Here is a 144,179-nt window from a genome sequence, read left to right on the forward strand (position 1 = left end):
CATGAGCCTGAACAGTGATCTTCTTGGAGTGGAACTTAATGAATGCTCTCTAAAATCCTTTGTAAGGGTGATTATGTGTAATTTCAAGTGTAGGAACAAGAGCTACCAGGCTAGAAATGACTAGCCCACCAACACATCTGATTCTTATGGCACTAGACTCCACGTGTGACCATGGTGGCAGGGGAGGAGGGTGAAGAACAAAGTACAGATTCCAATAAATCTACTAATAAAACTACTGCCACAACTTGCTTTCAGAAATGTATAAGTAAGTAATTTGTTCTTACTTCAAAAGTGCCGGGTGGTGGTAGCGCGTGCCATGCCTTTAATCCTAGAACTCAGGAAGCAGAAGCAGGCGGATCTCTGTGAGTTCAAGGCCATCCTAGTCTACAGAGCGACTTCAAGGACAGCCAGAGATACACAGAGAAACCTTGTTTTGAATGACAGGAGGAGCAGATAGAGGAGGAGGAGTTGGTGGTGAAGGAGGAGGAGGTGGAATAAGAGGAAAAGGAGGAGAAGAAGGAGGAGGAAGAGGAAGAAAAGGAGGAGGAGGGGGAGGAGGAAGAAGAAGAAGAAGAAGAAGAAGAAGAAGAAGAAGAAGAAGAAGAAGAAGAAGAAGAAGTTGTCATCTAAGGGTTGATGATGTGGTCACATTTTATTCCACCTTTTACCTACTGGCTGTTAAAAGAAATTCACTAAATAAGTAAATTGCAAAGTAATACCATAAATGAAATGTCTCCTGCTCTTCCTTTCTTATTTGTTTGGGGAGGGATGTATTCTGTTTGTCAAGCAGCATTCAGATTAAAACGGAAGGACACCAGTGGTTCTTTGTGTGTAATAGAATCACATTTTTTTTCAATTACCCTCACTTAATACATTTGCCCTTAAAGTGTTTTGAAGATGATGAGAAGCCTACAGACAGGCAGAATAGTAAGTACTGCTGTAACTAGCTCTTGAAGATGTTTCAAGCAGGGGAATCTCACCACATAACCACTTTGATTTTATAGATACAACAATCAGATGAAGAACCTCGGTGGTCAGTGTTATCAGCAAATACAAAGCAATAAATACATTCCCAAGTTATTTAAGGAAAGGAGAATGACCACATAAGCTTATTCCTTTGCCAGACTAGAACGAATTATGCTCTGAGCTTCAAGTCAAGCTTTATAGAGTGACCACATCGTTGGAGCTGGGACCCAGTTGCCTTCGTTCCTTGACTTAGCTCTGCATTCCTCTCTGTATTAGCTTCATTTTCAGGTTAATTGAATATAACCTGAAATAGCAGCCAAATAGACTAAAACAAAATGATTTGCTAGTTAAAGTTTTTTTTTCTTCCTTGAGAGGATATATATATATACACGTATACATGCATGTGTTTCTGTGTATATAAATATATACAGAGAAAACATACATATGCACAAGTATATCTTCTAGACATATGTGTGTGTATATACACACATATTTTTATTAGACATTCCAAATCACTTTCTCCTGTTAGAACCTACCAAGTTTTGAAGTTCAGTACTGAGCATTAACACTGTTTAATGAGAAAGAATAAACATCATAAGTCTTACTGTTTACTCTTAAACTAGCATGGGGTTGATTGGTCATGGCAATGAATTACCATTTCTTTTGACAGATTTGATGATCTCATTAAATGTTACAGATTTAATGAAATTAAAATTCTTTTCCTGATCGAGAAAGCAGAGAACGAAACGACCCTTGGGTGAAATAGCAAAAGCACTCATTAGAAATTAGATTAGGTTTCATTACTTTCCCAGGGCTTCCACCTCCAGACTTAACAATCTTGGGCAGTTTGAGACAACAGAACGGTAGCCTACATGATTTTGGAGGCAATAAACCTGAAATAAAGGTGTAGGGGGAGCAAATCTGCCTTGGGGCTCCAGGTGAGAGCTTGCCCCACTTCTCTCATGGCTGAAGCATGGCTAACACCCTTTGCTGCTCTTGGCTATACAGCTGCGTGGCTCTCGCTCGGCCTGCTGCATATCTTCCTGTGCTGTCCTCCCTTGTCATGCCTGAGTCCTCACGAGACAAACTTCCCTGGGTGCCTTTCTTCTCTGTAGTCTCCAGTTCTGCTTAAGAGCTCAGACTGGTCATGCTGGAAGACAGGCACAGCCTACTCCACTCCTCGTTCACCCTCAGGCATTTTTCACTTGGATTTTGAGGCAGAGTCTCTCACTGAAACTGAGCTCGCTGATTAGTCTCTATTGGACCCTAAGCTTTCATGTGCGTGCTAGAGATCAGAACACAGGTCTTCATGTTTTCGTGTGGAAATCCCCAACCCAAGTCATATTCCTATGATGCAATTAAACCTATAAGCATTTTCTACCAATAGCCTGAAGACAGGGTATTGAACTCTCAGACCCAGCATGCAAAAAAAGGGGGGGGCGGTCATGTTCAATGTGGCTTATATTCGAGCCTTACGTATGGTCTTTCCTTAGCTGCGCATTATATAGAATTCTATGCTCAAGGCCCTTGGTACTTTGGTTGTCTAGCCTTTGCTGTCTCCTTCTACTCTGCGTGCATGAACATACCCAGTGTCCGGTGACATCAAACTCCCCATAAGTCCCAGTGCTCTTGGGCTGTCTTTCCACCTCTGTACCTGACCCCGTCCATCCAGCCTGGGATGTTTTGCCCTTTATCATAAGAACAAGTACGGATCAGCCTGTGCTCCCACTTCCTCTTGGGTATGGATATATAACTTCTTTCAGCTGGTGGGAAAACAGTGGCCACAATATAAAAGAAGGCTTGAATGTGTTTGCACAATGGGATGTCCCCAAACCTCTCTGACGATATCATATCACCACCATAAAATATGTATGCCCCTGGGTTGCTCACTTATCTAGGACAGACGGAAGATGCCAGGAGTAACATGCCAGGAAAACTGAGGGCATCTGACAGCCATGCTAAACAGACCAGTCTCCAAACAGCTAGCCTCCAATCAACATACAGAAGCGAGTTGAAATGAACTGTATTTGAAGCCACTGAAACTTGGGGTGGGCTTTTACGTATCAGTAACATCTCGTTACATCCTGTATATTCATCTTTTAAAACCCACCTCACATGCCACTCTCTCTCTCTTTGGCTCCCTTCTTTCTGAATTATCTCCTTCTCTAACACCCTTATTATTTTATCTTTCGTTTCCCCTAAGCCAACTGTCTCCTTCTGACCCCCCATGAATTTTATTCTGTAATGTGTTTTTATTTTCCCCATTTTACTGTCTATTACTGGAGGACAAGATATGTGCTTCGTTTATATGTGCCTTATCGTATTCAATAAGATTTTATTTTTGGTTCTAAATAGCAATCAGAAAGAGATTTTGTTCTAGTGTTTTGGACGACATGGGGGGAGAACTACTTAAAAGAAATTCTAAATATTGGTAAAAATAAGCACACGGGAAAGAAATGAAAGGCAACATTAACTATGAATGCATTAGAGTATATGGCAAAGGCAGTCCATGCCCAAGGTGGGTTAAGAAACAGTTTCTATCCCCTCTCCTTACTTTGAGAAGCCCAGGCCAAGATACTACTTCTTCAACCCCCCCCCCCCATAAGTCTTCCCTAGTCTTGTTCCCTCTCCCATAGGGCGGTCTGCAGTTAGTGTCACATAAAATAATCGGGATATCTTTCTCATCATAAATCAGGTGTTTCCGTATCCCTGCTTGTAACTCTTGACGGCACTGGGAAGAAAACAGAAGCTTTTGCATTTGGCTTGTGTGATTTCCGCTCTGCTCGCCTGTCCTTGCTTATCCGGCACATCCTCATCCTTGCCACACTGATGCTCTGCTGGCTGTGGTCTTGCTTCTGTTTTCTGAACAGACAGAGTTTGTTTAGACCTCGAGGGTGCTGCCCTAGCTACAGGTGTTCTCTCATCTGGCCTCCTCATCCTCCAGGCTTTGTTAAGCAAGCTCCTTGTCAACACACTCTCGGCTCAAATGTCACTCCCGTCAAAGGTCTTTGTCATAAACACCAGCTCAAGTTGTCCCAGACTCCTAGCAAGCCACCCTCTTGAAATTAATAAACGTAGCTGTGTGATCTTACTCCCTGGGCCACCAAATGGAAAGTGGCCTGCCATGGGCAGTGAGGTGTTGCGCTAAAGGGTCTGAGAAGCCAAGTTCTAGGTTCAAGAAAGAGGAGGAAAGACATACACACACACACACACAGAGAGAGAGAGAGAGAGAGAGAGAGAGAGAGAGAGAGAGAGAGAGAGAGAGAGAATCAGAGAATGCCCAGGAGCAAACTATACCCTTCAAAGGCACATTCCTAGCAACCTTCTTCCACAGACTGTCTCAGCCCCCCAAATTTCTGCGAATCCCCATTAACCCCCGAGCTAGGCATCAGTAAGTGGATGGATCCCCTGATGAGGTCAGAGGACTCATGACCTAATTACTTTCCAAAGGCCTCACCTCTGAACGTGCCTGCACTGGGGACTAAGCCTTCAACACGCCCTTTTGAGGGATCCCTCAAGATCTAAATGATGTCCGTGAATCAGTATCAACCTGAGGTAACCCCTTCAAAGCTGAAATGGTAGCTGATACATGTCTATACCCACAAAGGTAGACGATCTTAAATGTGTGCTTTACAGATAACATTTCGCATGATCTCCCTCCGTATTACACAGGCTCTTGATTTTTTTTTCCTACAAGAGAAACAAATTGTAGCCACGCTGCATTTTAAATCACCAGGAGTGGGGGTAAGAAGAAAATCAAAACAGCCTCAGCCCTGTGTCTAATTTGCCGTTTGGCTATATCACAGATGTCTCAAGCTAAAATGTAAGACCATTTTTCGCTATATTTGAAATCTTTCAGTTTTTATAAACATTACTAAGGGGATCCAGTAACGACTCACCTCCACCAGAAACAGCTTGAGTATCACCTGGCCTTTTGGTGACTGAGCATCAGAATGCTTCAAACAAAGGCTAGCATCCTTTGCTAAGCAGGGTGACTGCGTTTCCCGGACACGGAAGGGACAGCACGGGGCACAGATACACCCACCTCATGATCACAAGCATGCTGTCATCTCTGCGGTCTCATTATTCGGACTGAGGAAAGGAGCCTTCCAGAGCAGCGTGACCTGACTGAGCAGAGCCTGGAAAGTCACGGAGCCCTGTCACCTCTCAACAGTGACCGGTTTTGCAGCTACAAACGAGTCATTCCCTTCTAACTGCTCCTGCTCTGTTTGTCCTCACTGCGGAGAGGGAAATCCAGCACCAGTAACACCTACTGCGACCTCGGATGCTAAATCTTCACTTGCTTGGATAACGGTACATATCGGTATTAAAAAGTAAAAAATAAATAAACTATGCATCGTTTAATAAATCCTTTGCATACATAGTTAAGAAATTTATAGAAAGATGGTTATTGTTCTAGCCCCAGGCCTAGGGCTGAAAACTGGCACTAACTAGCTCTTACAAGCAAAGACAGTATTTTAACTGCTTAAGACATGGTGAGCTCCTCTCAAGTTGCTGTTCAAAATGTCTGCCATTTCTCTGTGACTTTTTGATCCTCACAGGAAGCTACATATCTGAAATTCCTTTTTAAAAATATAAAGTATGATGAAAATGCATGAGAAATGAATCACACCCAGCCAGCTAAGATTCCAGAACCCACCTTGCCATCCCCCCTTGACCGTGAGGCCAGAAGAACTGGACTTCTCTTTCCCAAATCACAAATTATTATCTACACGTAGAAAAGACTTGAAGGCTTTAGACACCGCTCCTACTTCCAGCCCACCACCACGTGTGTTTTCATTTGCTTCCCATGAGATGCATAATAAAAAGATAGTTCAACCTCTGGAGACTACGCAGCTATCAGAAGTCAAAAGGAAAACCCAAAGGAACATAAAAGTCATAGCAACACTTCCCCCACCGGTGGGTAAACAAGTCTCAGAAGGATCAGAGCTGGGAAGAGCTGTCTAGAGAACGAACATTCTAGCAGGCATTGTTCTCTGTAAATAAGAGGGAAAGCAAATGCCACCCCAGATTGGGTGAAATATTTATGACTGCAGTGCACATCCTTTTGGGGGAGCAAATTGATGACTCCTGCATCCAGCACAGCCACCTGGGGTGTGCCATGCTCAGCCTCGATCAATCACGCTGACATGATTTGCTTCCCCTTATTCAGAGGCTGCCCCCCTTCCGTCCAACGTCCAAGATAGAAAGAATGAAAAAGACAGAGCTGCCTAAGCTTCTTCAATTCCCCCCCCCCCCCTTTTTAATGCCAAGAATGATAGTGTTTGGAGGATGTTGCCGATGGATGTGGAAGTGCCATATTTCCTTCAGATTGGACAAACAAATGGGAGACTGTGTGAGGCCCATTTCACTCAAGTGCCACTCATCCCATATTTACAGGTGTGGGGCACAGAGTAACGCTTCCTTTTTGCAAAGGGTTTAGAAATCAGCATGCCCGCAGCCTGAAACCCAACAGCTGATGGAAATTCGCGGGGAACATCGGGTGAAGCTGGGGCTGCCAAAACAAATGAAAGCAGATTGGAAACGACCTCCCCGGGGTATGGGGAACTGGCTGTTTACCTAGACGCAGGTAGGGACCGTCTACGGGGAGTGAATCATAGAGAGGGTCCCTCTTCTGGACTGGTTCTCAGGCTCAAGGGAGTAAGGAATGGAAAAGTACCAAGGACTAAACTAGGGACTGGACCGCCAAGCCCACAGAGGACAAACAGGCTCCTTCAGCAGAAGGGGCTGATGTTAGGAGATGACAGCCAAGCTGGCACCTGAACTCTGAGGTTTCCTTTCGGGAAGACATGACAACATCTGCAAAGACTTGGAGGTGTGGCCAAGTCAGGAAGTTCTTTGCGGGAAGGACAAGGGGGAAGGATATCAATAAAGCTTGAGGTTAGGTTGAGACCAATGGCAGAGTCATGTGACTTACCCCACCCAGCGTAAGCTTTATCAGATTTGTATGACACACGACTAGAGTTGGATTTGTGTGTTTACAGCTGCTCTGTCCCCTGGATAGCAGAGCCAAACAGTTGCTCCATATGTCGTTAGGTTTAGTGAGTCTACCATGTTCATCTGCCCTAGGGTTTCAATAGGAAGCGATTCGATTTTAATGTGGGAGGAGCTGTTGGTGGTAGAGAGGGTGATGTCATGATAACCACAAAACCAGTTGCAATTTTCAAAGGCCCAGACAAAGGCTAGTCAGAAGCTAGTCTTTTGATCAATAACTCAAGCCCGACCTGAGAGCTTGTAGAAATGCAAACTTGACGCAGCCACAGAGTTTAGAGGGACAGTGTGTTCTTAGTATGAATGAGTATCTGGGTTCTAAACTGGGGAAGAAGAGGGAGAAAGAAAGAAATGGGAAACGGAAGGAAGGGAGGAGGAAATGTTGACTTCATGTCACAATCATGATATGCATTTTAACAAAGCTCTAGGTGACTCCTTGCACAGTTAAGACTGAGAAGCCCTGGTCTGCATGACAGCCAGTTTTGAGGAAGAAGGAGAAAGACATCAAGAGACATCAAGGAGGTATATTTGATGACCAGTGATTAGTTGGATGGCACCAAACTGGAAGGTAATTCTCACATTTTGAATCTTGGATGTCTCAATAGATGGCAATGGTCCCATTAATGCAGCGGAACAGAAGACCCACAAGTGGGGAGCAAAGGTAAGGTGTTTGCTTTGGGAAGCATGTTTAGCTCAAAAAGCTAGAAGTTTCTCTACACAGAGTGGCAACGACAGAGTTGAGGCTTTTGAAAAGCAAACAGCAGTATAGGGCTGTGGTTTTCCTTTTCGGAGACTTGACATCACACCGTGGTGATTGAAGCATAGGGATGCGTTTATTCCCCCCAGAGATACAGAGAAGCATGTGGAGGCGAGAGACCCGAGACGGCAACATGAGAAGCAGACATGAAGACACGGGCAGGGCATAGGAACGCAGCTCCTCATGGAAGGTGAGGTGAAAAGCCCAAGTAGCTAATTCAGTGAAATGACGGCTGCGGAGTTCTCCAGGGGCCAAACCGGATCCGCATCTTATTCAGAGGAACCAACAGAATTCTATTTTGAACATAGGAAAAAGGATGTCTCTTCCTAGAAAATCGTCAACAGCTCTTTGCCATCCACTAAGTGGCATCGAGAGTCCCCTGACTAGATAGATGCCAGTCTTGTCTCCCCAGCCTTCCAATACCCTCTCTGGCAGCCCTCTTGAAGCATTCACTTGGCTCAACTTGAATGCTCATGCCTTTGTTCCACCCTGTTCTTACCTTCCTAGATTTCCAGTCTCTCATCAGGATCAAGGTCTCTTGGATTTTTTTCATCTCAGTTGGTGTCCTTCGTGATAGTTCTGTCTTCTGTGTGGTTCACTCTGGAAAAGGTCTGGGGATCTTTCTCTCTATGTATGTCCCTAGGAGGTAGGGACTACATTATTCAACTTGTTTATGCACTATAAAAGGTCTCTAAGAGGTGAGAGATCGTTATGAAGAACATAAAGATGTACACGAATTAAACAGAAATACTGCTCCCCTGAAGTCTCACCTTGCTCTTGAGAAAACTCTATATTAATTCACACCGCTGTGCCCATCTTTCCTCTGGTCTTAGGTTTATATCTATTGAAGCACTCAGAAGAACTGGTCATGTGACCCTACCCATTCTCCACCCATGAAGAAGAATCACCCCTTAGTGCCCCCCCCCGTGCTGTCGCGGTTCCCTCCAGGAAGGAGAGACGCCCCCCCATTTCCCTCCCCTCCATTTCCCACTGCTGGCTCATCCCCCAGCTCAGCTAACTGTGGCTGTCAGAAATCTTCTTGCTCAAACATCTTCACACACAGAGAGGCTTTACCACCTTGTCGCTACAAATGTTGGTTCATCAAAATCAGTAGAGAGGGTGCTACAAAGGCTTCATGCCTTGGTGTTTCTCTTCCTTGGGGCAAAAGAGAAGGAGCAGCCAGACTATTAAAAATGGGCTAAATCTAGGGCTTTCACTTTAGGATGTGTGTTTTATGTGGTATGTGAAAAATCTATTCAATAAAGGGAGAAGGGGATGGCTCACCAGTAATAGGGAAAACATAGACACAACTGTATCCCTAAAGTCGGGCATCTTGTGGTGGGCTGAATCATTGTGCAATTGTTCAGAGGTATGGAGCTCAGAATGGCTGGGATAGGGAAATGGAAAAGTGATTGCTGAAGGCAGAAGCCACAATGTCCTTTTTGGTCCCAACACTCCCAGCAGAGAACAAACTAAGCCTCAGGTGTTCGAAAGCACTAGCTAAAGATCCCGTTGTATCCAGCTAATAGCCTGCACTGTAGGACGTATCGGTGCTGCTGCTCAGCTAAAGGAGATATTAAATGGTCATAAAACAGCGTTCATTATAACCAAGGGCATAAGATCACCAGGCTAGTAGAGCTAGACCAGGGGTGCACGTCGACATCCATAGTACTTTATTTCTGGGGAAATTTTATAGCAGTGAGCGGATCTCCAACCCCCTTACATGTGTGAACACGCTTCTGTTCTTCAGGAAAGGGGAAACCGAGGAAATGGTTCATTATTTGTTCACTAAAGCCAAACACTACGATTTCAAATTATCAGCGGTTCCTGATTAAACAGCCTCCATCAATATCACAGCAGGGAGGAGGGGCTTTCAATACACCAGGGTTTTCCTGGACAAATTGACTTTTATTAAAACTAAGAAATGTTTTAGTTAAAATGTGCCACTTTGTTTTGTTTCTTAAAAAAAAAAAATCCTAGTTGGAAAAAATAGTAAGATGTTCCCATTTCTAAAGTCTGAAGTTGCCACCCTATTTTCTACAGTCTCCACAGTCACTCGCGGCTAGAACTCTGGCTGTCACGTGGTATCTAAGCCAATCTGCTTAACTCATATTCCTATTTTCTCATCTCCAGTACAAGGACAAAAAAAAATGACAACTCATTAGATTGTCATGAAAATTAAAATACTTGATACATATGAACCAAGGAGGATAAAACAAGAAACACACATCCGTTCAGTAATGCTGGCGGGTGCACAGAGAGAGCTTGGGGTCAGGGGCACAGGATCCCTGAGCACTCCCTTGCTGTTCTCTGAATCCACTCACCCCCAAGGCAAAAGGAGAATGCCAACCCTTTACATTCATTCCCTCTGTTCTTTCTCTTTGCCAATCACAGTCAGTGTCTCATTTGAACTATAACCTATGCTTCGAAGCATTCCTATGCAACTTTTAGGAAAAGAAAACAATCCCATCACTATTGGCAAAGTAACAAAAGAGAAAGATTCAGGGCAGGTTCCTGGGTTGACATCAAGAGGAGGAGCAATGTCCCTTCAGCATCGGGTTCCCCGAGCAGCTCTCAGCGGGTGCTAACAAGTCCGCATCAGGGTTTAGCTCTGCGGGCTACCCGTCCCTATTCATATATATACACAATCATCACACACTGCGTGAAGATACGCTCGATGAAGTTCAACTTGCCCACATCCCAAACAACCATGAGACACATGCCACACACACTAAGATACCAATGTTGTTCTTTTTATTATACTTCAAGTTCCAGTATAACTCCAAAGCATGCAAAGCCTAACTAACCATGGTTCACAGACCTACACAAGGGCACACATTTCCATGGTGTCCACAAAACAATACTACTGAGCATAAAGCCATCACTTAGCCATCAGTGACTCCCTAATGCTGTCTGTGTTCACCATAAATCACAATGATAATATATCCTCAATATGAACATCAAATCTGTAAGCAGAAAATGAAATAGCAAAGTTCATCCTTCATCTCTAACCATCATAATTTAAAAGGTAACACTGTGTACAGGTACATAGTAGGTGCTTGCTAGAATTCTCTTTTAGTAAAATGAGCTAAAAATATGGCTATGACTATGACACTCATTTTTCACCTAATTAAAAAAATCACAGCTAGCTCTCATGTCATTAGATATCTATATATCAAACTCATTTAATAGGTCATTGATAAAATAGCACGATAAAATTAATCATAGTTTAATAACTGTATAATCTATATTATAAGTGCCCCACAAATCATTTCCTAACTTACTGAAATCCAGGATCTTTCCAGTTCTTTTTTCAAACATGACAAAAATCTATGCATACCAATGCTTTCAAATGAGGTGATTGTCCAATGAAGGTAATGCTTTAAAAAGAAATATTGATAGATAAATCCTGCCGATCGGTGTTCGCACCTTCTACCATCTTTGCCAGCACTGGCTCACTACTTCCCTTTGAGCTTTGCTGTTCTACGGGAAGAAAGTGGAGCTCATTTTTATTTTGATTTGTTTTTCTCAGTGAGAAGTTTAGGTGTGAAGCCATAATTACCTTTGAACAATAGCTAACCATATTTCTCTTAATAAGGCTCTCAACACCTGTGTGTTAATATTTGCTAGGGAGTGAGTCTTCCGCGGTGAGGGCTGTCTCGCATACTGTCGGGTGTTTGGTGTCTCCCCCATCTCCCTACAGATGCTAAGAGTACCTTCCCCCTGATTGTCGACAACCTGATCATCTGCACACATGGCCAGGCTCCCATCCAGCTGGGAACGTCTCTCAACATTTCAATTAGAAAGATTATGATTTCGTAAACAAACTTATTCCGTTTACCAAACAGTAAGATCCTGGAAATGATCTCCAATATGATTTGTTCAAAGTTGATAGATGCCAGATCCTGACCAATCACGTAAATCAGAATCTATTTCATCAGGGTGGGGGTGAACGCCTTGGTAAGCTAAAACTAGCATAGAAACACTAAGGACAGACCTTTTGTTGGGCAAAGGGAAGCTATTCGAAATCCGAGCACCCTGCCACCTTCCTTTCAAACCTTGTTTCCTTTCATTCAGGCTTCCTGTTTATGAGTCATGAACAGATAGAGATAAAAGCATTATTAAATATTTAAATACCTATCGCTATGCCTAAGTCACAGATGAAGCTGCTTCTTTGATTATTTCTTTTATTACAGCGTTTTGAATTGCTTTGAGCTGCCTCATCCCAAACAGACGGATGCTTTCTGCAGAACTGCCTATTACCTGTGGAAGACATATTCCTTTGATAAGAAACAAGATTCTTAAGTATAACTCTTTTTACTGTTTTAATTCTCTTATACCAATAAATAAACAAATCCCTTTCCTTGAGACTAAAAAGGTCCATTATAACTGCTTTTAATACAGAACATTTTTTCTCAGCTCCGAAGAGAAGAATACCGAGAACAGAAAACACAATAGAAAAGTTTAATTGAAATCTAATACAAAAGCAAGAACCCCGAAGAATGAGTTCCTTTCACCTTCTCTGACAAGCAGACGGCTGTGCTTCTTTATTTATATTACTGATAACACCAGACACACGGAGAAACTCATAGCGAGGCAACTGACCTTTATCAATTTATTCCAGGAGTAATTTTCTGCGTTTAATTAGTAGTCAATATTTCATTCCGATGAATTCATAAATGATAATTGAAGAGCTAGCAGCCAGTCCCCAGCTGGCTTCAAGATTTCAAAGGTCTGCCACAGCAAAGAGGCTGGGTTTTTAAAGGCGAAACGTCAGTCATGGGATCTAATCTGCCTATTGATAAAATACTGACAGCAGCATTACCGGGGATCAATCAACAATGCAAAGAGCTGACCGAAAGACAAACGTGGGAACCTGGCCTTCGTGGTAGGGTACAGGCTTTTGTAACAAAGATCACATAGCCGGACAGATTCTCTCTGCATTGTACCAGCCCAGGCTTCCAGCACAAACCATCCTTCCCAAGTTCTACTGTAGAATTTCGGAGATTTTTGACCTCAAAATTCTTCTGAAAATTTACGTAGAACGAGAAATTTCAAGTTTCTAGCCTGGGGTTCTGTTGACTTTTACCTTTTCCACTCCAAGAGAGAATTTTCTATAAATCCCTAAAGATATATCGATTGAACGGTTTGTTTCCTAGCACAGTAAGTCAATTAGTAGCTTATATTTCCATCTAGTTTTATCTCATTACCAACTATTTCAGGTGTCTGTGTTTAATTATTTGCGTTCAAAAATGAACCGAGAAATAAATCTCCTGACTAACGTTAATTGGTTTCTTTTTATGTATTAAAATAAATCTGTATAAATCACTGGATTAAATAACAAGCAATTGGTGCTGTTATTCCAATTAAAGCAACTCTAGCAAAAAAAAAAAAAAAACCCTCCACTATACGGAAGCAAGATGAATTCAGTTTAATTTATTAATGCATTTGGTACAGCATATAATGAGCTTGTAGCTATCGAAGCCTCTTAAATTCATTTAACTAATCAGAGTTCAGAGTCTTTAAAAAATTAAACTAACTTTTAGCTGAAAGAACTCAGAATCAAAAATGGAAAGGAATCACCCAGACAAGTCATGGCCAGGCAGCCTCCAGATGTAGTCAAGACGGTCTCCGTGTTTCTAGAAGAAGCCTGTCCTGGCTTCTTCCTGCCAGTCCCTTAGAAATGCTGGCTGCTGTCCAACACCATCGCAGCTCAGATCAGCTCATGAAGTCCAAAATGAGGAGAGCATAGGGGCTGTGGAGACCTCCATGTCTTTTAAAGCAAGAAAGCTGACTTCTTGTGGCAAGTTCTGCTTTTGGCCATCTCTAGTGTCTCCAATATCACCACTCACCCCGAAAGCTAACACCATGTGTCCATTCCCACGATGAAAGAAAGTATTAAACAGCTTACCTATTTGTTTCCAAGAAAGGCTTCTAACAATGTTGTGCCCAAAGTGGTTTGTTTCTGAACCTAAAAATGGCTCCTTGATTTATTTTATCAACAATGTAAAATACTGACGTGTCAAATAAAAAAAAACAGTCATCAGGTAGAATCATGAAGATGGATGAACATCTGGACTATCTCTCTTATCAGGCCCGGGTTAAAATATCAAATTCAGGCTCAACCTGACCTCAATCAAATGTCATTCTGAGCTTCACCCCATTGTGTATCACCCTTTGTGGGATGTAGGCAGCTGTAGAATTTAAGGTTGAAATGAGAGGCTATAGAGTTAGCTCATTGGTTAAAAGTGTGCTCAGACCAGGTGGTGGCAGCGCACGCCTTTAATCCCAGCACTCGGGAGGCAGAGGCAGGCGGATCTCTGAGTTCGAGGCCAGCCTGGTCTACAAGAGCTAGTTCCAGGACAGGCTCTAGAAACTACAGGGAAACCCTGTCTCAAAAAAACAAAACAAAAAAAAAAAGTAGTAAAAGTGTGCTCGGCTCTTGCAAAGAACTGGAGATCAATTCCCAGCACTCACACCATGCTGCTCACAGCCATCTGTAACTCCAGCTGAAGGGGACCCGATGCCCCCTTCTGGCCTCTAAGTCATTTGCTCTCTCTCTCTCTCTCTCTCTCTCTCTCTCTCTCTCTCTCTCTCTCTCTCTCTCTCTTTCTCTCTCTCTCACACACACACACCACACTCCTCTCACATCCGTCAGACTATGGATTCATACTTAAAAATAAATCTTTAAAGAAACTCTGTAAATAACACAAATACATGTAACTAAGTTCATGGGAGCTGACTCGCTTTCCTGGCTCTGTGAGCACCTGAACTCATGCACAAACATCCATAGATGCACACATGCACAGCACCTGTATCCAGAAATAAAACATTGCCAAAGCCCCCAGAGCATCTCCTATTGTGTGTTTCTCCTCATGGCTCCTTCTGCCCCTCAGATACAATCCCGTTTTTTGCCTTTTCTGTGTAGTTCTGTAGCCTTTGTATATGTCTTTAATAAACACTGAATTAACAACAACAAAAAGAGAAGCCTTGCAAATCAACTCACATGAACATTGTATAGTACTTAAAGTTGTCTTAAATACTTATCAACCTGTAAGCCTTCTTAGCCATGAACATATTAGATATTCCTTTAATTCTCAAACTGAGAAGAACTATAATTTATACACCTACATACTGCCATACTGCATTCTATACATATAGAAACTAAGACACACAGAAAATGACTCCATTATAATGGAATGCCATGTGAATCATTGAGCCATGAAGTTAGAACGCGCATAACAAGATTTCACCATCAAATAGAAAAGGCATCAACAGTGGACTTGGGTGATGGGTAGTGCTGTATGCCAAAATCTTAGCGCTCAGGAGGTTGAAACAGAAGAATAGTGAGTTCAAGGCCAGCCTGGGATACTTAGCAATTTCATAGCCAGCACAAGCTATATGTAAGATGTTATCTCAAAGTAAATTACATAAAATTGTGGCCATGACAGTCATTTTTTCCCTGGGACTTCAACTAAACTCCCTTGGGGTATTCACTACGATCATATGACAGGAAAATAACCAGGTAAACAATTATATATCATTTCACCTCGTAGCTTGGCTGGATAGTCAGGGACATGGTAGGAATATGGCAAACACAGTCAGAAAATTTGAGGAAGTGTTGTGTAGATCGATCCCACCGAATGAACAAAACACACGATGGTGTTTGTGTCCTGTGTGAATTGTCATCAGAGGATGAAATCGGCAGTTATAAAAGGGAATTCAGTAATTTAATAATATAAGTGATTAGGACAACACATGCTGTGGCTGCCAGCCAGTCCCCTTCCTTGCTCATTGCTGTCACTTCATGGAATCATGAACAAATTCCCAGGTAAGGAATGGGAGGCTCAGGAATGGTACCTACATTTCTGGAGTTGAAGCCATGTTCATAGGAGGCACTGTCCTGGGTATGTCAGACTTACACCACGCGATACACGCGTGTGTTCAAACTTGAAGTGCAGACAAACTGTGGATTATTTTGGTCTAAATATGTCCCAAACATAGCACAAGGTATACTTACAATATAGTCTTTATTTTTTGAGATCCAGATTCAATTAGATTTCTGTTTCATTTTTCTCTTTTCTTTCTGTCTGTCTTTCTTACTTTCTGTCTGTCTGTCTGTCTTCTTGTTGCTGTTTGTATGCACTCTAGCGCACAAGATTGAAGCCGGGTGTGCAAACCCTCTTCCACTGAGTCCCACACAGGCTAGGACTGCAATCCTTTTCTTTGCTGCCTCTGCAACCCCACCACGACCGGCTCCTACCTTCCCACTTCCCACCTGCGAGTTACGTTTTACAATTTTCTTTTTTAAAAGATGTCTTTGGTTGCTTATTATGAGATTGTGTGTGTGTTTGGACATGTGTGAAGGTCTCCATGAAGAGAGTCTCAAAATTCCCACAGTTGGAGTTGCAGGTGGTTAGGAGCGACTGCCATGGGTGCCCAGAACCAAACTCTGGTCCTCTGCAAAAGCAGCAAAGTCCCTTCACTACTTAGCCTTCTCTCTAGGCCCAGCCATGCAATTTTCTATCAAATTCTCTTCACTCGTCATCCTCCTCCTTTGAGTATCAAATGGTAATAAATTAGCCAATAAGTTATTTCATCATGTTTGGCTTTAACGTCTTTAACTAGATGAAGGAAACTCAGAGGTATGGTAATTTATCAATTCCTGATCCCTCGTGCCTGGCACGAGCTTGTTACACGGTGTACATTTATGTGAACATATGTATATGTACACAAACATGATCACACAGCTTCGGTAGCTTACAAGTTATTAATTGCAACAGCCCAAATGGCTGCAATTACTCATGGATATCTTGTTTCTACCCACACATCTATCAGCCTTCTCCTCTGCCCCTAGATTACTTAAACAAATCCCAGAAAGTATTTTATGGCTTCTGTAAATATTTTACCATGTATTACTGAAACAGGACTATCAAAAAAACTCATATGCTTAGAAACTAATAATAATTCCCTAATAGCATTAGATATCTATTCAGTGTTTCCTGGTTGCCTCATTAACATTCTTATACTTTGCTCGTTGTTAAACACAACAGATTTATTAGGGAACAATAAAATATCTGAAAATCAGATAATCCTCATAATATTTTAACAAAATGAGCATTTCACTCATTTGCAACATAAAGGACAAGTTCACAGATGAATGTTGATCAAATTCTATTTACAAAAAAAGTACTAAAGTTAATGTAAGGACGAAATAGGAGGCATTGGAGCGGCTTGATGTTTAAATGGAAACAGCCTTTGCAGTTGATGCAAGAAAGCCCAAGTTCAGGCTCCAGATGCCATATTAAAAAGTCAGGCATGCTGGAGTATACTTATAATCTCCGTGCTGTGGAGAGGAGACGAGAAAACAGCTAGGCGTTCTGGCCAGCTAGTCTACCCAAATCAGTGAGCTGCAGGTTCACTGAGAGAAACACACAATGTCAACCTCTGCCCTCCAGACACGCGTGCACATGTATACCCCTTCATACACACCTGTCCCTCCAACATATACAATAGCACAATAGAAAATAAGCTTTAAATAACAGTGTAAAAACTCCTTATAGTCTGTGTAGTAGTTAGATTCTTTAAGAAAACATTTATTCTGTTAAACACTTCTAAGATACCTATTTAATTCACAACAACATAAATGGTTCCAGCAAGTCTCCAATAAACTACTGTAATATTAAAGTGTAGATATGAATGCATATGTGTGTGCCCTGTTTCTGTGTACAAACAGCCATATATATTGACATATGTTTATAAATATATATGTATATGTGTGTCATTTCCATGCATTGAACATCAAGCCTATGATCCTGGACAGAAAAGAAAGAATAAATCGAAAACCCACAGACGCCAGCTGTATGTGAGGGCATTTCTGATCCTGTGCATCAAATGAAGGCTTCCATTCAAATGGAAGCACAGGTCTTTCTCTGCTGAGGTAGCAGGCATCTATAGTCAGAGCTACAGAAGCAGTGGGATCTGACTCAGAAAATGGGTCCCTAGTGAGCAAGACTGATTAACCTGGTCATTAAAAAAAACCATATGATTTTCAATGCTGAAAAAAAAATTAAAAGAAAAAATCATACACTTAATTAAATAAAAGAAAAATATATTGGATGCAACTTGGTGGTTTGGAAGAGAATAGCTCCCATGGGCCCATAGGTTTGAATACTTAGTCCCCAGTGGGTGGAACTCTTTGAGAAAGATTAGGAGGTGTGGCCTTGTTGGCGGAGGTGTTTCAGTGGGGGCGGGCTTTACTGTTTCACAAGACTTGAGACATGGCAACTTATTTTTTAAAAAAGCATACAGTTGGAGGCTTGCTTACAGATTCAGAGCCCATGACCATCATTAGCAGGCACAGTACTGAAGCAGTAGCTGAGAACCTTCACCTGATCCACAAGCAGGACGTCAAGGACAGAGAGATAGAGGCAGAGATAGAAAGACAGAAACAGAGAGGCCAAGAACACACTGGGAATGGATGGCTTGGGCTGCCCTGCTCCCCGTGACAATGGTCATGAACTCTGTTCTTCTGAAGCTGTAAACCGAAATTAAACCCCTTCTTCTATAAGTTTCCTTGATCAAGGTGTCTTCTCATAGCAATAGAAAAGTAACCAAGACAGTCCTCACTCACAATTAACTATTAATGCCAAAACAATGCAAAGAAATCTTCCCCACCCATTAAACATGATCTACAGAAAGCCTACACATAGCAACATACTGTGTAATAAGGGTGATTCTGCTATATCATGAAGAGCAATAGTTTATCTTTCATATCTAATAGTGTACTGCTAATAAGACTATGCCAAAGATCAAGCTCTTTTATATGCAAGTAACAAACTTTTTTGTTCTATTTTGGGTTTGCCATTGGCATGCGGCAATTTCCAAATATTTTAAAGGCTATCTACTGGAGTAAGTGCACTTAACAAGGTTTCAGAATATATGTTCATATACGTGTATATAATATGTATGTATTTTTGTATATATTACATATGCATATTATACATATATAGAGAGATATACACAATTATATATATATTTTAAATCGGTTTTTAAACACTAAATAAAGTAGTATTAAAGGTATAAAACATTAAGAAAAAAATTAACGATATCAGGACAATATACTACCAAATAATGCTGAGAAAAGCTAAAAAATAAGTTGCCTACTTAAATTCAAAAATCCCAACCAATCTTTCTATAGATATTGACAATTGATTCTAAAGTGACTGTGTGGAAGCACAAAATAATAGAACAGCAAAACTGTCATTGAAAAAAACAAAGACAGAGCAGCTCACCCTGACAACACTTGAGAGACAGCAGCAGAAGGAGAATTGCCCTTTATTTCATAAATAATGAAATCTATAAGATGAGGTCAGGGAATTCTAAGGTACAGAATGGGACTCTGGCTCAAAAAAAAAATCACAATGAAATATTAATAGAACAAAGTTGAAAAGGTTCCTGACTTTAAGAATCACTCTATAAGTAATTATAGCATGATAGACGCAAACAGATCCACACAGTAGGTTACAGAATCCAGAAACAACCTACACTGTGTATTTAACCCAGCAATGTGATCTGAAACTGACTGTATGGGCAAGAGTGTGAATCTTAATCCATCGACCAATAGGCCCCATCAAAGTTGCAACAGAATCTTAATCCATTGGCCAATGGTCCCATTAAGGTTCCAACACAATTTCAATCCATCAGCCATCAAGGTTCCAACAGAATTTTTGACATCTACTAGTGGATATTTGGATGAAGGCAAAAGCTAAATGACAAAGTTTCAAAAAGAAAGATATGTTTTATGACATTTCAATAGGCAAATATTTCTGAGAAATAAGGAAGTATTAACAATGAAATTTTCAAATGAAATGTAAATTTTAAAATAAATGGAATTATCACAACCAAAACCTTCTATTTTAAAAGCTACATCAAAAAAATAATACAAATTAGAATCTAGAAGTATACTGATAGCAAAACTATACCAAGATATTATTAGAAAAAATAATTACAAATCAGTATCCTCATGATCGTAAAAGTAAGAAGATCATTAATAAATACTAACAAAAATAACTACTCCGCCAAGCAGTGGGGGCGCATGCCTTTAATCCCAGCACTCAAGAGGCAGAGGCAGAGGCAGAGGCAGAGGCAGAGGCAGAGGCAGAGGCAGAGGCAGAGGCAGAGGCAGAGGCAGAGGCAGAGGCAGAGGCAGGTGGATATCTGTGAGTTTGAGACCAGCCTGGTCTAAAGAACAAGTTCCAGTACAGGCTCCAAAGCTACACAGAGAAACCCTGTCTCAAAAAACCAAAAAGGAAAAAAAAAGTCCCCCAATAAATAAAATTGAAAAAGTCTTAAATGGGAAGTACTTAAAGGTAAATATATAAACCAATAACTAGGAAATAACAAAGTATTCAATATCATTAGCCATCAGATATTCCAACTAAAGTCACAGGAAAATACATTCACTAAAATGTACACATTAAGAATTTTGCACACTTCAAATGTTCCCAGGCAGTGGAGCAGCTGAAACACTTCCACATTGCTGGCTGAGAACAATGGGATCCACAGCCTCTTTGAAAACTGTTTTGAAAGTTTCTGAAAATGTAAACACACGGCTATTGTATTACCCATTCCTCTCTCAGGTCTTACTTGAGAACTGACAAATAGAGGCAGGCACACAGGAGAAATTATTGAAGAATGCACAGCAGCCTTATTCAAAGTATTCCTAAATAAAAATAATCTATTACCTAACAACATCTTAATAAGCAAACTTGGATAAATTCCTAAGAATACTACTACTAAGGAATGAAAAGGAGCACAATGGGCCAGTGTGATGGCTCAGGCAGTAGAGGAAGTTGCTGCCAAGCCTGACGACCTGAGTTCAATCCCAGAGTCCATCGCTTCAAGGTGAAAGGGAAGTGACTTCCCCCAATTTTTCCTCTGACTTTCACACACATGGTGGCATGTACCTCACTTCTCAAACACACATGCACACACGCACACACGCGCGCGCGCACACACACATACACATGAAAGCACACACACAAATAAATGCAGAAAAGAATTTCGAAAACACAAAATTCCTGTACTATAAAATGTATGAATCTCAGAAACTTCACCCTGAGGGAGGATGCTAGGCAGACACAAAGGTTGTACATCACATGATTTAGTGACTATGAATTCATACAAAGAGGAAAAGTAACCTATTGATGAAATGGAATGGAACTGTCCTTAGGGAAATCACAGCACTGATTAGGAGAGTACAGAGAAGCTGCTCGGGGTGGTGGAAATGTTTGTCCTGATGCAGGTGTGGGTTCTGCAGGCACATGCATTTTTAAAATGTCCATAACTATCATTATAAGCAGGGTGTATGAATGACAATTTTAAACAAATGGTCTTAAGTTTGCATCCATTGGGTTCAGCTGTGGTCTAAGAACTAACCCCTAGTATTTCACCCTTAAACCTCTACCGCTTCCAGCTTCCTTCCTTCGTTTCCAGTAGCTTAGTCTCCTCTGTTGTCCATGTCGAAAATTCAGAAACTGCAGTTGGAAGCTGTCCTTCCTAAGTACTGCTGGTCTACCCCCAACGCTCTCTGTCTTTTCTTCTGCAGCTCTTAGTCCAAGTCAGCATCTTTTATTCTTGAATCACTGTTCCACTTCCTAGACAGACCCTTTGCTGTTTTGGGGCCCACGTCAACCCAATGGTGCGAGGCAAGTCGTCTTTCACCATGTTCTGAACCCGCGACAACTGGAATAAAAACCCAAGTTCTTCTAGGACATCGTGTCATGTCACCCCTGCCTGCCCTGGCACAGGCCACAAGTCACCCCCATCCTTTAGGTCACTATCTACAGTAAGCCCTAGCATATCTATATTCTGCTCATAGTGCCTTCCACAACTGCGTATGTGTTGGGGTGTGTAGACATGTATGCAATGAGAGCAGGGAAGAATCCCAGTGTCCTCTTCTTTCACTGCCCCCCCCCGAACCTGGAGTTAGGCTGGCAGTGGGTGAGCCCCAGCCATCCTCCTGTCTTTGCTCCCATGGCGTTAATGTCATGGGTATGTCTGGCTACAGTAGGCTTTTTCTGTGCATGTTGAGGATTTGAATTCAGGTCCTCTTTCTTACGCAATGAAACTCATTCCACCAATAAGTCTTTCCAGGTGCTACGCAGCTATTATTTTTGCCTCCTGAATTTACCTTTGTGTATTCCTTCACTCAACTAACTAGTCTTACCCTTGGCTCTCCCACTTACCTTTCATGTTTCAATGTCACCTCCCAATCTATCTTATAGATCTTTGGTGATACACTCTGATTTTTTTTTTATCTCCCTCCTTGGAGTAGAGACTCAGTGATTTGGCAGCCTGGGCTATCTTCCTCGTGTTGCTAAGTATGAGAATACAGGATGCTCTCAGCAACTACTTCCTGAAAGACTCATCAGATGTTTTTAGCTCCCTAAAATCTGCTGGCTAGAGGATTGGTAACATGCATTTTTCTCTAGTTACACCATTACTTATTTCTTTCCTTACTTCTCTATGGGCCTTTATATCACAGTCATACTGACATTGATATGTTGAATAGAGATGAATGGAGTGTCTTCTGTAACTTTTATCACTGTATTGTTTATTGCCTGCTGAAGATCATTAGCAAAGACATTGGAGGAGACAGCAGCAGTATCCCCTGTGTCCTCCAGTAGAAGACAGAATCACTTAGCAAACTTTGAAAAATAAGTTTTCTTTCGTATAAACTGTCTTATTGTTTGACTTCTCCCATGGCTTCCAAGATTTTGGAACCCAGGAGGGATTCTTGAATGCAGACCTGATTGTGTTTTCTCCCTTAAACGCCTTTACCATCATCCATAAGTAAAATTTTAAACTAAGTGTCTTTCATCCAGACCATGTATTCATTGGTACAAGCACTTGAAGCCTTCGTTGAAACCTTAGTAAGGTCATTGAGATGGGGAAAGGTCAAGACATGAAATACTGCCAACATCCTAATCGCCCAGGGTGTTGACTTTCTTAGGAAATACAAGCTTAATATTTGCCAATTCTATATTTATGAATTCCTTTATTGGCTAAAATTTACCAGCAATCTCAAAACCAATGCTCATGGTGCTTCCATGGTCACTCATAGATGCATGGTGAAGAATGAGATTCCTGAGTTGCCCAATGAGCCCATCCCAGCTGAGACGGAGAAAGACATCGCTCCCCCCTTCTGGATTCATCTTTCATACTATAAACATGCATCCCTTTGTGGTTTATTGAGTGCTGTATTTTTCAGTTTTAAGCTTTGGTGAGTGTCTTGCTGTTTAAATGGTTCTAAATTCCAAATACAGTGCCAGGGTACCCAGAAGGCTGCAACAACCCTTACTAAAAATTATGTGTGCTAGTTAAGCTCCATCTGGGCATAAGTTATAGTGTTGTCGGCTGTGACTTTAAGGCTAGTGATTTAATAATTTATATTAAATAAGGTGTTGCTAGAAAGAAATACTCATAAAACAGGATTATGAATTGATAACGTTGTAAAAATGATATGACCACGGGCTCAAAGGAACCTAACACTATATTTTTAACAAGAACAATCAGTGTTTCAATTACTATGAGCCATAACACCATGAATAATAAGAAAAATTCTGCTCATTATGTTGTATGTAATGATGAAAGAAGTGCTTACACAAACATTTGAAAAAAACAGAACATTTTTCAAGATGGAGTTAGGATATAGAAAATAAAAGGGAATGGTATTTGAGAAAGAGCAATACACATGAAGGCCTAAAATGGGTTCTTAACAAACTAGAGTCTTCAAGTAAAATCTAGCCATTGTCTAATTTTATAAATAAACATTCATTTGAACAGAGTCACATCCAGTCATTGGCACACTGTCATAGCACAAAGGACCCGAAGGCATGCTATGTCAACAAAATGGGAAGGCATATCTCTCCGTAGCAAAGGGACAGTTGGAACTAGGCAGCTGTTGGAAGTGAGATACTGAAAGATCCTATAGACTAGACAATGGGTTCACACAGAGGAATGTTTGTTGGATAATTGGCTACAATGCAGAGGAAAGAGAGAATGGAAATGGTAGAAGGGGAAATTGATGAGAATTTTGGCCCCTATGATGATACAAGAGAAGTGGGGAGGGCAATTTGGATGGAAGTTATCACAGCTTGGTTTAGGAAAGTATGAAGAAGAGAGAACCAATCAGGCATCTGGGAGTCTGCATCAGGTAAACTGGCAAAGAATCATACCATCCCCCAAGACTGAGATTCCAGAAGGAGAGTTTTGAGAAGACATGACTTGGGTTTCTGGCATTTTGGACATGAGATGACACTGAGATGTTCAGATGGGGCCAGGACCTATGAGCATTTACGTAAACAGATTTGGATGTCATTGGATGAGGGGACAAATCTCGACATGGTTGACTTGCCTAAGGGAAGCACAGATGCTCAGAGACACATAGATCATGGAAGAGGGATGCACAAGCCGGCTTCTTCGAGACCAGCAGGCATGCAAGTATGATATAGGAGATCCAGCCGGTCATTCACAACGGTGTGTTTGAACATGGGAGCAACCAGTAACTTCTCAAGAGTTTCGTGGTTTTAAATTGTTAACTGAAAAAGATGGGTCTAACTACATTTATGTCTTCAGAGGATTCCTTTCTCGGAGAAGTTAGGTCCAGTTCACAACTTGAAGCCAGAAGGCATGCTCATATTCTGCACAAGTCGGAGCCAAGAACCAACTCAGATCACAGGGCTTTTTCCCTATGGCATCATGGAGGAGAGGGGAAGAACCAAAGCCCTGGCTCTTATTGAATGACCAGATGAGTTCCAAAGTCAACCAGTGTTGTAAAGAGGTCGGGTTCTTTATTCTACTCCTCATGTATTCAGGCAGAACTTCTTACCACTACAGAGAATGGAACTAAGGGTCTTTTGAGGGCCTTCTGCTACAGAGTCATTAGAAGTTCTAGGAAGATCCCTGTCATCTATTAAGCAACCTTACTTTTTATGTTTATTCTGAGTATGAGAAAGATTGTATTTCCTAGCTCTTTGTGGTTCAGTACAATAGACTCTACTTGTGAACCAAAATTTACTCTGAACTGAAAGGTCTAATATTGGTAATTCTTTTCCCATGTTCTAGCTCTGGTCTAGCATTGAGCTCTCTAGATGACCTCATATTGAAGATGTCTCATAATGAACATCTGGACAGAGACTCAGCTCCCAATATTGATTCTTGGAATGGAGTGACCTATATTAAGGGAAAAAAAACCCACATTGTTATACAACTAAAAGTCAGGGACATTCGTCACGGTGCTAGTGTTAACATCTAAACTGAAACATTCCTCATCTCAGTCTAAACACAATATATTTATAATGTTCCACAATAAGGGCTCCGCATAGGCATATACTTAAAGAAAGTTCTTATATTGATAATGTTAGAGAAGTCTTAGTCTAGAACTCATTTCAAAAGAGGTAGGTTAAATATTTTGCCAAGGCACCCACTCTATATCTAAATGGAAGTCCCCCAAGAAATTGATAGTGCCACTAGATTTGAATACCAGGAAAGACAAGACAGAAATGAATGTGACCGTTTAATTGGTCTGCACATCTACCTTGAAAGAGCAGCAAGGAAAAGCTAATAGCTAATGCAATAAGTAACTATTCTGGTCTTCTCTTGCTTTAACAGTTTCCAAGTACTTGGAGTTCTCTGTGCTTCTCTGCTGGCTTAGAACATGATCCTTGAAAAAGATTTGATTCTATTGGTTTTATATCTCTGTATATTATGTAAGATCTTGCATAGTTAAAGTATTGTTTATTAATCAGCTAGGAATAAAACACAAGAGGAGAGTAAATGAGGCTTTCATATATAACTCCCCACCAAACCTTCACATTGGTGGTACCCGGTAACACTGATGAATTTTTGCTTTTGAATGACAAGAGATAAACACGGTACGAGGTGTTTTATCAGTGAAATACAAAGGAAGACCCACACTCCAGAGTTAAAATACTTGTGGATTCTGCTGGTTTCTGTTACACGAGAGAGAGAGGTGATGAATTTCTGTACTTGGTCTATTGTTGGGAGAGAAAAGAATAATAGAATCTTGGAGATGGAAAGGACCTTAGAGATCACCTAATCCAGCAAGATGAATAAACTTTTCTTTTCCATGGCCAATAAACTGGCAAAATGTGATGAATCCGACTCTTCTGAGTTATAGATGGTCTGATGAATTGAGACGGCCATGGTTCAACCTAAAACACTGGAGTTTCTCCACACAACAAAAAAATAAAAAATAAAAATAAACTTTTTCCATATACAAAGTCAATTTAAGTTAGGTGGCTTTCATCACTTCTATGAATATAAAATCAGTGTGAGAGGGAAAGAAAGGATTGCATCCTGAGAGGAAAATAGATGAGCGTTTACGTGAGTTCCCTACGGGACTTTAACAGGTACTGAATGCTGCAATTTCCTTCTTACTCTGTCTTTAAAAGAAATTATTTTCCAAGATGACTGTGACATATTTCCAAGAGGCAGCGACGAAATACACTTAAGAAACAAGAATTTCTCAATGGTTGACACTATTTGTCTAATCATCAGACATTGATCAGATTTTTAAAATTGCTTTTTGAAACATCTAGCTTAGAGAGAACAACTCGTTACATAAAAGCGGAGTGGAGTTCATCCAACATGCTTAAATGTAGTGTTTAGCCCCCCCCCCCCCCCCCGCCGCCCTGTCTGTCTATCTGTCTGTTTGTCTGTCTCTTCCACAGAAAGGGCTTTTGAAAAACACAGTCCACCCCTCCTATCCCGCAAACTTCTTATTGCATTGGTCATATATGAGATCAGGAAACACGGATTTTTTTTTCAGTTTTGTACAACTTCATATAGCACTCAGAAATGCAAATTCAAATCATTTGATAATAAAACATATTTACAGGGGCTGGAGAGATGGCTCAGAGGTTAAGAGTGTATATTTCTTTTGTAGAAAACCTAAGCTTGGTTGCTAGCAACCACTTGGGGTGCTTCACCACTGCCTGTCACTCCAGCATTAGGGGATCCAACCACTTTTTCTAGACTCTGCGGGTCCCTGTAGTCACACATAAGTGCACACCCACACACATGCATATGTGTGTATATACATATATGCATATATATATAACTAAAAACAAAATAAATGTTTCTAGATGCACTTGTAGTCTTTTCTTCCTGATATAAAGTTCACAAAAAAAAAATCTATAAAAGAAAACACCTTTGCTTTTTTTAAAGTTTAGCAACGAGGATGCAGACCCTACTTATCATCAAATAAATAGGAACTAGTCACTGGCTAGAGGAGACAAAAGCACACAGTTCATTGCTCTGAACTATTTTCAACATTGTTGCTAGAATTTGGTAGTTGACTATATTATATTATATAAAACTAAGAATACAAAGATTCATCTACACTATATTTTGGTTGTGTTAGTAACCATCTTCCTGTTTTATTAACTTAATGCCACAGACTAGAGAGTGGGTATCAGCCACCCATGCTAGGCATGGTGGTTTGCCTACTATGTATTCTGAAATTATCCCTTATTGTATTTTTTTTTTTTTGTGGGTTGCACTTTTTTTTCTGACCACAGGCACAGTTTCAAAGCACTCTATAAATTGCTTTTATAACTAGAGCACTGAGGGGGGCTTCAACAAGGTTTTCTGTGTAATTACCAAATGGGAAATTAGCCAAATTCCCAACCCTGCAACCCTTATACTGGTGAGCGGGACTGTTTGGTTGTTAATAATCACACCCACTCAACATCCTGGTCTTTTAGAATCCTTAGAAAGGGTCTTAAGGCCCTCTGAGAAAGCCACGGCAGACCACAGGGGGAGCAGTATTCCCATGGAGCCACCCATGGGGACTGAGGAAGGGGTCGCAGTTGCTAACAATACAGCTATGTCTGCTCAACGTCACCTGCCCTTGCACCCAAGGCGCTCAGTACTGAATGCTGGAGCAGACGTGTATTCCTCTGAATTATCTCCAAACTCGTTTTGATGGGCAAGCCCTCACCGTCCAGGGGCCTCCCTTTCTCACCTGTGCCGTCCTCCTTCCTTTGCAGCCAACAGTGTTGTTAACAGTGCCGCTGTCTGTGAGCCCGAAAATGGCCCAAGATGACAAAATGTGCCCTGATGGTTTTTCATGTTGAATGCGTTTGATTAGCTATGAGGGACATCTATTGACACTGCTTGCTGTCATTTGCCGTTCCGTTATTTCTTTAATTCAGAGACTGACTCCCTCCTCTCCTCCTCTGGTCATTGTTATCTGCAACTGACCTTTATTGAGGCCTGAGCACATTGGGGTTTTAACTGTTTTTCAATGACACTCTTATTTGTTTATTTATTTTAAGAGTTTGTGTGTATGTGTGCGCTCATGCACACACACGTGCATTTATGTGTGCGAATGAGTGCACATGTGTTCAGATACACACATAGAGGCCAGGGGTTTCAGATACCTGGAGTCATAGGCTACCAGACATGGGACCTGACATTGGGTGTTTAAAACCAAGCCTTGGAACTTTCTGTAAGACAGGCAAGAACTCTTATGCACAGAGCCATTTCCCCAGATCCCTTGATTTAAAATTTTTTGTTTTATTTATTATTATTAATTTGTGTGCGTGCATGCGTGGGTGCACCCATGCCATGGAGCATGCAGTCTGCAGACGTTTAGGAGTCAGTTCCCTTCTCTCCCAGTAGTTTCTGGGAATGGAACATCCCTTGTCAGGCTTGCATGGCAAATACACGTGCCTGTTCAGCCATCTCCCCCACCCTTCAGTCCCATGAGTAAGGCATGAGGCTGCCATGATGCTCATCCTTTTCATCTAATTATAACTAATATGCCTTATCAAAGCTCTTGTTCTCAATGTCCCCTGAAATGAGTTCTGGTCAACCTTCATCTATTGGCTTTTCTGCTTTTCTTTTTGTCCAAAGGTTCCTCAAGAGAGGTGAGCAGTTTAGGAAGTAGAAATCCAGAGGGTCTACTTTCAAACCCTGGCTCAGTCGCTTCCAAGTTCTGCATCCTGGGACAGCTTGCTTTGCCAACTCTCCGCATGTTCACTGTCTTGAAATATGAGGCTATCCTAAGAATGTAACTCATTGGGTTACAGGGAAGATTAAGTGGGATTATGAAATACACACACACATATTGTAACTTCCATCATATATATATATATATATATATATATAAAACCATCTGATGATATTTCAGCCCACATCAATTTCCCAAGGCAATTCTAAACCACACAGGGAGCAAATTAAATTGATACTTAATATGCAGAGCACATAAAATAGATATATAGACACGTAGATCCATCAGTACACGCTGGACATTGTCGCATCTCCCTCTGCAGAGGGAGGCAGATTCTTAGGCTTCCTTGCTAATCACCATGCTTGGGACATGACACATAAAGATGTTTCCATCTTCGTTTAGTCAGTGATGCTGAGCTTACAAAACACGAAAAGCGAGATGGTTCAAGAAAATGGGATGCCCCCCCCTCCCTCCCCCATCAAACAATGAAAGGAAGGAAGAAATCTGAAATACAGTTGTGAATGAATCCCACCAAAAAGAAATAATGTATCCTAAAGAAACCAATTCCTTCCCTGAAAAGCTCAGGTTTAAAAAATGGAAATGTCAGCCGGGCGGTGGTGGTGCACGCCTTTAATCCCAGCACTCGGGAGGCAGAGGCAGGCGGATCTCTGAGTTCGAGGCCAGCCTGGTCTACAAGAGCTAGTTCCAGGACAGGCTCTAGAAACTACAGGGAAACCCTGTCTCGAAAAACCAAAAAAAAAAAAAAAAATGGAAATGTTGGGGGCTGGAGAGATGGCTCAGTGGTTAAGAGAACTGACTGCTCTTCCAAAGGTCCTGAGTTCAATTCCCAGCAACCACATGGTGGCTCACAGCCATCTGTGATGGGCTCTGGTGCCCTCTTCTGGCCTTCAGGCATACACACAGAGAGAATATTATATAAACAAACAAACAATCAATCAATCAAACAAACAAATAAATAAATATTTTTTTAAAAAATGGAAATGTTCAAAAGATGTAACGAAAGGCCCTTCACCAGGTGAAGGGGACATGACTGACAAGAACAATGTCACAAAGGAGAAAATCCCAAGGGAGGTGAGGCAGGATTGGAAGTGACTAAGGGGCCAGGGAGGAGACGCTTGCTAATTTTATGCAGAACTTGATGCTGATGAAAACATACCGCTCTCTGCCCTAGACTGGAGGCCCCAACTCAACAGATAATTCACAGGGAGAACCTGGTCACCCAGACAATGGAGGATCTGCATCCCAAAAGGATGCCACTAGCCTGCAGGTCTATCAGTAAAGGATGGCGTCTTCAGTGTATCCTGGTGGTAATAGAATCTGACCCCCTGGGTTTGAACCTGGCTTTGGTGATCTGTGGCCTTGGCCAAGTCTCTTCACTCCTCACTCTCAGAATTCCCATAAAACAGATGGAAAATGCTTTCTTTATATAAGAAATGCTTCTAAAGAAATGTGGTCTAGTGGAGTCGATGAAGAAATTGCAGTAATGGTCATTGCCACTAAAAGTGACAATAGAGGCCTAGGGACATAGGCCAGTCAGCAAGATGCTGGCTGTCAGTCATGAAGATCTGAGTCTGGGTCCCCAGTACCCACATAAAAGTCCACAATTGCAGCACACACATATAATTCCAGTGCTGGGGAGGCAGCAAATTGGGGGTTTATGGCCAGACAAGAGGGTGAGCCCCAGGTTCAGTGAAAGACTCCTTCCTTTCCACAAAATAAAAGTGAAGAGTAAGTACACCAGCACACATACATGTATACAGACACACACACACACACACACACTCAGAGAGAGAGAGAGAGAAAGAGAGAGAGGGGGGGGAGGGAGAGAGAGAGAAAGGAACATCTATAATAGCCCTACCATAAAGGGACTCAGGTTTCTCTGAAGGTATTCAGGTCTGCTGTCTTGGGTGAATAGTATCTCAAGGGGACCTTCTAAACTCCACAGAAAGAATAGGAAGAGCCAACAAAATTGAAATAGATACCCAGGAAAAAAATAGGGAATAGCCCATTTGCTTATTCCCAGTTCTCAAACACAAAAGGAGGAAGGGAAGGCTGGGTGAGCTGACATTCATCAAGGAAACAGGGATGCTCAGCTTACATAAGAAGGGGAAAAAGTCATGACTGGCTGGCTCCATTTCCCCTCCCCAAACGTACATTCTAAGATTCTAAATTAGGTTTTTAGACCAGGAGATGAGCAACTATGCTGTCACCAGGATAAAGAAGGACAGCTTCTCCTGTCAGCTACCAACTCGGGACCACATACAGTAGGCACTCACAGAGTCTATTCAAATAGAGACTCGATCAATCAATCAGCAAACACATGAAGTGAGATAAGACTACTACATCTATCTTCAGTCAGTCAACAAAATATGACATCCTTATATCTAATATAGAGAAATAGAAAAAAAATGACAATATCCTGAGAGAGGTTCAAACTGGGGAGTTCAAACTGAGAAGCAACCCTCATCAACATGCCCAAAGGGACTCAAGCAGCTGGGCTTTGTCAACCCTCTATGAGTAACCAGGACTGGGACCTCAGGTCTCCAAGCTCTCCCTGGGGCTCTGTTGTAGTCAACACACGGCTGAATCAGTGAGTGACGCCGAATAGACACAGGAAAGAAGAATTCATCAGTCTTTGTAATGACTTACATTTTGGAAAGGCCTGAGTCCTCTGAAAATTAGAAGCTGTGCTGACACATATTTCAGAGGACTGGAACAGGTAACCCAACCTGAGAAGAAGGAATGCCTTAGCACAATACCTACTTCTGAATGCTATATTACATAGAACAAAGAGCATCTAGAATTCTTACCTGGTACATCCCTCACAACCATGCTATGGTGGCTTCGATGGTGGCCCACATGAAATGAAAAATGCTCACACTGTGTGAGTGACCTGAAAAAATACATCTTCAGAGGTAATTAAGCTGGGGATGTGGAAACAAAGTAATTCTGGGTAAGGGAAGATTAGACCCTAATGCCAAAGGAAATTTCCTTAAGATGGTAATGAATGAGAACCCGGAGCAGCAGGGCGATGTGAACATTCAGGCTTGAGTGACATCTCTACAAGTCACAGGGCAGGGAAGGCTGTCAGCCACCCTGGAGAAGACACGGAGTGCATTCCTTGCAGAGCCTCCAGGAAAAACCAACCTTGGTGTAAGATATTTCAGACTTACAAAGCTATGAGAGAATAAACATCTATCCTCTTACTCATTAAGTTTGGGGCCCATGGTTACTTGACTAGAAAACTAATGTAGATGTTTCTTTGATTAGCTAACAAGGAGGCTAAAATGCAAAAAAGAAGTTTTCTGTAAATGCTATCACGGGCAATGACTTGTCACTGTCAGTGTATACCATGTGCCAGGCATTGCTCTATATGCTCTGGCTTTGAGAAGCGCCCACAGTAATCTGTAAAAGAGCAGAAGGTGGCAAATGTGGCAGCGGGAAAGGAAGCAGGCTGAGAAAGGTTTAGCATATTATTTTACTCTTCTAAGTTAGGGTATGGCCCTCCAATTAGGAGACACTTGTGCAAAGACCTGAAGGTGAGACAGCAATCCACAATGAAACCTTGTGGAAGTACATTTCACGTGGAAAAATTCTGAGGATAGAGATGGATTAGTGCATTTGAGGAGCAGGAAGGTTTGGATGGACTGAAACATGGTAGCACACGGTGAGGGGCATGGTCAAGGTAGAGGGAAAAAGAGAATTTGTGGGGGTGGTTTAGATGTTAGAAGTACCAAGTTAAACAGATTCTTAGGATAGGGGAAAAGGTCGCTGCTGTGGGACAATGGTACCTGTCCATTGTATTTTAATAAAACACTGATTGGCCAGTAGCCAGGCAGGAAGTATAGGCGGGGTGACGAGAACAGGAGAACTCTGGGAAGAGAAAAGAGTCAGTCTACAGTCATCACCCAGAGGCAGAGGAAGCCTTCCTAAGTAAGGTACCAAGCCACGTGGCTAACGCAGACAAGAATTATGTGCTAATGTAAGTTATAAGAAGCCTGAGCTAATAGGCCAACCAGTTTATAATTAATGTAGACCTCTGTGTGATTCTTTGGGACTAAATGAATGGGGGAACTTGGTGGAACAGAAAACCTCAGTCAACAGGTCACAATAGGTTTAAAGGTGCTTGTGCCCATGTGCAAAGCCCTAGGCAGATCCTGATCACCATCAATAACCATAACAATAATCAAAGTAACTCTCTGGATATGTATATAAAGATTAACTATGGGGATTGGGATAGAGCTCAGTTGATACTGAACTTGCTATGTAAACAGAAGGATCTAAATTTGGTTCCCAGAATCCATGTAAAAAATGTCAGGCATTGGGGGATACATACTTTTAATCCTAGCTCTGGCAAAATGGAGATAGCAGATTCACAAGGTTCTCTCAGTCTATGTTAACGAGTGAGGAACTTTATCTCAAAGTATATAGATAACATTTTTGAGACTGACACCTCAGGTTTGTCCTCTCGCTTTCCACATACACCCACACAAACATACCCATGCACACACACACACACACACACACACACACACACACACACACATGCATTTAAAAAGGGAGGAAGGGCTATGGAGGAATTCATGTAGAGTGAAGATACTCGATAGGGAACTCTGGCAACATTCTAGACAAGAAGTCACTGCATGTGAACTTACAAGCTAATGCTCACAGTGATAAGAAATGATCAGCTTCCAGAATCATCTGAAGGAGAAGCTGGCAAGACCATCTCTAGAGGTTTTATTTCTTTCCTTTCCCTTTTGTTCTTCTTGGGTTTTGGAGGCGAGATCTCTACTCTAGTCAAGACTGGCTGGAACTTATGGTCACCCAGGCTTCCTTTCAGCTCCTGATTCTCCTGCCTCAGGCTCTCCAGTGTTGTAAATCCAAATGAGCATGGCCATGTCCATTGCTAAACCATGTCAAAGTTCCTTCGGCTCTGTGACTTGAGATTTGCAAAGTATCCAGATACCCAATGTGTATGAAACAAGATTAATTCCTCATCCTGGACGGCAATGGAGATGGTTGTCCGTCTCAGTGACAATAACCCATCTTTGCAGCTGCTCAGTCTAGAACACAGATGACGTGACTGCTCTTGAGGTACAGTGTGAGACAGCTCATGGAGATAATGAATCACAAAGGGTGACTGTACAAGCATTAAACACATGAGTTTGATTCCCCAGAAGCCACACAGTAAAATACATGCATGATGGCATGCCCTTGTAATCCTAGAGCTATGGAGGCAAATAAAGGCAAGACCCTAAAACTTGCTGTTGAGCCAGTTTAGCCTGCTTGGTGAGTTCCAAGCCAGTGAGAGACTCTGCCTCAAAATAAACAAAAAAGGAGGAGGAGGAGGAGGAGGAGAAGGAGGAGGAGGAAGAGAAGGAGAAGGAGGAGGAGGAGGAGGAGGAAGGAGGGAGGAGGAGAGCACCTGGGGTTTCCCTGTGGCTTCATGTGCACACAAACACGCGCACAAAAGTGCATGTGCACACACACACACACACATTGTATACACTCAACTAAAATACACCACACACACGCACACATTTAATTTTAAAAACATACTTTCACAAGTACAGAACAGAAGGAAATGACCTAGTAGAAGGAGGATACGAATTGCTAACAGCTCAAGACAAGACCGCGTGCATTCTTCCCAGAGTGATGCTGATGAAAACGCTGATTTGGTGTCCTATCACCTGAAATAACAGTCTTGGACCAAAGTAGGTCGAACTCCAGTTTGACATAAAGGAGCACACTCATTTTTCCGTGTTACATTTTTAAAACCAAAACTGAAGACATGAGAGAGGGCATCAGGGCGGCAGTCGAAAGAGAGGGCATTTCAACTCCATGAGTTTGAGTGAGCGGCCTGCAAAGACAGAGGTGAGATGGTCTAAGTCGGAGGTTGCTGCGCAGCCTTCGCAGGGCTACGGAGATGATGCCTTAATAGATGCGAGAGCACTCTGCCAGCTAGACGGTGCTCTACAAATGCTGGGCTCTGCTGCTAAAATCCAAGGTCGGATACCCAGGAGAGGCTTCGGATGTGTTCTGTATGGATGCAAAAAATGGGCGGGGGGATTGGAGCAAGGTGGACTTTGGCTGAGAGTCAAGACAGACTTTCCATAGACTCAAGAGATCTTGTTGTTGTTGTTGTTGCTCTTGATGTTGTTTTGATATTGATGTTATTGTTGTTGTTGTTTTTGTTAGGTACCTCATCAAATCCAGAATTTAAGAGCTGCTCAGAGGAAAGTATAACGGAGGTGCTAAGAGGTAATTCTCCCACTTAATGAGGGATTTTTTTTTCTTTTGTTGTACGTTCATCTGAACTATTCTAAGGCTCTGCTGTCTGATCAGTTTTTCTCATTCCTCTGTATGACGTCCTTAGCCCATGAAAACGTAACACAACTCTCCTGGTTAATAAGTAAAGCCACAGTCGCCTTCCTCCAGTGACCAAGTTATAATGATGTCAGTTAAACGAGTCACCTGATAAAATTCAAAGAAAGTTTAGACAATGTATTTCTGTTCCCTCTGACTCCTCGGAGGGCCTACAGTTGAATAATAGCCAACAATAATAATTATAAATCTCACTAAACCACAGTGTATGTTCAAACCCCTCGAAAACTTTTCTTTGGAGAACCTGCAAACAGTATTAATTATCATTAGATAACTGATAAACACCACAACGATGAACTGTTCTCACTGTGGTAAAATAATTGAGATGATAATTAGGCATAATTAGCGTTATTATGAGTCAATCATATTTCCATGAAAAGAAAACATATTTGGCTAAGAGGATATAATTTTGTCATTGGTGCTGTACAAATTCTTGCTGGTTCAGCTGGGTCACCCATTGTATTTGCCAATCAATTATTTCAGAGATGACTGGAGATTTCCATTTTAACAAAAGCCCATTTTAGCAGGTAGCAGAGCTTTTAGAAGCCTTTCTCCTTGACACGTCTGGGATCTTTTCAGTGGCTCTTGACAGTGTCGCACAAATCCCCATACCTCATGACTGTTTGCCAATGTCACAGTGAAGACCACAACCTGAAACAGCAGTTCCAAGATGGTGGCAGTGTGGAGTTTATTACACCACTATCCTCTGTGCAGCAGGAGAGTGTTGGGTGTGTGTGTGTGTGTGTGTGTGTGTGTGTGTGTGTGTGATATTTTTATCATAAAAACTATTTTTTTGCATTTACTTATATTACCCATCATTTAAAATTGCATTTATTTATTTATTTACTTATTTATTTATTTATTAGATCAAATTATTTTCTACACTATCCCCCCCACCCCCAAAATTTTGATATCTTTTCCAAAGATATGTGTCTTTTACAAAGGAATATTTAAGTTCCTGGTTATAAAAAGAAAGGAGGAGAATCCTTGACAGATTCTCACAAAAGGAGACAAGGAGAGATAGCATTGTGTGAGATGCAGCAACCGGCCCATAGAAGTAAAAACAGAAAGTGAGAGTGAGCAGGGAGATATTCAAATCTATGATTAAAGGCCTGAGACACTACCAGGCCACAGTGATTAAGCCAACGAAGGTGACTGTGATGTGTTGAAAATGTAAAACAGCAGGGGTTGTCCACAAGGACATGGCGGTGCTGCTTCGAGATATTCCTGACATACAGAAGACAGAAAAGCAGGAAGGAGAAGCCACTAGCCATAACCACAGTCACGATGGCAGCTGTGACAGCAAGGACACAAGAGCACAAAGCAATGACAAGTGTCCGAATGTTAATAGAAAACTTGACTGTAAGGTCCCTTGATAAGAGTCTTATCATGGGGTAGGATGAAAGTTTCCTTAAAAATAATTATGGTATGGAAAATTATAATGTCAGGTACATTGGAAACTCAGTGTTTTCTATAGAAACTTCAAGAGGCCAGAGATGCCCTCAGATGTAAATTTTAACGAAGACGGGGCACTGTCACACTCCAAAGATTGAAAACGATATGGTAATAGTAGGCACAAAACAAAACAAAACAAAAAAAAAACCAAGAAAGAAAGGGGAAAACGAACTACAGGTACTTGAGGCTGAACAGCGGCGGATCTGCAGCTCTTTACGGATCTCAACGTGTTTATCAATAATTTATTAGGAAAATGTCAAAATGTCCTTGTCAGGAAGGTACACGGGATAATGGTACTTGTTTTGAAAGATGGTTCATGCAAGAGGCTGCAAAATAATAGTCAGGTGCTGGCGGCACACTTCCAACCTTCCATTTAGCCTCATACTTAACAACTGTGGGGCACGCATCCTAGGACATGGTAGCTAAAAACAGTTCCTTCATGGGCATCCCTCCACAGTGAGATGCAGATAAAATCTGGTTCTGTGATGGACACATTTGGTCATGTCCTGTAGCTAAAGACTCTAAAGAAAATTTTGCAGCGCCTTTACGCCATCAAATCCCCCAGACGATCTTCATGTTGTCTCATTAGTCCAATGAAGTTAGCATTTTTGCCTCTGTCATTACTTGTTTTTCTAGCTGTCATCTTTTCAGCTTAGTGGACTGGGAAGACATGGCCGTGAAATAATGGGAATGGCTTTGAACACACACACACACACTGGGCAGTATGTGGAAAGGCGATGATCTCCGTCAGAGGCTGCATGGGTTCCAGTAGCAGTGACAGCTTATACAAGAAGCCTGCCTCTCTGTATGTGAAGGACCATACCCCTTTGAAAGCAGAATTCCTAGAATGGTTGGTTAAAAACACGTTATTTCATTGCTTTCCTTTGCGTTTCTAATCATCAGTACTGTTAGTCATTTTGATAAGAATATTACTTCTTCATCGTCAGCACATGCCAGCTAAGCAAGCACATGGTGATCAGAGGAACCATGTTCTTCTAAAATCCTACTATCTTCATATTTACTAGCTTAATTTCCATCATCCATCCATTCATCCCTCATTAAATATCGTGTTCCAGCCACTACATTAGCTAGCTACTGATGGTATATCAATAAATGAGTAAGGTAAGCTTTACATTGAAGAGACTTGGGATTTAGTGGTAGTGTTTGCCTCAAAACCTCATTCATAACTGTTTGTTCTTCTTGGGTTTTGGAGGCGGGTTCTCTACTCTAGTCAAGACTGGCTGGAACTTATGGTCATCCAGGCTTCCCTTCAGCTCCTGATGCTCCTGCTTCAGGCTCTCCGGTGTTGCAAATCCAAATGAGCATGGCCATGCCCATTGCTAAACCACGTCAACGTTCCTTCGGCTCTATGACTTGAGATTTGCAAAGCATCCAGATACCCAATGTGTATGCGACAAGATTAATTCCTCATCCTGGACAGCAATGGAGATGGTGGGAATATACAAATACCCTAAATCAAAGGTGAGGGGTGAGATAGTGGGAGAGATGACAGAATGGCTGGGATCCGGCCCTCAGAGGAAAAAGCACCAGACTACTGGCACTCACTCCATATTCCAGAAGCATGAATTGTGGTTAAAGATCTGATGTTTTATTTTTCAAATAAATAACTGAGTTAAAGATTTTCACCTTTGGACCAGTGCCTATATTTGCTCATGTGAAACAGAAAATGAAGACATCCTAGAATTGATTAGTTTCTCATTATAATCAGCTTTTCTGGAGTGTTGTTGACTGTTGATATCAGTAGCCGATGAACACTACTGAAATACCTATGGCTTTCATATTAAAGGGAGAGAAATAGCATTCATTCACAAACACAGCATGGGAAGTTTGAGTCTGTATAAAGTACAATGGGACTGAAATGTGGGTGAGTAGTTGGACGCATACCTAGCATTTATGAGGCCCCGAGTTCAAGCCACAGCAACTTCAACCCTCTTAATTAAGCCTATAACAGAGAAGCATGGACCATAGTAACACAGGAATCGGAGATTACAATAATTACTTGTTTTATTGTGGTCAAATGTGTGTTTCTGTGCCCAGGAAATACTAGTGCTGTCCATGTTTACCCCATCAATTGTCTGATGCTATCTGTGAAGATTATTCACGAGGACCCCGAAAATCCACAAAATCGAATCTTTGTGTTTGCTTTGAGAAACATGTTATGGTTTAGGGCTCTTGTACTGAAGGCCTTCGTGCCCTGCTGATAGTGAAGAGCTCATGGGGCCTTCTAGAAGGTCATCTAAGTTCATTTATCTTGGGTATTTTGTTACAGGGACAGTAATCTGAATAACACAGAAATCTATGACACTGCCCATGCCTTTGCTGATATGCTTGACTAAAATGCAGCCAATCAGAGGAGGCAGTCTAGGACCAGCATTGCATGGGTAGAACAGTAAAGCTGGTGGTGTGTCCATGCCAGGGAACAGGGCTGGATACAAGGTCAGTGACCCAGAAAGAGTTCCAATTTTGATTGTCCATGACTACAATGCAAAGTGTACTATGTTTTGACACTGTAATATGAAGTTGTTGAACTATAGAGTTCACAGTTTACAGGAAATAATTGAAAACAATCTCCTAATTCTAAAGCATTGCAGTTTTGTATTGGGATACATTCAGAGCTGTCCTTGGAAGCATGCTGCCGATGGGCTGCAAGGTAGACATACCTGCTAGACACAGGTTTAGATCTAGACGCTCTCTGGTCATTAAGCATAGTCAGGTGAACAAAGTACCCATCATGGACCATGGTACTTACAAAGCTCACAGTTGGATTAACCCTGGACTTGTCTGTGGCATCCCATTGGGACAATCCTCAGTAAAAGAGAACACATTGTAGCCGGGCTGTGGTGGCGCACGCCTTTAATCCCAGCACTCGGGAGGCAGAGGCAGGCGGATCTCTGTGAGTTCGAGGCCAGCCTGGTCTACAAGAGCTAGTTCCAGGACAGGCTCTAAAAAAGCTGCAGAGAAACCCTGTCTCGAAAAACCAAAAAAAAAAAAAAAAAAAAAAAAGAAAAGAAAAGAAAAAAAAAGAGAACACATTGTTTCTAAAGCAGAAGAGGAGATAAACAAAAGGATGTCCTGGAAGGATCTGAAGCAACTCAAAAGAGGAAGCAATAGTACATCCAGCACAAAGTAAATGGTACTTAAGCAAAAAGAAACAATAACTTTCATTAGAGTCTTTCTCACAGACCAGGCACCATGCTAGATACTGGAAACATACAAATTGATAAAAAAAAAAACTATTGGTTTCTGAGACAGGTCTCTCTGTGTATCTCTAGTTAGCCTAGGTTTTGCTAGGTAGAGCAGAGATCTCCCTGCCTCTGCCTCAGGAGTGTTGGGATTAAAGGTGCATGTCAACATGCCTATCTTAAAATTTTTTAATTAGTCTCTAGAAATTCACAGGCCAGAGTAATAATAACTTAAACAATAAAATTTGTGTAGTAGAATATATTTCAAACAGAGCTCTGACATACTTTACGATAGAACATATGTACACATAAATGACACTAGATAGAATAGGTGGGTTGTGTGTGTATACCTAAACACAAGCAAAAGCTCACATTCATATATATATATATATATATATATATATATATATATATATGTAACAATAGTTACAAAGACACCATGAATTTGAGAAAGGGTTGGGGAAGAAAGGGAGGAAAAGGTTGGGTAGAATTTTGTAAACACATTACTCATGTATGAAATTTCCAAAATAAGACAAAAATCAATAATTTTTTAAAATATTGCACTTATAATCACAAAAGAATTTGCACTGTTCCCCTGAGTAAGGAAGATATGATGTCCCAGTGCCTTTTCCAGCAAACATATCCATGCAGAAAAGGGCACTGATAGCTCTATAAATATCCACAAACATCCTTTTTTTTTAAAGAAAAAAACAAAGAAATGGCCATTTTTCATAATCACTAGTTGAATATTATATGCTGGAAAGGTAAGTATTTTAAAAGAAACACATGATTAGTTGATGTCTAAACAGAGTCCAGCAGGTGTAGACACCACAGTGAAAGTTGAAAGTGCAATCTTGCTTCTTCAGTAAATCAAAACCCACCAGGAATATATACAGATGAACTCACTTTATCTAGGTCTCCCCTGACCACCACTTCTAGGATGCCAACTGCCTATGTGGGGATTTTCTTCCTTTCTATTCAAGAAAACGCTGTAGTTCAGCCCAGCCTGGAACTAATGGATCATGTATTCCAAAGTGGCCCTCACCTATGCACCTCCTGCCTCAGTTTCCTGAGTATTGTAAAGACAGACATGAGTCCCCCAAACCTGGCTTTGGTCTAAGTATTGCAACCCCAAGCTTGACCTCCCTGGAACTATAGAGAGGGTGGTGTATAGCAGGGCTTGGCGCTCAGTGTCACCCATCAAAGGATACTGCAATGTGGGCCTGAGTTTGTCCTTCCTTCCAGTCTCATCTTCATCACGTGACTTTTTACTTCCTCCTCAGAGAGGTCTTTAGATGTAAGCTTGGCCAACAGACTAAGGCAGAAAGGACGTGCCAGTAATGACTTCGAATTCAAGAACCCACGAGAGCATCCTCATCCCTTGGGTGCCTCAACCTTACCATGAAAACCAACCAGAGTGGCCCCTGTGCTCCTTGCTAATCCCAAGGGGCTGAGAGTTTACAGAGAACGGAACTGACTGCCCCAGGCAAGCATCCACCAAGCACCGAGGCAAACAGGCTGCTTCACTTTGTAGATGTCATGTGGCAATTACCCAAGGACTCTGAACAAGAGTGCTGAGATTGACCATGACCTGAAATCCTTGTGTGCCAGTGAACCAGGTGAGAACCAAGAGGAGACACTCCAGCTCCCAGGCTAGAAGTGTTGAAGGCAAAATCACCGAGTTCTTCAAACCCTTTTCTAGTGTCAAAGAAAAGAGAGGGGGAAGGACAGGAGAGGCACCTAGAGTCTGCGCAGTGTGTTGATTTTTATGCACCGTGACATCATCTCTTTTCTCATAGTGCCCTCAGACACTCGACGCCTCAGCTTTTACACCCACAAATACTACTAATTTTAAATTACCAGTATCCAATTAGGACCATCAAGGCTTTTTTTAAAGATAAATAAAAGTGTAAAGAAACAGAAGAACAGAAGGATCACTGGCACCATCATTGCCCGTCCCGTCCCGTCCCGTCCCCGTCCTGTCCCCGTCCCGTCCCCCCTCCCCCCAGCAGCTTTCCTCTGAAACACGAGGGCCACCTGCGCTGCCTCAGCTCTGCCAACCGAGAAACATCAGACTGACAAAAAAAGAGAAAAATCCATTCTAAGTGGATCTGTGACAGTATAGGGCAAGGAGGCCTTGAAATCCACCAAGAGTTTTAATCAATAAGACTGACAGCATAGAACATGCCAGAAGCCAGGCAAAGAGGAGCCTGTGAAAACCATTTAGGGAACAGCCTGAGCTGTACCGTTCTGGCAACCGAGTAGGGCTGAGGAAGGAGAGGCACAAACCAGCGCTTGGCTCTAATCTGAGAAATAAGGGGAGACTGAAGGGCTGATTAGCTCAGCAAGAGTTTTATGTTTGACGCTTTCGGAATCCGACTTTCCGAATCTGGAGAGAATTCCGAAACCCACTGTCTAATTTCAAAAGTTGGTTTCGGAAAACACGGCGAGCCTTTTCTTCACGCTACCCAATTCTCGGCTGCAAACTGAAACTCCTTGAGTGCGCATGCTTCGTAGCAGGCAAAGGAACTTAATTAAATTTCGCACGCGGCTTCTAAGTGGATTGCTGGGGTAATACCGAGATTAATTAGTTTTGTGTTGTTAATTCAATTCAAAGGTTGCTGATAAACTAAGACCATCAAACTCCATTAGGAGAAGCAAAAACTTCTTAATTATGACAGCATCTTTGGGGGTGTAGAGTTCAGGGAGCATGTTCAAGCTCCATTCTTGAACTCTCCTGTTTGGTATGGGGTGGGGGGTGGGGGGGTCTTGTAGTAGCCAGGCCTCAATGAATGGTAAAAGTGGTTATGAAGTTTTAACCTTTCATATTGGACACCTTTTGTTTGACATCTTTTCATGCTCACACGTGTGTACACATGCATGCATCTACTTTCCCAATACCTCCTCACCCTTGGCTTGTAACACACAGCCCTCAGCCCGTCTAGAACATCTCCCATGAGTCCCAGGGATGTCATTCACAAGGATTAAGTCAGTATGCCTATGGCATTAACGCAGCTCTCCAATTCCACGATTTTTCAGCAACGCCCACTAAAACTTAAGATCCTGGGTGGCAGGGCTGTTTTTTTTAACTCAGTGTATCACTTGATAGCACTGTGCTTCACACACAGAAGGAATTTCATCCATATTTACTTGCCATTTATTTATCTATTCATTTATTTTTCATGCTGGGATTTGAGCCCAGGGCCTATGCATGCTAGGCAAGCACTCTACCTGAGTTACATCCCCACTGCTCCATCAGCATCTTTGGTAGAAATAAAGAAATGGCGGCTGGGTAGCGGCAGGGTCCGCCCTGAAATCAGCACATCTCTTCATTGTTCCATCCCAGATTGCTACGCGGAAGATCTCAGGTAGAGGCTTCCTCCCCATCAGCAGCCGGGCATCGCAATGGGCAGATTAACCGCTCGCAGCTTCCTTGGTAGGTGTTTAGCTGTTTCCCAACGTTCATTTTCCTCTTGTGAAAAGAGCACTTGAGTTTTAACTGAGAATACTCATACAGAGCGGTTTTAGGGAGGCGTTTTCCATGCTCCAAGTGACCGGCCATGGAATGAGTTATGGGCATTGAAGTACAGAAGTAAACTCTATATGGGACCAAGCCCTTTTCCAGTCCTTCCTCCTTTCTCCTACTGAAGACACGCGAGCAGTGGCTATCCAATGAATGACCATCTTGGGCCACGATCATAAGCCCAGGGTAAAGAAAACTGTGTCCCTAACTGTTACCAGATGTTGCTAGATCCCCCCCCCCATCCCACCACTGTAACCTATTCCTATGAGACAAAAGAATGAGAGCTCAGAAAATTCTTTGCTACTCCAGGCATCTTTATATGTGATAGCTCAGATCCTAAATTACCCCAAATGAGACAATGTGTTCAGCCAGCTGTCCATAACTCTAGGCCATTCCTTGTCCTCACCTACAGCCCAGCAAATGCTCCATGTGTTCCCGTGTGTTTCCCTTGGGGGCAGCGACTGCCCTTACTAATATCTTGATGGTTTTAGTTTTGTTTTGGAGGACCTTTAGACTTTTCATTTCTCTTCTTTTTTTTTTTAAAAAAAATAGTTTCTGAAATAATATAGCCTTGACTTCAAGCTTCACCAGGGCAGGAAACACTTTTCTTGTGTATCTTACTTGTTTCCATATATCCCACTCGGTACGGTTTCCAAGTGAGAGATTACCATATGTTTGGTATGAGTTTTATTGTCGGCATTATTAAGCATACATTCAATATTAAGCAAAAAAAGGGGGACTGAGTTAGTTTCATTTTGTTAAACTTTGTAACATAACAAACTTCCAAATCCTTGGGGAGTTGAGGGAGGAAAAGAATATGATCAAAATAAATTGTACAAAAGAATTAATAAAAAAAATTACCAAAAAAAAACCAAAAGGAATTTACAATTAGGAAGGCTAATTCTCCACTCCCAGGGGCCATCCTCCTTTGGAGGAGCCAGACTGGCTCTCCCATCCCTAACTGTGTCCCCTTCCCCCACCTTTCTCTTTTATTGTAACGCCCCCAATGTTAGCATTGAGGCATTCTGCCCGCCTGCTCCCTGTCACCTGGCAGGGGTGGACCAGCATAATGCCTGAATGCTCATACCCACCACCTGGCAATTCGTTTAAATGCCCTTTGGCTTGATGGTTGCCTTCTTCTTCGACAGTACAAGCGCCAGGAGAGCCTGGGCTTGGCCAGTGCTTTGGGACAAAGTCATCGCTCTTCGTGCAAGGATGCATGGTCAAGACAAGAATGTCCATCCACCAAAAAGGAACGAAGAAGTTGGCACACTCAAAATGAGCCCCTGAGGAACCACACCTGTTGTTGTCCTCTGGTCATTACGTACTTGTGTGCACCTGCACGTGCATGAATACACACTCACGATAAGTAAATTAAGGAGTAAACCAAATGATACAAAATCAATAAATAAATTTTGTTGTTTATATTTGTTTATGTTATATTCTTTTAAATAAAGTAAAATTCCTGTCTATTGTTCCTCACTATACGAATGCAAAAAGTCAGCCTTATTAATTTGGGTTTTGTAGTGGGAGGCCTACATCAAAGTATTTCCGGGTTAAATTTTCGCGGCAGAGCCCTCTTTCAAACTCAAATGTTACACAAAGCTATAGGAGGGGTGACTTCCTGTAACTTGCACAAAAGCAATCAGTGTGGCCCCATGTGGGACCCTCAAACACAGGGGGGTGACATCTACATTGCTCGCTGAAGCAGAACAAGCCTGTTCCTCTTGCTTCTAGCTTGCCATTCTCCCTGGTCCCTAAGGCAACTTTGGGGAGACCAGGCTTCCTGGAAACAACTTTGAAAACCACATTATTTCATGCCTTTAGGGAGACTTCCAGCTCTAAGCAGTATTAATCAGGTGGGGCTTTCTGTCTAAAACGACTGAGGCCTAAGGAAGTGTAAAGTCTCCACAGAAGAGATGCAAGACAGCAGTGTGGAGCCCGGTGATGGGTAGCATCCGTAGGCGTTTAGAGTACAATGGAACCAGAAGCAATGAGCGGCCTGGATTTTGAAACTGACTCAAGCTGAGAAAATTTAATTGCTTTCTCCCTTTCTTTCTTACTTTTTTAAAGGAATGGGGATTGCATGATTAATAAAAAAGAGAGAAAAGAAAGAGGTAATGCAACCCAATTTTTGTGGAGTGCTTAGTACGTATCTAATAAAGTCTTACAAAATGAGATCGGATTGGATTGGATTTAGATTCCAGCATTCTATAAAAGCTAAAAGACAAGGCTGGAGACACAGAAACCAAGTAGAGGTGGAACATGTCACATTATAAAGATGCCTGCTAGCCCCGTCCCAGGAAGCAACTCCGTACACCGTTAGTTAACAGCTTCGTTAATTATCTACATGATGAGGTAGAACAGTGTCCTAATGAATATTCTTAAGAAACTGCAAGGAGATGCCACAAATTACATTCTACAGGAGGTTTTCAATAAGCAAACAGCACACAAAAACACCTGAAAGCAAACATCTTAGAACCCAGTGTTGGGGGAGGGGGAATGGTATACAAGATTTAGAGAAAATGCATTTCTTAAGATTTATAAAATAACAGTTTTGAAGATTGGAGTAAAAGCAAGTACTCAGTCCAACCAGGAGATTAAATGCTAGGTTATATAGCCAGATAATTGTTTCCTAACATAGCAAACACACAAATAAGTAACCACAAGACATTAGGCAGTAGCAGAAGTCATGACTCTCTCTACATTTCTTTTTTTCTTGACATAATCATTAATAGGAGAATACCAGTACAAGATTAGCACAAGGAACAATGGAAAGGAATTAAACCTATTTTTATAAAAATGGAGAAAGAAGACATCAGCAGATAGAGGCAACAAAGTTATTTAATTATTTTGTATTGGCTGTGTCTGCCTATTTACGTAAGCACTTGGACTACAAATGCCAAGTCCAATTTCTGGCTTTTTAAAAAGTGTTTATGTGGGTTCTGGGGGTTGAACTTGGGTCCTCGTGCTTGTCCTCTGAGCTTTGCCATCTGAGCTATCTCCTCAGTCCTGTGTTATGTTTCGTTCATTCATTCAACCTAGATGTCCCACGGGAAGCAAAGCAGAGCCTTTATCCTAGCAAACACACGCGCAAGTGGCGGGACCAGCTCAAACCATGACACTGAAAAAAAACAAGGGCTGAAGTCTCTAACTCCAGGGAAGAGAAGAGATGTCATTACAGAGGAGGCAGCCTTGTGTTGTGACCTGCAGACTCAAGAGCCAGGCACCAGGCTGCTCTTCATGCCCGTCAGTGGGGAGTGGGGGAGCAGGTAGTACGTGTAGCAAGAGATCAGGCCAACGGTAGAAGGTACCAAAGCATGGCTACCCTTAGAAGCTACTCCAGTTCACACCGGGAAGCCACCGGAGAATTGGGAGCTGGAGGACGGCATTATCAGAAGCCAGCTAACAGCTTCTCTCTTCTTTATCCTCCTACAGTCCAGTCTCAGCCCAGCTGCCAGCCTGCTCTTGTTAAAAATGTAACTCAGATCATGACATTTGTTCTGAACCTCCAAAGGCCTTACATCTCAGAGAAGCAGAAGTTGGGGCCTTGATGTGCGGTCCTTCTGACACGAGCCAGCTCCCAGCAGCTCTCTTACACTTCCACGACTGCTCTGTCTACTCCATGTTGCTCCAACCACTGGGAAATAGCAGGGAGAGAGATTCACTTCTAGGTCTTCCTGCCTAAGCTTCCTCTTAATGACATTTGTCCTTCAGAATCTGTGTATTTCACAATTTACATCTCTCAAGACTCTACTAAAATCATGCATCTGTAATAAGGTCATCCCAAAATAAACGACCAAAGGAAAAAACAATTTGTGTGCCTTTCCCACGCTTTAACTTTGTTTACAATAACAAATCACTTTGTAACAAGTTTGTAACCAGTTACCCTTTGTAACAAGTTTGTAACCAGTTACCCTTTGTAACAAGTTTGTAACCAGTTACCCTTTGTAACAAGTTTGTAACCAGTTACCCTAGATAATGTATCTCTTGTCTTTTCTTGCTACAAGATGAAGCCCATGAGGGCAAGATGTTTTTCTTTCTGCCCTGACAAATGTTTCCAGTCTTTTCTTTTGAGATCAGGAATTTTTGTCTGTTTTGTTGACTGCTATGAACCTCATGCCCCAAACAAATTCTGAGCATAGTAAATCCCTAGTATATTCCTTAATGAATTTCATTAAATGGTGAATATTGATTGAAGGAATGACAGGGTTAAGGAGCTAATGAAGAACAGAATGCATGAGGCTTGCTGCAACAGGACCAGTCAGGAGGTGGTTGTTCCTGTGGAGTGACCCTAAATCAGTGGTTTTCAACCTGTGGGTCCTGACCCCTTTGGCGGCCACACATCAGATATCCTGCACATCTGATACTGACATTACAATTCATAATGATAGCAAAATTACAGTTCAGAAGCAGTAACGAAATAGCTTTATGGTTGGCGATCACCCCCGCATAAGGAACTGAATTAAAGGGTTGCAGTATTAGGAAGGTTGAGAACCACCATGAAGACAATAGAAGCTGGAGGAGAAAAAGACAATGTTGGTACTGAGACAGCGGTCCTGCCTTGAGAGCCGTCTTTTGGCTTCTCTTCTGGTTGTCGGGAAATCTAACCCTGAAAAAAAGCTGCCTGCGCTTAAATGACAGGATGATAATGATTGAATAATATTCTTCTATGCAAGACCCCAAGAACATCAGGGACTCTCAACAACATGTAAAGTCAGAGCTCCCTTCTGCTTCTTAGTCCCATAGATCGACTCACCAAGGATGTCAATGGTTGTGAGATTTAATATGTACAAAGTGTTGTGATTATCCAAAGAGTTCTAGGAATGAGCACTAGGAAGTCAAGTTCAAATGCCATCTTCTAGCCAAAGAGGAGAGGGGAGAGAGGCATTCCCTTGGAGGATGAAGACTCCCAGGGGCACACAGCTTTACTGCTCATTGCCTCACAATAGTGCCTTGCCCTCTGTATAAGAAGCCTTTGTGTACTCTACATTTCACATGATGGTCTTTTGGTGAGGGATCACAGCTCCTGACCCAGAAGCTCAGGGTTCCAGACTTTGAATAAATGTGACTTTCTTCACACTGACTCATCTTCTGGGTGTTGATTTTGAGCACGGAGCAGATAGGCTGATATATATATATATATATATATATATATATATATATATATATATATATGTCATACATGTATGTATATATACCAATTCCACAGACACCTGGAATGTGAGATCAACAGAACTCAAATTCCTGAGGGGCTGAAGAAGCAAGGATGAATTCAGAAAAAAATGACACGTTAACTTTCTGCCTATGGCAATTTAAACTACGGTAATTTTGTCTCCTAGATGGGGAATGTGGTAAAGAAATGTAGCGAAGGAAGTGATGGATCAGATGCTGACATGCTGAGTTCAAATCATCTGATGGAAATTTCACTGGATCTCATCACTGACATGAGATGCTCATGTCTTGGAATGAGAATACAAAGCGCCAATCTTTGTTTTTCTCTGGAGTCTCCTCTGTGCAGATGAAATTCAAGCAAAGCCATTCTGGCTTTTGTAAGCACCCAGAGCACCCCTAAAGGAAATCTGTTCTCCACTCCTAGAACCTCTCAAACGCATGACCTTCTCTCACCAAGCACTCCTCCTCCAGTTCTCCAAGGACCACAGGGTTCCCTACAGTTTAACTCAAGCCTGACTCCAATTACCTGGAATTAGCGCACACAGCACAGGTGAATCCCTCAGTCCCACAAGACTGCCCTCTGCTTCAGACACCAATGCCACACCCCAGGTTATCGCCTAGACTTCTGACCAATCAGATCCAAATAAAAGACCATCACGACCCTTCTTGATGTTTAATAATTAGCCACAATGACTCACAAAACTCAAGGAAGCATGCATTGACATTTATGGGCTTATTAAGGAGGTTTTTGCCAAGTCTAGGGCTAGACAGCCAAACAAGAGAGGAACACAGGACACTGCTAAAGCTCTTGTGCCTTCTCCGTTCACACTTTCTCCCAGCACCGTAACCTGCTCACCAATCCGGAAGCATTCCAAACCCCATGATTTAAGATTCTTCTGGAAGTCTGATTGCCTGAATAACTAAATCACTAACTACTGGGGACTGAACTCAGTCTCCACCCTAGTTTCCTTTCCTGGAAGATGGGACCTGGAACCAAACATTCTCATTTGGTAACTACATGTTCATTCGCTTGACAACCGCCCTCCACCCACCTTTAGTATCTTAGGCACAACTGGAAAGAGAGCAGAGCAGCTTCTTACAAAAGCCACCAAAGAGGCTTCTCTTGACCCTGTCACTCATAAAATTCCATTTGTTTAGGAATTCTATAGTGGGAATGGGGACAAGGTCCATATATATATATATATATATATATATATATATATATATATATATATATATATATATATATATGTCTCAGCTAAATGAGAGCTTAAATGGTAAAGAAAAATGGAAGCAGCAAGGCTAGGCCCACATGTACCAGGTGTGGAGAGGTGTGGCCTAGACTTATCCACTCATCTGAAGAGCTTTGCAGATGCGGTGGGGCAGAGATTCTGCTGGATGCAGCTCTCTGGTAATCAGTGATGAAGGCAAGAAGACTGGTACTCACTTCCTAACCTGGAAACTTTGCAACAGTGTTTGGTTGGCTTCCTTTTTTTTTTTTTTTTATATATGCATGAAGATAATCTTTACGGTTGAGACGATGTCTTTGGGCCTGGAGAGATGATTTTGCCATTGAGGGATGTTCTCTTACAGAAGTTTGGAGTTCAGTTCCCAGCACTCATATTCTATAGCTCACAACGGCCTGTAAACAGAGCTCCAGTGAATCCAGCGCCCTCTCCTGGCCCCTTAGGGCACATGCACACACATACACACACAGACACACACACACGCACACACACACATAAATATACATGCACACACAGAGACTTTTTGTTTGTTTGTTTTGTTTTTCGAGACAGGGTTTCTCTGTAGCTTTGGAACCTGTCCTGGAACTAGCTCTTGTAGACCTGGCTGGCCTCAAACTCTCAGAGCTCCTCCTGCCTCTGCCTCCCAAGTACTGGAATTAACGGTGTGCGCCACCATTGCCCGGCTAACACACAGACATCGTTAGAAGTCTGAAAATAAGTCTTTAGAAATGAAAGTGTTACAGCTCTGGAGGGAAAGGTATCCCGACAGTTGGGAGTCAAGAAATACCACAAAGTCACATGGAACAACAAACCTCCCATGACATTTACTGGGAAGACAGAGGAGAGAGGGTGGCTGCCTCTGCTCAGGGGAAACAGCAAAGAACTGAGCAGGACTCAGGCTTATATAGAAGCTCTTGGGGGTGGAGCTTCCCAGGGTGGGGATTGGTAGGTTTTTAAAACCCAGAAGTGAGCTCAGACTTTTAATCCCGCAAGAGATATGTTTAAAACACCCTTTCTCTTTTATAAGGAGACTATTAAATGCTGATGGGAGTTAGAATATGCCACCTCAATATATGTCTCTTGGGTACAGGATTATTTTGAGCTGATTAATTTGAGAAATTGCAGAAAAACCTCTAAAAACAAAATAGGGTTGCTATATTGTAAGATAAAATTATATTTATAAAGAGAATCTCAGTTTTTAAGGGTGTCTCCCTCCAGACAGGAAAAAAAAAATCACCTTGACTTGTGGAGTTCATCTTGGCTGCCCCTCCCATAACTGAGATTACTTTAAATCCTTCTTTCTTTGTTGTGTTTAAATACAAACTCTTTAATACTCACCCTTGAGATTTATTGCTAGGATGTTATTTTAAGATTTCTAAGTATCTCCCATCTACACAGAAGTTATATGTGCTATCAACTTCCATTTAGGTTCTAAGTTTTTCTTAATTTGTATTCAGTAACAGAGAAATAGACACACATGCACACGCACACACACACACACACACACACACACACACTTTTCTGAGTCAGTTAAAATAGATGGAACAAGCGAATTCTAGGGAATACACTCTTTACCCAGGATGACATGCATACCTAGATAAGCATTTACATTACAGCTTTTTAGTTAAGGACCTTGAGCATAAACGTTCATGAACAAATACAACTTTTGAACGCGAACATTTTCTCTGGGTCTACATTTTTATCCACATACCAACTAGCAGTAAGAATAGCTGCTATGATTCTCTAGTTCTGGGGAAAAACAGACCCACGGAAGTACTCAGCACAGCAGTTCACTTCGAGCAGTATCTGGGATGGATTGTGTAACACAGTATGCTTGGATACTTTTCCTTGCATTCCTACTCCAGGTGAGGGACCCGATGAGGAAGAACCACTTACGGTTTCCCACTATGCTGTATGTTATCTCTCTTCTGAAACTCAGGCTCAGCTTGATTTTTAGCTTAGAGGTGTGTGTGTGTATGTGTGTGTCTGTGTGTGTGTCTGTGTGTGTGTGTATGTGTGTGTGGTGTGTGTGTGTGTATGTGTGTCTGTGTGTGTATGTGTGTCTGTGTGTGTGTCTGTGTGTGTGTATGTGTGTGTATGTGTGTGTATGTGTGTGTGTGTATGTGTGTGTGTATGTGTGTGTGTGTGTATGTGTGTGTGTGTGTGTGTGTTTGTATGTGTGTGTGTGTGTGTGTGTATGTGTGTGTGTGGTGTGTTTTTTTTAATGTACCATCGCTTTGCTTACACACAGCTTGGTATCAGGAAACCTGCCATCCCAGAAGATTGTCTAGTGGGGAACTCATCCACTGACAACCAAGCACCCTCCCCATGCTCATTTCCTGCTGCCTCCATCCATCTTCTCCCTTGCTACAAGAACTGTTTTCATTATCATAAACTTCCGCTACCTGCGTCTGCCTTGTAGAAACAGTACTCATTTCAAATCATTCATTAGTAATACTTCTTCATCGTGCCCAACGGTTAATGGTTTTTTCCACTCACGAATATTGCTTGGGGGTGATTTGGGTTGGGTGGAATGCATCAAAACTTTTTCCAATTAAAATTAATGGAAAATTGTTTTTATTTAATGGCTTTTCACTAAGTGACAGGATTTTCAGAAACAAATTAAAAATTGTTCAGTGAGGGATAGGAATATCTAACTTACCCTTCTAGCTTTTTTTTTCCCTTTAATCTTGCTAGTTAAATCCAAGCAACTTGATACCTCTAATTAAATAAAATGAATTAACGTCTAGGTCCTTGCATTTTTTTTAATGAAAATTATCTCTTGATTTCTCTTTATGAGGCCTCTCTTTAAGGTCCTGTCAGGTCTGGCGACAAACCTCTTGCCCATCAGATTCAGAAGGCCCCTCCTCTCAACAGATCTTCCTTGCTGCCAGCATGAGAGCAGCGGGGAGACAGACAATAAACAGGCTAATGCATGCTCTCCTGATAGTCAGCAGATTCAGTCTGCAACAAGGCCCACCCTGAACCAAGCTAAGTGATAGCAGACCAGACCGTGGGGACTGCTTGAACATTTAATGACTGACTGCAAGCTCCCAACTGAATGAAAGCAAGAGGAACAAGGAGGAGAAGGAAGGGCAGGAAGGAGGGAGAGAAAAAGCAAGTGAGGGAGGGATGGAAAGAGAGAGGGAGGGAAGGAGGGAGAAGAAACGTTTGAAGGAGACATGGACACACCTATAATACACAAATACACACCTAAACATGCAGACTATATGTATGGAACTTAATGCATGCTACTCACAAATATTCTTGTGTGGGAAAATAAAAACTTTATATCAAGGCTTACATCAAGGCTCAAGAGAAAGTTATGAAGTTAAATCTTGACCCTCTTTAGTTCTGAGATATTTTTCACAGCTTGCTTTCCTTTCTCATAGATTTCTAGACTTAGTGGCTCTAGTATTAAACTCATTATTTCTAAAAACAAAGATGCTGTGCTTTTTCAAAGCCTAATGTGGCGTATCATAGCTCCAATGCATCAGGTTTAAACAGACTTTCGTTTATAGAGATATACTTCTTCATTTGGGCCCTAGTAAGGAGAGAAGACACTCTCTCACACTTAGTCGGTGGCAAAATGAGATCTAGCCATGCTTTAGATTCAGAGATGGGAGTCGAAAGAACAAAATGCAAACCAGCATCTCTTAAGGACAGATTCCTGCATGGCTCACCTGCCTGAAGATTACTATAAAACAAAATTTGTTTACTGCATTATTTGTTTATAGAAGTCTCTACCATTAAGTGTACTACTAATGTGATTTACACTGACTGAAATTTAATAGAAGAACCAATTTTTAGTATAGATTCTTCATAATCACTACAATCACTAAAACTTGCAAATGTTTTTCCAACTGTTCTGTGTTAAAAATATCAAATATGCCAAATAACCTGAAAGAATTAGGGATAACAATTATCAATTTTCCCATCAACTAGAATTGCATTTCCCTACTTGCTATATATAGCTAAACATGCAAATATATGTGTGAATACTGTCTTCCATCCTATATATTTATGCATCCATGTAGGCATTATAGATGTATGTATGTACAATGTATGCATGTTTTATGCACACATTTATGTAATAATATATGCAGGTATGTGTTTATGTATGTGTATACATATGATATGTGGATCTGTGGATACATATATGTTGATGTATACATGCATATATGCATACATGCAGATAAGTATATTTGTACGGATTTATATGTGTATATATTTATATATGGCTACATATAGAAGTATGTGTAGTGTGTGTGTGTGTGTGTGTGTGTGTGTGTGTGTGTATGTGCGCGCACGTGTATGTCTCTTAGGATTTCTAATGCTGTGAAGAGCCACCAGGAGCACCACAATTCTTATAAAGGAAAACATTTAATTGGGGCTGGCTTAAAGTTCAGAGGTTTAGTCCATTATCATCATGGCAGAAAGCATGGTGACATGCAGGCAGACATGGTGTTGGAGAGGAGGTGGAAAATTCTACATTCTGACCTGTCGGGATCAGTAGACAGCAGGAAGAGAGAGTGACAGACACTTGCCTGGATTGAGCATTTGAAAGCTCAAAGCCAACCTCTTGACACACTTCCTCCAGCAAGACCACCCCTACTCCAACAAGGCCACACCTCCTAGTAGTGCCATTCCTTATGGGCCTATGGGAGCCACCTCTAATCTGGGCCACGCCTTCTGCTAGAAGCCTATATAAGGGCATGGAAGAAGGAAGGTTTTACTCTTTGCCTGCATTCCCTCCCCTTGCTAGCAAGTCCATGGCATTAGACCCTACTTCTTCAGGATTCCAGCACATACTGAAGAGCCACTGAGACATACAGCCTTGTGGACTGAGCAGCTACTGGATTCTTGGGCTTTCTGTTCACAGCCAGCCATTGTTGGATTAGCTGGACCACAGCCTGTAAGTCTTTCCAGTAAGTACCCTTTCTATATATAGAGAGATTCATTCTGTTAGTTCTGCTACTCTAGAGAACCTTGACTAATATGATCCCCCTTTATTTACTCTAAAGTAGAAGGTACTTTAGGATACTTGGTTATGTTCAGGTTAAACAACTGGCAAGAATACTCAAAGGGGATACTGAGATCTTCATACGGTATCACAGGGACACACGGTATTGGGATGATGATTCTGTGTTTATCATCACAGATAGACCTCCTGTTTATAAAAGCATGTCCTACCTTAGCAATTAGCAATGAACTATCCCATGGCTTTCTGACTCCATGTGAGTATCCCAGCTCCTGGTTTCCAAATCCATTTCTGAGCCCAGGCTGGATCAAGTTTCCTAAGCGGCAGCAGAAAAGCAGAAGTCTATTTTCACTGCCTTTCTACGTTCAGTTGTGAAGCTGGTGGGAGGGGATTAAGGAGAAGTTTTTCCTCAATGAGAGACAAGTGATAGTTCCTCCCCCCAAATAAAGGCAATTCTCTAGATTACTGTTTTGCTTTGTTTAAAATTCTCCCTCTTCCCCTCTAAATGACTTCATGGTTTTTTTTTTTTAAGTTTTCTTATTATTAAAAATTTCTACCTCTTCCCCACAGCTGAGGAGAGGGAGCCTGAAATGGCCCTTTCCTATAGCCATACTGATGAATATCTTGCTTATCACCATAGAAGACTTCATGGTTTTTATCTGTTCAATGTTTTGCTTATTTTTTTTTTTAATTTTCTTGTGGTTTGCTTTTTGCTTGCTTTTTGCTTTGTTTTGTTTTGAGATGGGCTCTCACTGTAGTACAAGCCAGTTTGAAATTCCCTACATGGCCTAGGCTAGCCTCACGAAGTATAAGCTGTATTACATTACTGTAATCTGCATTGTGGTTCGATAGTTCTTCTGGTGCTCGAACGGCTATGAACATGTATCAGAGGCACCCAGTGTGGCTGTTCCTGAGTCCCTTCGCCATGGTTCTGCTAATCTTTACACGCTTCTTGCTCTTCCAGCACGAGATGTGGCTTGCATATATTGTCTTCTTGTACAAATTTGGGGAAATTTGGAATTTCCCCAGTGAGCTCCAGTTTTGTGTGGGAAATAGATTTAGAAACCAAAAGACAGCATGGATGTACCATTGCTGCTATGGCAAGATTGTTTCTAAGCCCATCGGTTATTTACCAATCATAAATTCATTTATTGTTCCCAAATCTAATTTAAACTTATTTTCCATGATAACATATTGGCTTCTAAAAGGAAAGGCATTAACAATGGGATTCGCTTCTAATATGACCAGTGTTGCCTTTTTAACTTGGCATTTATATTATAACCTATCGGGTTTCAGTTGAATTAACATACATAGAATTACTTCCAACTGCACAAAATAGCATTTTTGACAGAAAAATCTCTGACTAAAGTTGAAGATTCCTTTGTAGCTGATGCTAAAACTGTCAAGCAAAGAGTCAGTGCATCGTCTCACAAGTCCAGTTGGTGTGAACCTTCTTTTATACGCCTTTGTTGTCCTTCTGATTTAGAATCAAGTCATCCAGAGTTGGTGGTGTGTCTCCATGGCAGAGCACACTCGCTAGCATGAATGAAGCCCTGGGTTCTTCCCCCAGTCCCAAAAGAAATAAAAAGAAGGAAATAAAAAGGAAGTGGATTCCTTCCCTTGGCGCCCAATCAGAAACAATATTTTTATCCTTTGAATTGATTTTGACTTTTGGATAAGGCATTCACATGATCAAAAAACATTGAAAGTATATATAAAATATTCTTAAGTCAGTTTTTCTTTCTCCCTGCCCATAAAGGTATTCATTTGATCTAAATTAAATTCTCTTTCTACTATTTCTTATATTGAAAACAAGTAAATGCCTATAAAATGTTTCATCTAATCTCTTTATTATCTAAGGTTTCATGCTATATACTTGGGTCTGCACCATATTGAGTTTTTGCTTCCTGCATGTTAGTATTCTTAACACTCCTACAAACCAAACCTGGACATCTTCCTCGCTCCTGAACACTTCACTTCATAGCTCCCAGATACTCTACAGTGTGGTCATCTGATACATTTTTGGTCATTCATGCAATGACAGTTTCTATTAGCCAAACACAGAGAAAATCTTATTTCATGCTAAAATACATAATGCACATAAATGTTTATCATTTTACCTTCTGGCATAGAGTATTTGCTTTTCTTAGTTATATTTTTATAGATAACCAGATAAGTAGTAGCCTTTGCAACTAAACTCTATGTTTCTTCAACACAAGATTTTTCTTCCTTTTCCTTAATACTGAAGATCCGGCATCTGGGTGCATTGCTAGATAGTTGCACATATATGTATCATATGGACACTATTCCTGTTTCCATTTTATAGCAGATCTAGGCATTGTCTGTTTTTTTGGACATAGGTTACAGGTATCACAGCACAAATCTAGACAGCTTGAATTCTGAACATGTGATCATAATGTTGAGAGTGTATGCCTAAATAAAATGTTTCTGTTCTATAAACCCTTCCTTGCTTCAAGCAGTGTTTGATGATGTTGCCTTTCAACTCTTCAGTAGACTTGACTGATTTGGACTAGAGCCCTGGATGCCTTGCTTCCCTGTGGTCCCTGCTCTAGGTCCACTTTGCTGTGTGTGTTGGTTAGTGCTGACTGTCGGTAGAATGTAGGATCATCTTTGTTAAGAAGCCTGGGGCGCATGCGTGAGAGGCTATCTAGACTGTTAGCCTCTGGCCATGCCTGTGAGAGATCACAGTGAGGAGGTTAACAGAAGTGGGAAGAAGAGAAGATCAACCCTAAAAATGGTGGCGCCATTCCTTGGGTTTGGGTCCCACACCGCATACTACAGAGAAACAAAGAAGCTTAGTAATCAGAACATTCATCACTCCCTTCTTCCTGACAGCAAAGGCAATAGGACCAACTGAACCTGCCACTGACTTCCCCGCCACGATATGCCACACCCTTGAACTGTGAGCAGAAGTAAACCCTTCCTTCCTTACGTCGCTTTTGTTGGCGTATTTCACCACAAAGCCCGAGAACTAAAACAGTCTGAGTCTTTGTCTCCCACTCTTTAAGGGGGAGGGGAAGGTCAGCCATCAGGGTTAACCTGCTCATGTTCTTGCTTGTCCCATTCTGTCTTGTGGAGGAGAAGCAGGGCACTGAACGGCTTGGAGTAAGTCTGAACATTAACCCACCTACCCAGCTTCTCCTCTTGCTTGACTGTTACCCTATATTCTCACTCACAGGGAGAACATCTGGTTAAAAATTAAATGAGACCCCAGCTGTGTCAAGAGCTGTGTTAAGACAACCACAGATCTGTGTAGACAAGCTTCTACAAGCCCCCTGTTAAGTTTGTGCAAGCCCCTTACTATCACAAATTGTGCTACTAATTATAAAACGTTACCATAAGTTATAAATTCCCAGAATGTACCTTCACTCTGGACCTAACCTCAAATCCTAAGAATTCTTTTTTCTTATGTTACCCCAACCCTTGTGGCTTTTGCTATAAAAAAAAAAAAAAAAAAAAAAAAAAGACCTACTCCCTCTGTTCAGGGTCACGGTGCCAGAACTTCTGTTTCTGTTTGTGGTCCTAACTAGGTAGTTTTTGTTCCCTGTGGTGACGGAATTCAGTTGCTTCTGCTCGTTTAGCTTTGGGATCCCCATCCTCAATATTTGTGCCATCCCCAGACACAGCAGACACTGGACTCTCTTGTCTTAATCACACATGCTCCATTAGCTTGCTTTACTTTTAATGATGATCATAACTTGTCAAAAACTCCCTTTTTCTCTACCATGGTCCAGACTTCAACAAAAGACATTGTCCATTCAAAAAGATTCAAATGAAACAGGCCCGTGACCAATCGGGAATCAGGGAAAGACGGGTTTAGTTGGGCTTTTTTAAAAGCAAATATTTAAAATATACATAAAAGAAATAGGCGGAGCAACTTTCAAGTTTCCGCAGCCCAAACTACTCCCCCAAACTAGTCAGTTAGAAGAAGCATTAGTAAGCCATGGCAACAAAAGAAAAGGAAGCCGACCAAGAGAATGCTTGGCCAGAACACAGCTTAGACCCAAAGACTCATCCCAGCTGGATCACGTAGCAGCTGAGATTAGACCATAAGCAATAATGTTCAAAATTCACCTGATTACCTATTTGTCGAATACAGTTCTCGGCACTGCTCACCGGCCGTCTAGGTATTCAGTAGGTTACTTCTCATGGCCCATCAGTTTACCTACCATTATTAAGAAGTGATTTCCCATGACATTTTTATAGCCATTCTAAAAATAAATGCTCTGATTTAGTCCCAATTTGTGTCACAATTCCGAATCTGTAGCTCCTGAGCATTGAGGTTCTGAGGGTGACTTGCTCCTTTTCTGTGACTCTCATTTCCTTTCAAGGGCAAACATGGAGGTGACAAGTCCTCCCTTGTTCACTAGACACTTTGATGTGGGGATCAAAGTAACAGATTCGCTACAAAGCAGAAGCAGAAGAAACTGTGTCAAGAAGAAACTGGTATCTTACCACCCATTCTGTCCGCCCACCTCCGTTGGCCTGTTCCCGTCCACTTGCACTCCCCAGAGCGCACCCAGTGTCCAACCAGATGAGCTGTCCGTACTCAAGCGAAGGGCACGCAGTACGCTCCTGTCGCAAAGCCATCTAGGAATCTTCTTAGGCCACGTAGGTTGCTCCTGGCTGGTGGCAGCTGTGTCTGCTATTGGCCTTCTAAGCCTAAGAGCCACTTTAATGCAGCAATTATTTGCATTCATCAAAGGCTGCAAGCAAATCACTCATGCGTGTCTGAATAGTAAAAGTGTATATTCATGCTGTGTTCGAATTAGTGGTTTCACAGAAAAAGGCATGCTTCAGTCCGACATGGCTGCTGAGCTTCCAGCCAATGCCTCGTTCACAAACGGTTGATTTTGCTGGAGGATGTTGCCCATACACGAGCTCACTTAACAAAAGAGACAATGGGGACTGAAAGGCATAGGCTTACTTGATGATTAGGCCATATTTGAGTGGGTTCTGCTGTCCCTGATCAACTCCAGGGGGCTGACTATGTAAATAGGAGAGGAGCCACCTGTTTGAGCAGGTGGGATATTAAGCAAAGCCTTCTTAAGTCTTCCTTTTGATCTGATCCTATGGGCAGTGGCTTGGAACCCAGAGAAATAAAGCAACTTTCATCCCGAAAGTATGGATGTTATCTCTGTTCTAAAGGCTTCCTGGTACCCAAGTACGACATCTCAGGAAACACTGCCTTATGGACATCCAAGTTATTACTTTCTTCCTCAAAGATATGAAGATAACAAAATATACCTCGCAGAACAACAGACTGGGAAACTTCAAACCAATGATCAGAGCCCTACAGAGCTTGAAAATGCTTCTACCGAGCCATTTCAGCTATTTTAAACTAACTCTGTGTTCACTGGTAGTCCACTAATAAAACAAATATCTGAGATAATCAGTTTATAAAGAGAACAGGTTTAATTTTGTTCACAATACTGGAGGTGTAACACAAATTCTAGTTGGTATTAATAATAAATCCCAGAATAGCCGGGCGGTGGTGGCGCACGCCTTTAATCCCAGCACTCGGGAGGCAGAGGCAGGCAGATCTCTGAGTTTGAGGCCAGCCTGGTCTACAAGAGCTAGATCCAGGACAGGCTCTAGAAACTACAGGGAAACCCTCTCTCGAAAAACCAGAGTCAGATATAGGGGCTGATACTGAAGATCAGAGAAGCAGAGAGGCCAACCACTAGAGAGTTCTTACCCCTACCAATGTTCAGACCAAAGGGGCGGTCTTGTCCTCAGACTGCATCCTCAGACTGACTGCACTGAGCTCCTGTCTCCTTCTGCCTTATATTCCTCTCTCCACCCAGCCATATAACTCCTGTCTTCACCTCCCTACTGCTAGGATTAAAGGCGTGTGATCCCAAGTGTTGGGATCACCTTTGTGTGAGCTGTTTCTCTTTTAGACTGGATCAATTTCATATAGTCCAGGGTGGCCTTGAACTAACAGAGGTCTATCTGCCTCTGTCTCCCACGTGCTGAGATTAAAGGTGTGCGCCACTACTGCCTGGCCTCTATGGCTAGTTAGTGTGGCACTCTGATCCTCAGACAAGCTTTATTTGTTAGATCATAAACAAAATATCACCACATGGAGACTTCAGTTGGCTTCTGTGGTCAGTTGCTTTTGGACCTGGGCTGAGGCAGTATACCATGACAGAAATATGGGATGGAGGAAGTCTAAATTATCTCTTGTGTATGACAGAGAGAGAGAGAGAGAGAGAGAGAGAGGGAGAGAGAGAGATCTAGGGTCCCACCATATACCTCATAATTTACCTTCTTATCACTAGACTCCACCTCTTTCAGGTTCTACCACACCCCAAGTAGTACCATATAAGTGTCTTAACATATGTGCCCACTGTCAACATTCAAGATGCCAACTCCAGCAAAACAGATAGAAAAAATAAACAGATTAGAAACTGCTTGAACAGTGCATGAAGACTTGTCTCCGTAGGATGGAGGATTAAAGGAATGAGAAGGAAATCTCGCAGCAATCAGATGCTAAGAAAGCCACTGTAAGAGGCAAAAGTCATTGAGGAACACAGTGGGTGAGATACAACGGAGGGGTGTCTCAGTAGAGCTTGACGGAATCGATCTCGTCAAGAGGCCTCCCCCTGTGTGTCCTGAGTTCTCCGGTTATTGCTTTAAAATTTCACCCGGTATTATTTCTCTAAAACAATAGGAACGAACATTTTAATGAAAGGCTGATTATCATATTCAAGCATACTCTTTCCCACAGGACTTCATTCTTTGCATATTTATGATTCCTCTGGTTTACAGCTGAGAGGAGCTCACCAATGAACAAAGGAGACCGCCGAATTCTGAGAAGGTTGTCGTAGAATGCCCTTTGCAGAGATTATGCCTGTGTGCCCTGTCCGCATTCACTCAACCCTTTTGGCTTGACACACCCCAGTCCTGCTTCACAAACTCTCTCTCCTTCTCACTCTCTAGCTTCTGTTAGAATTGTCTTCTTGGCTCCAAGAGCAGAGATGTCAGTCTGACTTTTCCAAGGAAGACGTCACATCTCTGTAAACTCTAATTCGTAGATGGTTCGTAGATGGACATGTCCCCTCCACACTAAGCCAGCAAGGGCGAATTCATCTCTAGGGAAGTGATGAGTTCCTTCTCGCCCTAGATTTGAACTTACAGAGCTCTAATCTTGACATGGTGGGCAGCCGTCAATAAAGCCACATAAGAAGAGACCAGAGTACAGAACTAAGGAAGAGCTAGGTTTACATTGGACCAGAGAGTTGAAAGGTACCTGTGTTTTGAAGGACTGCTCTCACTGATACTCATTCACTGGGCTCTCTGGGCATTCTTGCCAATTAGACCACCCGAGGGATTCAGAACCTGTGTCAGATTAAAGTCCCCAAAGAAGAACACACTACGTATCCGTCTGTTCATGCTGCTATAACAAAATGTAATGGGTGAGGTAACTTTCAACAACAGAAGCTTATTGCTCATTTTTCTGGAATTTAGGAAGTTCAAGGCCAAGACAACAGCAGATACAGCAGATGATGAGAACTCAGTTTCATAAACTGCACCTTTCAGCCTTGTCCTCAATGGCGGAAAGGAGAGAGGGGTTCATCTCAGACTTCTTAGACAAGGACACTAATCCCACTTGCCATGGTTTTACCTTCATGACTTAACCACCTTCATACCAGCACACTAGAGTCTATGAATTGTAGATAGATATTTCTGTCCTGCCCTTTCCCACAGCTGTTCAATCCCTAAGAAACACAGAAGCTTATATTAATTATAAACTGTTTGGTCTAATAGCTCAGGCTTATTTCCAACAAGCTCTTACAACTTAAATTAGCTCATAATTCTTGTCTATGTTTAGCCACGTGGCTTGGTACCTTTTCTCAGTGCAGCATTCTCATCTTGCTTCCTCTGCACCTGGCTTATGACTGACTCTCTGCCTTTCCTCTTCCCAGAATTCTCCTAGTCTGGAAGCCTCGCCCATACTTCCTGCCTGGCTACTGTGTTTTATTAAGCCAATGAGTGACAGATCTTTACAGTGGAGAAGAGCATTATCCCACAGCACTGAATAATTGGGGAAGTGGGAGACATGATCATTTGCTTGGTACCACAGTGCCATCCTTCCATGTTTAACTTAACGGGGTAAAGACAGAACAGAACTGTGGTCAGGAGTGGGGACACCTACTTGCTGGTGGCACTAGTATGCTGAGTGCCTGTGAGATGTGAGCAAATTACTGACCCAGGGTGCAGACAGGGGATTTTCCTTCAAGACAAGATGGGACCAAACTAGAGGCTTTCTAAGGGCTTTCCAGCTATAGGATTTCACAGTGGTAACTTGTTCAAGAACTCTACCAAGGAGTTTGAAAAAAAGAATCACAAAGAAGAATGTTGTTGGCTCAATAGGGTACTTACCCACATGGACAAGGCTCCTGTGTTCTTTAATCAACTGTCAGAGACCTTCAGCCTTGTGGCAAAGGGCATGATTTGAAAATAAATAAATCAAAGAAATGCACACCTTAGTGCGTGGACTTCCTCACCTACTCTCCCGAGCTGGTGTGGGAACAAGATTAAGCTATTTTCTAATTTTCAAACCGGGCCAGCTGGGCAAAGCTACATGGTCTTTGATAAATGAGAAGGAAAGCCTCATTAAAGAGACCTTCCATGCTTTGATTTTTTTCCCTCTTCCCTTCCCCCTCCTCCCTCCTCCCTGCCACCTCCATCAAGAATTTCTGCAAGCCACAGTTAAGGACTGGAGCCATCTACACTTAACAATCCTCAACAATCCTCTGCTGAACTTGTTTATTTGCATTTAAAAGGGATTTGGGGCTGGATGTAAACACTTTGATGGGATTTATGGCAGAGACAAAGGAGAGTTCACATTTTGATCCGGTGGACAAGCAACTGAAAAGCCATCATTAAATTGGTAGCCAATGGCATTGAAGTCCACCTTTTGAAACCACTGATTGGATTGTTGGGAGCAGGAGGGATCAGAACAGAGGGAAAGACTCAGAGGAAGAAAGGCAGGAAAGCTGCTCTTGTTTGGGGAGGTTAAACACTTTTATTTTGAAATCATAAAATGGGAAGAGACGTGTCTATATAGCTAAATCCACAAATCAAAATGCACAGGGATAGTGACACGTGCTTGTAATCCCAGCTGCTTTGGAAGCTGAGAGGGAAGACCACATGAGTCCAGAAGTTCAAGATTACAGTGTGGCCCCGGCTCGAAATACATAACTCCACAGCACTTGTGAATGTCAAATATTTGGAATAGGAACACAGTTGTATTCCACAAAGAACTCGGGCCAATAATGGTTTGTGTATGTGACACTGGTCCCGTAAGATTATCATAGAGCTGAAAACTCCCTACTACTACCACCTTATAGCATCATCGTCATCCTAGGACGACTGCCCATTGAAGGTGTGCAAGACATGGGTGTGACTGAATCTACCTCACCATCAACTGGTTCACACACACACAGCAGATGATACCCAATACTTGATTATCATAATAAATGGCCATGTTATTCCTAACTGGGGGCTATGTTTTAGTCTCTGCTGTAAGGCCTTCCTTGCTATTTTTGATTGTATATGCTATTAAAAAGCTTACTATGTGACAGAGTGTCATGTCCTACCTATGGCAGCCTCATATGCAAAGGGTGTATTAATTTGTCCCTTGATTGTATTATTTTCTCATGCATTAACTCTTAGTATTTTGAGTGTTGTCCATTAGGACCTTAGAGAGCAAGAAGGAATAAATACATGTGTAATTTATGTATATAGAAGCACACAAACATATATCTACATACAGATACACACAGAGACATATGGGTATATATACACACAGTGCCATATAGCCTCTGGGGTGGTTTGAAAGATAATGGCCTCCAAAGGGAGTAGCAATCATTAGGAGGTGCGACCTTGTTGGAGGAAGTGTGTCACTGTGGGGGTGGGCTTTGAGGTCTTTTCAGTTTCATTTGTGTGACAGTCAAGAGACTTCCTGTTGCCTCTGAGCCAAGATGTAGAACTCTCCGTGGCAGCACCATGTCTGCCTGCCTGCCATCATGTTCCCTGACATAACGATAATGGACTGAACCTCTGAAACTGTAAGCCAGCCCCCCTCAATTAAATGTTTTCATTTATAAAGGTTGCCGTGGTCATGGGGTCTCTTCACAGCAATAAAAACCTTAACTGAGAAGCCTGGTTGTATCCAGGCTGTGCCACCTAGGTTTCTGTATGCATACCCTATGATGTTTCTACAACAACAAGCTTCCTAAGGATGTATTGTTCCCAGCATTCATATGATATATGCATGTATCAGACATACTCCTTGCCTTCAAGATAACTCCAGGGAGCAAAGGATCATCTTCCTGGAAGCATCCCTTCAGGTCACAGGAAACACTGACCCTGGGCCAAGAGTTTCTGAATCTCTCTTTGCTCATCTAGCCAAATAACTCCAACAGTGCTTATCTTGCAGTTTCTGCCAAAATATAACACTTTCTCTGTGACCCTGTCCCTGACTCTGCCATGCTGGGTGGAAGGTTTTTTTCCCCTCTACTGTCCCTACACATTGTTTTCACTAAGGGCAGATCTCTATCGATTGGTTGCTATCGATTGAATACTACGTGATCGGAGGCTCTTGGGTGCTCAGAACGGTCACTGAGTAAGAATGGCACCTGCCCTCAAGGACTGGTCTGGAAATGGCAGATGAGTCTGTGATGGGCCTTGATTATCTGTTGAAAGAAATTGAGGGGCTGAAGAGATGGTCAAGCTGGTAACGCGCGCTTGCCTTGTAAGTGTGAAGACCTGGGTTCTACCCCCAGCATACACATAATGGGACCTCACAATGGGTGTGACCTCACATAATGGGTGTGATCTCATGTAAGGAGTGTGATCTCACATAATGGGTGTGATGTCACATATGGGTGTGATCTCACATAATGGGTGTGATCCCACTTAATGGGTGTGATCTCACATAATGGGTGTGATCTCACTTAATGGGTGTGATCTCACTTAATGGGTGTGATCCCACTTAATGGGTGTGATCTCACATAATGAATGTGACCTCAGATAATGGATGTGATCTCATGTAATGGGTGTGATCTCTCATAATGAGTATGACCTCACACAGATTTATTGCCAGCACTGGGGAGGCAGAGACAGGAGGATCCCTTGGATTTCTTGGCCAGATGGTCTAGCCTTGGCAAGTTTCAGGTTCAGTGACAGACTCCGTTTCTAAAAGTAATGTGAGATTTGTTCAGGGAAGACACTGGATACGAACTTCTAGCCTGTGTGTGTGAGTACACATGTATGCACACACATGTGCGCACACACATACACATACCCATACACACACATACACATGCATACCTACACACACACATACACTCACATACACATACACACACATACCTTCCCACATATATACACACACATACCCATACATACACACATACCCCCCACACACATACACATGCATACCTCACCACATACATACACACACATAACAGCCCCCACATAACCACACACACACACATACACACATACCTATATACACACTCACATATACACACATACCTCCCACATACATTCTATGTATACACATACCCACACACACATACACATACATACCTCATCACATACATATATACACATACCCATACACACACACATACCCCCTCACATACCAATACAAACACACAACACCCCACACACATAACCACACACACATACCTACACACATATACACTCACATACACATACACACAATCATCCACACATAAATATGCACACATACCCATACCCACACACACATATACACATACCTTACCACATACATACACACACACATACCCACACACATACATAACCACACACACACACATGACCACACACACATACCCCCCCACACATGCACACACACACACACACACACACACATGTACATGAGCATATATACACAAACACACATAGATACATTCACAAAGTATAAATCACTGTTCACTCTCTTCCACACAGAGCCACGAACTAGTTAATTAAAGAGATGCAAACAGAAAATAAGGACATTCAGCAACTGTCACACTCCTGTTTGGCAGGTGACTGCTTTTTGTACTACCTACCAGTTTGTGTAGAATATTTAGAATCGGGAGACTGCCTCTATTTAAAATTCAGTCTCGGCATAGAGGAAAATCTCCATGTCTCAGCTCTGCTGGGGAAAGAGGGATGAACGTGGACCCCTTGATCTATAAAACAATGCACCTACTGGGACCCCAATGGCATTTGGGGTAGGCTGGCTACTGAACAATATTAGGGCCTTCTTTTGATTTTTATTTAAACTTTCTTCAAAGCTTCAGATAACTTCAGTAACTTCTAGGAATGATAATTGTATCTCTCAGGAGGTATGTCTAATGTTTAAAAAGGATCTTGGACTTCTAAGACAATGAAGGAGCTATTTACACTTACCAGAGCAGACAGATCTATTTATCAATAGCCTGTCTCTCCTAAATGAATTAATAGAACTACTCATAGGGCCAAGGCTATTGATGTTCAGTGCATCTCAGGCTTTTGGAATTAATTTTCCCACTGCTGAATGGCAACAAAATGCAACAAAAGACTTTGTCTTTTCTTTTTTATTTTGCTGTCTTTTTTTTTTCTGGTAATGGAGATGAACCTAGGGCCATGTACAGGCTAGCTGAGTGCTGTACCATTGAGCCGCATATCCACGACCCAAGATGACCCAAGACAACCCAAGATGTCACGCTTTAGGTCTGGAGCAAGGAGACCTGTCATATAATGCACCCTGCTTGGCTGGCCCTGAGTGTCCCACATCAGGTAAACTCCCGCAGCCGCCTATTGTTAGTTTCTCATGCAAAATCGCTGGGTCTCTCCAAGCCTCCATTTGATTGCAAAGCAAAACAATAAAGCTGGGAACTCAATTAAAGTCTTGTGCATTGCTGTTATTGTGCAGCTCAGAGGTTGGTTTTTCTGGAGGTTGAAGTTAAATCCCTAATGGATTCACAGTGGCCCTAACACAGGGAAACACCACCCCTTCCCAAAATTGCTACTGGCTTCCCCGTGTAAAAACCCAAGAAGGAACCTATTAATTAGTTAGGTCTGGTGGCACTGGCCCGTCCTCCCTACTTCTCAGGGGTCTGAGGCATGAGGATTGAAAGTTTAAGGCCAGCCTGGGCAACTCAGTGAGAACTTGCCAATAAGGAAATAAAGCTGAATGTAGGGACAGACCTACTATCCCAGCACCGGGGAGGTGGAGACAGCGGAATCGGGATTTCTAAGGCCAGCCTCAGCTACATGGTGAGGTGAATGGAGGCTAGCCTAGGCTATATGAAACCCTGTCCCAAAGACAAACAAACGAAAAAGGACTGGGGACCCAGCATGGTTGTCCACACCTTTAAACCCAGCACTGGGGAGGCAGAGACAGGCAGATCTCTCTGAGTTTGAGGCCAACATAGTCTATATAGCAAGTTCCCAGGCAGCCAGGGAGATGCAGAAGATCCTATCTCAAAGACAACATCAACAACAATAAAAGGGGCTGAGAACATAACATGGTGGTAGAGTCCTTCCATAGTAGGAAGGAAGCCCAAGATCCAAGTGTGCAGTACCAGGGGGAGAAAGGAAGGAAAATAGGGAAGAAGGGAAGGAGGGAGGGAGGGAGGGAGGGAGGGAGGGAGGGAGGGAGGGAGGGAGGGAGGGAGGGAGGGAGGGAGGGAGGGCGCAGAGAAATAAAAGGAATGTGCTTGCTATGAAGATAGAACTTCATAGAAAAAGGACAGAAGCTCACGGGCTTATGGTCGTTCGAACAAATGTCCAGACTTCCCTAACACACACAGAGAGACAAAGAATAAGGCTGAATTTCCATTCCTCAGCTCCACCTACGCGAATATCTTCACTCCGTGTATAAACAGGAGAGAGGAATGAAGCAGAGCTGATGCATGAACACACATCAAAGGGGAATAAAACTTCTGATAAATCTAGGGTTTGATTCACATCTATTTTACAGGACCAGTGCTCTAGCCCCTGAGCTGTGGAACCCTCACTTTGAATCAAATACGTTTTGAAAAACAATTCAGGATTATTTTTCCCAGTCAAGCACAGCACTTTAACGCAGTGGTTTTCAACCTATGGGTCGTAAGCCATCTGGGGTCGCATATCCGATATCCTGCATAGCAGAGATTTACATTACAATTCATAACAGTAGTAAAATTACAGTAAGGAAGTAGCAAGGAAATAATTTTATGGTTGGGGGTCACCAAAGTATGAGAAACTGTCTTAAGGGTCGCAGCATTAGGAAGGATGAAAACCGTTGTGTTAATCAAAAGAAAAGCAAAGAAAGGGACAAGTATGAGATTGGAACAATATTTTCTCTGGGTCTCTTATGCCACAATACAAGTGGCACAATATCCAGAAGCAAAGCAAGAATGGAGAACTTCATATAAAGTTTTTTAAAAAATACACATCACAATTGATAGATTCCTGGGAAAGATTCTTTGAAGAACATTCTGGAACATTACTACATAAATCTTGTTGAAACTGAAACATTACTTATGGACAATATGATTGTCAATTTCAATATTCTTTTGGTATATTTGAAGACTATATATTTTGGTATTTAATAAAGAAGTTATTTTTCAAAAGCAGGTAAATAAGTTATACAATTGAAAGAGCCAATAAGAACTAATTAAAAACCCAACCAATGTCAAAGTGTGGGATGTTACGACTTGGAAAAAGAACTCTCCTACCAAGTTGACCCATGTTGTTGACTGTCATGTAATCGTCGGAAGAGATGACTGAAATCAGTTTCTTCTTGACACAGACCTCCCTATGAACACTCGTGAGATTTAACTGCCTTCCTCCTGCTGCTGTCCATAGCTTCTTTGAAGTACTTGTTCTCACCAAAGAAAAGACACCAAGGTGCCTGGAGTCTACTAGCTGCTCTCAGTCCATCACTGGTCCGTCATATTTGCATTGAGTTGCTGGTAAGCATACAGGAAGGCTTAGATGCTACAGACTCTGTGGTCAAAATGCTGAGGTCACTGTCCTTGGCGATATTCCATTCACATTAGAGGGTGAGAGGTAGGGACTTACCATCACTACCAAAGACTGAGAGCTGTCCAAAGTAAGAGCCATCTAGAAAGTAGATTCTTTTAGTCACAGTCATATACATACATACATACATACATACATACATATTTGTCTATACACACACATAAAATATGTGTATATGTGTACATGTGTGTATAGATACATATGTGTATGTGAATATATACACATGTGCATACATATGTGTGTGCATGTTTGGTTTCAAGTCAACACCCTATTCTAATTTCATGAAAGAGTCCCGATATGAGCTGAGCTGTACCTCCATTATCCCCAAAGTTCTATCATCTCATACCTACGAAATGTAACTTCATTTGGAAATGCGGTCTTTGAAGATGTGATTCTATGAAGATGACACCATTAGCATGGGCTCCAGCTAAATACAACTGGTATCATCGTAAACTGAGAAGTCTGGGCACAGAAATAAAAGCAGGGGGAGGCAGGACAACACACATAGCTACAAGGAGAAGATGGCCATGGGGTAATGGAAGCTGAGATTAGATGGACAGATCTTTGGAAGACCAATGAGTACCAGTCAACAGGACGTGCTAAAGAAGCAGAAGAGGATGCGCCCCTGTAGGTCTTGTTAGTGATGCTGTTTATTTGGTCTTTTAAAGACGGGGTCTTTTAGCCGGGGAGTGGGGGTGGGGGTGGCACACGCCTTTAATCCCAGCACTCGGGAGGCAGGAGCTCAGGCTGGTCTCGAACTCATGATCCTTTTGCCTCAACTTCCTGACTGCTGGAGTTCCTCTGCAGGTTTTAAGGAGATCTGGCCTTGTTGTCTTCTTAAGTTTATATGCCTGGCATTCAGAACTGTGAGACAATATTGTTTCCAAGGCATCTCTAGACTGTGTATTTTATCATTACATCCACAGAAAGCTAATAGACCAGAAACAGAGAGACTAACGCTTTGCATCCTGACCTTCAGAGACCATATAAGTTCAGATAGGCTTATTGTTCCAAGATATTAAATTTTGATGCAATATAACCCTTCAACAATGTTTGAGCTCTTTTTTGTTAGACAGGGACCAACATCTCCGTTTCTGTCTAATCATCTCTCTACTATAATTATTGTAATTTGGAAACTAAAAGAAGGCCAAAAATACTTAACACAGATGACTGGTAATACAAACTGTGCCTGATGAGGCAACACTGTTATGAAGACAGAAGGTAGATGCCACTCGGCAATGAGACATTCTCAGGAGGATGGTAACTGTTCCTATTAGTTTTTCTGCATTTCACAGAAAAGACGATAAATCAACCAAGCTCACTGATAAAAATCCACAAGACTTAGGGTCACAAACAGCATCATTCAATTTCTCCCCAGACAGACAAGATAGATGATAGATGATAGATAGATAGATAGATAGATAGATAGATAGATAGATAGATAGATGATAGATAGATAGATAGATAGATAGATAGATAGATAGATAGATGAGGTGATATACAAATAAATAGATGTAAAGATATAGATAGCTAGATAAGATAGATGATTGATAGATGATAGGTAGACAGAGACAGACAGACAGACAGATAGACAGACAGACAGATAGATAGATGATAGATAGATAGATAGATGATAGATAGATAGATAGATAGATAGATAGATAGATAGATAGATAGATAGATAGATGAAAGGTGAGGGGGAACCAGATGAACATTTAGAGAAAGTTACTGGGATAAAACAAAAAAAAATGTAGAATTCCATGTAGCAGAAAGGTATAATTACAATTTGTCCAAATTATTGCAGTTTTTTGATGATTATTTTCCTGTTTTATATCCCTCTTGTTTTAATTTAAAACAGTTTCTACTTTCATTCAGTGTGTGTGCTGGGGATTAACCCAGGGTCTCACACATGCTTTGTTAAGTGAGCCTTCTGTCATGGGCCTTCACCAAGGTCCTGTACCCATAACTAAATGATTTACCTAGTTTGACGATTGCAAGTTTAGAAGTCTTCTGTTTTACTTCACTAATTTACTAATTCAAATTGGATCTGGGTAAGGTCACCTCAAACTATTTAAAATGTGGAGATGTAAGGAAAAAGTAGATAGGAAATTTCTTAGCATACAGCTTCCTTCTCAGATTGCTACTAAGTTTAATAAGCCTAACCCATGACTCAGGATCTGGCCAGCCCTGCACTGACAATGCCAGGGACATTAATCTTTCTAAAGTTATTTTTTTTTAAAAAAACAACAAATTTTCTTAAAGCATACAGAGACCAGTACAGACAACCACAACTTGTCAAAGTTCAGAAAACAATTCATGGTGGGTCCCAAACCCCGACGGCGACAGCCACAGCACGAGTGTATCTAAGGCTCAGGGACATCACCGAAGAGGGGACAGACAGACTGCAAGTGCCAGAGGACCAGAAAATTTGCTGCGAGATTGTGTCTCCTAGAAATGACAGGGGCTTCACCTCAGATTACCAATAATATAGCTACCTAAAGAAGAATTAAAAATATTTTTTAAAAGGAAGTCTCTATTCCAACCCTCTCTCACTTACACGGACTAATATATGGTCATGTCATTTTTCCTTTTTGTTAGGAACACAAAGTTCTTCTATTAAAAAAAAAAAAAAAAAAACAAAAACCTTTCTCTTTACCCAGTAGCAACTGGAAAATCTGAACCCTTTTACATGTGAACTGAGGTTCTTATTTCAGTTTTGTTCTCTGGGCCACTGTTCCTACCAAGAAGTGACGCATAAAGCCAGTGTGCCACGGGTATGTAGTCACATGATCATGTGATCCGTGTCCAAAGACACCAACTCCACCATTTTGCTCTGCTCTAACATAGTTGAAGTTAATATTTTTCTTGATGTTTGGTTTTCTTTTTCATCAAAGAAAATAGCAATAAAAGATAATTTCTTTAGATTCTCCCGTAAGTGTGTGTGTATGTGTGTGTGTGTGTGTGTGTGTCTGGCTGTCTGTCTGTCTCTGTGGGAGGTGGGGGGGTATGTAATTTTTAAGGCAACTATTGTGTGTGATTAAGTGAAGACAAAACTCCATGCTGTGGTACTTGAAATACTGGTGGAATCTATCAACTTCAGCATACATGCTAAGGCCAAATGAGCTTCTTTAATTTCCATAATGAAATTGTTTTTGTAAAGTTAAAAATCCTGTAATGAGGCCAAAACGGTGTGCTTTCAGGGGGCTCCCATGGTGAAACAAATGAGATTTTAGCTTCTCTAATTGGGCGTACTGCAAGCTGGCTTGATGCTGTCCTCAACACAGGGTGTTTGTTATCCTAACAAAAAAAAAAAAGGGGTCTGCAGCTGTCAGCAAATGCTAGATGGCTTTTCAGAAACCCCGTGTCAGGCTGACACTGCTGCTCTCTGGCTGGGACCACCCAAAGGGCAAGAGCGAGTAGAGAAGGGGCTTCTCTTCCCTGGTTAAGAAGTTATTCCTAACGCAATCTGTGTACAGTTATCAAAGCATAACTTTGCAAGCAGCTAGGGACAGGCCCCAGAATCCTCAGAAAGAATTTTATTTGATTAAACAATGAATATGGATTTTTTTCCCTCGCTCTCTCTTTCTCTCAATTTTTTTCCCCTTCTGAATTAAACCTCATTACCTGTCAACACAGGCCTTTGGAGTCTTACTGCTACTGTAGAAAACAAAAGTTCAGCCCATTTCGTCCGGGCAGGTCTGCCAAGTTCCGCTGGCAAGCCCCTCAGTGGGCTCCATGGTAACAGCCTACACCCTTCTTTGAGCTTTGGAATGGTTTTGATGTAATATTGTCTTCATTTATTTTTAATCGTGACTTTCAACTACAAAGGGAAGCGAAATAGAAGGTTACCATCAAATTAATTATTAGCCACCGTGATAGGTAAGTGAGAACAGGGTTTGCCTTGTTTGCAGCGAGTGTGTTATTTTAGACATAAATATTCAGCAGGATCCAGGAAGACGAATAATTTTGTCGTAAACTTGCATGCTATTCAGTTGCATTTACTTGGTGGTAGACAAGTGAACGATTGGTATACAATCAAAATATATGAAAAATTAATAGCATACTCGCCAGATGAATTCACATCTCCTAAATCCAATTATTCAAGGGGATAAATATTTAAAGGATAATATAAGCTGCTATAGTAGGCTATAATTATACATTACAGTAAGATGTGCACTTCCAGCAGCGCAACTCCAAATGTTCTTTTCGGGTTGGTCTAGAAGACAACACCATAAATCACCATGGAGGAATTAGATGAAATAGATTTTATTATATCAAAACTTCCCCCCTTGCCTTTAATTAATAGCTTCTACTTTACCCTAATCTGATTGCTGTTTCTTATTTGTTCAAAACATAAAGCGATCCCACTTTAATCAAACAAAAGGGACGTGAGTAACCTTCCTTTCACTGAGGCTTTCAGAGTCTCACCGATTCTATAGACACGCACGAGATGAATTTAAATATGAAAGAGACCATTGCGAGAAGAAGGAGAATCTGCCGTTTAAAATTTTGTAAATATAAACTCTAAGGTCAACTGAACAGCTCAGTTACGCACATTAATTTTGCTAATAAATGGGATCAACTAAAACTATAGCTCCTTGAGTCCACCTGCCACAGACTTGATAAGATGGCACCGAATTAACACAGGAATCCAGGTTCAGGTTCTAAACTTCCAAGACAATAGCAAAGTCCAGAGGCAGCAACATACACCCTTGAGATCCAAGTGATCCCCAGTAATAAAGAGGCCCTGCACACCTTAAAACTGTAGTTGCCTCCTGTGTAAAGCGGGAATCATAAGGGGAGGGCATCCTCCCCACTGCGCTACTGTGGACATGTATGTTGGAAGGGTGCCTGCGTGTTAAAAGTTGTTTAGTTAATGTAGACAATAAAAATGATGGGATTGCCTGGTCTACAAGAGCTAGCTCCAGGACAGGCTCTAAAGCTGCAGAGAAACCCTGTCTCGAAAAACCAAAAAAAAAAAATAAAATAAAATAAAATAAAATAAAAAAAATGATGGGATTGTGGCAGGAAAAGATAGACTGGAAAATGAAACATCAAGATGAACGAACAAAAGAAGTCAGTGTGCAGAGGAAGATTGACAGGCCTTGCTCATCTAGTCGTCTTCTCGGGGAATGCTCGAGAAAACTTCTCCCCAGACATGGGAGAAGAGGGTGTTGTGTAAAAAAGAGGGAGTCTTTAATACAAGACTCTTGTATTAAAGACTCTTGGGAAATGTGGTCCAGCGTTTCTTGAGTTTTCTCCTCAGCTCAATGGGGCACTTCAATTCTTGGGAGTTCCTTTCTTTTTTCCTTCTTTCCTTCCTTTCTTTTCTTCCTTTTTTCTTTTCCTTTATTCCTTCCTTCATCTTCCCCTTCCCCCCACCCTACCTGCTCTTAATATGCTGTCAGTTTTGGCTAGTTTTGTGATACCTTGACACATCAGAGAGGGAGGAGTGAGCCTCAATCGAGAAAATGCCTCCATAAAATCAGGCAGCGAGCATGTCTGTAGAGCATTTCCCTAATCAGTGATTGATATTGGAGGGCCCAGTCCATTGTGGGTGGGGTCACCCCTAGACTAGGTTCTGGGTTCTATAAGAAAGCAGGCCCAGCAAGCCATGGAGAACAAGCCAGTAAGCAGCACTCCTCCGTGGCCTCTGCCTCGGCTCCTGCTTCCAGGTTCCTTTCCTGCGTGTGTTCCTGCCCTGTGGAAGTGGAGGCTGTTGCTTTGGTTACAGTGTCTCATCAAAGCTACAGTAGCCCTAACTAAGACATTGTCTCAGGGGCTGGAAAGATGGTTCAGCTGTTAAGAGCATGGACTGCGCTTGCAGAGGACCTGAGTTTGGCTTCCACAACCACCTCTGACTCCACGTGAGTTTTTCCTCCACGGGCCCCTGCGCACACACGGCCTACACTCACACATGCACATATAAGAGAAAAGTGTTCCTTTAAAATCTATCTGTAATGATTTCTGTTGCATCACCACAGGTTCCGACAGCACTCCTTTGCCCTGGGACAGAAGACCCTGGAATCTGGTGGCCTCTGAGCTCAGACACTCAGCCGGGTACTCCTGAGTGTGTTTCCCTCCACCTAGAACTTTCTTACTGTTTCTCTGCCCCTCCCCCTTGTCCAAATTAAAAGTGACCTGAAGCTCACCTTATGTAATATAAAACAGTTGGTGTTGTTACATTATTGGATAGGAATTGAATTCTTTTAGTCAAATCTGGACTGAGGACCAACGAGGGAGAGAGTTATTTCACCGGGAAGGGCAGAGCCACAGAAGGCTCAGACATGGCAGAAGTGTTTCTAGTGTTGACCAGAACCGGGTCAGAATCCGCATCGAATGTGCCTCATCAAACAGAGAACCTCAAAGAGTCAAAGAGCAGAGCCCGGATCCCTAGCATCACAACTGTCCAAATGGAAACACGCCTCTACATTGCTTAGGGCCATAAGGCATCAGAAAAGACTTCAGAGCGATGTGTTTGTAGACACGCACAAAAGTGTGAGCCTTCTTTCCCACCGTGCTCCAACTAGTATAGTTTTCTGAGCTTCCACGAGACGCCAACAATGGAAGGTGTCGGTCCCTCCGCGACACTTTTCCACCACAGCAAAAACACCAGACGATTAACTTGTAAAGAGAAAAGGGTTATTTTCACCCACGGCTTTCGAGGTTTTGAGGTTCCAACTCAAGATCAGTTGGCCTTACTACATTTTAGCTTCTTGTGAGAGTACCAGTGGCCAAAGACAAGGAGCACAGAGCAAAGCAAAGTAACATCAATAGCCAGGGGCCAAAAGAGAAAGAGGGGGCAAAGACCACAACATCCTCTTTGAAGGCATGTTGGGAGCAGTGAGACCCTAGAAACTAAATTTCTTGTTTTCCCCTGATCTGAGTGCCTACAGCTGCTCTGAGCACGAGACCTTCAGGAGTTCCTGATGGCAGCAGAGTGGTTTCTGGTGGGTTTGGCTGGGGTGTGGCTATTTCTATATAATCTGCCTCTGAACACAATAAAGGGGGCATTCTTGGGGAATTCAAGGATGAGCCATGTTGCTGTCTCTCTGTCTGTTTGTGTCTGTGTTTTTTAACCTCCAGCCCCTTGCCCGAAGCTCGGTAACTGGGTAAAAGCGCACAGAGCGCAGACACGGAGGGGGGCGGGGGGGGGGCGGTACGCAGCAAAGGCACTCTGTGGTGGTTGGTCAGTCTTGCTCGTCAACTTGAGGAGATTTAGAATCGCACCCCCCCTGTGTAGGTTTGTAAGGCAGTATCTAGATTGGGTTCATCGAGATGTGAAAATCTACTCTGAATATGGACAGAACTAGGCATGGTTGGGGCTCGGCAACGAACAGTCAGAAGCGTCCAGATCACCAGCGTCCAGTATGGTCTGCTCTTGCCTGGGAGCACGGCAGGACCAGCTGCCTCAATCTGTTGTTGCCAGGACTTCCCTACTGTGATGAGCCCTAACCTCCCTTCCTCCCTTTTAAGTTATTTTTGTAGGTATTTTGTCCACCTCCCTTCCTGACAGAAGGAGCTCCCGAAAGGCCCCGCCCCTTAAATGGTCCGCTGCTTCCTAGTAGTAGTCCACCACACAGGCTCACTGGGATTTCTCCCTTGCTGCTCTCCCCCATGAGTCAAGCCCCCTCCCCCGCCCAAGCATTTCTGCTAATAGGCATTCTTTCTAAGATTCCAATGATTAGATAGCTACAAGAGGACAAAATCCACTGTGACATTTCCCCCCAGAGGGGAGAAAACAAGGCACATCTCTACATGACAAAGAGCGAGGCCAGGCCATGAATTCCCTACCCATGATCTCTGTGGACATACCCTCTCCTGTTTCCATTTTTCTCCCATGAGAATTTTTTGGGGCCCTATGACTCCCCCAAAATAGAGTTGTTGGGTTTGGGGGTTTTCTTTGTTTTATTTTGTTCTGTTTTGTTTTTTATGGAATTTTTTAAAGCCTCCTCTATTCAGTGGTTCTCAGCCTTCCCAATGCTACAACTCTTGTGCTGTAGTCATCCCCTATCATAAAATTATTTTCATTGCTACGTCATAACTGTAATTTTGCAGCTGTGATGGATCATAATGTAAATATCTGTGTTATCCGATGGTCCTAGGTGACCCTGGGAAAAGATCATCCAATACCTGAGGGGTTGCAATCTACAGGTAGAGAACCCTGCTCTAGCCAGCTTCTCCCTCCAACTTCTTTCTCCCAGGCTTTCTGTTGAGAAGTGGGCAGTAATGATCTCAAGTTCCAGTGATAGTGCCACTTTGGGGACCACACCTTAACATATGGGTCTTTGAGAACTTCAACCTGTAAACTACGGTCCTTCTCCAGCATCTAACATACCTGTTGACTGGAGCTTCTGCTGATGGGTGCTTTGTTCTGGGCTTCTTGAGATGGAATCTCACTGTGTAGCCTCGATTGGCCTGAGTCTTAAAACCTTCCTCCCTATTGCTGGGTTGGGTGTGTATCTGCACGCCTGACCTTTCGGCTTTACATAATATTTAGCCAAGTACTCATTCATGATGAATATCTACCAAGAGAGCACAATTTGCTGGATGAGAAGAATTTTTAAAAGCAAGATACACATGTCGAGGTTAAATTGAAATATGTGCCAATAAAAATTTGATAGTTATCTCATGGATAGCATTGATCCACATGACGCCAGGCACTAAAAGTCACTGCTGAGTATTTGACTGAAGGATTCATATGAAAGCCACTGAAATAGGGTCCTCCACTGTTTACTCCAATAGATAGTTATCAACTCATATTTATCGTTTAAAATCCATTATTGTACAAGGACCTCTCGATTCACTAAGACCCCATGTCTTTTCAAATACAAAACATATGTGTGCATGTGTGTGTGTGTGTGTGTGTGTGTGTGTGTGTGATAAACACACTCTTAAGAAAGAACGTGGACATATTTATAGTTGCAGAATGGGAATTTTCAATTGTGCAAAGTCTCCTGCAGCATCTCCACTCATCCCAGACATGAGCACTGCAACACGTATGGGCATAGCTGAGGCAAATTTACCATGACAGCCACCAAATAATAAATCTGTATCTCTATAACCAGTTCCATTTCCGAATAATTTCTCTGCCGCGCATTATTTTAGGCTGCCAGATTGCTCCATTCTTTTTTTGGCCCCTTCCCTTCACTTTGGGGTTAAGCTGCACTTTCAAATTCGCATTATTTTGCAGCTAGCATGTCACCTTCACTTAAGTTGCCGGAGCCCACATTGCTCTCCCATCAGCTGGAGCAGTTAATTTACTCGCATTGACCAGCCAACAGTGTAATCTACCACCTGATAATTGTGTTCTTCTTGGGCCATTGGTGTCTTCAAAGACAGAGGAGACTTAATTTTTTTTTTTTATTCCCATAGATTTGGTTTTAAATCCATTGAATTGTTGAGGGTTTCCATAACTAGGGAAGGGGTTTTTATTTGTCTTCTTCTTTTACAAATCTTTTAGACAAATCTCATTCATCCATCTATGTTGTACTTAAAATAGGAACGCAGACCATATTGGAATGGACAAAGCCAGAGGGGAACTTAACACACAGTAAAATATAAGGAGCATACACATGTAAGGACTGATGGATAAATTACCAACAGATTATTCTGAAAAGGATAATTTTGTCACCGGCATTGTTCAAAGAGGGGAAGAATGAATATTATACAATAAATCAATTGACATCTTCTTCTAAAATGTTCACACACCCGCCCTAAAATATTGTGAACCTGAGAGAGAAATATTTCTTAAACCCACTAAGTCATAGTGGAAGCAAATATTTCTGTTAATTCAAAAAGTCTGAGGTCACTAAAACCGGCCAGAGATGGAGTCCACAGCTATTTTAATCTTCCGTAAATAATCACTATTTCCACTTCTCTCTAAACCATTATAATACCAGAAAATGCTAATTCGTACTTATCAAGAGGAAACAAAGCTAGAAAGGAGAAGCTTGCCTTGTTTGGTCTGCTGCTTTATTTTGGGTTGAGACATTGCAGTTTTGACAGCGGGGCCATCTGCTCCTAAACTTTTCTCCTCATCTTCATGCCAGTCCAGTCAAAAGCAATTAAACCTGTTTTGCCATTATAATATGTAGATAATGATGATAAATTATAGCTTGAAAATGAGTCTCGGGTTATGCCTATGCTAGGTATTTTCCTCGCAGCTCTGGACGTCAGCACTACCTCTGCACGTGTAAAAATTTTCAGCTATTTTATTAATGATGTTACCTCTATAATGAGCTACCTACCAGGCTATTTTGCAGGCACAGATCCTAGCAGTCATTATAAATCTATTTATAGCTCGGCAAGATGTTCCGAGGGGCGCACATAGCCCTATATTCTACATTCGCTGTTGAACAAAATATATGGCGCATGCAGCCCCAACTTGCTATGTTTTATTATGTCACATAATCAATAAAGCACATAAATACCACCAATAAAAAGGGACAGGAAGAAAACTCTACGGTTCCAGCACAACATGGGGTTGCACAGCGGAGAGAAGAGGAGGCTTAATGATTTCCAGGGGCAGATTCAAACCCATCCTTCTTGAAGCAAGCCACACATTACCTCTGATTTTCATCAAAAATGTTAGGACTTTTTTTTCCAATGTGGAAACTATAAATAAACCCACATTTGAAAAGATAACCAACGGCAGTCTTTTTTATTTTTATTTTTTTTACAGAATCTCAGTGGTTCAATGTGCTTGGATGGGATTTTCAAATTTGTAGCTAATTGTATAATTATTTTATTTTTCTGACGGTTTCAACTTGTAATTATGTCAGGAAAGAAAGCAAACCACAGTAAATGCCTCGAATGCCCCACTCCTTGTTCTTACAGCCATGTGGACACACCCTCTACCTTGGGTAACAGGTATGTCTTTGCCAGATGAAGTCACAGGAGATGGGGCAGGTGATGACGGCGTAGTGGGTAGAGTGTTCGCCACAAGCCATTAGGACCTGACTTTAGATCCCCAGCACCCAGGTAAAGGCTGGTCACAGCTCTGCACACCCGTAATTCCAGTGCTGAGAAGATGGGGTTCCCAGAACCCCTGGCTAGCCATCTAGCCAATCAGTGAACCCCAGTGTTGGGGACAAAGTCTGTATCAAAGACTAGGGTGGCTAGTCTTTGAGCAAATCAGCTCAGTACGGAATGCACTTGTCACCCAAACCTGATGACCTGAGTCTTGGTCCTGGACCCCACATAAAAGTGGAAAGAGAGAACAGATGCCATTAAGTTGACCTCTAATCTCTACATTCGGGTCACGTTGTGTGTGTGCTCACAACCCCTTCTCACACACATGCACGTTAATAATGCAGAGAGAAACAGAGGAAGAACCTGATGTCAATTCCTTGCTTCTGCACTCACATCTACACAGAAACAAGTACACTGTACATATATGTACATGCACACATGCATACACACATACACATGCACACAAATACATGCACACACACACACACACACACACACAAAGAATATACAAGGAGAGCAATAGAATTGAGTGCCCCTCCCTACTGTTTCCGACAATTATTTTCTCTTGCAAGAAACCATTTGGCATAGTAAACATGTATTAATTATGGATATCCAACTTTCTAATTCTGTTTTATCATCAAAACACAGACTAATGATTATGGGGAGAAAAAAAAAGAAACAATTTTAGCAGAAAGAAAAGGAACTCTTAGCCACATTGGGAATGGTTGTGCCTGGCAGTGGTTCATTACAGCCTATCTTTTCATTACTATGTAACACTCATAAATAAGTCAGGGGGTGGAAGAACATGGAAAAATGAGACACTCGCCAATTATCTTCACCACAACGTTATATAAATGGAGGCAGTCTATTGATATTTTAATAGGCCTTCTCCCAAACTGTATTAGAAACAGGAATCTCAATTACAAGTAATCATCTATTTGCGGACAGAGGCATTACTCATGTTGACTTACAAGGGGATGCGCCTCCACTTCACACCCTTCTTCAAGTCATCCTTTTAGGTCAAACCCTGAGCAGCCCTCAGATTTCTCCAGACAGAGCATGACTCACAGGGACTTACCCACAGTGGGGAAATTTGCAAATTTTGGAAGTGAAAGGCACAGCTCCTTTGCTTTCTATTTTCTCCTTTTTGGTCTTGTTTTGCCAGACAGAGGATTGGTGATTGTGGGATGATAAGCTAATGATAAGCTAAGTGTGGGCAGGTCACCCAAAAGGAGTTCTTTACTTCCAACCATTGTCAGCTGCCAGAGTAGGACTGGGCCATTGATAAATTTAAATGGAGACCTGAGTCTCAGTAGTTTACCCTGAAGCAATACCTGGCTGCAGGAAGAACCACAAACTGAGATTACCCGAGTACCACCCAAAAACAGACCCTGCAAAGAAAATGCCTAACATTCCAACCGCTGTAGATAGGATCACCTGCCAGTACACACTCACCAGGACACCCCTAGACAAATGTCAGCCAATCAGGGGTCCTGAACCTCAGAAATCCCTCACCCCCACCTTTACTACTATAAAAACCCAATTCTAACTGAGCTTGGGGCTCTCCCTTTATTCCAATATGTTGGATATGCGGAGAGACCGAGTTTGCAAACCTGCATAAAATAAAGGTTCTTTGCTTTTATGTATGGGTCTCCTTGTTGGCTTTTGCAGGGACTTCAGGGATTTGGGCCTAACAGTGGCCACATTCTTACACTAGGGAAGTATTTCAAATCCAAGATAAACAATGATACTGCTTCACTTTAGCCTCTCCGTGCGTTTAATTGTGTTAGTGGAAATATACGTGTTGTGATCTGAATGTACACAAGTCATGGTTACGAACGAAAGTATTTATTGTACCAGGAAATGGCATCTGAAATGAACGATGCAAGCACTTTAAGAATGGCCTTAGTAGGGAGAGTTTAAAAAGGGGGATGAGATAGAAAAGTAAGATATATAAGAAGAGTCACTGCTGAGGAAGAGCACGGGGACGGTTGTAAGTAATCAAGAATGCAGCAAGGTCCCATCCCCCTGGGTCTGAGGAAGCAAAGGGTTATGAAGCTTCTACAGCAAGTGAAGTCATAGGAAGAGCCACGAATATGATGGGCATGGGGGGGGGGGAGAGATCTCTCCCCTCCAAGGGTGGCTCTATCCTAATTATATAATGTTACTCGGAGACTATTTCTTAACCTGCCAATTAGATAAATTCTACATCTTCCTTGCAGGATCACTGTGAAGATGGAGAGATACTCCTTAGAAAGGCATTTGCTAAGAGGCCCGGGTAGTCAAGCTCTTAGCCTACAAGCGTGAGGACCCAAGGCTGTATGTGAAGTCAACTCTCATGGTACACCCTGGGAGTCCCGGTCTGCATAGACAGATACTGGCAGTTCTCTAGAGTTGGCAGAAACAAACAAACAAAACAAAGCATGTGGATAGCTCCCTAGGAACAATACTGGAGGCTGGACTCCACCTTCCACAACCACATGCATGCATACACACATGCACACGCGTGCACACCTACTGTGTCCTTTGTCAAAGATAAGGTGTTAATAAATGACAATTATATTGGTTGCCTGCTATGCCCAGCATTTATTTCAGGTAATATTTTTTTTATCTTGACTATAAAAGTTACACAGTAGCATCATGCAAAGCATTTCTCTTTTGTTCCCTACATCGTAAAATATGCTTGCTTCCTGCTCCTAGTGAATTCTCTGTAGACACACACACACACACACACACACAACCCTCAGCTCTCCTGCTCCTTCCCGACAGCCACAGTGCACACCACCTGGGGCACTTTTGAAAGAATGCTGGAGCCCCTGATTAATTTATCTGTGAGACTGTACTTGAAGGTTTCCGAGAACTGCACAGAGGCTTCTAATGCGAAGCCGACTCTGAGTCCAGGGCTTCAGTGCATGTGTGGGTGGAGCTGGGGTGCTGAGCGGAGGTGAGCTGAGTCACCCTGGAGTCTAATTTCCCAGGGAGCATGGATTCTTTAACTTTAATGATTTTTTAAAAATTTTTATTGCTTTTATTGGGCTATATATTTTTCTCTGCTCCCTTCCCTTCTTCCCTCCTCTTCTTCTACCCTTTCCCATGATTCCCACTCTCCAAATTTACTCAGGAGACCTTGTCTTTTTCTACTTCCCATGAAGATGCTTATGCTGAAGAGGTTGTGGGGTAAAGGGAACGCTCCTCCATTGCCGGTGGGAATGCAAACTTGTACGGTTGCTTTGAAAATCAGTATGGCAATTTCTCAGAAAATTATGAAACAACCTGCCTCAAAGACCCAGCAATACCACTTTTGGGTATATACCCAAAGGATGTTCAACCATACCACAAGAACATATGCTCAGCTATGTTCATAGCAGCATTGTTTGTCATAGCCAGAACCTGGAAACAACCTCAATGCCCCTCGACGAAAGAACGAATCAAGAAGATGTGGTACATTTACACAATGGAGTGCTACACCGTGGAAAAAAAATAATGACATCTTGAAATTTGCGGGCAAATAGATGGATCTAGAAAACATCATACTGAGTGAGGTAACCTAGACCCAGAAAGACAAATATGATATGTACTCACTCATAAGAGGCTTTTAGACACAAAGCGAAGAAAAACCAGCCTACAATTCACAATCCTAGAGAACCTAAACAGCAAAGAGGACCCCAAGAGAGACATCCATGGATCTAATCGTAATGACTATTTCAAAAGAATGTCCTTACAAATAAAATCAATTCTCTATTCTATCAGGAAGGCCTAGTGGTATTTAGTGCATGGTATCTTTAAAAGCAGTGTCAACCAGCCAGCTAAATACACAAATATTCCATTTTCCCATTTGGCTCCTTTGTTCTCATTAGCACCTGCCGGTCAGTGTGGTGCTATATTTTCATTCCCCTTGGTGGAGAAGATAAAGCACTCCTGGAAAGGGCACATGTTCATCAAGAGGATGGCTAAGGTGGCATGCAGGCCATCACTATCCTTGCCTTTGTCTTCCAAGGGTGCAACCGAGCTGTTTTTGGTCTCCTATCCATCCACCCCCCTGTGTCAGGAATTTTGAACTCAGGCATCAATCTGCCTTACATACCCATGGTTAATTGTCAACTCCAAAATTCTGGGAAGGCAGCAGAGTCATCTCTTGTCATTTAACTGCGGGCATGCCATACTTCAATACAGCCGCTTCCACAAGGCACCTCCGAATCCAGTCCTTTCGAAGAAATTAAAAGGAGACATGACTGAAATTAGACTCTAGCCCCAATCTACCTAAAAGTTACTCTCCATTATTCAAGTCTTCTGACTCTTCTAAGACTCCTGTCAGCAAGGGGAGGGATGAAATCACCCACTCACTTTCCTTCCTTCCCTTTGGGAAAGGACCCTTGTTTCCCGCCTCTTTTGCCCCGCCTCTCGGGGGCTCAGCAGCAGCAGTTAGTTCAAAAAACACCAATCCATCCACCAGTTGTGTTGACATTTGTCAATTATGCCAGTGTCAAACAACAACAACAAAAGATAGTGAGCCATGAAAACAAGCTGTATGAATTGCTATTATATCAAATAGTTATATTGATTTCAACTCCACATTACCGAGGAAAATAGAAAAGGGTTTTCCAAACTGTAGACAACAGAGAAGGAAGCAAGGCGCAATTTCCTGAATTTTTTTTTTTTGTGTTTGTTTATTTTAATGTTTGCCTCGGAGCACACCAATTTAGAACTGAGAGTTGGATTTTACCCTTTTCTCCAAACAGTTTAAATAAAAATTAAGAACCAATTTAAACAGGTAGGGAAGGTCTGTCAGTCTGTTACTGTGGCAACAGGCATCCCCAAGACACACAATGCCTAATAAGTTAACTGGATGCACCTTGGCCCGACCATCCGCATCGGCCCTCTCACTAAACAGGCTCGAATCACTGGCACCTTCACAGAGGGAGGGCTGGGGCAACTGGGTCCACCAGGGAAGCCGATAATCCAATTTAGAAGTGCAGTTTCTCATCTCGGTTTCATTGGCATGCTCATTTCCAACTGAAGGGATCGGAGCAGTAATTCTATAAACAACCAGCATTTAGGAATCAGACGCAACAAGATCTCCCTGAGGTATAATTGCTTTAAAACCAGGCAACCTGAAATTGTGGCTGTCGTCTGTTGTGACAAGAAGGAAGAAGAACTCTCGGCTGGGAGATAAGGAGCTGGCCAAAGCCTCCAGCCAGCTGAGCTCCGCCAGGGGGTCCCTAGCACCCAATAAACAGAATGCCATCCGGTAAGATTCAATGAGGATTTTTTCGAAGCACTTATCACGCTAGGGAGCAAGGCATTTGACATCAACTAAATTTTTTAAATTCAAACTACAGATTTTAGTATCAAGATGACATAAATAAGGAAGACCAAGCTGGTTCAAATCACTGGTCTCTCATCCTGTTATCAGGGACAGAGATGATGTAATCTGACTGATCCTAACTATATAGTCTCTAAAATATTAGCAGTAGCTGTATCTACTTGGTTTTAAGCACCAAGTAGAGCCGACCGTGTATTTACCAATGTCTCCCATTGAATGCCAGCTGTCAGTATTATGTTTAAGTTTTGAATAATAAAATGAATTCTATTGGCTGCAAAAACAGGAACTGGCTTTACTACCAAAAGAAAACTACTCTAAAAGGAAGAGAAAAAAATGTCAATCCTGATTATTTTGAGGAAATGGGTTCCAATTAGTAACAGTAAAAGACCTGAATACCCAAGAGAGGTATTTTAAGAAAAGAATTTTTTTTTTTTTTGAGACAGGGTCCATCTGTAGTTTTGGAGCCTATCCTGGAACTAGCTCTTATAGTACAGACTGGCCTGGAATTCACAGACATCTCCTTGCCTCTGCCTCCGAGTGCTTGGATTAAAGGCATGCGCCACCACTTCCCAGCTAAGAAAAGAAAAAATTTTTAAAGGTTTTTATAGGAGTCCAACCACTGTATTGAGGTCTTTGGCCCTGCCCTTCATAGTCAAGGCACCTGAGAGAGCAGCTGTGGTGGCCTGAATAGGAATACACCCCCATAGATACATGTGTTTGAATGCTTGGCCCAGAGGGAGTGGCACTATTAGGAGGTGTGGCCTTGCTGGAGTAGTGGTGATCATGTTGGAGGAAGTGTGTCACTGTGGGGATGGGCTATGATTTGACTGCATTTGTATACCTGGAGCTCAGACCAGCCCAGACAGATTATGCTCTCAATGTGATTTATAGTGGATACTGCTATTGCTGTCCTCAGCCCTGGCCCACACTACTACACCAGTTTGACCTCGGGAGGGGTCAGGGTCGAAAAACAAAAACCTAAGGTCAGTCATCCAGGTGGCCCACACCTAGAAGCTGGCCCCCAGTAAAACCCTGAGTAGGGTGTGATGAATGGCCTCGGTCGGGAACTTCACTGACAGAGAACAATGAGGAGTTTGGCCTGATCGTCCCTGCTCTTGGTTGATTTTAATCTTCATGGTTTCATTACCACAACCTTCCACTTGAGCAGAATATCTTTTCTCTGCTCCATGAGGAAATCAGCAAACCCCGGGGCAGCCTGGGGGACCATGGCACACCCAGAATTTACCAAGGTATCTGGCGTATAACAAACTGGCAGTAAAAGCTAAGGGGTGAGGGGGGACAGAATAAATATAATGAATTAATGCCATGTTAATGCCAACTAAATGTGTCCTTCTCTCTCCCTCTGCCTCTGCCTCTCCCAAGACTCATTCCCTCTTCCATCCATTCTAATTTCAAATATCAGGGCTGACCACTGCCTAGTAAAACGGCAGCCCTTATAGCTGCCGCTAAATCCAGTTACAGCTGACAAAGAGTTAGGATTCAGAGATCAAGATCATTTGGATAAACAGGGCTTTGCCTCTGCAGGTCATCTTCCGAGGCGAATAATTTGTTTTGCTACCCAACTCCCGCCCTTCGACCTGGACTGAACCCAACTCGGGGATGCAGGCATGAAAAATTGGGCTCCAGCCGTTCCTGGAGGCCTGGCACTGAATTGGTAACAAGGTAAATGTCTTTGCTTGGGATCTGACAGGCAGTGACAGGCAGGACAAGGAAGTGGCCAGGGCGCTAGTTCGGCTGTACAGCGCTGATGTATAATGGCATGTGCATGTGTGAGATTTAACGATGGCTGGTAACACCCACGGCGTTGAGGTTTCCTCTAGCCCACTGCAATGACATCTATCACTTTAATAGCCGCCGAGGAAGAAAAATGTGTTTCTCATTAGCACCCTGAATCTGACCTTCCACTTGTCTTGATTTGAAGTTCCGTCATAGCCGGGAATGCGACCGTGCCCATTAGAAGAGTGGAGTGGCCCCTATCCATGGATCTACTTTTCCTACGGAGTCAGAAGAAACACCACGGGAGAAAGTCAGGGCTGGGGTGGACAGGGTTATGAGAAAAGAACCCATTTCTGTTTGAGCTCAAATAAAGGAGACGATGAGATAGCTTCCCAACCAGAAACCAAGGCAACTTCTTTTAATATCTTATCTATGGAAACAAAACACACAAAAAATATAATAAAATTCACTTGATTTAAGAAGTTTCTTGGTAATACTGTCTACCTGGCAATCTGATTAAAGATCAGACAAAGTTCACTTGTTTCTTGCAGCCAGAGAATTTGAAGTAAATGACATGTTGCACTATTGTGTTAAAGAAGGTACCCAGTCTGTACTGTATCAGAGGATGATTCCTTTGTTGTTGGTGGTTGTTTGGTTAGCTGGATTTTTGTTAGTTTGGTTTTTGAGACAGAGCTTCTCTGTGTAGCCCTGGACATCACAGAACTCACTCTCTAGACCAGGCTGGCATCGAAACAGAGGATGTTTCTATAGGGTTCCATAGATCATCCTGAAACTACTCTCCTGCCTCCCACCCCCGCCCAGTGTTTTAGCAATGATGACAGTGAAACAATCCCCACCGTGGCCTTTGCTTTCCTACTATATGTGCTCAGAAGGACAATGGATTTGCTAAAAAGTACAAACGAAGGGGGATTGCATCTGCTTAAACATGGAGGCCAGCACCCTCCGAAACACCCTGAAACAGTTCTCCTTGCTGTGGAAGGATCAGTGAAGTAGCTTTTGTTTTCTATATGTAGCTAAGGCCACATAAAATCTGTAATTCTGATTGTAAACGTTTTTAAAAAATCGGGCCTAAAGCCAGTTTGATGCTGCTTAGGATAAATTTAGGTAGGCAAATATCTAGCCCAATCCCTAGACTTGCTCAATACCTACAAAATTCTTTCCCCTCAAAGGTGTGGCTTGGAACAATAGCCCAGACATTTTAAAATATATTTCTTAAACATTTGTTGTGGAATAATCTTTTCGTACACTGTGAAGATGTGACTTTGCCAAGGTGCCTTCTAATTGGTTTAATAAAGAGCTGAATAGCCAATAGCTAGGCAGGAGAGGATAGGCGGGACTTCTGATGAGAGAGAGAGGAAAAGGAGATGAGTCAAGATATGGGAGGGACACTAGGGGACAAGGGGAGGAAATAGAAGGTGCCAGGTGGAAGAGAGGTAACAAGCCACAAGGCAAAACATAGATTAGCATCAACGAGTTTAAGTTATAAGAGCTAGTGGGACAAGCCTAAGCTATAGGCCCAGCTTTCATAATTAATAATAAGTCCTTGTTTGAGAGCTGTCAACCCAAAGGAAAAATCTGCCTACAGACGTTTATTTTAGGTACAGCAGACTGTGACACTGCATGGACCATACGTTCTCTACTCTAGGGAGTTCCCATTCTCCTAAAGCATGAGCAAATCCATGAAAAACGAAGCTTAAAGAGCTAAGGAGCAATAAGAGCCAAGAGATTGCCTAAGAATAAATCTGAATATGATCCGTGATTCATCATGCAGCTAAATAAAGAGACAGATAAAAAACAGGACTATGCGAGAACAGAACTCATGCTGTTATCTGTTTTATAACATAGCCATAATATGTATGTGTTATAACACAATTATGTTGTGTGTGTTATAACATAGCCATAGCCATGGGGTGTGTGTGTGTGTGTGTGTGTGTGTGTGTGTGTGTGTGTGTGTTTGTGTTTGGCCTGTATCCAGGCAGGAAGTATAGGAAGAGCAACAGGCAGGAAGTAGAGGTGGGGCAAGGAGAACAGGAGAATTCTGGAAAGAGGAAAGATTCAGTCTGCAGTCATCATCCATCCAGAGAAGAAGCAAGATGAGAATGCCTCGCTGATGAAAGGTATCAAGCCACGTGGCTGACATAGATAAGAATATGGGCTAATTTAAGGTGTAAAAATTAGTTAATAAGAAGCCATGGAATTGCCACCAAAGAGAGACACACTGGATCCTTGCCAGTAGGCCACAAGCCTCATGGTAAAATATAAAATAATAGGGTTAATTTATATTATATTATTATAAAATAATAGGTTAATAAATGGGTTAATTTAATAGATAAGAGTGAGCTAGAAACATACATAAGCCAATAGGCCAAGCAGTGTTGTAGTTAATACAGTTTTTGTGTGGTTATTTTGGGAATCTGGGTGGCTGAGAAGTGAATAAGCAGTCTCATACAACATGTGTGCGTGTTATAACATAGCCATGGTGTGTGTGTGTATGTGTGTTATAACATAGCCATGGTATGTGTATGTGTGTTATAACATAGCTATGGTGTGTGTATGTGTGTGTTACAACATAGCTATGGTGTGTGTATATGTGTTATAACATAGCTATGGTGTATGTGTGTGGGTGTTATAACACAGCCATGGTGTGTGTATATATGTATGTTATAACATAGCTATGGTGTGTATATGTGTGTTATAACATAGCCATGGGGGTGTCGCCGTGGCTAAAATGATGACTCACCAGTACTTGCCTTTCCAGAAGACCTGAGATTGATTTCCAGCACCCACATCAGGCAGCTCACAACTGCCTGCAACTTCAGCTGCAAGGGATCAAATGACCTCTTCTGGCCTTCACACACACACACACACACACACACACACACACTAATAAATTAGAAAAAAGACATTTAAGGTCACCTGCTAAGATGGAAAAGGGAGGAATTAATCTTGTCCCCTTCCTCTGACTGGGTCAGAGAAGAAGTCACAACTAACAGGAGTGTGTAGCTTGGTTTGATGCTACACAGATGAACAAGGAAATGACCTAGCCCCGAGGAAGTCTATGAACAAAATCAGGACTGGCTCAAAGTTTGAAAGGACTAGTCAATGAGAAAATATGCAAGAAGTCTTACATACACATGGACAAAGTGGGCAGAGGCCATGCTGGTCGGCTTGCAGAGGTTAGATATTCCTTCCCTGAAGGACTTGAGAGAGACCAGAGTGTGCCTGATTTCAGACACTTTTCAAGTTTTGATTGTTTTCACATTCAATATAATATATCTTTGGGATGGGACCCAAGTTGTAATGCAAAATTTGTGTATATTTCATATATATACAACACACAGCGCACAAAGGTCACTTTGAACAATTCTTTGGTTTTGCCTGTGTTTTCACTGTGACCCATCCCATGGAGCCATGTGCAGAATTTTCCACTTGCAGCACTGCATGGTGCTCAAGAAGTTCTGAGTCTGGGAGAATGTAAATTTCCAGAGTTCTGGATTCGGGCAGCTCGGCTTGTCCTTCACCATGGTAGGTGAACAATGAACGGGAAACTGGCATTTCAGCTGAAGCATCAGCTAATCACTGTCTTATGGAAGGCGTTCTAGCAGCCAGGTATGAGACGGGTTGAAAAGGGAAAACACCAGAAGGCTAAAGACCCATCTCATTCATCCATGCGCCCCTCCCACAGGCTGCTTTAACAAATAATGGCCACTGGAGTTTGACTCCTGCAGAAGGACCCTGCATCTCCTGAGCCTGGGGCAGCTCATATCCAGCTGTGTGGAGCACACCTGCACTTCATTTGTTTGTCTTTTAAGATGCCTACACGTATAAAAATGAAAGGATTTCTCCCACAAATGGATAGTTTTAATTTTTTTTCTTTAGAGCAAATCAGATCTGGCAGAATTGAGCCCACATTCCAGCTGATGTTGAGCAGTGACTAAACCTCTAAACCAGTGGTCCTCAACCTGAAGAAGAAACAGGAATAAGACAGTATTGAAACAGGTGGCTCTCCAGGCCAGGAGTAGGATTGAGATCCCAGTGACATGAGGAACAACCATACGGCTTCACTGTGGCCGACTTTGGCCAGCCATGATTGACAGCTCCTATGTAAGGGTCAGGAAATCTTTGGAGCAGCATTCCACCAATGGGAGGAATGTGAGACTCCCAGCATTTTGTGAAAAGAACAGGAGCTTAGATCTTGTTCAGTGACTAGGTTCTGTGGTGTTTACCAGTTCACGGAAAATCAGATGGTGAAGCTCCAGGAGAACACGTTCATTCTTAGGCAACCTTTTCTTAAATGGGATTTCCACTTGAAAGGGGGGAAGTTGTGTCTGGGGGAGGAAAAAGGGCTGAAGTCGGCCTCACCTTACTTCCTTGTTACTGAAACATGATTTAATATGAGAATACACCAATATAAACAGATAGGAGCTCTACGTCAGGGCCAATATCAAGCGCATTAAAAATGTACGACACATTGTGTATTCTCCTAGGAGCCCCATCCAAGACCTCTGCACAGATAAATGGCATAAAACCGTGAGTGATAATATTGCAAATCCTGTTGATTGGAAAACTCAGGGACATATGACAGATTGCTCTGCCTCTCTGATTTAAGCCGATATCACAGAAATAACCTTTCCGGTCTTGAGAAAGAATAATGTCTTTGCCTGAAGGAAGGAACACAACATGAGGAGATGCAGTTGTCTTCCAAGGTTCGGTTTCATTCCTCGAAACCTTTTTTTTTTTTTTTTTTTTTTTTTTTTTTTTTTGGTTTTTCGAGACAGGGTTTCTCTGTGGCTTTGGAGCCTGTCCTGGAACTAGCTCTGTAGACCAGGCTGGTCTCGAACTCACAGAGATCCACCTGCCTCTGCCTCCCGAGTGCTGGGATTAAAGGCGTGCGCCACCATCGCCCGGCGTCCTCGAAACCTTTTATATTTGAAACTTTATGCCGAGGTACCCAGCTATTAGCCAAAAATTACTACTATTTCATTAACCCCTGTAAGGCATGCGTAAAAATAGCAAAAACAAAATAAGAGAGAGAGGAAATCTGCCAAGATGCTGTCTGAGAAAGCATCTAGGTCACGAGTTTGAGAGATTGCTCCCAACTCGGCAGCATTTCGCATGTTGTTTCTGTTGTTGCATTAACAGAAATCTGAGGTTGGGGGGAAAAATAAAGCAATATTTACATAAAAATAAAGAAGTTCAAAACTTTACAAATAAAATGGCTACCCTTTATGTTAGACCTCCACCAAAGGAATCCCTTAGCTACAAGTGACTAATAAACACACTGTCACACACAGTCTGAAGGCACAACCTGCTGAGGTTCTTCATTCGGGGCTCTGCTATACCCCAGGAAATACCCTTCATCTGGGGTCTCCTAGCTGACCCTTCCTTCCTCTTTTGGTTAGATACATCTACCTTCAAGGCAGTCAGACACCTTATATTCTGTGATGTATTTCCTCCTAACACCCCTATCTCAATACTCACCTGAGAAACCACTCTCCCCGTGCCCACCTTAGATTCTAACTTTCTGGCAGAGTAGGCTCCTCACTCAGCTCCAAGCATGGACACCTGACTCTCTCCTAACCAACTTGATTGTATTTCCTGGCTACGGCTGTCAGAAATGGGCCCATGACCAATCAAAGGGCTACCAGGAGGGACAGAAGCAAATGCTCTTCCCCCAGGAACTTGAACTTGGGTACCCAGCTGATAGCTCGAGAGTGAGACTCCTCTTCTTGCATCATGTGAGACCTGAATAGAGCCAATCCCAACATCCTCTCCGCTTCTCGACTTTTCTCTCATTTATGTGTTTAAACCAGTTTAGCTTTCGTTTTTGCTTTTACAACTGAAAGAGTTGCAGTTGAGGGAGTGTTGTTTTCTACTTAGTCTCCTATTCATGGGAATTGTTTCCGGGGGATTACACTGTTGTACCAGGATAAGACCAATGGAGGTGGATAAGAAAATTCTGGAACTGTGTTCCTTTTAGTGCATCGACCTCAGATATTTAGCATTCTCTTTTAGACCCTCGATGTCAGGTCGTCAATTGCACATGCAAGTCCAACTGCCAATGCCTTTGGTGCAAAAAAATTTAAAGTCAAATAATGTATATAAATGTCAACACACCCAGTCCAATAAATAAATAAAGAATGCTCTAGAACATTCTATGTTTTGACAAAGATACTGGATGCAATAGTGTTGTCAACTTGGCTGAGTCTAGACTCACTTTAGAGATGGCCTCTCGGTATGTCTGGGGGGGGGGACTATCCTGACTTCTTTAATTCAAGCTGGAAGCCCCACCTGCTGTGGGTAGTCCCACTATTTCCTGGTGGAGATCCTGGATTGAATAAGAAGAGAAAAGGAACTGAACAACACTGCTTATTATGGTTCTCTGCTTCATGATTATAGATGGGATGTGGATGGCTGTTTCAAGCTCCTGCTACCTAAATGTCCTTTATCACGACGGGCTAACCCTTGAACTGTGAGGCCGAATAAACGTGTTGTCTCTGTAATTGCTTTTGTCAAGAGTAGTTTAGTACAGCGACAGAAGAAGTAATTCAGATATGGAGCATAAACACAAGTAAAATGTCGCAGTATCCTGGGTTTTCTTAGCCACTGGTGTTGGTCGGTTTTATGTCAAATTGACACAAGGCTAGAATCGTTTCAGAAGAGGGGACACCAGTTGAGAAATAGCCCTTACCATGTTGGCCTATGAATAAGTCTGTGGGTCATTTTCCTTACTGATGATTGATGTGGGAAGATCCTGTTCTGTTGTGTTATAAGGCATATAAATCTGTGTTCTATAAAGGAATACATACATATATATTCCTTTATAAATAAGTTACCTAAATAACTTTACAGTTTAAATCTGAAAATATACCTGTGGGTCATCTGAATATAAAAGATCACCTACTTGTTCCATATAACATAAAGAATCTTATTAGATTTGTCATCTTTGTGAATATTCTGTGTCCATATAGACACACATTTATGGCCAGCGAGGTAACAGATATAAACCCAGCACTTAAGAGGCTGAAGCATGGGCAGGATTAACAAGTTGGAGTTTAGCCTATGTTATAGAGACTCTGCCTCAAAACAAAACAAAACAAAAACAAAACAAAAAAAACCAAAACAACAACAAAACAAAGTCAAGTATGGCAATGTGGCTCTACCAATAAAGTGCTTACCATACAAGCATAAGGACTTGAGTTTAGTCCCTAGCACCAACATAAAATAGCCAGGCCTGGTGGCATGTGCTTGTAACTCAGACGGCGTCAAAAAAATTGCTGGTGCCTACTGGCTTGACCGCCAGCCTCGCCAAACCAGCAAGTTCCAAACCAGTAAGAGAGCCTGTCTCACAAGCGAGGCAAATAGTTTCTGAGGAACTTCATCTGGGCTTGAACTCTGTTTAGCACACATACAACTCACATACACACACGCAAGCACACATGCACCAGCACTTACATTCACACACACACACACGCACACACACGCACACACACACACACACACATGTGCACACACACACACACACACAATCACTTAGCTAGCAGATGCTGGAAGGCATCAGGTTACCTGATCACTTCATTCACTTTCAGCCTGGAAACTCAGGCAGCTCTGACGTCCTTTGAGCTGGATGAGGGCAAACACTGTCCATATGAGCTTTTCACGTTTTGTTCTCCTTCACATCTCCCATTGTCACAAAGCCCCAAACAATGCCAAAGAGTTGTCTCATTACTACTGAAATAGGATGTCATTAATTAGGCTTCTTAATTGACTTTAGTCCACAGAAACTACTTTTGTGGGCTTTTGGGAGCAGGCTCTTTACTGAGACAACGTTTCTTGCTTGGCTATAGCTAATGATAAATCTTATTATGGCTTCCTCCAGTCAATAATGTCAACGATTCTTCGGATGAGCATTTGTGCTTGCCCCTTTTGTAATAATCTCACTTTTGGAATGATACTTTAACTAGCATCTTCTAGGACTTAAACTTTGTGATAATTTTTCCACAAATTCAAATGCACGTTAGATATAACAGAAGCTCAATGAAACGGCCTGGTACTAACTCTTGAGGGTGATATGAGCAAAATGGCATTTTCATCTACTTTTATCTTTTCTTGTGTTTTTCTCTCTTTTCCTTTCTGATGCTCAGACTATCCCTCTAGATTTCTATGTATCGAGAAACAGAGGTGGGCTCAGAAACATAATGGAGTATCAATATTTTTTAAAGGCAATTTGATAAAGAAGCACACAATTCTAGATCGATAGGTCTGATTCCCAAGAAACTTAAAGCAATTACACTGAAAATGGCATTCATTTGGAGGATAGGCCTGGCAGAACTCTGTCATATACTTTTAACTACATATTATATCATGCTATTAAGCTCTATTATAGAAGGAAACACCCCACTTGGTTGTTAAGAGGTACGGTAATCAAATAAGCATTGTGTTCCAGTCTAAACAGTAGGAAAGTGTTCTTTCCTCACTCATTCGGTGGCAGATATCTGACTATCTGGCTCCCTGATGAATCTTGGAGATACAGCCGAGGCATCTCACTTTATAGTGGTGAAGACATACAATTAACTAATGAAGCCAACAGAAGTAGGTCACAGGATGACAAGTGGTACAATAACCAAAACAGAGATAGGAAGGTCAGGAGAAGACAATTTAAATCCCAGCATCATAGAAAGACTCCAGGAGGGTGGATTTAGGTAAATACTTACACAAGGAAAGAGAGAGACAGCTATGGACATGTCGGTGGAAGAACATCATAGTAGAAGCAATGGCAAGCACTTAGTCGGACAGCATCCTTGTGGCCCAGCTAGGACAAGTGTGGGCAGAGCAGAGAGGTTGGAATAGTAAGGGAAAGATGGAAGACGTAGAGGCCCATGTAAAAGGTTCCAGGTGGAGCGGATTAATACTAAGGCTTTTCCTTTGAGTGGGATGAAGATCCATGGATGCAACTGAACAGAGAACTGAGCGGACATCCATGGGTCCCTAAGGCATCATTCGCAGGCTGTGCTGAAAAGTCTGAAGGCAGCTAGGATCAGCCAGGAGGAGGTGGCAGGTAGAAATCTGCGGTAGGCCCCCAGGCGGTAAAAGAAGGTTGTATTCTGAAGTCCTTGAGGGCAGCAACAGGGTGATTCCCCACAGTTTGGACCAAGAGGAAACAAAGAACTGGAGACAAATACAAGGTTTTAGCCAAGAATATGAGAAGGTAGAGAATTGTCAAAATGAGCAAGGAGGCCTGGGGGAAAAAATATAACATTAAACGGTATTGAAAATGTCACTGACCAAGTAGGAGAGAATCTCCTACTATTACTGTGTTCAATGTGCACATCAAACTGTCTTCTAAGTTCTTATTGTAGCACTCAGTTGTCAGAGCAGCTTCCTTTGACGGTGTACGGTAGTTAACTCAGAGATTCGCCACTGGTCAACACAAGAGATTAGGTGTGTGCGAAGTGCCCAGCCATACATAGATCTATGTCCCAAACTTCCTCTTTCTCCTTCCTCCCGAGGCTCAGGGAACTTTGCAGCACAAGAGGCAGGAAGATTGCAAGAGTCAGAGCTCAGAGAAGATGTCTGGAAAACAGGATCTTCTGGACATAACAGGGCTGTTATGCTGCTGAACTCACAGCAGCCACGGTTGTGGGCGCAAGACCTGTACAAGATCAAGCCAACTAAATGTCAGCATTTAAATGGGTGGGGCTCATAAGCCCCTCCCCCTCACTGAGGAGCTATTGACGGCTTCTGCTGTGGAAGGGAGAGTCAGTTTTCTTATGGGATATTTACCTCCTAAATTAAGCTGGCCATCCTCCAGTGGATGTCCCCACACTCTTGCACACACTCATGCACACACTCATGCACATACAGGCAGCACTAACTAGACTCGATAGGATAACTCTGTAAACACAGGACTTGAAAATGTGAGGAAGTCCTGGAGGGGTCCAGGAAGAGTTGAAATAGAGGAAGTAGGGTAGGGGTGACTACGATCAAAATGCAATATCTCAAAGAATTAAGAGAAAGTGTGTGTGTGTGTGTGTGTGCATGTGTGTGTGTGTGTGTGTGCGCGCGCTTTAAAAAACTGTAAAATGTCTCCAGCCAAATTGAAAAGAGAAACAATCTCCATCGCCTCTAATCACCCACACTCTGCAAGGACCAAGCAAAGAAGGCCCCTAAGTGGAGATTGGTTTCCTTGATACGGGGTGCTTATTATGTACAGATTGTAAATATCTTTGACTCCACAGACTGTGAGCATCTTTTGCGCCTAGAATACCTTTCTAACTTAAAGCATGATTCTAGGATTTTGTTTATTTTGGGGCATCAGAGCTTCATCCCATAAACAAAATTGTTCACTTGGGGAAAAAAATACATAGCCAACACCTATTACAGACCAGGCAAGATGCCGGGCAATGCCAGCAGGAATATTAGGCATTGGGTGTATAATTATGAACAGCGCACAATTTCATCTTTTTCTAGCACTTTGATAATGTACCTCTGATATAAATAGGCTACCAGGAGGTAAACGGGACTGTGCCGTCCCCAACCTAGAGACCAATTTAGCCAGAAACGACTGAGAAGAATCCTGATCTGAAAGTGCCAAGCAGGGAGAAAGATGGGAAACGCTGCTTGTGAAATGGGTGTCAAATATGAGTGTGACCTACGAGAGAGCGAGGCCATTCATATTTACTATGTAAAATGTTTTCCATTACAGAGACACTTCAGCTCTGCCATCTTCTAGATTAGGAAAATCAGACATGCCACATTAGTGATTTCTCTGGGGCCGTGAGGCTCGGGAGCTTGGGGCAACCATGCATCAAAGTAATACGGCCGCGCTAACATTAGACTGCCGGAGAAGGGGGAAAACGCCGGAGATGGATGGAAAATGTCACTAAATCAAAATGACGGCGGCAGCACGCTAAATTGGCAGAATTAATCAAAGGGTAACTTTGAGGGAGCGCACGGGGTGAGGAAGATGGCATTTGCCTGTCACTGGGAACCCTGGAGGTAGGGAAGCCATAGTGGGCATACCTCACTCCACGCTGGCTACAGCACTGCCAGCAGCCGGCCAGGGGAAGGCATGGGGCGCTATTTCTTGGCAAGTCCCAAACTTTTTGTCTGATTTTCTTGACTTCACTCGACCTTGTGCTACTCTTTCCCTCCCTTTTAATTTTCATTTTGATTTTTTCATTTTTTTTCCTGCCAGGTAAGTGAATTTCATATTTGTGATCCAAAGAGACGGTAGAGCGCCCGTCTTCCCTTAGCATCATTAGGAAGCACGCATGCCCGCGTGAGCCATCATGTATGACTGGGCAGGTTTTTGTCTTTGTTTTACTGCTTGTTCACAGTTTGAACGTCATACATAGAGTCTGTGCTGGAATACTATTATAAATATCTCTTTGTCTTCATCCTTTTGGAAGCCATTGGCAGGTTTGCTTTGGGGCATTAGTATTCATGATAAGGTATTTTCTTTTTCATCTTTTAAACATTCATTCCTATTACTGTTATGAATGAGGTGAGGTATCATAGAGGTAATGTCCCGGGACGTCACCCAGCGCTGGACATTGAATCTGTCATGCCTTTCTCCAGCCCCTCCTGACCTTTAGATCAATTGAATTTTACTTTTGAATGCTTTCGAGCTTCTACAAGAATCCAATAAGGGCACTGGAATGCCCCCTACCACTTCACTCCGTAGCCCGGCCCCGAGACAAAGAAGCTGGCCTCTCTATGTGCATTCAAATCACATCTCTCCCAGAACCCCAGCTAAGGACAGGAAATCGCAAATTGTCAGCCAGTCTTCAATTTCCTAATCCCAGCCTCCCGTCCCTTGGGTCTTTCTGCATGACCTGGCGGTCTCTGCCCGGCAGACCGGTTTAGCCCAGCTGGCAGCCTCTGTGCTAAGTGCTCACAGTGTTGAGGGGATCTGAGAGGAGCCAAGATGTTCTTGCTCCAGAGAGGCCATGCTGCCCTGACGCATCCTTACCTTCTGGGGGAGCCTTTCTTTCTGTCTTCTTCAACGAAGCTAGATCTTTCCTCTCTCATTTCTTTCACCTTTAATATATTTTTGTTGATGTTTTGTTTGTGGTGGGGGGGGGATTTTATTTTGACCACAACCTGGTAAGTTTGCGAGAAGGTCCCTTAACCAGACTTATGGGGAGCCTCGCTCTGATTGACTTTTCAAAACAATTTCCACTTGACTTTCACAATGGCTACAACATAAAAGTGATTTGTTGAGTGTCACTAATGACCTTTCTCGGCAAAGCTTGATTCAGATTCCTGACGACAGTAAACAACATCTATCAAAATCTTCCTGCAGCACCTTGGAGCCAACAACCATCTCGACATTGCCTCTTAGCCCTTCTAAATTAACCACATCCTGTGCGCCAAGTACGTGCGCACGCGCACACACAGGTTGATTGATTTACGTGTGCATCTTTGGCATTTACAGCTGATGAAGATGAAAATTGGGAGCCTTCTCCAGGCAGAGGAAACTCTCTAAAGTTTTAAAAGAATCATCGATCCTCACTTGTAACTTTGGTACCCACATTCCTGGTGTGAGAGGCCAGAGGTAACCAGCATCTGCCTATCATTGGGAAGAACAGGTCATCGTCTATTGTCTTTTGCTTAAAACTAGAGGTGGCGGCAACTGAGGCCACAGATCAGAAAGAGAAATCTTTCTGCCCCTCACAAGAACAAGATAGTTTTACACCATTATTCGGAGCCCTGGTTGGTCCTAAAGAGAAATCTCTGGGGAAGGCTATTCTTTGAAAGAAGTTTCCTTTTCTATTTCAATAAGAAAATATTACACCTGAATTGGCAAGCATTTTTGTAAAAATATCAAATCCAGGGGGGTGAGGGGTGGGGCTGAGCAGAGGGCTGAGTCTCTGTAAGCTTGAAGACATGAATTCAAATCCCTAACTCACTGGTAGAAAGCTAGGTGGTGTTTTGTGTGCCTGTTCTTATAACCTCATACCTGGGGCAGAGGTAGGCAGGTTCCAAGAGTTCACAGGCCAGACAGCTCGGCTGAACCAGCAAGCCTCTCTTTAGTGAAAGACCCTGCATCAAAGCAATAGGCACTGGGAAAATGGTCAAGGAAAACACCTTAAGTCCTGCGCCAGCCTATTGATACATGTATGGGCACAGGCACCACAAGTTCATGTGCATGTTCCACATACATACACCATACCAATACATACAAAAATTTTAAATTCAAAACCAAAGACCAAATTCCATTAAAATTGGCTCACGTACCCCGGTTGTTAACTTTCAGCAACACGACAGGACCTCACGAGATCGGTCCCTTCGTTAATCACCATCCAGAACAGTTTGCTCTGTTTGAAAATCTTTTTCAGAACTCCTTCCTGCTTTAGAACAAGCTAGCAAGGCCATGTTCAAGAAGATAAACTAATGATACTTAGTTATGCGATTTAACTTTTAATGCTTAAAGGATAAACACTACCGTAAAGCAACATAAATCGTACAATCGATGCAGGTAATTTTGCACTAAGTGAGCGAGGAACACGAGAAAGGTCGAGACGAAAGGACCATCAGCACCGACAGGAGACCTTTGCTCAACGTCACAGCTGTGAAGATGACATTGTGATCTTCTGCGGCGCACTAAGGGACTTCAAATATATTTTGAACTCAAATGGCTTTTGGAAAACACAGGCAGAAATGCCTCCTAAGACGAAGCACCAGGGAAGGAGTGTTGAAAGAAACACAGTAGCAAGTGCGATTTCCAGATGCCAAAGAGGCCAGTGTTGATGCCAATATAGAGAGGGAAAGGAGAGGAGAAAGTTTGGGAGGTTAGGTATCAAATTGGCTTCGCCCCAGGTATGTTCGATAGACAAGGCTGTGATTTATATTGAGGAGGATCGTGTAACTTCCTGAAGCTCATGTATTGAATACATGTTAAAAGGATGATTAGATTTATGGGTCCCCTTCCCACAAACTTACACACATACACAAAGTTTTGCTTATAGCTCCCAGTGTTAAGGAATTCCCTAAAACTCAGCTCATGGATGAACCCATGCTCTTGAAATAGAGATGATCGGAGCCTCAAGATCTCTTCTTCCTGCGGGGTTACCATTGTCCCTACAATGACTCACAACTGCTGAACCAAACTTCCTCCGTAGGGGCAAAGGAACTACCTACAAGGGGCTGGTTAGCTTCTGAAGATGCTCTGTTAATGTCTTCTGCCCCAACTTTAACCTCAACTCCAGTTGCTTCTGAGAGTGACTTAAGCTTATTAGGAAATCTCAGTAAGTCCCTCCTCTTCAGGCTATGCCTTGGAGTCACCACAGATTTCCTCAATTTCTATGAAAACAAAAGAAGCCTAGAAATCAGATCTACTTTAAATGTATTTATTACTAATCTATACTTCTTAAGAGAAATTCTGATGATACATTTCTGTTATTGTTTTGCAAGTCTTGTTTTGTGTATATCAACACTTCAGAAGGTGGGAGTCTCCTGAGCTAATTCATACACCATAACATAAACAGGTTGATAAACCCATAATTCTGTTCTGAGAATGAAAAGGTTTGGTCCATTCCAGGTCTGTGCTGATCTGAGATTATAACTGGCCGTGCAATATCTATGCCTTCTGTATACTTGTGTGACAGCTGCGATTTTCTTCAGATGTGTGCACTTGTGTCAGAGGGCACATGTGCCAGAGTGTGCCAGCGGATATCACAGGACGCCTTTATGACATTTCCCCTTTTCTCAAGTCTTTAGCTAGACTCTGTGGAGATCTCATCGCCAGGCTGTGCGGCAGCGCCTTACCCACCCAGCCGTCCCACAGGCCCCTGGCAGTTCCTGCCTTTGATTCCTGTATACAGTCCTCTGCTGGGTTTTGTATTCTGTTTCCTGGGTCAGTTTGTCAAGGTCAAGCTCTTCTGCGTTAGCCTCACTTCTGTGGTCCGTGGAGCTTTCCTGAAAGGGGGAGTTAGGGCTTTACAAAAAAGGCAGTATTAGAAATGGAAAGGGTTTAGATGAAAGGACAGGAAAGAAAATGTTGAACCAGAGGAGAAAGATAACGGAAGTGAAGATTCGGGGGCAAGAATACAAATCTGGAGTTAGGAAAGAACTGTGATGACAGAGAATGAGGAACGGAGAAAGGAGGCAGAGGTAAGGTGGCATAGGGAGGCCAAAGATGGTGTAGAAATAGCTTAGTAAGTGTTAGTTGCCATAGCTACTGTGCAAGACACTTCTCAGTCAATGTAGTTTGTTAATAATTTAATTAGTCTCTCTGTATGTGTGTGTGCGCGTATGCACGCATGTGTGTGTGGTATGGTATGTGTTTGGGGAAATGTGCTGTGTATGTGGTGTTTGTGTGTATGCTTATGGGGAGTGTGGTGTGATGTGTTTGTGTAGTGTGGTGTGTGTATGCATGTGTAGGAGGTGTGGTGGTGTGGGTGTATTCATGTGGGGGTCTAATGTGATGTATATATGTGTGTATGTGTGTGTGGCATGTGTGGTATAGTGTGTATGTGTGATATGTGTGCTGTGGTGATGGTGGTGCTGTGTGTGTGTGTGTGGTGTGGTGTGTGTATGCATGTGTAGGGGGTGTGGTGGTGTGGATGTATTCATGTATATGTGTGTGGCATGTGTGGTGTGGTGTGTGTGTGTGTGATATGTGTGGTGTGGTGTGGTGTGGTGATGGTGGTGGTGGAGGTGTGTGTGTGTGCACACGCAAGTGCACAAGTACATGTGTTTGTGTGTAAGGCTGTAGTTGGTGTTGAGAAGAGTCTCCTAGTGTTTTTTTTTTAGACTCTGATACTTTTTATATTCAACAATGGACCTTCAAGCTCAGAAAGAGTTGAAAGAAAAAAAATAGAAGAGAAGCACCTTTCCTTAGAAGTTCAAAGCTTGGCCTTTGAGGTCTCAGATGTGCAGGCCCTGAGAGGATGCAGGCAAGAAGACATGATAAGATAAAGGAGATCGTCTCACCCCTCCCTCTAAAACTGGGCTCCCTGGGTCCGAGGGTTGTGGATGGGCAGAGAATGGCTGCAAGCTGAAGTGAAAAGCAGAAGCAGCAGGACGGGCTCTCCATGTGAGGTGGTTAGACCAGAGACAGCATGCATGGGGTGTATGTTTGTCGGCACAGCAGTGACAGGCACTAAACATCCTCATTAGAGGAGGAATAGCGTCCATAACAACAATAGATGCTAATGACAGTCAAGGGGTATCTGTAAAATATTGTTGAATGATTATCGTAAGCTTTCCAAAGCACCTTATATGTATCAAATCTCATCCAATCAACTACCCTAAAAGGTAGTAGGTATTATGTACCCATTCCGTATTGTCAAATTCTCACAAGCAATTGACTCATTATGGAAGGCCAGGCGGCTACTAGGTATTTAAGTAGTGAGAACAAATTAATTATTTGAGGAAAAAGTATCTGCAGCCAACAGGATAGACTAGGGGGTGCAGAAGCTGGAATTAGAGAAGAGAGTGCATCAGGCAGAGAGATGGGAGGGTGCACACAGGGAGCCCGGGTCTGAGAGCAGATGCTCTGGGGTGTCGGGGACGACACCAACATTTCTGGTCACTGTGTCTGGGAGAGAGATCAGAGCTAGAGCAAAGCAGCAGATTGAGGGTGGAGAGATAAGTCACAGAAAAGCGTGGGCCTGGTCCCACCTTCAAGTCAGGGCAAAGATTGCAACACAGCAGAAAACAGCAGGGCACAATCATCCATAATCGATAAGCAATTCAAGTGCAATTTCTCATCTCATCAGATGGTTGATAATCAATACCTGTGTCTAATTGCTTAAGTCACAAAACTGAGAGCATTATGACATTGCTCTGAATCAAGGCCAACGGAGATGGTAGACAGATAGAGCATCAAGGATTCCTTCTTAAAATATTTTACAGACAAAAACAGATAATAGGATTCAGGCCCTGGAATTAACAAAATCAATTTTTAAAAAAAGGGGGGGGGGCTTGGTGCTAAGCAGAATAATGGTCCCTCAAAGGTGTTGTCTTAGTTCAGGCTGCTCTACAGCAGATTCCTACAGACATGGCAGCTTAAATAGTACACTTCTTTTCTGATAGGTGTGGGAGTCCAAGTCCAAGGCATCATGAGATAGATCTAGTGTCTGGTGAAGACTCTCTTCCAAATTCATGGACATTACCTCCTCACTACGTCCTCCTTTGGCAGAAAGGGAGCAGAGGAGCTCACGGAGGCCCTTTTCATGAGGAGGTAGATCCCCTGTGGAAAACGGCGCCTGTGGCAATAAATCCCTTGCCAAAGGTCCTACCTTCTAACAGTATCACACTGGGGGTTATGATTTCAGCCTATGAACGTCAGAGGAACACAACCAGTCCACAATAGATGCCCAGAATCTCATTTCCGGGACTTATGAATAGTTGATGTTATTTGGCAAAGCGGAAAATAAAAATTGCTGATGAAACGGTAACTGAGTCAACCTCAAGTCTGACTTTAAGTGAGGGAGTCGCCTCAGTTTATCAAATCACAAGGGTGTTTGAAAAGGTAACAGAGGAGACAGGCGGTAGCTGGAGAGACAGCAACATCGGGAAGATGTTGGAACACTGTTTATATTAATGACGGAAGAGCGCGCGGTTAAGAGCAGGCTCGCTCACAGTCTCGAGAAGTCAGACAAAGCTTGGAAACAGATTGTCCCTGAGAGCTTCCAGACAAGAATGTTCCTAGCAGCACCTTGACTCCAGCCTAGGGAGACCCATTTCGGACGTCTGACACCCAGACCATTAGATGATGCATGGTTACTGTTTTGAGCCCCATAATTTGCAGATATTTGTTACAGCTGTCACGAGAAATAAATATGCCACATTGGAAAACAAACCATTTTCTCCAGACAGTTCAGGTTTTTATTTCAGTAATGGATCTGTGGAACAATACTTGCCTACGTGAAACAAACAAATACTAGCGAGCTATCATTGATTGCTATTTGCCTCCCCGGCACTGTGGACAGCCAACTACGAATGAAGCCCAAACGTATAACTGGGTCATCTTCTAGTTGACATTTACATTGAGGACAAGTCAAGCATCCCCTGAAAGGAAACATCTTCCTTTTACCTGAGCATATCCCCTTGGAAACCAAAGACGGCCAAACATAGTAATCTCTCTGAACATGGATGAAACATGATCCTTTGCTTCAGCAGCATAATGTACAGGAGAAAGCCCTGCTTCAGGGGAAAGCATCTTAAACTATGTCAGCAGCTGACATATGAAGGTTTTTTTGCTTCATTTCCTTTCTGTCAGATTCTTCCCTTGCCTTCTCTCAGCCAAGTGGTACGGCTCCCCCTCCTAAGACTGCAGGTTCTTCTCAGCAGGGTGGAACAGGGTTAAGGGTCATGTGGTCCCTTTTGGATCAGTGCAACCCTTAACCTTATTAAGGAAGGAGACAAGAGAATTCCGAGCAGTATGAGAGGCCATGGTCCCATTAGCTTCCTTTAACCAGGTCCTCCATGAAGTACAAAAACTCAAGGGATGCTCCCTTAGAATGTAGAGTGAAACCTGCCTTGTTCCAGGGTCAGAAAACAGGGGAGAGCTAAGCTTGGTTAAAAGAGGATTTTAGTTCATTTTATACAACTTACTGCTCGGGGGCATCTGAGCTGGAATCGGTTTTGTGCTAACTCAACATTATCACCTGCACAGGAAACTGCGTTACCCACCCGCTTAACTCGAGTCCGTTACAGAAAACAGCACCTCTGACCTCACTTTCAGACTTTGAATTTCATGAGCGAACACAGATTCTCTAATAGAATCAATTAACCTCTGGCCACATCATAAGCCAATGTCAAGAACGTAAGCAAATTCCCACGAGGAAAGGAACAAAAGCAGTAGCCACCAAGCAGACGTCTGTCTCTGTCTCAAGAATCCCTTCCGCCAACAAGTGCTCAGGTCTCAGCTTCCTCCTGCTATCCAGATGGTCAGATAATGAATGATCAACCAAGAATTACTGAGGGTTCAGCCAAGCATGATGGAGACCCAGCAACTATAAGGCATTCTTAATGCTGTCTAGAAATCTGTAATTAAGAAAATCAGCGAGGGATGGTCACAATGGCTAATTATCTGCTTCTTTGTGTATTTGGTGGCTTTACCTCTATACCATAGGCACAAGGATATGTGTGTCTTATCCTGTCATAGCCACAGTCCCGTGCACAGGTGTGCATTCAGCCCTATTCATAAAAGTTTTAAAACATGGAAGTCATAAACATAGGAACAGTAGCAACAAAATTTCTATCAAGATCTTAAAATCTAAAAGTTTTTTCTTGTGGCCCCTCCTAGGTAGTTAGCTGTGTCAAGATGAAGCTGAAGATCCTTTTCCCTGCCACTTACTGTCGGAAACTCATTGAAGTGAATGATGAACGCAAGCTGTGTGCTTTCTATGAGCAGTGCAAGGCCACAGAAGTATCTCTTGATGCTTTGCATGGAGAAAAGAGGGTTGTGTGGTACGAATCAGTGCCCAGAATGGCAAACTGGTTTTCCCATAAAACAAGGCGTCTTGACCCACAGCCGAGTGTGCCTGTTGCCAAGTTATGGGTATCTCTGCTATAGACCAAGGAGAACTGGGGGTGGGGAGCACAGGTCTGTTTGCTGAGGAACGGCGGATGTCAGTCTGAGTGTTTAAACACAACAATGGGGAGGAGGCTATTCCTGGATTGATGGAAATGGCTGTGCCTCTAGGCTGGGGCTCTGAAGAGCTAGCGGGATCTGATAGCCTTTCAGCCTCTATGAAGAAGATGGCGCCTGCCAGTGTGGTGTCAGAGAAGGGAAGAAGCCTAGGATCAAAGCGCCCATGATTAACGTCTTGTCACTCCATGTGTCCTGCTACGCAAACCCTAACGTACTGCTCTAATGAAACAATGTACTAGGAAAAACAAAAGAGGAGGCTGCAGGATATGGTAAACTTTGGGCCAAGAGGATGAAGGAAGCAAAAGGAAGATGCCAGGAACAGTTGCCAAGAGACATTGCCTGAGCTGAGCCCAGTCAAAAATAAGTCCTTACGGGTCCATAAGTCATCAATGAATGATGAAACATTGAAAAACAAAGATCTTGAGATGTAGTTTAGCAGCTATGCTAAACTTAGTAATAAGGTTAAAAAAGCCATACTTTCCCAGCACTACCCATACGATTAAGACCATGCTACTTGCACGTAAGAAGCATGTGTGTGTGTGCATCTACACATGTACAGAAGTTAAAGAGACCGAGGAACCTCACGTCTTATAGAATGAGCCATGGAAAAGGTAATCCCCCATCTAATTGCATTTCATTCCTCATGCGGAATTCAGGTAAAAGAGAGATCAAAATTTTATGGTTAAGAAATATTGTTCAGGATGGGAACGTGGCTGGATGGGTAAAAATGCTTGCCTTCCAAGAGTGAGGACTGAAGGTTGAAACCTCAGAACCCGCATAATAGCTAGGCAGGAGTGCAATCCCAGCACTCAAGAGGCGGAGATATGGGATCCCAGAGCAAGCTGGCTAGCTAAACTATCCAGTTTGGGAGATCTGGCTTCTACTGAGAGACTCTGGCTCAATAAATAAAGTGGAAAAGTAAAGATCAATTAGGAAGACACCTGGCATCAAGTTGAGGACTATTCTCTCCCTCCCTCCCTCCCTCCCTCCCTCCCTCCCCCCACTTTCTCTCTCTCTCTCTCTCTCTCTCTCTCTCTCTCTCTCTCTCACACACACACACACACATACATGCATGCATGCACATTAACAAGTACCCCCACACAAGAACGCACATGTACAAACACATGCACACCACATACATATAGACGTAAGAAAAAGAGAGATTTTTTTTTTCATTTGTTTCATTCTCAAACCATTCAACCCAAGAGTCCTTAGCGTCCTACTTCAGAAAGAAGTACAAAGAAATCTGAGAGGGCAGAAGAAGGGGCTCCGGGAAGGTAGAGGTTCAAAGCAAGCTGGCCATTCTCTCATCTTTACGAAATCCAGAATAGCTGTAAGGACTTCCACTGTTGACCTTGCTCTGTGCCTCAGAAGCTGTGGGACCTGAGGAAAGTTTGAGTCTCACAAATGCTCACCTGTGGCAACAGTTAAGTGACACTGGCTACATTACAGGCTCAGGTAGAGCAGCACAGACAACAATACGGGAATCTCTGGGGTTTGTCACATCCCTTTCTCTCCTTTCAGACCATCTCTGAACCCAGGCTGTGAGCCAAACTAACAGATGTCACCTCTGGGCCACCAAGGAACTCAGAAGCTGACACGCAATTATCCCTGTTCTTTTCTCCCTTTGTTACGGGGAATCATAACTGTGTCTGAGAGGAACCACTCAGACACGGTTACCAGCCAACTGCAAGCTTTTATTCCAGCTGGCGGGGATTACACTCAGGCCTGTGGGTCCCAAATATAGCCCCGAGCATTTAGAGGAAGGGACTTTTAAAGCAAAAACAAACAAACAAACAAACACAAAAAATGACATCCTGGTGTCTCCTCAGCAGCTGTAGGGGGAAGTTTGGCATAAAGAAGTAGTTTAACAGAAGCTAGGTTGGCGGAGCCATCTTGACCTCAAGCTCCTAGGGTTCGATAGTTTTCCACAGGATTCTCCATCAGGAAGATCAAATTCCAGTTAAACCTATAACAGCCTCAGCAAGAACCCAAGATGGTGGAAGCTCTGCACTGTCTTGTCCTGTCACATTCCACACTGGTTCTGTGGACACGAGTCAAATCGTTGACCCATCCCGTTGTAGGAGAGCACAGTTTGTCGTAAGGACCAGTAGTTTACCTGAGTTTATTCTCTGTTTGATGTAGTTGGCCATGCCGTGGAGGATGCAGGGTTCCACTGGTAGCCCAATCAGAGTAAGAATCAATGATCCAGCTAATGCCGACAGTCAGCCTGGCAAGCTTTATTGCAAAGCCTGCAAGGACTTAAGAAAGGAGCAATTGGACACATCTGCCAGGTGAATCTCTCCGAGGTGGTCGCCAAACATAATTTCAAAGGGAGTGAGCCCCTCCCAGTAAGGAGAACATCAGGGCCTCAGTGGGGCAAAGAGGGGGAGGTTGACCCAATTTTTCACCAGTTTTCGGGACCAATTTGGTCAGTCTTCTCAAGAGTTCTTCTCATCCTCTCTAACTGACCTCGGCTCTCTGACCTGAACACACAATGCAAGTTAATATTCAATACATCTGTCAGAATTTGAGACACTGCGACCATGAAGGCCAGGCCATTGTCAGAGCCCAAAGCTAGAGACAGAGAAAACCTAGGAATTATTTCCTTTAGAAGTTTCTTAGTATCTATTGGAGCAGTCTCTGTTTGGGTTTGTAGACTTCCACTTATCCTGAGAAGGTGTCTACAAACACGAGGAAATATTTCTAGTCAAAAATAAAGTAGACCAGGTTTCAGTAAAGTCCAGCCCCAATGTTCCCTACGTCCATTTCCTCAAGCCCAGGTTCCTCACAGGACCGTTCATCCCCCTCTGGGGTTTACCTGAGCACAGGTAGCTCATCTAAAAGTGGTATCTTTAATCAGGCTTTCCAAATTTGGAACATAGTATCTGGATCCGAGGATCTCAGCAGTTTTTTTTTTTTTTGGTTTCCTAGGTAGGTGGCTGGGTGGAGATCCAGAACCAGTCACCTTCACAGACCCCAGACTCTTGGGAAGATTGGGTCTGGTATCCGGCAGCATCCACTACCATTGGTTACCCTGTGTACCCCCAGTTCTTGTTTCACCAGGTCAGTCTTGCCCAGGGGGTATTCTTGGCAGTCCAGTAAGCAGCGCTCTGGCAGGGCTATCAAGACTCATTCTAGAGCCACATCCCAGGTGGCCAGGCCAGCCATTCTGAGGTTCCTGGCTGCTGAGGGATTGCCTTTTTGGTGTCCTTTGCAACCGTCAATGGCCAACCTCTTGGGTAATCAGATAGCTTCTAATAGGGCTAAGAATTCTGCTCTTTTAAAAATGTCTTTTCCTGCTGAAATTAGGAATTCTCTTTCCTCGTATACAACCCCAGTTGCCACGGGGTTGACATGGTATGTCAAAGCATGTTGAATACCAGTGTATACAATGAGAGCCTTATCTTTCCCCCACTGGAGTGCTTGGCTCGCAGCTAAACTCTCAGCCTATTAAGTGGCTTAAAGATTGTGCCCACATGGTCTCATCTTGGGTCCCCACCACTGCCCCTGCCTACTTGATCCCATCATGAACAAAACTGCTCCCATCTGTGAACAATATCCCATCGGGTGTCATCAATAGGCCATCCATCAGTCAGATCAGGTCTGCTAGACTGTATCGGATCAGTCACTTCAAGGCACTCCTGCCGGAGACCTAAAGGGTCCTCATCTGGCCGGATTGAGGGCTGACGTTTTCTGGAATGGAATCCAGTGTTGATCTAGATGCAGGGTTCGGTATTGGGTCACCCAGGTGTTAGACATCCATCTCTCATGGGTCCCCCTCAAGAGGTTCTCAACAGAGTGTGGGGCTGCCACGAAGAGTTTGTGCCCGAAGGTTAATTTGTCAGCTCCTTTTAGCAGCAGAGTGAGGGGCAGCTATGACCCTCATACACACTGGCCGTCAGACTGTGACTAGGTTAAGTCTCTTGGACAGATACAGCATCATGTTCTTCCAGGGTTCAAGAGTTTACATGAGCTCCCCGTAGACAGCACCTCTAGCCTTGCCCATATACAAGGGAAGTGGCTTGGTAATGTCTGAGAGAGCCAAGGCCAGGGCTGACACCAGGACAGTTTTTAAGGCTTTGAAGCCCCTCTGCTTAGTCTCAGTCCATTCCAAAGGCTGCATTCTTCCAGGGCCGGCATAGAGGGCCATGGCTAACTTAGCAAATCCCTATCCATAGCCAGTAGTAACCAACTGCCCCAGAAATTCTTACTTTTTTCTTTTTTTTTCAATGTGGGATTTGCAGGATGACTTTAAAAAGTCATGGGAAAGCATCTTCCTCTAGGTTGTTGCCTAGGCACATGACCCAAGGGATGTCAAAACAACTGAAACTTTTCATCTGTACCCCAGCGGTTGGAGGGTTTCTAAAAGGCCCTTTGATGCCTGACTAACATTCCCCCTCCATGGTTGAAGCTATGAGGAGGTCATCTACATATTAGAGCAGGGTGCTTTGTAGGTATTTTTGCCTAAATTCCAAGAGATCTGTACTCAAGACTCCATCAAACAATATTAATGAGTTTTTGAACCCCTTCTCCTGGTCTGTTTCTCCAATTTTTTTTTCTTGTCTGTTCCCCACACAGGAGAGTCTCTTCCCCTTGTCCTCCTCTAGATCCTGGCTGCTATAAACTTTCTGAGCAATTTCCAAAAATTGAGACCTATTCATCCCTTTAAATCCCTCTAATTTCTGGAGCTTTTTGCCTTGTGTCTGGGGCCAACTACATGGCAAAGGCAATATTACTAGTTTAGGGGGCATCTGAGTCTAAGGGAGTAAATACCTGATCTGCCTCACAGAGCCTTCCAGAAACTCAGTGGACAATTCATCAGGTCCGTGAGGAGCCTGACTTACTTTAGGTAAGTTAATAGGTTTTCTGATTGCTGCTTTTAATCTCCCCTCCCCAAAATAATGTTTGATGAAGAAATGCCCAACACCTTCTTAAACAATTTAAAACAGGCTGATAAGGGCCTGTGACTTCTTCAAAGAAAGGGAAAGGTTTTAGGTCTTCCAATTATACCAGTAGAGAAGGACACTTAAATTATGAACAGGAAAAGAGTTTAATTTCTACTTTTGCCCTGGGGGAGGGAAGGGGGTGATGGAGGACTCTCATTGGTTAATAAAGAAACTGCCTTGGCCCATTTGATAGGCCAGCCCTTAGGTGGGTGGAGTAGACAGAACAGAATGCTGGGAAGAAGTTAGTATGCCTCTCCTCTCTGAGACAGACACGATGAAGCTCCGGCCCAAGATGGACGTATGCTAGAATCTTCCCAGTAAGGCACCACTTTGTGGTGCTACACAGATTATTAGATATGGGTTAGTCAAGATGTGAGTAAGAGGCTGAAACTAATGGGCCAGGCAGTGTTTAAATGAATACAGTTTGTGCGTTGTTATTTCGAGTGTAATGCTAGCCGTGTGGGATCCCGGAGGGACAAAAAGCAGGCCTGCTTGACTCATCACTGCAGGGGGGCACTGAAAAAAATACTTTCTCCTTCCCTGGGCAGAAGGAACCGCTTAGGGTAAGAAGGGGAAAGAACACAGACAGAGTGTATGTGGCTTGGGGAAACTATTTCCTCCTCCCGGCTGAGGGGCTCAGCGGACAAGTAGAAGTTTTGGATTTCTCTGGGCAATCCAGCAAGGCTAAAAGATTCAGGTGCCCAAGAATAGGGCATAGGTCTTAAGCCAGGGAGAAGGTCTCATACCAGAGAAAGTCAATGGTTATTACAGGGACACTGGTGGCTACCATTGCCACTCCCGCCTCCAGTGGGACCCTAATTATAGCAGCATCCAGTTGCTGGCATCATGGCCACTGTTGCTGCTGGAAGAGGGGAGCCAAAGCAGAGATGGGAAGCCCAGGATGGCCCATGAGCCTGTAGGAAATCATCTACCATCTTGGGTATAACAATGACAGCTCATTCCTCCTGTTTTAGATTTGTTTCTCCAATCAACAGAACTGACAGAAGCACACAGAGAGACACATAAGGCAATACAGTCATAGACATAGTAAAGACAACCGGGGGTGGTCACCACACATTCATGCACTTGAACAGTCATGTGGCACCCGGAAATATCTCACACAGATTATGGACACAGAATCTACAGTAGTACCTGACCTTCCTTCTTGCGCCATATCCAGGTGATGCCTCCTGGAGACCAAACTTACCTCTGGGGGAATACAAACCAGAGTTTGGTTTACCTCTTTTTCTCTTGGGTGGCGCCATTAGAGTGCCTCTGGGACACTTGGCAGCAATCGGTCAGAGGAGAGTTTTCCCATGGCCCTGAAAAGTTTCAGGGTACACACCCCGTAGGAATCCCTTCCAGCTGGCACACTATTCCCTACATTTGGGAGTCCTGGGGCCCCTAAGTTTTGTTATCTAGTCTCTGGGGAGCTCGCTGGGAGGTCTACAAAGTATTATGGGTAGCTCACCAGAAATGGTCACTCAGACACAGTTTATAGACAAATAAAGTCTTTACTCTGGCCAGCTGGTATGACACTCAGGTATTAAGGATTCCAAGCACTTAGGGCAAGGAGCTTTTAAAGCAAATATATATATATATATATATATATATATATATATATATATATCCTGGTTTCTAGCAGCTACTGGGGGAGATTTTGCACTAGCAAGCAGTTTAACAGAAACTAAGATAAGTTAGCTGGGGCATCTTGACCTTAGATTCCTAGAATAGAGTTGGGTCATTTTCAAAGGGATTCTCCATCAAGGAGATCATTCTAGAGAAACCTCACATGGCCTCAAGCAAGAATACAAGATAGAGGAACCTCCGTAGGTCTTGCCCTGCCGCAGCTTGGAACTGGGATATGGGTTATTGACATAGTCGAGCCTCCGCCATCTTGAGTACCTGAGTGACCACATGATAGAGAAGAGCGCCCTTATTACTATGCACATTGGACAATTACGTGAAGATAATTCGGTCTCTGACTAAGAGTTCGTGGTGACGTCATTACTAGAATTCAATGTAGGCACTGTGAAGTAACACAGATGACACTATAGTTGAAACAGTAACTGGATAGCCTGGTCGAATGGCTCGTGTCTGTAATCCTGGCACTTGGGAGGCTGATGCAGAAGAAATGCAAGGTTTGAAGCCAGCATAGATAATATAGTAAATTCTAGGCTACCTTGGACTATAAAGTTGTGGCCTTGTCTCACAAATCCAAAAACAAATAAATAGGAGAAAAGGAATCTCTTAAAGGTGTGATGCAAGAACATAGCTAGTTTGGAAGCAGATGCTACATATGGAGTAAACGATCTCTTGGCAAATGTGAATCACAACCTTCAGATTCAAGATGAACTTTCTTAAAATGACCCTTCTCGTTTCAAAGTCAAAGGAATTCCAAGAATTCTCATCTGGATCCTGGAGTGGTTAGAGGCTTAGAGGTTTCAGGCGTTGTCTTAGTCACAGTTCTGTTGCTGTGAGGAGCCACCGAGGCAGTTCTTAGAAAGAAACCTGCTGATGGGGACTGGCTGACGCTTTCGGGGGCCTTAGTCTGTTATCATCATGGTGGGGAGCTCGGCATCACAGAATCTGGCCTGCTGCGGGAGAAGGAGCTGAGAGGAAGCATGGGGTGGTGGGGAGACTGGGCTTGGCATGGGCTTTTGAAACCTCAAAGGCTACGGCTATTGGCACACCTGCTCCAATAAGTTCACACTTGCTAATCCCAGAGAGCTCATCACCTAGGGATGAAGGATGCAAACACATGGGCCTATGAGAGTCAACCTCATTCAAACCATCATAAGCATCTGCTGCCCTCTGTCACCCATATAAATTAATATTGCTTTTGTCCCTTGATTACCTTGATACTGTTCTTAGGTTTGTCTCAGTTTGCTTCCAAAAAGGGGGGGGGGGGTGGCTTTGTGAAGACACTTTTTCTGATTCGCTTTCTCTCCTCCTCCATGCCTGTACTTTCTTGGCTGTCCACAACACAAGAGCTCCTGACCATTCTTCTCACTTCCAAAAACAAGGAACATGTACACCAATAGTCCCTATAACAATATATTGCAAACCAAGTGACTTTGAACAACAGAAGCTTATTGTCTCAGAGACAAGCCGGGGGGGGGGCTTTTTTCTTTATTTCTCATCCAGATATAGCTATTGTCATCAATCCTCCACATAAAAGATGCATTGCTCCAATTTGTCTCTATGTCTTCAGGCCCTTCCTCCTGTGTCCTTGTGCCCTCACATGACTGTGTTCATATAAGAACAGCGATACACGTGGATTAGCGCTCACCACAAACTTCCGTATGACTTCACCTTAGCTAACTATACCAGCAACAACCCTATTTCCTAACAAGACCCATTCTGTGGCTCTACAGATGCACCCCAGTGCTTGTTTTAAGAGGAAGGAAGATAACTCAATCTATACTTGGATTGTATTCCTGTGTAAATACAATCAACTCCCATGAGTTGATCAACTTTTGGTATTTTGTTTTCTCCGTGTAGACAATGCCTATTGCATCTCAGTTGTTGGTGCCCTAAATTTGTTTCGACAAAAGATCGTCACCAGGAATGACTTAAAACTGAGGATGTCGGTATTAAAAAATGCATCAGTAAATTGGAGACACCCAGAATGAGAGGAGATAAAATTCTAGAAGTGGGGGAGGTACTAAACAGAGACATATGGATATTGTGCTACCATTTTGATGATGCTGCATTCAGAGCGAGGGCATGAAAACTTGGATTGTGAGCCAAAGGCAGCTGGGGATGGAAAAGAGAAGAATTTCTGCTACTTCTTGGGCAGAAAGGCACAAGATTTAAGGCTTTATGAGCCAAGATCTTGGTAACAAGGGAAACATTGACAGCTAAACCTGACTATGCATTTGCTCGTTCCCTTAAGCACACGCCAAACACTGAAGCTTCGCCAGGCAGCTTAAAACTAAGCAGATAAAACTGAAAATCAGAACTGAGTTTTTTATGATTTTGAGTCATAAAGAAAAAGGGATAAGAGTTTAGGACCTGGCAGGATGAGGGACTTGGCGAATTCGCATGCTCTTCAGAGCATTCGACCGAAGAAGCAAAGGGGGGTCAACAAACTGAGTCACAGCCAAATTAAAACACAGCTTTTATTGGGTTTGAGAAATATCAGGAGAAAAGGTACCAACTCTGGGTTAGAGAAGTTGAAATTATCTAGAGACATTGTGACTGTTTCTATTTATAATATGAGAAAAATAATAAAAATTACTATCAGGCAGGTCAAGGAATAGTACGTGTTCAAACACCCAGAAATTTTCTCATAATTGGTTAATATATTAGAGTTAGCAGAAAAGAAGTCTTGAAAATATCTCTGAGTTATAAGTTCAAAAAAAAAGTAGAAGAATTTTCAAATAAATGAAAAGATGGGGGATTTCAGCAAAGAACTAAAACACAGAAACATCATCAAATGAGAATTCTAGAATAAAAGAATGATTGCTAAAATTAAGTCCAATTGAAAATTAAGCCTAACAGAAGACAAGCAGAGGATACAATTGTTGCATGAAAGGCAACTCAATAAAAATACCTAAACAGATAGAAAAAAAAAGAGAAAAAGAATCTAGAATTTTCGAAAGAGAAGAGATACATGTGAGATAGCAATGAGAACTCTAACATGTGTAATGAATGTCTCAAAAAGAAAGAAACAGAACAAGAGACTGATCGTTCAATGGATGCCTGAGAATTCCCCAAACCCATGAACGGGGTCACACAACGTCTGGGAAATTCCGAGGGCCAGAGACAGTATCTTCCCCAACCCTCACATACACCCCAAAAGACTAAACCTACCCACATCACACAAAACTGACGAAAGCACAGTTGACAGCAACAAAAAGTTTCAAAGGGGGGGGGGGGAGGAAGGATGTAATCTTTAGAAAGTAGCAATAGCTAGCGTGTAATCGGTGACAATGACAATCATTGCGGGGCACAGAGAAAACGTTCAATCAATCTATCTATGCTCAGGTCAACGCAGTGGGAGCTCATGGACTCCTGACTGACAGTGGGGAACCTGTATGGGCCCAAATAGGCTCTCTGAATGTGGGGTAGTCTGTGGGGCCACTGGCAATGGGATCAGGATTTATCCCTAGTGCTTGAGCTAGCTTTCTTAGAGCCCGTTCTTTGGAGGGAAACCTTGGTCAGCCTAGATATAGGGGGAGGGCCTTGGTCCTACCTAAAGTGATTAAAATAATACCAAAAAAAAATGTCTATGCTCAAAAATGAAAGGGAGACTGGGATAACGTTGCTCAACCAAGTCCCCCAAGGAAAGAATGAATACATTGTTAACATATCTAAGCTTTGTTACAAAAGTGCTAAAGGGATTTTCTTTTTCCTATAGAAGGAAACTGTTTCCAAATAGAAACATGGAAACACTGTAAGCAATGGACAGCCAGCCTTTCTCACAACCGCCAGGAGCACCCGCCACAACCACACCTTCAGCTCCTTATACCCAGCCCCCAGCAAGCTGCTGATCTCCCAGTCAGTACCTCACACTTAAAATCAGGCTCTCTCACCTTTGCTCCAAATGTTTTTTTTTTCATTGCTGATCCTTGCCTTTCGGGTTTTACTGTTGTTTTTGAGACAGCACCTCACTAGGTAGCCCTGGCTAGACTGGACCTCACCATGTAGACCAGGCTAGACTCAACTCATATTGATAGCCTTCCTCTGCCTCCACAGTGCTGGGGTTAAAGGTGTGGGCCACCACACTAAATTCAAATGAACATTTTTCTTCAATCCTACCCTCATCTGACTCAAAGAAATTTGGTATCCATGTTATCAGACAACGTCATAGAGTCGGTACAAAGTTTATTATTCTTGGGTCAGCAAAGGAATCCTTCTCATTATAAGCCCTGCTGAAAATGCCTAAATCTTACAGTACTGCAGGCCCCAGACTTCCCTCCCACTTAGGGTCTTCTCTTCTCTTGAGGAGAGATTAAGCACCCCTCATGGTGAGGGGTGTTAGAGAGGAACCTCACAAGTCCGCTGGGTTTTCTTACTGAACTTAAGCATTTCTTCATTGCCTTTGACTTCATTGAGACAGGGGCTTAGTACAAAAATAAACTGATCTCAAGCTCAGAGCAAGCCTTTTGCCTCAGCCTCACTAGTCCGGGATGACAGGTGTCACTCAGCATGCTTGACCCCTATTTAACTTTATCCGTGACCCAGAAAATTGGAGGAAAGATGGCGAAGGAGACATCTTTTGGGGTTCTCCCATATTCTGTGCATACTCTTCATGACTAAATAAGTCTCCATGAGCCATTAAAGGGTTAAGTCCCCAAAGATGCAATGAACTAGCTGATTCTTTCCTCTAATCTTTGAAAGAAGCTGAGGTCGAGTGATAGGGAAAGGAAAAATAATAAGCTATGACCAGTAAAATATTGCTACCTGTCTTCTTTTTATTCTAAAGACTCAGTGGGGCAGCCATGGGCTCTCTTGACCACTCTCCTTTGGGATGGAGCATAGGACACTGTTCTCTCCAAGGCCCAGCAGCTGCCTGCAGTGAAAGTGCCCTCCCGGTGGGGCTTCTGAGCACAGGCACTTCCTCCTGTCTTATTTGCAGCTCCTACAATAAGCCCTCACCCACACAAATACATATTTTCATTATCTTATTTTTAGCAATGCAATTTGTAGAAGGGAAACTGGGAACGTGATTTGACATTCTAATGGTCCTAGATTCTTCCTTCTGAGGCCCTCTAGGATCTGGCAACAAATACAGCAGCTTAGCAATGGCTCTCAGAATACCAGACACCGGTCCTGCACATCCTGATGTTGTGTACTGCAGCTGCAGAAGTGCCTTCCCACACAGTCATTAGTAAAAATCCATCCTGCAATAGTATTCATCCTTATTGCTGTATTATCTGATATGGACTGAGTGTAGGAAGTGAGTTTGGGGTTCTGCGATCCAGTGTATTGAATGTCCTGGCAATATTCAACTCTCAAATAAGCTGTTCTTCCTGCAGGTCACAAATGTCTGTTCTGTGCATTTCATCAATGCATTTTACATCAGGGCTTAGGAGATGGCTCCCTTTGTAATGTGCTTGGTTTACAAGCGTCAGGACCTGAGTTCAATACCCAGAATCCATATCCCAGATAAAACAAAAAGACAGAAAGAAGGCCTGCAGGAGTGGTACATTCTTGTCATCCCAGATCCGGAGAGGGAAAGACAGGTAGTCCCTGAGGTGAGCAGATCAGTGATCCAAGCTACTTGATGAGTCACAGACCAGAAAAGACTATATCTAAAGAAGAAGGATGGGGGAGAGGAGGAGGTGAAGAAGAAAAAAAGAAGAGGGAGAAGAGGAGGAAGAGGAGGAAGAGGAGGAGGGAGGAAGGAAGTGAAGGAGCAGGAGAAGGAGGAGAAGGAGGAAGGGGAGGAGGAGGAAGAAATCTGAGGGATAACAGTTTAGGTTGTCCTTTGGCATACAAACACAAACACACAAATAATATTTTTTAAATAATTAATATATGAACTAGTAGAAACTTCATTACTGACTCAGACGTATTCTTAGAGAGAGGAGAATGCCTTAACCTAAGGACTTCTTTCTCAAGCCAACACTAGCTCTACTCCCTCTCCCTTGCCTTTTTCCTTTGTTCCCTCCTTCCAGTCATCTTTCCCTTTGTGAATAGATGTCTTAGCATCTAAGATGCTCCAGACACTATTTGAGGAACCAAAGAGGCAAAGAAAATAAGTCATAGCCTCATTCACGATGGAGAACGTAGATAAGCAAGAAAAAAATCATTAGAAGGCAAAGAAAGAAAGGTAAGCAGGGTTCTAAAGTGTGGGAAGTGAGCAGATGGGGGAGGAGACAAATCCCAATCAGAGATCAAAGGGCTGAGCAGCCCTGCTTTCTAAAGTGGTGCTCAGACTTGGACTGACCATGCTGGGGGCAAGAACATAGATCTCTACCTTAGGTCCTTTCTAATTGATTAGTGTGCAGTAATGGGGCCACAGGAAGGTTTCAGGAAGCAGTGCCCATATAAGCTTCAGGGGGACTGTGTGACAGGAAGGTGTGTGCACATGGTTACAGAGGACCCAAGTGACGAGGTGCAGAGGTGAAGCAGAAAGACATTCCCCTACGGAGTCAGCATGGTGCTATGGAAAGTCAAGAACTAGAAATCCTTGGGCGACATTTGATAGACACCTGAGTCAGTCCGTTAGAATCAGAGAAACAGAACCAAAAGGTTACTTGTGTGGAGAGAGATTTCTTTTAAAGAATTTAGTTTATAGGATTGCCAGTGACGTGGCAGCCTGAAATCCATGGAGAAGGCTGGAAACTCAGTGTGCTGAGGTCACCTATATTATATATATCCATGGAGAATCCCTCCTTCTCTGGGAAAAGCCTAGTGATGCTTTGCAGACCATCAGCCCACTGAGTAAGAATGTCCCGCATCATAGTGTGCCTTATTTTAACAAAATCATTTGGTAGCAACATCAAGACTAGTATTCAATCAAGTAGCTGGGTGCTAGAGCAGAGTGAAGAAGGCACTTGATATTAATCATCACAGCATCAAATAAAAAGTTCTTATCAGTTAGTATAGACACAGTTGTTCCCATCATGGACCCAAGACACCAGCAAGTATGACCATGATACCCAGTTGTGAGGGTGCAGGCAAAATTTCAGGTCTCTTATGAGCACAGATGAAGTCCTCTGGGTACTCCCTGAATCCTGAGGCTGAAAAATGAGTCTGCTGGTGAATGCCGAAGTGTAGACTCACACACACACACACACACACACACACACACACACACACACCTCTGACTCCATTAATTTAAATAAGAGACTTGCTAGCTTTATCAAAAGGATGAGTTTTAGAAGCGGCAGAACGTTGTACCATAGCCTAAGGGTGACAAGAGCCCTAGATGGATGACATTTTGTTCCCAAGTGGCTGTTAAGGATCGGGGGGAAGAGAAGAAGAAATGGGCAGTCTCTGTATGCAGGTTTGGAGGAACAGAGAACCCTAAATGTGACGGCATGGAGTCAGCATCCCATGAAGTTATCGTTTTCATGGGTGACATGACCATTTCCCCATTAATCTACTGTTTAAGGCTGCAATAAGCATAGCCAGCATCGTGTTTCCCTCGTGTCCAGGGCTAATGCCTGAAATTCATGAAACAGTAGAGATGTGTGCATGTGTAATCTTTCCCCCAAGCCTGCTTCTCCTGCTATCATCCTTTTGTGTGCAGGCGAAGACACCATTCAGCTACGTAGTCACCTTGGAGAAAGCCCTTTCCACATCTATTTAATTTCAGCCATTCACTGACCTCGGCAGATTTGGTCTTGTAAAATATTACACACACACACACACACACACACACACACAGAGAGAGAGAGAGAGAGAGAGAGAGAGAGAGAGAGAGAGAGAGAGAGAGAGAGAGAGGCTTCCTTCTACTCCTTAATCACTGGGGTCCTCTACCTACTGCATCTAACTGTTAGCCACCTCCAACTCTGATTTCCCATTGCTAGCAGATGGAGACTCTAAGCTGAAAACACATCAGTATCATTTCCCCTGCTTCTAAAGGCATCTGGATGAAAACAAGAAACTCAGTTTGAGAAACAAAACCTGAGCCATTCGCCCCTTGCTGGCTTCTCCCATCTTATACTCGACAACATCACTATCCACATTCCTTTCTCCTTGCCAATGTCTCTACGGTCATTCTCCCTTCCTTCTCTTCTGAATGCATGGCTACTCTTTGATCCCCGAGTTAAACACGTTTCTTCCAACCACACCTGCAGTCTTCCATCTTAGATAAAAGCACAGGTGAGCTCATCTAATCCTGCCCTGCCCCGAATCCTACCAGTCCATTCTGAGCTCTGCTTAAATTCTTGACGGCGCAACACTGAAGTCCTCTCAAGCCCATGCAGAAGACACTATCTCTGCAAATGAGGCTCAGGAAGGGAGTGCCCAGATCCTGCTATTCCAGGTATAAGAATACTGAAGCCCAGTGTTCACGGGAAGCTTCATCACGACACACCCTAAACAAAGGACAAAGTCATACAAAGAGATGCAGTGAACAGTCGCACCCCTGGTCCCTTGCTCTGAAAAGCACAGCAGCATCCCAGCAGCCCCCACAGCAGGGTTTCTCAGCCTGTGATTCACCCAGGTATTGGTTTATTGGCATTCTTTCTCCATCATTTAACAATAAGTAGCCCTTCCAAAAATAGGTAAATAAAGACAAATCAAAAGAGCAATAATTTATATTATTCTCCCGCCGAGAGCAGGAACGGCAAATAGGAGGGATCTTTTCGAGTTTGTGATGTCTGGCTTGGGATCCGGGGTCCTAAAAGTAAGGCTAAAAGGAAGGTCACATTGTCTGGTGACAAAATAGGCGGATAGCAAGTAAGGTCACTCCCTTACCGGATGACATTTGGTGCTATCAAGACAGCCACTTACAGAACTGCAGTGGATGCCAGGAAGAGAAACAGCCTCTGACAGGGCCAGGACAACTGAGAAATTCACTCCAGGGAGAGCCAGCTCCAGTCTAGAGAAAAAGAGAACAACCCCTCTCACCCCCTTCCGCCCCACAGGCCCCACACACCGCCCTAACGCTTCCTCACTTGGTCATCGCTGCGTTGTCCAGAACCACTGTCTACACTGACCAAAGCAACCAGCACTCTGAAGTTGGCAAATGGCAGTTATTTAAAGTAATAAATTAACTCAGGACTTGAAGAAGCTTCACACTAAGTTTTCAGAGCACAGAAGCCAATATAATAGCTAAGGTGTTCTGTGGGAGCACATTCTGATCCTTCAGCCAATAGCCATTAAGATACCAGCCCCCCTGGGCGTGGCCTCTTATACTATTTATGCGGACCTAAAGCGAGCATCCAGCCTCTTTTCTGGCTGCGGGATTCGGTTGTTGTTCCCCGTTCCAGCAGAGGATTGTGATCTGTGAGTCTACCCCTAAATAAATAACCTGTTATTCTCAATTATGAGCTAGTGTGGGATTTCTTATAAGCGTCCTTATTCAGGGTGTAATTATTATCTCTTAAATAAAATTAAAAATCAATTCAAATTCATGTGATTCAGAGGATGAAGAGCCAACGCAAGGGTCAAGTCTGTCTAAGGTAGCAGTTATGAATTTTGGGGTCACGACCCCTTTGGGGGTGGAACAACCCTTTTACGGGCATCCTATCAGATATCCTGTATATCAGATATTTACATTATAGTTCACAACAGTAGCAAAATTACAGTTATGAAGTAGCAATGAAATATTTTTATGGTTGGGGGTCGCGGTGTTAGGAAGGTTGAGTTCCACTGGTCTCGGGCATGAGGCAGTCCTCAGCTTCTTCACCCTGGTCTGGGATTGGGTGGGCACCCATACAGTGTTATCCTGGCTGCTGTTTTTAATCTGATTAAAGCGTTTCAGGTGTCACCTGGAAGACTATGTTCGTACTGTCTTCCCTCACAAGATTGTAACCACCTGGAAAGTTTTGACTACTTCCTCAACTTGGCAGTCCGGGAGAAACTTCCAGAGCATGTTAGATATCCAACATACATTTCCCGAATGAATGACGACCTACCGTGGGCAAATTAGCAGACATCCAGGGAATCTGATGTTGAGCCAGCTGCCTTCTGAGAGAAGCGCTCCTTACATCCTCCCCGTCCAGAGCAAACTGGTTTCAGGGTGTGGGGACATCTGTTGGTGATGCCTGCCAAGAGTCAACAGTGCCGTCTTCTGAGAAGAACAAATTGATTTTCCTTTGGGGAACTACCATTACCCACCCTCTCCTGGCTAAGAGTGTTCTAAGAATGCAGCCAAGTCTCCCTCCACCCTTGAAACGTGAGCCTTAAGCAAAACTTCAAGTGTAAGAAGTGGACGGAGGTGATTCAACCCAGCAGTGGCAGAAGGTCTCCCCATTCGTCCCAGCTACCTTGCTTGGCTTGTATCCACCCTCTTGGGGAACTGACAACATAGCTCTTGCTTTGAGCCAGTTAGCTCCCTTTATCCTCCGAAACAATTTCTCTTATAAGTTCACAAGTTATTGACTAGTGGCTTAGTCAGTCAGCCCATTTTAAGAACTCTAAACTAAGAATCTACATGGCATGGTGGTACATGTTTGTTATCCCATTATTCAGGAAGCTGAGGCAGGGGGATCAAGGTGTCAATGTAAGGACCTTGTCTCCTAAGACCCAAACTAGTTACACACTAAGAAATAAATGCATTGCACACGCTAACACTCAACTCTCACAGCAGTGTATTTCTCTGTCTCAGCTCACCCCTGAATCCTTGGAGAGTTTTTAAGACGATAGCCAGGCCTTGCGCCTATTAAACGGGACTGCTTGTTCCACTAGTGCTTTTCAAAGCCTCCCCAGGGGATTCTCATGGGCAGCCACGGTGGAGGCTGACTGCTCTCAGGCTGTGTGCAAATCTGCCCACCTGCCTACTCTAAGGAACCGAGGAAGCTAGGAGAAACGTACAAGTAGCAGACTTTTAACGGGAAATGGACCACCGCTAAGAGATCATGCATTCACACTGAATTCAAAGACTAGACCTGGGTTTTCATCTTTAGTTACTTTACTTCGTGTGTGTGTGTGTGTGTGTGTGTGTGTGTGTGTGTGTGTGTGTTCACAAGTGTGCACATGGCAGATGTATATGTGGGTGCTTGTGGAGACCAGAAGAAGGCATCCAATTTTGTAGAACTGGGGTTACAGGCCATCATCCAATGTGTGTGCGGTCCTCTGAAAGAGCAAACAAGAGTTCTGCACAATTGAGCTGTCTCACCAGCCTAACCAGCCCATTTAAATGCTGTGTTTCACCGCCAGGTAAAGTTAAAGAACCTTACAACTGTAAGCATGATCTAATTTTATTGACAAGTACAAATCAGCATCAGGGGAGAAGCTATGCTAGATGACTCCCTTTCAGAGATCACCACCATCCATTCCAAGCTTGGGAACAGTTGTAACAGAGAAACCCTGGAGCTGAGAGTGAGGTCACCTTTGGTGACATCCGTTGACTAGAAGGCCATCCTGACAGGAAAAGCAGCTAAAGAGATCACCATCTCTCACCCTGTCTACTCATCTTGCTTTGGGGGATTCCATCCTCACACGAGGACCCCGACGGAGAAGCCTCAATGGCCACGCATCCTGGCCACTGCTCTAGCACTCTGGGCTGGATCTCAATCACTCATATGGCTTTCTCTTCACCAGGACTCTTCTCAAATGCATGGAGACTTGAGGCACGTGCGTGTCTTATTTTGAGCTCTGACAGAACTCACGGACCATCACAATGCCTATAGACTTTGCTCTACATCCCGTAGCTTTTAGGTGAAATGCAGTGTACTGCCCGTAGAAATCAGGTCCATCTCTGCTAGCAGCTACACGTACCCCCGAACCCCCATTTTGGTTTTAGCTGTGGTGAGATCCCTAAGAACAGGCCTACGCACAGTGAAGCATTGCACATGCGTAACAGTACAGCTTGGAAACCCCAGCAAATATCCTGCAGCTGCATTTAGACAGGACGAGGGTACACCCTGGCACATACCAAAGGTGACCCAATGCATCTTTAACACATGGGGAGGGTGTTTCACTTCGCTTACTGTTAAACTCAAGATTTACATCAAAACACACTTGAAAACATTAAAAGGATAAAAATAAGTCAAGTAAATTTAAAAATCGATGATGCTCGTTGATCGCCTTTATTTGCATTTGACCAACAGATGAGGAAATAACTGCCAAGCATAACCCAACCACAACCAAACCACAGATCAGTGGTTCTCAGCCTTCCTAATGCTGCCGCCCCTTGATACAGTTCCTCGTGTTGTGGTCACCCCCAACCATACAATTATTTTCATTGCTACTTCATAACTGTAATTTGGCTACTATTATGAAATCTGTGGGTTTTGATGCTCTTGTAAAAGGAGCATTTGATTGCTCCCCTGTCCCTGCCAAGGGGTTGTGACCAACAGGTTGAAAACTGTTGGTAAATCAAGTACTGCGTTATAAATGAGAACTGATATCACGAGATCGTGAAGACTCCAATATGCAGTAAGCATATATGATCAAACAACAAAACCCCCACCTTCATGATTACAATACACTGGCTTTTTTAAATCTTAAATAAATGGAACTAATTTAGTTCATTTGCTCAATGGTGAGAATAAAATAAAAAAGATGAAAGGAAATGGGAAGCAAAAGACCATTCATCAGCTCTTTTGCTACTGATTCATTAAAAGTCCTACTTGAAGCTTATTTCTAAGCCACTAATTGCAGTGATCTTTGGCCAGGCATTGTCTTTCCTTTTACCTTAATGGGGAGACTGGGACTGGAGATACGGCTCAGTAAGCAAAGCACTGGCTGCACAAGTGTGAGAGCTTGGGTTTGAATTTCTAGAACCCATGTAGAGCAGGGGTAGAAGTGAGCTTCTGCAACCCCAAAGCTCCTGTGACAAGATGGGAGGACACGGGACACAGGAAAACCCCTTAGAGCTCACAGACCAGCAAGCCTGGCATAATGTGGCAATACTAACAGGAGGTCCTGTCTCAAACAAGGTGGAAGGTGAGGATCAACATCTGAGTTCATCTGCCATCCTCCGTGTACACTGGCATATGTGCACCTGCACACACACACACACACACACACACACACACACACACACACACACACACACACACACACACACACACACTACTATCATGGTCCATGATAGTAGCCCTGGTCAGAAAATTGTTGTACTTTCTTGTCCTCTTCTGGAAGCAACAGCCATCATGAATGCCACTTTCTTTGCCATGCATAACCCAAGAATGAGTATGGAGGCTTATATGTGTTTTATATCCTCCAAGCCTCTCTATATTTGCCGCTTGTTCTGCTGTGATTATGTGCAGCATGATGTGCTAGGCATTTTTTTCACTACTATAATTAAATCCCCGAGGCTGGGTAATTACATATATCTCATAGTTTTAGAGGCTAGAGTCTCACTTCAGCTCTAGTGGAAGTCCCAAGGAAGACGGCACCTGTGGGGATCCAACTTGACATGACCAGAGCCATCTTCAGGCATAACCACCACGACTCTCCCTGAGGAACTCTCACCTCTTTTTCTCTGCAAAGTTTCCTTACATGCATATTATACATTAGTCAGCAGACTGGCATATTCACTATTGTTCCTGTTGTTACAAAACACTCTGACAAAAGCAACTTAAGGAAGGAAGGGTTTATTTTAGCTTATAACCCAGGGAACTGTCCACCAGGGTGGGAACGTCAAGGCAACAGAAACTGTAAAAAAGCTGGTCACGTTATGCCGCAGCTGGGAGAAGACAGCAATGAACGCCGGTGTTCAGCTTCTTCCGTCGCAGGCAGCCCAGGATGCCAGCCAGGGGGTGGTACCATCCACAGGGGACAAATGTTTCCACCTTAGTTAATGTAACTGCAACAATCCCTCGCAGACCTGTACAGAGGCCCCCATTCCAGATGATTCACGGTGGTTCATAATAGTAGCGACATTACAGTTATGAAGTAGCAACAGAGATACTTTGATGGTTGGGGGTCACCACCACAGGAGGAACTGGATTAAAAAGTTGCAGCGGTAGGAAGGTTGAAAATCACTGAACTACCCTAAGGATCAAGCCTCCAAGCACATAAACCTTTGGAGGGCAGCCAAACCAGACCCAAGCCACAATACTTACATCACTATCATGATATTTTAGTCAAAGAAAGATGTTAGTATTGCCACATTATGCCAGGCTTGCTGGTCTGTGAGCTCTAAGGGATGTGGGAGTATTTTAGAGGTTAGAGTGGACCAAAGGCAATAGACAATAAACACACGCGTGGATAAAGAATAATTCGGTATTAGTATGAACTAAGTCAAGGACAGACTTCAGCAATCAGAGCACTAAAATTATTGACATGAGAAGCTTGCTTCATGCTTCTTATTTTCTTATGATTCCAAGTGTAAGGAGGGGTTCTTTTGTGTTCTCAATGCATATTTATACAGTTAAAACATTTATACAGGGTCTAGTAATTAGAACATAGCCACCATTTATTAACTATTTGGGAGATATTTTGCAAACAGTACCCAATCAATACTATTTTAAATATACTCTGGTCCCCATTTTATCTACAGAAGACCCAGCGTGATCCACCCAAGACTGGGACTAGTAGTGGACAGCCATGGCAGGCACTGGCAATCCCAATTTAACTCCTCCCTGTATCCTCCCACACAGAGGAGGCTGGAGAACTACAGTTTTCGGCCATTTTTATTCTACATGTTCTAGGTTCTTCCAGGCAGATCAACCACAGAAGACCAGGAAGGCAGACACGAACAGCAAGTGGAGATGTGGGATGCTTGGGCACAGAGTCCAGCCCTTGGCTGAGGCAGGGGAATTGCAGCGTGTAGGAGTGACAAGCTGTAGTCAGAGCTGGCAGTGGGGTCTGGCCTCAGGAAGTCCCTTACTATTTTGGAATGTTTCTCCTAGCAGGATTATTTCTGTCTCTATGAAAGTCACACTTTATACCCCGGCCTGGGAAATCTGTAAATTATCCATTGTCCTCTGATAAAGTGGTTTTTGTTTAAACCAACTGAAATGAATCGTGTTCTTAACACTGAAGAACTGGAACGAAATCGATGATGTTTTAAACTCCGTGTGTTAAACTATGTCTATGTGAGTCTCACATTAAAAACTGGTTTGCTTTGTTTTGTTTTGTTTTGTTTTGGGGAGTGTTTTGTTCATTTTTTGCTTTTGTTTTTGCTGGAAATTAACTCAGAAAGAAAGCAAGCACCAATAGCACCAAAACCAACAACAAAACCTAGATTTGGGCCTCTTTTTTAAAACTTGTCTTAATGATTCCTTTTTTATTTTTTTTTTATATGCATTGGTGTTTTGCCTGCATGTATGTCTGTCTATGTAGAAGTGTCAGATCACCTGGAATTAGAGTTACAGACAGTTGTGAGTTGCCATATGGGTGCTGGGAATTGAACCTGGGTCCTCTGGGAGTGCAGCCAGTGCTCTTAACCACTGAACCATCTCTCCAGCCCTAGATTTGGGCCTCTTAAAACCACAGAGATGACTCTAATGCAAACAAACAAACAACAACAAAAAAGAAAACAAACAAACAAACAAAAAGAGTTGATTGGAAGAGGAAAAAAACCAGACAAGTTCAGAGAAACAGGTATAAGTTTCTGGGTGTGGACTCTGGGAGGGCTTGATCAACAGGAATGTAGGAAAGCAGCAGAAAGTAGAACTCCCTTTTTCAGCTAAGGGGAGAGAGAAATTGAAAGACTCTGGGCAGGACAGGTCAAGAGTAGCACTGCTGGGGACAAAACACGGTGGTGGGACCTCAACTCCACCATAAAAATGACCCTGGGAATCAATACCCCCTTACTGGTTCAAAGGCTGCAGGCTTGAAACGGCAGATGAGGTTCTGGCTACATGCTCACCAACTGTGATCCAGAAACAAATTCTCAGCCACTGGCTTTTTCGTTTTTTCCTTTTATCAAGTTCTATTGAAATACATCTGTGCACACCATTTGCATATTGCCTATAGCTGCTTTCGGGCCACAGAGGCCATCCAGCCTTACACAGCTTTGATGTTTGCTATCTGACCCTTTCCAGAAACATCTGCCCATCCTCAGTCTAGGTGGTTGGTAGGACAGAGTAATTTGGAATTGATTTTAGCTTTATATATCTGTCAATGAGTAAGAGGACTATGTGAGCTGACAGAGAGTCCTAGGTCGCTTCCTAATAGAGAGAAAAGTGTTGACCCCCATGGCAGAGGCAGTACCCATGAGTGTTTAGTCTGCAAGCATCCCTGTGTGGGTGGAGAGGGAGCTAGGGATGAGGGACGAGGGACACTACAGAGACTAAAGTGGGGAGGTAGCCAAGGGAGGTTGAAAGCAATGAAACAGGAAGCCAGAGGGCAAAGATGATAAAGCAGGAGGGGAAAGAAACCAGATAGAGACAGACAGTTTAAAAACTCAGGCCAACACTCCACCAGGTATTCAAGGGAGAAAAGAAAAATACATAGAGGTTACCAGAGGAATGACGGATGACCCAGGCCGTGGAGGCCCAAAGAAGAGTACTTAATTGCTCTATGAGCCCCTATGATGTACCAGGTCATCAGAGTCTATGGCGACATTGGGGATAAAGGGGTCTGCCATGGTCTAGGAACAGGGCAGTGCCAGGCAGGGCTGTCTTTGGATGAGTCAGAGAGGGAGCCTTCGGCAATAGCGGCGCATGAGGTGAGATGTGGATGGACCCTGACGTTTTAGAGAAGGGCTCTTCTGAAAGAGGTGTCTGGAACTTTCCAACAGTGAGATGGGATTGTGTTCCGGAAGTGGTTAAGATGAAAGGGAGCCGGGAGGAAGAAATGGGTCTCATGATGCTTTCTGAAAGACAGGCGCTACGGCCAGAAGCCTTTTTTATCCATAGAGATGTCAACTGGGCAGCATTCATTGTAATAGGACTTGACCCGTAGGTGAGGAGTTTCCATTTTCTCAGGCAACAAGAGGATCTTTTTTTTTTTCTTGGCTGTGTTTTAGACAAATAGAAAGGAATGCCAACTCTACTGAAATTCAGTATCGAGGTTGCCCACCTCATGCCTGGGGCTAACTTATCTCAGAGTGAGAAGAGAATGGACATAGGAAAGAGACTCCTCGGCCTTTCTAAGCTGCAGCTGGGGCTGCCATGAGGAAGGGCAGACAAGAAGGCAGAGCCCATCATTCGGGAAGGAGCACCACAGGAAGTATATTAGATAATCAACAAACATGGGCCTCGTGGAAACTTGGCGGAGTTTTGTTTGAGCTCCAGGGACAGTAAGAGGCCAGCTCAGACATATGGGGATGTTGTGGAGGCTAGAGAAAGTAGGCAAGAGGAGAATCCTACTGGGTAAAGTCTGAGGAGACGGTGAAAGAAAGGTGAGTCCTTTATCTTCTGGCCACCTTTTGGATGTCATCTCTGGAGACTCACAACTTAGGGGACATGACAACATTCTCCAGTTCCTTTCTCCATCGGTAAGTATGGTTTATCAAAGTCATCTGTCACAGCCAGGTGGTGGTGGTGCAAACCTTTAATCCCAGCACTTGGGATGCAGAAGCAGGTGGTTCAAGGCCAGCCTGGTCTACAAGAGCTAGTTCCAGGACAGGACCCAAAGCTACAGAGAAACCCTGTCTTGAAAACAAACAAACACACACAAAAAAAAACTGTCGCTCCCCAGCGAATTTGGGCCACCGATGCAACCACTGTTATTATGATATTTAATAAAAGAAATTGTGAAAAGGCCAGGCACGGGTTTTCTCCACTTCTAGAAAATATCAAGTGCTATGCACACTTGAGAGCCAGGAATGCATGAGAAGAGAAAAGCTCCAGTGTCTGGAAGAGCCTCCTTGCCAAGTGACAGCCCTGTGGCTTCCATCACTAGAGATGGCACTTCTGACCACATCAAGGAACATGGGTAATGGGTCAATGCAGTCAGGGGCGGGAGAACTTGAGGTCAAGGTTTGTAGGTTTGTAGCCAGACCACTCGCTCCTTCAGGTTCGACTTGTGATCCTTGACAAATTTCTCAGCCTCTCTCAACTTCAGTTTCCTCACTTATGGAATATAGATCTCTCTCTCTCTCTCTCTCTCTCTCTCTCTCTCTCTCTCTCTCTCTCTCTCTCCCTCTCTCTCTCTCACACACACACACAAACACAAACACACACACTGTACATACTAGCACACAAGCACAGATGCAAATATAACACAATTATAATGTAAATAGGCACTGTTTATTCACCTCTCTATTTTGTTATGATCTTCTTTCAGAGCCAAGAAACCAAATGAAGATGGAAAATGAGAATGCTAGTGGTTTGGAAAGCAGCCCACGGGTATCCAGGGTGGGAAGTAGGAAGTGATGACATCAGAGGGAAAGATCTAGTTATAGAAAAATCTGGCTTTCATCACTTCACTAGGAAATCGGGGGGTCCTCAGAAGATGCCGTGAGAAAAGAGGTACCCATCGGGAGACCCTAGGGTGTCATCATGCAGGAAACAGCTCTTGGCTGAGGGCTAAAACTCGTGAACCACTGGAGGCGCAGACATGGCCGTTCATCAACACTGCTGTCAAATATGTAGTTGATAGAAGGAGAGAAGGTCATCTCAAGGGATTCTCCTCATCGCTCTCATTGGTGAGCATGAAGTCTGGAGCCTCACAAACGCTTAGTATAAGTTACATATCCTCAACCCCTCAAGGGACTGAGTATATCCCTAGCCCATTGAGACACTCTTGCTAATCAAGGTGCCCAACTCCTTGCTGGCTCCAAAATGCTATCAAGAAGCAATCCAGGGAAGCGAGCCAGTCAAGTAGCCAGAAAGTCCTGCCGACGTTGTTTGGTGGCATTTTCCAAGCATTACCTAAACACGGCCTTTGCTTTCTGTTTGCAGTTATTTGACAAAGTCAAATTTCACTTTCAAGGCAATGAGAAAATAAAAACAATATTAGAAACCTTTCCCAAACGAAATTATATGGCCCGCTCCTTAGATTCAGCAAACATCTTTCTTCCCACCATGTTGTTCTTTATTAAAATCTGATACTAATGTGCGGCTAATGGGACAGCCCCGAGCACACAGACCAAGTTATAAAGGAAATAGGCTTTTATTACTTTTCTAAAGACAAAGCAATAACTTAGGATAACAGAATAATGTTAAACTTTCTGCCACGTGTCACCCTCAAATTCCCCCTCTATCTTTCCCCCATCTCAAGGATATTTTTCTTAGGAACATGAAAGTTCCATTTACAAGTTCACAATAGAACAGTAAGCAAGCACACCAAATTCTGTGAAGTCTTCTAGAAGCAGGGAAAACTGCCTTTGAAGCTAGTCTATACATGTACTGTGATTTTTTTCCCCTCAGATATATTGAATAGGCTAATAAACTGGCCCCAGGTGGTGGTGGCACATACCTTTAATCCCAGCACTTGGGAGGCAGAGACAGGTGAATCTCTGTAAGTTCAAGGCCAGCCTGGTCTACTAGGGCTAGTTCCAGGACAGGCTCCAAAGCTACAGAGAAACCCTGTCTCGAGAAACCAAACACTAATAAATTAATTGTCCCCTGACTCCTCTTCCAGTCACACTCAAATTAGGCAATAATTTTATTTAACTTCCTGTTTAATGTTTAGCAATCCTTGAACCCTTCTTGAATTTTAGCAACAGTTTTCTTTAACATATTCCTCTGGAACCCAAATCGGGATATTTAAAAGTGCACATCTCACCGCTCCCCGTTTAAAAAGTCAAGGGTTTCCCACCAGCTAAGCCGACACATTCCTACTCCCACTCCTTGGGATGCTCACCGCTCTCTCCTCAGTCTTTCCCTCCTCCCAGCTTCTTCTCCACACCCCACTGCTTCACTAGCACCCTGATTGTTACCACCACCACCACGTGCTGCAAACCCTACAGCCCTAGAAACCCTGTGGTCCGCTGGTGCAACCATAGCTACACTCGTCTGTCTTTCACAGTCTGAGCCTTGGGTAACACCTTACACATTCCTGTTTGCCGGACTTCATAAATAATTAGAGTGTACATGCCCTCGGCCAGGACCTATGCCATGAGTTTTATGAATGCTAATGTATTGAAGCTTGAGAGTAAGCTGGTAGCAAGGGTATTACTCTCCTCACTGAATAGATGAGATCGGGTTATACAACTAAGTCAAAATCACACAGGCAGGAGAAAGCAGGATTCCAACTTGGACTGTCACAGCTCCCGAGTTCAAGGTCTTACTCACACACTGCACTGCCTCTCTCTGCTCGGTTCCAACTCAGGTATCATTGCTGAACAGCCCACTCTGACCATGAACCTCAGCTGCTAACCAATCCTTGCTATGAACTTCGGGAAAAGGCTTATTATGTACTTTCACGACTCTTCTCCTCATTTAGACCGTACGTTTCTAGAAGGCAGACACCATAATTCATTATGGTATCCTCAGTACAGGTGGTCAATAGTTGTTTGATGAATGGCCCAGAAGGGGTGATAGATAGCCTTATTACGTGTCCCATCGTTGGCATAAGTAGACCGTCAAAGGAAGTACATACAAAGAAGTGTTTGCTTCTTTTAGAGCACCATGCTTCTAGCTAACTTTATATCTAAGCCACAAATTGTGGGGAAACGTTGTGTGTCCCTACCTCTCCAAGTACCCAAACTCAGTAGTTGTGTTGCATAGACCAGCACTATCATCTAGATTGTTCTAAGAGTCTGAGAATGGTCTGTGTCTCCACTATCCAATAAAGGGGCATTGAGTACAAACCTAGAGAATAAACAATTAAATGTATCATTGTATTTCATTTAATTATTTAGTTGTTAAGTAGGTCCATGTAACTAATTATATACAACACAATGCATTTTGCAGCTACTAGCAAAGTGGCAGAGAACGATGCAGTGATAGAAATAGCTGGAAACCAGGAACAGCCCTGGGTGCTGGGCTTCTCCAGGACTGAAAAATCACCTGAGGTCAGTAATAACAATGTGCCAGTGCCAAGCAAGCAGGGACATTCAGACAGGCAGACAGGCAGGGACATTCAGACGGGCAGACAGACAGACATAACTGGAGGGTTCACACAAGAACTACAGCAAAGCAGGAAAAACAGCTGGGAAAAGCCCGGGAGATCAGATGAGGGTGAAGACCCAGATCCATGGCAAAGGAGTGGACAACCATCCCAGAAGCAACTGTTTCTCGTCCTGTCCCTTGATGTCCTGATGGAGCTACACATTCTAACACCTGGTTTCCAGCATAGCGATTTCAAGCAAGCATGCGTGACTCTCTTTGATGCTTGCTCCTTTTCAGATATGTGGGCTTTGTTTTACTCCTCTGCCCCTCTTAGCTGGAGGAGTCAAGATGACAGACTACTCAACGCTCTTTGATCTGCCATTTAAATTCCCATTTTCATCCCATAATCTGTTAATCTTTCCAGCATCTCTGTGCAAGGTTGAATTAAGTTCCCATATTGAATCCCAACATGAAAGGCATTTCTTTGTGAGAGGCTCAGTAAAATGGTCTTCGAAGTGACATTTAAAATGCTCGGCTCCATAATGGAATGATAAAGCAGGGCTCCTGGTGTTAGTACACACTGGTAAAAAGAACATTTTTTTATTAGCAGAAACTAAAAAAAAGATAGAACAAGGTAATTTTTTAAAAGTTTATTGCTGCTAGACTGTCACGGTGGCATTATGACTCAGACTGTGATAGTCACTGAATTCCTGTAGGAATCTAACTTAAGGAGATATCAGACATCAAAGCCTGATTCACACCACATTAACCACTAGAGAAAAGTTTGAATGTTACTGGAAAAGTTAAATATTAGATTTTCCCTGAAACATTTAAACCCAAAAAAGCCAGCACTGCAATTGTCACCCAGACGTGTGTGTGTGTGTGTGTGTGTGTGTGTGTGTGTGTGTGTGTGTGTGTGTTCTTTACAGGCCTGCAGACAGATCGCTGCATACCCCTCCTTCTGTTGCTATGGTAACTCAAATACATTCTCTCCTGAGATCCATTTCTCTCAGATGCCAATGCATCAGGTCAAGTAGGCAGGCAGGCTACCAAGTAACACACTGGCCCTAAACATCCTCACCTTCTCCAGGCAACTACAAAGAACCATGTCTCCACAGGTCACCCAATCTCACTATGTCTGCAATTCTCATGCCATGATAGTCAGTAAAAGAAAAAAAGACCCCACACTTAGGTATTTCTTTTATATGTTTAACGATCAAACTGAATGTTTGCAAAGGGGCAGAAGGGAAGAGACAATAGGAAGAAATTCTCCTACCATCTTTCCATGATCTTTTTGTTCACCTTCAAGACTTCTCAGAAGAATGAATAACGACAGGGACTCTAGCCATCGGCCCTCCATTTATTAATAAGACAGTAATGCCGTTGAATATGGTATTTAATACTAAGAAGTAGAAGATTGCAAAAGAAACTGAGCAACTACCAGGAAATCCTGCAGGAAAACACGTGACACCTAGAAAATATGCAACAAGCACACTGCTAGAAGAAATGACTTTGAAAGTTTCTGTCACTAGAGATGCTGTCGTTTTTTTAATTGTTTTTATTGAGCCATATATTTTTCTTCGCTCTCCTCCCTTCCTCTCCCCCCACTTCTACCCTCTCCCATGATCCCCATGGTCCCAATTTACTCAGGAGATCTTGTCTTTTTCTACTTCTCCTGTAGATTAGACCCATGTATGTCTCTCTTAGGGTCCTCTTTATTGTCTAGGTTCTCTGGAATTGTAAATTGTAGACTGGTGTTTCTTTGCTTTATGTCTAAAAGCCACTTATGAATGAGTACAATGAAAATGATCATAAAACATACCCAAATTTATGGGACACAATGAAAGCAGTGTTAAGACGAAAGTTCATAGCACTAAATATATACATAAAGAAGCTGGGAAAAAAAATCTCACACTAGTTAGTTAACAGAACACCTGAAAACTCTAGAACAAAAGGAAGCAAATTCACCAGGAGGACTAAACAGAAGGAAATAATAAAATTGAGAGCTGAAATCAACAAAATAGAAACAAAGAAAACAATACAAAGAATCAATGAGACAAAGAGTTAGTTCTTTGAGAAAATCAACAAACTAGACAAACCTTTATTCAAATTAACCAAAAGGCAGAGAGAGAATATCCAAATTAGCAAAATCAGAAGTGAAAAGGCAAACATAACAACAGACATGAAGGAAATCCAGAGAATTATCAGGTCATATTTCAAAAACTTGTATTCAACAAAATTGAAAAACCTAAAGAAAATGGACAATTTTCTGGATAAATATCACTTACCAAAATTAGATCAAGACCAAATAAACAAATTAAATAGACCTATAACTGCTAAAGAAATAGAAATAGTCATCAAAAGTCTCCCAACCCCCCCCCCAAAAAAAAAGCCCAGGACCAGATGGTTTCAGCTCAGAATTCTACAAGATTTTTCAAAGAAGAACTAATATTAATACTCTTCAAATTGTTCCACATAATAGAAACAGAAGGAACACTGCTAAACTCTTTTTATGAGGCTACAATTACCCTGATACCCAAACCACACAAAGACATTATTAAGGAAGAGGATTACAGACGAATCTCACTCATGAACATTGATGCAAAAATTCCCAATAAAATACTGGCAAACCGAATCCAAAAACATGTCAGAAAATCATTCACAATGATCAAGTTGGCCTCATTCCAGAGATGCAGGGATGGTTCAACATATGAAAATCTGCCAATGTAATCCACCATACAAACAAACTGAAAAAAAAATGATCATCTCATTAGATGCTGAAAAAGCCTTCAACAAAAATATAACATCCCTTCATGAGAAAGATCTTGGAGATAGCAGGGATACAAGGAACATACCTAAACATATTAAAGGCAATATACAATAAGCCAACAGCCAACATCAAACTAAATGCAGAGAAACTTCCAGAGCAATCCCACTGAAATCAGGAACAAGACAAGGTTGTCCACTCTCTCCATATCTTAAGATTCTAGCTAGAGCAATAAGACAACAAAAGGAGATCAAGGGGATACAAATCAGAAAAGAAGTCAAACTCTCACTATTTGCTGATAATATGATAGTTTACATAAGTGACCCAAAAAATTCTACCAAGTAACTTCTACAACTCATAAATACCTTCAGTAATGTAGCAGGATACAGAACTCAAAAAATCAGCAGCCTTTCTTTACACAGATAATAAATGGACTGAGAAAAAAAATCAGAGAAACATCACCCTTCACAATAGCCACAAATAACATAAAACATCTTGGAGTAACTCTAACCAAACAAGTGGAAGACCTGTATGACAAGAACTTTAAATTTTTGAAGAAAGAAATTGAAGAAGACACCAGAAAGTGGAAAGATCTCCCATGCAGTTGGGTAGGTAGAATTAACATAATATAGCAGTCTGCAGATTCAATGCAATGCCCAGCAAAATCCCAGCAAAATTCTTCACAACCCTCAAAAGAACAATCCTCCACTTCATATGGAAAACCAAAAAAAAAAAAAAAAATCCAGGAGATGCTGTTTTTTAAAGCATCTAGTGTCTGAGACTCCCAATAAGTATTAAACATATATTGCGTATTATAGCAGATAGACGTGCCTCAAGACCATCACTTACATAAGCGGCATTTCACAGTAATAGTCTATGTGCAACAGGAAACATCCTAACTCCACTCCCGAAGGTTTGCATCTATTCATTTCACCTAAACAGGTAGAATATATTGATGGTAAAACTAACTCAAAGTATTTTAATAAGGAAGGGTAACGTGGGCATCTTCCCCAAGGTCTACAGATACTAAGAGGGTTTGGGCATACACATAGTGCCTCGCCTTGATCCACTTGGTGGTTGTTAATTCTGTTTTCCAGATGAGGAGACTGAGGGACGGAAGAAGGAACAACTTGCCAAGAACTTGTCACTGAGCAAAGAACTGATCCTAGAATGTGTTTCCCAGGTTGGTAATCTGGGTTTGCAACTTCCTTGCTCGATGCCTCTGGTGGTCCTCAAAATAGTTGGATAGAGGGGCTTTCTACCCTCAAAGCTTCAAATTTGTTATTTCATATCACCTACTTCTCAAAGTATATTCTCTCTGTCTCTGTTTCTCTCTCTCTGTCTCTGTGTGTGTGTGTGTGTGTGTTTCCTTTCTTAAATTATTCCTGTGAATTATTGTTTACAGCAATACAGAAGTACTAATACAACATACACACACACTACACACTTCCTCCAGTGGCCCCATGCTATAACACCATCAGGCAAGGCAGAGAAACTTTAAGATACTAGATCAAAATCCACCTCTGAACCAATGTTGTGGTCAAGGACAGAGTGGAAGTGCCAGATGTCAGTGACCATGAAACAAAGAAAGCCTTCGCTGACTCCAGGAAGCATCACCCTGGAACCCTTGTTCTGAGAAGAGCAGCAAATGTAGAAAGACAAAAGGCAATACCATGTCTGAAACCAACAATTATGTCTATGCCGTGGCTTTCCCAGAAACCCAGCAAAGGAGCAGGTCAGCTGTTCCTGGGAACAATTGCACAATTGCAACCGGGCTGCAAAATAAGATGATTCCATTCCTGGCTTAGGAGCAGCAGAATGGGAAGCCTTGAGCAAACAAACAGCAAGTGAATACTAGAGATACTCAGAAGTGGGGGATGGCAGAGTGTGACAATGGGTAGCTAGCCATATTAGCACCGCCTCCCCCAGCGCTAGGCCCCCACAATGGGCTCTAACTTTCCTGGTATCAACTTTACTAGGATTTCAAAAATGCATATGTTTGAGAATCTTTGGTCTTGAAATGCCGATTAGAGTTCTTAATGGCTGACAGGGTGAAGCGGGACAGAGGAGATGAGGTTTGCCTTAAGGGTAACTAACTGTGGAAGGGTAATACGCCTATTTTCAGCATCAGGAGACTCCTGTTCTAGGCATCCAAGAGGTCCTGAGCCTTCATACTCCTCCAGAGGACACCTAAGAAGCCAAGGAAAGAATCCACGTGCTCTTCATGCATTACCATTTGCTGCCCTGGACACAAAATAGATCATCAACAAGACTTGGGGCTCTCGGGAACTACCCCATAAGTGGATTCAGCTCCTAACCTGGAATTCCTATTTGCTTCTTCATTCCCATTGATTTAATTTCTCAAGAATCAAATTATGTGTTTCGAGTTCCTCCAAATTAAATGAAGAGTAAATAAAAAGGCCTTAGACAAAAAATGGAGTAATTTTATTAGGAATATGATAAATGTGATAGGTTGCAGTAGCCTGAAAATGCCATTATGGGCAATTAAGAAGCTACATTAATGTAATTGTAGACTTCCTAGCATTTTAGCCGAGCACATGCTGTATTTACAGATAATTGAATAGTAAGGCGGGAAATGCAAGCTGTGAGTCTGCCATGCACGTGACTAACATTGTCAGATTAAAACTTGGTTGGGTTTCTCTTTGAGTTATTGGCCGAAAAAAATTTTAACTTTATCTTTTCAAGATGTGAAAAATACGCCAGCATGCACAGCCAATACTTTGTGTTAAAAGTCATACCTGACGCAATGAAATAACAGGCACCGTTACATACAGCGGTAGGCATTTGGACAACACTCACTCCCAATCTGTTTCTGTTTGACTTCCATTTTACTGAAGAAAGAATTCTAAAGGGAATCAATGCTGCACACAGGCAAGAAGTATAGATAGCTCAGTAGTAAAGCACTCGCCCCAAGAAACATACACACTATACATACATACATATACATATGCACACACACTTACATATATACATACATATATAAAACATACACACAAATATATGCATATATATATAATCCATCTATGTATGTATCCACAATTCACAGTTAGGACAAAAACTTATAAGCCCCTGATGTACGCATTCCTTACATGAAGTGGTACTAAAACCACAGAAGAATCAATAAAGGAAGATCTAGTAGAGAAGAATGCTCAGATTAGTTGGCAGAAATCTGAGTTCGTACTCCACTATGTGGATATAATTACATACTCTCAGAATAAAAGCAAATGCTCTAGATCTGTTTTCTTAATTATTAAATTTGGAGGTCAAATTCATGCAGCCACGGGCTCTTTGGTGCTTAGAGGGTCTCTCATCACTGAAGCAGCATCAGAGGATGGCTATTTCTCAGTCATCTGCATGTATCATTAGAATAAATAATGCTATATTTATTCATTTTAATGCACTGTCACTGGGGGAGCAGTTTAGATTCCCAGCAAAACTGAGCAGAAGATACCAAGATCTTAGATTCCTGCTCCCACACAGGCACAACGTCCCCCATGACACGGGGCCTATGTGGTAGCTTGGATGGGCACGTTCGCATAGACTCGGGTCTTAGAACACTTGGACCTGTTTGTAGTTCTGTTTTGGGAGGTTGTGGAACTTCAGGATGACATTATGGAGCCATAATGAAGAAAGTATGTCACTGGGAGTGGGCTTTGAAAGTTTATATCCTTCTCTTACGTCTAGTTTGCTCTCTCTGCTTCCTGTGCATGGATGAGATGCTATCTCTCAGTCCTGGACTATTGCCATGTTTTCCCCGCTAGTATGACTCTCTCTGAAATTGTACGTCAAGAAAACCTCTTTCTTCTTCAGTTGGTTTTGATAATGATATTTTATCACAGCTACAGAACAGTAACTATTACATCCCTATCTACAGCCCTCCACCATCCTCCACCTTTGGTAGTACAGATAGCTGCCCCACACTGACATAGCATCACAGGGAGCCCACAACTAACACTAAAGTTCACTTTTGATGACTCATGGTCAATGGGATTAGACACATATACAATGAATAAATCATATAGTATTTTCATTGTCTTGAAGATCTGCTATGCTCTGCCCATTTATCCCTGCTCCCCACCATACCTAGCAACCACTGCATGTCTTACTGATTCTCTATAACTTGGAGTTTTCTAAAATTTCATATAGTTACTTTTGCCCATTCACCTAATGAGAGTTTTGTCCCTTTCAATGCTGGGAAATTATGAATCAAATTAATATAAACACCCATGCGTATGTTTTTGTGGAGCTAAGATTATATTTTTATTTAATTTTTTTTTAGATTTCTGTATTCTTATGTACACTGGTGTTTTGCCTTCATTGGTATGTGAGGGTGACAGACTCCCCTGGAACTGTAATTACAGACAGTTGTGAGGAGCTGCCATAGAGGTACTGGGAATTGGGTCCTATGGGAGAACAGCCAGTACTCTTAACTGCTGAGGCACCTCTCCAGCCCCTATATTAACTTTTAGATGTGACTTCATTTGGGTATGTGCATGTTTTTGTATACATCTATATACATTCATGAATGTATTCATAGAGAAGGTATTAGATCCCTTACATTTGGAACTACAGGCATTTGTGAGCCACACAACATGGCCCTGAACTCTGAACTCTAGTCTTATGATTGGGCAACAAGTGCTCCTAACCACTGAGCCATCTTTTCATTTCCTGCAGATGAATTTCTAATTTCTTTGGACAGATAGCAAAGACCCTAGTTTCTGGATATTATGATTACAACATGGTTTGCTTGTTTTAGGTAATTCTGAGACTGAACCTAGAACCTGATATATGCTAGCTAAGTGTCCTACCACTAGACTCCCTCTCCAGACCAAAGTGACCTTTCTCGTGACTGTGACAAAGCATCTGGCAGAAACAATTTAAATGAGGCAAAGATAGTTTTGCTGTCATGGCATGGCACTGAGGATTGGCCCATGGCAGCTCAGGTTGGGGATGTCTTCATTTCTTCACTTCAAGGCTGATTAGGAAGCCTGGAAAAAGGCCCATGCTCAGAGTCCTTTGTCTACCAGAGAGCTACCATGAGCCAATCGTTTCATAACCCTGTAAAACAGAGCCACCATCTATCCCGAGCATTAAACATATGAACCTGGAGATGACACTACACACTGAAATAATAACTGTCATTGTTCGGTTTTAGGAATTCTTTTTACATTTTAGATAAAAGCTCTTTATCCTCTGCAAATGTTTTCTTCAAGTAGATGGGCTCTCTTTTTTTCACTGAACAATATCTTTTGCAAAGCATAACCGTTTAATGAGGTCCAGCTTCTCAGTTTCGCCTAGTGGCCATTGTTTCTTCTGTGTTCTTTCTTAAAAAGTCATTGTCAGAATAAAATCAAGTAGGTTTTCCCGTTTTATCTTGCAAGAGTTGTATATGTTTTTGTTTGCTTGTCTGTTGGTTTACAATAATGTCCTTGATTTACCTTAAAGAGATTTTGTGAAAGTCTCAGAAATGCATATACACACACACACACACACACACACACATATCTTCTTGCATAAGAGTAAACAGTTCTTTCAAGGCCATTCTTAGATTTTCTTTTACTCATTGTAATGTGTGTTTGTGTGTGTGTGTGCACATTTGTGACCAGTGCATACACACTGTATACATGCGTGATGTAAATGACAAAGAACAACTCTGGGCATTATCATCTTGGGTCATGTGTGGCCCTTTTTTTGAGCTAAGGTCTCCTACTGGCCTCCAACAAGTAGAGTAGGCCAACTGGTCAGTGAGCTTTGAGAATCTGCGGGCATCACCTCCCCAGAGCTGAGATTTTAAATGCGCTCTGCTGCAGCTGGCTTTTTACCTTTTTATTTCGTGTGTGTTCTGGAGACAGAACTCAAGTTGCCACACTTGCAAGGCAAGCACGTTAATAAATTCTTCTCTAGCCGTGTCTATGTTTATAGTGTTTAAGCCCCATAAGTTAAATGTATCTAATATCATGATTAAACAGACAGCGAAGGGCTCCTTCACTGCTTCCACCAGACAGGGCATCCTTGGCAGACTCGGAACATGCCAGGACCTTGATCTGGGTCTTCTCAGCCTCCAGAAAGCTATGAGATTTGAGTTTCCTTTGTTTAAAAGTCCCCTAGTCTGTGGAATTCTACCCCAACAGCACAAATGGACAACAACAGCAAGAGGAGAATAACATGAAGCAAACACTTCCCATTTGCTAAAGACGACACGAATCACTTTTGCATATGCTCAACATGCATACTCTCTTGGGAGGATGACTGAATAAATTTCCTATTAAAACATTCACATTGAATGACTTCGGGCTCAAAGAGATAATGATCACTTAGAGGCTGGTGAACTTAAATGCATTTCTAAGCCCGTCATGGTGACGGTCATCGATGTGTTATTATTTGCTGGATACCGAGCAATGCCTGAGAATACCGGGTCTTGTGTCCTCCTAAGCATCCTCCAGGGAAGGAGCTATTATTATCTTCTATTTCATAAAATATCCAAAGAA

Source organism: Arvicola amphibius, chromosome 17 (genome assembly GCF_903992535.2).
Source record: "Arvicola amphibius chromosome 17, mArvAmp1.2, whole genome shotgun sequence".
Classification (NCBI taxonomy): Eukaryota; Metazoa; Chordata; class Mammalia; order Rodentia; family Cricetidae; genus Arvicola; species Arvicola amphibius.